This window comes from Nestor notabilis, unplaced genomic scaffold, assembly GCF_000696875.1.
Source record: "Nestor notabilis isolate BGI_N333 unplaced genomic scaffold, ASM69687v1 scaffold10273, whole genome shotgun sequence".
Taxonomy (NCBI): Eukaryota; Metazoa; Chordata; class Aves; order Psittaciformes; family Psittacidae; genus Nestor; species Nestor notabilis.
This window is the reverse complement of record NW_009923299.1, coordinates 13,209-136,297: the sequence shown is the minus strand read 5'-3', so window position 1 is coordinate 136,297 and position 123,089 is coordinate 13,209. Positions and strand designations below refer to the sequence as shown.

At 36.9% G+C, this 123,089-nt stretch overlaps 2 protein-coding genes across 2 annotated transcripts; one reads left to right on the top strand and one right to left on the bottom strand.

Moving 5' to 3' along the window:
- Positions 1 to 4: 4 nt before the first annotated feature.
- LOC104403817 (chromosome unknown open reading frame, human C11orf58) lies at positions 5 to 5,011 on the top strand (the record flags this gene model as incomplete). The annotated part of the gene is made up of 4 exons (XM_010012073.1): positions 5 to 61; positions 1,375 to 1,435; positions 3,227 to 3,336; positions 4,559 to 5,011. Coding segments are annotated over 4 exons (438 nt in total), but the record flags the coding sequence as incomplete, so codon positions are not given.
- Positions 5,012 to 26,924: 21,913 nt separating this feature from the next.
- Positions 26,925 to 122,351, bottom strand: PLEKHA7 (pleckstrin homology domain containing, family A member 7). Its single transcript, XM_010012071.1, has 21 exons — positions 122,281 to 122,351; positions 82,137 to 82,220; positions 73,933 to 74,044; positions 67,447 to 67,551; positions 65,621 to 65,693; positions 64,338 to 64,438; positions 56,984 to 57,165; positions 54,479 to 54,961; positions 48,268 to 48,790; positions 46,183 to 46,269; positions 43,392 to 43,445; positions 38,445 to 38,513; positions 38,203 to 38,283; positions 36,956 to 37,105; positions 35,060 to 35,161; positions 31,366 to 31,474; positions 29,695 to 29,933; positions 29,071 to 29,259; positions 28,663 to 28,780; positions 27,706 to 27,785; positions 26,925 to 27,336 (listed from the first exon to the last, which is right to left on the bottom strand). Exons 1-21 carry the CDS (start codon positions 122,349 to 122,351, stop codon positions 27,127 to 27,129), a joined length of 3,222 nt encoding a protein of 1,073 aa, XP_010010373.1. The 3' UTR covers positions 26,925 to 27,126.
- Positions 122,352 to 123,089: the final 738 nt, after the last annotated feature.

Genomic DNA, 123,089 nt, shown 5'->3' with positions numbered 1-123,089 from the left:
GGCGGACCTTGGCAACGAGGAGCGGAAGCAGAAGTTCCTGCGGCTCATGGGTGCTGGGAAGGTGAGGACGCGCCGCTGCCCCCCGCGAGCACACGGGGACCCGAGTGGGAGGAGGTTCCACCCACCCCAGCGGCTCCGTGGGGTTTTGTATTTGCGATGCAGCGAAACCTCCCTAGGAGGCTTGCTGCAGGCCGCAGGGCTCTCAGGAGAAAAAGAGAACACTCAAAAGCAATTCTGCTTTGGGACTCTCCTTTAAGGAGGATTTGGGTTTCACAGCCACAGCTGTCTTATGTCAGCAGTGGTGTAACGCAAAACATAGGTCTTAAATGGTCTACCACCTGCCCTGCAGCTTCCTCTCACCCCTTTATCCTTTCAGACCAGCTAATAAAATTATTTGTTAACACTTCCGAGAGAGTTGTTGTTGTAAATCAGCAAACCTGTACACTAGGTCTGTAAAATTCTCTTCTATTTGAGGGGAGAGAAAAAAAAAAAAAAAAGGTTGCTGACAGGCTAAACCGGTGAAATAGCAAACCTAATTAAATCACCCGGGAAATATTTTAAAGATAAAGTCCTCTAAAACTGTGTTTCTACTACACTTTTTGCAAAAAATGCTGCAAACTAGTAAAGTATGATTGTGCTTTTTCCATTTAAAAAATGTTGGTTTAGTATTGCAATTCTACATACCTACAAGAAATATAATTTCACTTGTACTAGCTCATTTTGTTTGAATAGAATATTTCTGTAAGCAAAAACGTTTTACTGTATTGAGGTGAAAGTTATACTTCCTTGTGGACAGGAATATAATGCCCTATTAAAGCGTCCAACTACCACTAATCTTAACAATGTCTGCTTGGATACTTAACACTGCTTGCTATGTAATGCCAGTTCTTGCCTATAGGGACACATTTGCTAATGAACAACTACTGAGCCAATTAATTAATGAGCACTGTGAAGATCTTACTTGATACTGTAACCAGTGTACAAGTGGGATCATTGTAAGCTGCACTGACTGAAGTATTGCATAGTGCCAGAGAAGGAGAGGTCAGAACCTATACTCACACATGTCCAGCATTGTGTAGTGTAGTTTTCATATCAGTGGCAAGAAACAGAATGAAATAGTTTTAGAAATGGAAAAGTACCAGCTTTGGGGTGTGGGAAGAGTAAGAAGTATTTAGTCATTGGGGTTTCTTTTTCAGTAAATTTGAAGGTGAAACAAGTTCATCAAGAGGCAGCAGTTGTTAGCTAGTGAAACTTACAGTTCTACAGTTGGTTGTCAAGGTTTGACAGCAAACCTTTTCCATTCAAGATTTCCAGAATGTTGGCAGAGCTGTCAGTGCACCCTGAAGTTCCAAAACAAACTGCCTTTTCTTTTAGAAAGAACATACTGGCCGCCTTGTTATCGGAGACCACAGATCAACCTCTCACTTCAGGACAGGTCAGTTTATCCAACAGCTGATACAAAGTTGGAAATCTAACCCTTATTTAGGAGCATCTCAGTACCTTGAGCTTCACAGATACTGCAGGGAGGGATTTCAGATTTTGTGGCTGAAGTTGAAGACAGTTCAGGCTATGGATTTATAGAAGTTCCTAATTTCTCTTGTTAGATTACTGACAAAGTTTCTCTGACTGTGCTTTCTTGTCTTCTGAAGTCCAAGTCTTCTGAAGTCCAAGTCAGCAAAGTATTGATGGTCAGTTAAACTTGTGTACAAGTGCCCTGGAAACCAGCCTATAGGTCCTCAGTCTTACTTTGCTGTCAAAATAAGAAAGTAAAATCTTATTGCTATTGATATCCTAGCAGTATTATACTTCTTCCTTGTTGTCAGGAATGGATATCGACACCTCTTACATTGTTGGGCATAGAAAAGAACAGGGTTGATTTCTGCCCCCCACCTGATTACCTATTGAATAGAAAGATCTCTGCCTTAAAGCAGTGAGGTAGAAGCTTGAAAGATCTGCAAGGTCATCTTGGCTGTCAGCAGTAATTTGATGTCATGTAATGTGTGACCATGATAACTTCTTATCATGCTTGTTTAGTATTAAGTCAGAATACATTGAAACCAGGCTGAGCTTGACTGCTGTGAGAGAAGCTTTGATAAAGCTGTGTAGAATAGCAACTGCGAGAGTTTAAGAAAGCTCCTTTCTCTGATACACTCCACTAGTAATTTTTCAGTTGATGAAAAATTATCCGTGGGCCAAAACACCAAAAGAAGCCTGGGGATTTGTTCCAGGTTCTGCTGTTTGCCTGCAGAATGACTGAGAATCACTTTCTTATACCTGAATTTCCGAGAAGGGAGATGTTTGCCCTAAGGAGCCGTAAGGAATCACTACTGCTTTGTCATTAGCAGAAAGTTAAGATGGTGCTTTTTCGCAAAAAATCAGAATAGCTATTTTCTTAACGCTTCCTTGTCCAACATACAGTTATTTTCCTTTTATAATAACACACAGCTCTAACTTCCAAATGAGGAAATACTAATTTGCAATAGAAGTTTTAATTTTTTTAATTTTACAGAGTTGAAAATTGAAAACTAGATTATTACAGGCCTGTTGAGGGAGAATTAGAGATTCCTACCTTTTAAAAGAAAAGCAGTTTTTTAACTATTTTAGACCATATTTTCCCCCAGTAAAAATGATTATTTACATACTAAAGTAAGTAAAAAGGGCATGTAGAACTAGCTCATAAGAACCAGTTTTTCTGCTAGTTTGTGAAGATACAAAAAATACAGAGATATAGTAACCGCTCCTGGTAATTCAGTCATAAAACAGTTTCAGATATGTCTCTATATACAAAAGTGGTGGTATTGTCCCAACTTCTGTTACTATATATTATTCATGGTTTAATCATAGAATCACATGAAGTGAAGGTCAGAAACTTTTTCCTTGCTGTGACATGTTGTAGCATTGTCAGGAAGTACAGAGAAGCCATATTGGTTGCATTTACCTGGTTTAGTGGAACATAAGGCAATGCATAGTACAACTGTCTGGATGCATCAGCTCTTAGAAACTTACAAACCCATCTTTGTATCAAAGCAGTTTTGCTTGCACACTGATGTGATTGCTTATAAATATGATGATTTGTACACAGTAATACTCAGTCCAGTAGTTTAAGATGGCTGAATTTAAACTTCTTTCACAAATATATTGATAAACTTTGAAAATGTGACTTCATGTAATTTGATATCTTTGTTAATTTGAATGAACCATAACCAAAGTACACTGGACAATGCAGGGGAAGAAGACAAGAAAATGAATGAAGAATTGGAGTCTCAGTACCAACAAAGCATGGACAGTACGATGTCTGGACGAAACCGCCGCCATTGTGGACTTGGTTTCAGTGAGGTAGTAAGTTGTTTATTTCCATAACAATTTGCCTTTCAGTCCACTAAGACAAGATGATACACGGTTTAAAAATCCATCACTACAACTGCTGGCAAACTGCTGCAGTTTGGGTTAAAAAAGAAACTTCCTGGAGGCACTTTACCCCTAATGGTGTATGTTGTGGTGGCCCAGAAATGATTGATGTTTCTTATTGTTCTGAAAAGTCATATGACATGTTTAATGCTCAGTAGTCAAGACTGATGAAGACAGAAGGTGACAAAGATATTAAATCAGGGTCTTGCCAGGTAATACGTAAGAAGACAGGATAACCATCTGCATTGTTGCTGAGAGCTAATTAATCATACCTTCTTCTTGTGGTGAGGCACATACCTCTTTGGTCCTGAAAAGGAGTTGGCTGTAGAGGTATCAGGCAAGGGGAATGTGCTGTACAGAGTCCTCCAGTGAGCTGACAGTGAACTGGTCTTGTACTTGCAAGGAATTCCATAGGAGTGAGCAGGAAGCATGACAAAACCCAAGAGAATCAGGTTATTTGGAACATGTCTTCATCTGCCAATTGAAAGATGCAATAATTATTTTTTTTTGCTACCTCTTAACACCTGTTACTGCATAAAAATTTAGCTGATTTTTCCAGAGTGAGCAAAACCACCTGTGCAGTGCTGGGAATTCTTAATATTACAGCTATAGAGGCTTTGCTCTTCAGGACCAGGAACAAAATGCCATTTTGGGGATTGTTCTTGATAGCAGTATCATTGGGTTACTTCAGCATTCCTCATGCTACAATGCGCAAAACTTAATTTCAGGGATCAGTCACAAACGTGAATTCTTGATGGTACGGCTGTTCATTTCATTATGTTTCACTCCATGACAAATGTTCAGGTGTTATCTACTGCATGTACCAAAGTAAGGATTTACTAAACTGATGCGACCTGAAACTTTTCAAACTCACTTAATGGTGCTTTTAGGATTTCTGCTGTAACTAAATAAGATTGTGTCTGGTGAAGCCGTGAGTGTCATGGTTGGTATGTGGTTAACCACTTTAGTGGAGCTGCTTTCTGTGTAATAATTGGTATGTTAAGGACTTGTGTTTAGCAATAGAGCCCGTTCTAGAACTAAAATGAAAGGAGCCATTAAGCAAAACGTTCTCACTGTGAAATCTTAAAAGCTGAAGTGGAGTTGCCAGGAAATAATGGTTTATCATCTGTCTCATAATCTGAACTTCTAGTTTCAGGAAAGTGAAGAACAAGAAGAAGCAGTTGGACATTCCTCTGAAGAGAGTTCAGAGGACTCTGAAAGTGGCTCTGAGTCAGAACAAGAGGAGTCTGCAGAGGAGCTACAAGCTGCTGAAAAGCATGATGAGGCTGAGGTTCCAGAAAGCAAAAAAGAAGCAAAAAGCAACTATAAAATGATGTTTGTTAAAGCCAGTGGTTCATAACTGCAGATGTAACAGCTTTGTATTCCAAGTACAGTAAGCCTTATTGTTACAGTGCAAAGTGGAGGACTGCTATCCAGCACAAACCTTTGTATTATGATTTTAAAAAGACCCCATTAGATGACAAAGTAGTATTTGCTTTCTGTTGCCATGGATAACATTTTTATGGGCACAGTGGTATTACTGGTTTTTGTAAAGCGTATAAAATACTGGATGGAGAAATAAACTCTTTTTGTTCCTGCCCAATCTCTACAATGTTATCTAAACTTTCCCTCCCTTTATTCCATACCAGATTAGGAAACTTCATGTTAGTGGTTTCTTTAGGTAGTACCCTAGTCTTGAATTTTTAACTGTTAAGATTACATGTGAATTACTGGCTGTTGCATTAGTTGTAAAATACTGGTATCAGCACCATTCTGTGATGTACTAAAGCTTTAAGCAATGATTTTATCTATAGATGCTAGTGGTGACAGGGTTAAGAGGAGAAATCGCTCACTTTTGTGACAGTGTTAATCACTGCATCCACCTGAGGTCTTAGAGCAGTTGCACAGGAGAAGATTTTTTAGAAATGCATAATACAACAGATGGTTCCAATTACTTCTTTGGCTTTATAAGGAGGAGGATAAGCTGTAGTTCTTTATACCTTTCAGTAGAAAAGAGTGATTTTTGAATTTACTGTCTCCTGGTTATAGCCCTGAGCTGTTACGAATAATAACTCGAAGAAACCAATTTACTTTGAAAGAGAAAATATACTTTGATAATGAAAAAGATATGCAAAAAATGTAGCTTTTTTAAAATAGAGAATACAGAGTTAAGTACGCAAGCCCTTCTTCCTTTTATTTCTTCGTCACTTGGAGGTCTGAGTCAGTTACTACAAAAAGGTTGTACCTATCAAGTAAAGTTGATAACAGAGTCAGAAGTTCCAGTAACTCCTTCCAGCAAGAATTAAGCACACCCATTCCCCTGCAAGTTTGTAGTTTACTGCATTCAAGTAATTAATAAAATACTGTAATTTTTTAGACTTAGTTTCCTCTTAGTACATCAGACACACCAACAAACTGCCTCTCTGTACTGGGAGAGCAGAACAGCTGATCTGTACCTCTGCCACAGCAGTGTTTCAAGAAACACTCTGGATGCTGGTGGAGAATCTTCCATGTCTGTATACAGTTTATGACGTGCAGACAACATGTGCAGGCCAGTTTGCTTATGTGAAAGCAGCAGCATGTACTATCAGTGTATAGGTTTATTGAATGTAAACACTGCAGCAGCATCAGTTACTGGGAGAGAACTTGGAATATGGAAAAAATAAAAGTAATATGATTGTAAATAAAAACTGAGTGTAGATTTTTATTAATCTGGTTTACTATGTTTGCACTTAATACAATTTTTTTCAAAGTCATTTTTTGAAGTAAAACTTTGAAAAGTAATTCAGTTTTAAGATCAATGTTACAGCAGTCACTAACAGTGATTTGTAGTTGATTTGTATGCGTTTCTTTTTGTTTTCCCAATACTGCCAGCTTCTAATACATAGAGAGAAACTGAAGTTCCTTGTACATTTTGAAGAAAAACCTCACCATGACTTAGGAAAGCTGCTCTTCCTAGGAAGAGAGGCACCATCCCCAAACGATGACATGATTAATTTTCCTAGTAGACTGATATAATTTTATTCCTATTTAGTTACTCAAACTACACTAAAACCAGCATTTCACTGTTAAGTTCTAAGTGCAGCTGCTGCCTTTTACTGCCTTAAGTGCCGTTACCAAATTAAGGCAAGAGCTGCAAAATGCCTATACACTGACACCTCTGCCTTGTCTGTCCCTGAGCTCTCACAACCTTTCCCTCTGCAGCTGCTCATCATCCGTGTGGATGTCTGCCTTTGCCAACCAGCATACATGCAGTGACTCATTCAGGAGGTCATAGAATCCATTGCTGGAGACCCTCCCTGCTGGGCTGAGAACCCTACTGCTTTCCCACTAGCCTGCAAGGGCACAGTAAAATGTCCCTTTAGGGCTTTTCTCCATGGTGGAACCAACCTGGAAAGAAAGACCCAGGAGAAGCAGACACAATTCTGTCCTTTTCTGTGTAATATTTGTAAGCATACTAATAACTTGCTGATTAATCTGTGAAGGAGCCTGGCTAAGAAGCTTCTCTGTATATGCTGAGAAAGGCTGATTAGTTCAGTACAGACAGTGCAGTAAATGTTTTCATTCATGGTCAGTTTTAGGAATGTTTGGTGTAGCAGTATTAGCAGCAGTGGCAGGGACAGTAGCAGAACGGTTTCAGCTCTTGTACTTACCAGAGACGGAGAACAGGAAAAAAAACAAGGTTAGTGTCTTTGGTTGATTCTAGTCAGTTCTTCACTTTTTCAGGCTGGTATGGAAAGAGCTCCCAGAGATGACAGCAGAACACATAAGCAGACATCAAATTCTGAAGAGGGCAACTGCATTTGTCTTTTCAAACAAGATTTGGCCACCGAAATTCCTCAACTCAAAGACCAGCTTATTTCCATCTCAATAGAAAGGCAGAAGTCTGCCTGTTCTCCTACATCATAGGAAACACCTGATGAAAGTTAGTGTCTGTAAACCATGCTGACAATTTACCTATACAAAGGCCAGTACAGACACATTATCAGTGCTTGTCTTTGGAAGACAGAAACCACTTGAACAGGTCAAAAGCCCCAGCATACCTGCTCCCCTTCCATTTGCCCTGGCCTAGGGAACCCCTCAAATCAAGCACCATCACAGCTCACTACCCACAGGGTCCTGCAGTCACAAAAGAGGATGCTTCTAAGCCAGGCAAAAAGGGATTCTCAACATCGTACAGGAATTCTTCAAGGCCAGGAAAACCAGATCTATAAGTTGCCCTGTAGTTTTATGCAACTGCTTTACAGTTTACTCTCCCTTTCTTCCTGAAGAGGAGGCTGACAACTTGATTCCTGAAAGCACAATTTATAGGCCAGCTTCAAAGCTATAGGTCCTTCTAAGGCTCTGGTTGGGGAATTCACATCAAAGGAGACGTGCACATGTTGTTCTGATGCCAGAGAGGGATGGTTGGTAGAAACCTCTGTGGATTTGCTACAGTCCCCAGTACAAGGATTAAATTATGCACTGAAGCTGCATCTGTAAACTGCAGGAGACAAAGAGAATAAGTGGCAGTGCAGTATCTCATAATCAAAGCCTGGCACAGTTATTTGCATCAGCCTCTTGGAAGCTGTCAGGGGATTGAGAGAAGGGACATGTGTCGAGGTACCCTCACTGAAGGGACAAAGCAGAAGTTGGGTTTGTCTGCTTTTAAGACTGCCACCTCAAGTGCACTTCTCGTGAGAAAAATATCTGAGTGGTACACAGGTGTACAGCATCCCAATGGGTAGAGAAAAGTTTTCTTAGTTTTTTCATAGTATGAAACAAACAAAATACTCAGTGACTTAATCTAATTTGCTTTGATTTTGATGTGCAGATGCAGAATTAGGTCACACTGAAAGTTTGTGCTATGACCTATCCAAATCCAGTACCATTTATGGTGTCCATAGCTCAGGAAGATCTAGTTGAGAAGAAAAAGAGAAGAATGAAAAGTAACATACATCAGAAGAGGCTTTTTGTGTCGTCAGTCCACCAATACAGGGGCTCGTATTTAAAAAAAAACAACCAAACAACAAAACCAACTTCCTTGCCTTGAACTTTTTCACAGCTGCCCACCTCGACCTGCAGGGAAATTCTCTCAAACCATTACCACAAGTAGTGTATAATAAGTAAGTTCTCATCGCAAGTATATCAAGCTGCATTAAAGGCTGCAGAAAGGTTTGATAAGCTGGTTCCTTTTCAGCCTTGTATTTATTGCTAAAGCTTTAAAGCAAATGCAGATGAAGCTTTTCATCCTCAGTTGGCTGGGGCCAAGCCTCCTTCTTCCCGTGACACCCATTAAAATCTAGTAATTGTCATGTGTTTGTAAGAATGCAGCAGCAGAACACCTCTTGCCAAAACTTTTTTTGGTCAGAAAGATTTCTTAACATAAGAAATTGATACTGGTCACACACACCACCCCACCCCCCAAAAAAAACCCCAGACCTAAAGATCAAATTTACTCAGTAGTCAACCAATGCAGCCACTACCCAGATATTGAATAAAATCTGCAGATAAAATCATTCACCAAGCAACTTCTAAACTGGGTTCAGTGAAGACAAGTGAAGCATCTCCAGGCACACACTGGGCCTTGAGAAATCCAGGGGACACGGCCATGCTCTCCAGATGTTGCTCTCTCTTCCCCCTGAGCCTCCCAGCCAGGTTAGGACTTCGGAAACAAGCAGAGCAGCCATTCTGATGCTCATTTCAGCTGTGGTCCCTCAGCTTTTGTGTGTTCTGTGCTTCGGCACCAAAGGAAAAGAGAATGGGCTCAATGTGTATGAGTATGCATTCACGCCCCCAACACATATACACAGACACCCTACAATTGTGCTGGACAGAAGACAAAATCCTATTCCATACTAGGAGAAGATGATGCTTAAAGGCATAATATGGAAGAAGCAGAGCAGAGACATAGAAGAACTGTTCAGTGTGAACTAAGTAGTCAGAAAAGCCAGCAATCCAGACAACAAGAAGAGACAAATAGAATTAGCAGGGACTTCTCTGATGTCAGTTTTTTCTCCTAGAGTGGTATAATTTACTGTAACTAAACGTCACCAGCTATTTCATTAGGGTTAAATCTTGCATAAGCAATCAGCCAGGGTTTCAAAAAACCTCCAAAAAATCTCCCCTGTCTAAAGAGATGAACCAGAAAACAATGCTAAGGCTTTTCTCAATTCTGGCTCTAAAGATAAAAATCAAACCTGCCCAACCCCCCCGACAATGTAACAGAACTGCGCCCAGAGGCTGCAGCAGGCCACACAACACTGTCTTGCACTAGCACATCACAGCCGCAGGAAGAGAAGCCCTCACTCTGGCCAGGCTCTGTGCCAGGAGAACTGACCTTCTTCACCCCCGGCACTGGGGCAAGGTGTTTCTATGGGGAAAAGAGACTTTCACGCATATTAGCCATTCTCAACTGCAATTTGGCTTACAAGAATAGAGCACAGCAGCTGGCAACAGAAAAGACAACTGTCCCATTACCAAAACACTACACTGAAGTCATCAGTGATTCCCTCCTTCACCCACTGCCACCATCAACACTTTACTCTCATTATTCCCATGATAAGGTACTTTTTGTACTAGGATACCAGACTTGTATTCACACTTGCCAGTTATTCCTTCTTCTTACCTCCTGCTCCACAATTTAGGCCAAGTCCCTTTGTTAAAACATTTTGTTTCTGCTCAAGTCCAAGTATTCCAGCTCCTTCAACCTTTTTACTGTCTCTAATTTCTAACCACTGGGCTGTTCTCCACTCTCACCCTCAGCCTTTTACTCAGCCTTGTTTGCAGATACATCTCTGCCATTATTTCCTACAAACTCACTACTCACCTTTGTTTTCTTAATCTCTTCTTTCCTTTTGTGCTTTCTTATGCCATAGCTCCTGGTAAAGGCTTCTTCTAGTGGGCAACAAGAAAGTATCATTGTCCTTCAAGGTTACATCTCATAGCAGTTATTTCACCAATAACTGCTCCAAAAATGCTGTTCAATTTCTTAGTGTTTTCTTTGGAGGCAACGTTTTATACTCCCTGAAAGGCAACTGGGAGCACTGACAGGTAAATAACGAGTAAACACTGCACAAATGTGCACATATGCAATACTTCCTGGTTTTATTCACTTTTGTAATTAGCACTTGAAGTTATTCTGCCATCTCTCAGTAATTTTGTGGCAGGCTTTATAATTTTACCTCCCTCTTAGCTTTACCTGTAGTTTAACATTCAAAGTATGGTTGTTGCACAGAATACCTCAACAGACTTGTATTAAAAATGCTCTTTAAAATTCCAAAGCTTTGAACTAAAGAAGTATCTCCAGAAGTTTTCATGGAAAGTTCATTTCAGTTGGTTCAATTCAGCTACAGTTAGATGCACCTTTTCAAATAATGGAAAAAAAATGTAAAGGGGTCAGACCCAATCAATACACTTGTTCAAACAGAATTTCAGGCACTGTGATGTGTGTATTTTTTGTGCTCTTTCTTTGTACTGCTCCGCTATGAAGAAAGGTTGCTTTTGCTAGTAGAGCAATAAAAGTCTTAGCCTTTTGAATACAGCCAAATAACCAATGGGAATGTTTACTAGGTGTAAAAAATATAGCATTTTTTCATGTTTTTCTTGTGCATGGCTTTAATTATTTTATAACTACGCAATACACAGACACACAGACATGCATGCAGCACAAGCAAAACCTTTAAAATACCCAAAGACAGCCAGAAATCAGAGGGGTAACATCAGACCATGCCTTCTGTATCTTCCAAGTTTTGACACTAAGTAAGTCTGGTCTTTCCTTCATATAACACCCAGGAGTTAACTGCTAAGACACTTGGGAAGTACGTGGTTTTACAAAGGGGAACAGACACCAACCTAAAACACATACACATACATTTGAAGATCTGGAGATCAGAGGAGTAGATGATGCAGGTGGGAAAATAAGGGTGTAAACAATACCAGACCACACTGGGAGGGCTCTGCTTTCTCAGACACCAGCCCCTCTCTCCAGAGACCAGGGGGTACCTGAGACCACCTCACTGGACCTTTAACAGTCTTTTTAAATAGCAGCACATAAGTTCAGTTGTATCTTTCAGTAGCTTTTAGTTCCACACATAAGCAATAGAATCTATTAATATAGTTGTTTCCTCAAAATCCTTTTTATCTAGTAGTTTGGGTTTTGGTTTGTGTTTTTTTTCCTAAACCAGTCTGGATGCCTCCAACTACTGCTACTTGTCCAGTGCTTCAAAATAAATAGCTTTCTATAGATGCAGATGAAGAGGATTGATATCGAACTGGCCTGAAAGGGTCAGTAAGATTGCATGAGCTGGCCTGAAAGGGTCAGTAAGATTGCAAGCAGGCACGTTCCTGAGAGGGAATGGCCTGGGAGCAATATGGTCTTTGTCTTTCCTCTTTAGCTTCTATAGAGAACAATAAATAGATTATATACAAAGAATGGCCTGTGCCTGTAACTGAACCTCCCTGAAGAGCGATAAAGATAAGAAAATAAGTAGCAAAGAAACAGAAACATAAAGTACATAGCAAACTGTTCCTAGAGATAGTCAAGCGAAACATAATCAATACATAGTTGAATCAATAAACAATGGAATAGCTAAAGTAAGCAAGAAACTGTATGATATAAAAGTAGAAGCTGCAGTAATAAGCTTTGCTACATGCCATGAGAGCAGTAGTCCGTCTGTTTCCTTTCAGGCGTCCTAGTGAGCCGGTCTCCGTCATGCACAAAGACAAGCACCAGTGCTAGACGCCACCAGTGTTTCCTAGCAGCCCAGCAAACCACATGAACTCTAAGTAACAGTACTGACAAACAGGGAGGGGGAAGTTTGGGTAATAGGCAAGTTCAAAAAGGTGAAAGCAGGGCTACTTACAAGTATCACGCTGTAGGTTTATAACTTGAGCTCAGCAATAAAATCATAGTAACTTTAGTTGAAGAAATTGAAAACAGATGTATACAGGAAGTCAGTCTGCATCACTCTTGCTCAGTGTAACATTACAAAACACCAGTTAGAAAACAGTGCCTTCAAAAGAAGAACTGATACTGCTTTCTAACGAGTTTCTGTTTCTTTAATTATAATTAGTCCCAAACACTTACACTGCTTAATAGGAGGAGGGAAAAAAAGAAAAGCCACTTTCTGGCCAAAGTGATATTGATCTGCAAGTAGACATAAATATTAGAGACTAGTGTTTAACACTTAAAAAAGAGCCTTTTGATCACAAGAAACACAACTGAAAAAGGAAACTGACCCAAACCAAAAGCTGTAAGTATAGGAAAATTAACCCTCATTATTTAAAACCTACACCCATCCCTGCAAAAAAGATGGTCACTGGAGAACAGCATTTCACACATTTAATAAAATGTTTTTGAAGAAAAATTATCTTCATAATTTTTTCCCAAATACGGGATTACCTATAGACACAGACCAAAAATCTTTGGACAGACTGGTTTTGTTAACAATGTTAATGGTGTAACTATATAGGGCAAAATCCTCCTCTTACATGCAAGCTGGTATGAGCAGATTTTGTATGTGTGATCAATGAAAATTAACATCTCCCACAACCTGCAGAGCAAAAGTGCCTGCAACCCTTTCCCGTCCTTCAGACTCAATGGTTGCTGCAGTCCAAGATCCCATGGGCTGAGCTCCTCACCCACAATTACGGACACACAGGCTGCCCTCCTGCCTAACAAAGCTGCTGTACAAAAAATGCAGTTTCACTGAGCCACAAAACATGTGGTCAAAGGCTCCTTTGTGTGCCTGAGAAACAGGACAAGCATGTCATAAGCAGCTCAGCTCTCAATTGCTGCTGCATGCATCTAAAGGTCAAGTACTCACAGTCTCAAATATTCACTCTCGAGGTCGGAGAGTCAACACTAAAGCCACAGAAATACTTCTAACTGCTTCTTTACATTTTGTTCTAGAGATTAAGTTTCAGAAGAATCAAACGTTTCCACTGGCCTCCATCAAATTGATGTCATTTGAGGGAACTGTTAGCAGGTAAATCCCTGCTGATCAGTACCCCATTCACATACATGCTACATGTGTGCACGTGATACTGTGTGATGCCTCCAGGTTTTTTGTTTGCTTTTAAATTGAAGTTACTTTTGATACTTTATTTCACCAGAAACTAAAGGGCTAAGAATGTATTAGACAAACATATGCATCTCTGAGACAGAAAGGACAGCATTTTATCATTATGTATAGGACATGACCCTGAAAAATCCTTCTATTCAAGAATAAAGACAGGTTCAATTAAATGCTAAGAAACATTTCTAAATAAAAAAAAAAGATTAAAGCTTTGGTGTAGGGGGAACCTGATTCAAATGCCAGTGAAGTAAGTGCAAAACTGGGGCACTTCAATAGGATTTGAACCAAAGAAGAGCAAAACTTAACAGCACAAATGACTCTGGATTTTCAACTATATGAACACTGCTAAGACAGCAGACAAGACAGAGGCAAGAGGAGGCAGTTATGTTAATATTTTAATCTGTACATATACCATTTTCCACACTGTTATATTTTATTTAAATTAATGTTTTCTTGCAAAATACTCATTTATGCTTTCAAAACTTTTTATAAAGGCAAAAATAAATCATTATTTTGGCAAAAGGTTTTGAAGTTGATACTGGCAGTATTGAGGTAAAGTAGATTGCATTAGCTAAATACATACTTTTAAGAATATTTCTGAATATAGTGTTAATATAATATGATTTGTCTTAAAGTCTGAAACTTAAAGGTCAATCATTTTCAAGGGGTTTGTAGCTATTACTTGGATACAACAAATAAACAAGTTAGTGGTTTCACAAAATACTGCAGAAGTATTTCTCAGTAATTTCTCATCCAGAGCTGAACTCAACTAATGATTCTTTAATATTGAGAAGTTTTTGCATGTTTTGCCTTCGATGCATACACAAGTTTCAAGTAACATAGCTGCAGCAATTCATTTAATCTTATTTTCTCCTTAGGTCACTACCTCACCCTTTGCCCTGTACGTAAGTAAAAGACTGAATTTCAAAGTTTGGCAAAGTTGAGCAACAGGTGACCATACACACGAAACTAGCAGGTGCCCCATTACATTAGTTTTGCTGTTTCCAGGATAAATACTAGTCAATACATCATACTGTAATGGTTATTGGGGGGAAAAAAAAAAATCAAAAGAAAAAGACATATTTACTAGTGAAATGACAAATGCTATTATTGTTTTTTCATTTCTTCACATATTTTAATTAGAAGTTTTCTTCTTTCACATCTTTCCAAAAAAAGTAAAATTTGCCAGCTGTTTGTTTCTGAGGGTTCCCAAGCACACTGTGTAGTGATACCACCAAGTTAAACATATGGGATCAAAAAAGGAAACGGGACTTAAAGCTGGCTTCAATTACAGCTTTTGTGGGAAACTTCAGCTATACAGTGGTTACCAATGTTTAGAAATTCAAGCTAAAAGTTCTTGCAATGTATTATTTAATGGGCAAAAGGGTGGGTGCTTAACTCTACAAAAATACTCAATCCAAAACACCCTTTTAGCAAATCTGTCCCTTGCATTAGCTCTACCCATAACCTATGAATGTGCTTCTAGGTTGTTCAAATTTTCTTTTTTTTTTTTCTTTTCCATGAAACTTTACATTGTGCATCTGAGCCTGAGGGGGAAGGAATAGCATCTTTGAACATCTATGCAAGTAGTTTCTCTTAAAATGAATTCAGCCCTTGATTTAAAAAAAAAAAAAAAAAAAAAATCTAAAATCCATTGTTCTAAAAATACATTGTCAATATTTTACAGTTTATTAAAAGTGCCATTTATTCATATAAAAAGTCTGAACTAAACAGAAGTAAAAATAAACCAATTTGCAAATCTCTTCATTTTCATAGAAAATCCCCCTCTTATTCTCTGAGTGTATTTCCAGAAGAACATGTCATCAACCGATGAGCATCTTCAAAGAAAGTTGGTAAAGAATCTCTTCTTCCTTCCACACGGTGTCACTAGGAGGGATTTGCTCTGAGTCTTACATCAAGTGTTCACTCACTGCTTTGGCTAGCATGAAGTAAAATAAAACATGGTTAAATATTCAAGTGAGCACACTAAGCCAAGCAGTAAGTAATTTCAAGACACGTTTCTTTATTAAAGCCTTCTGCATTCTGACAGAATGAACAAGTCCTATGGACGTGTGAACAATTATCTTATGATGCAACTGCTGCTCAAACTCCTGTGACCCCTGCATGTCGCTTGTTATTGCATTTATTTTCTTCATAATTTTCCTGAAGAAAATGTAGGTTTTCATATATATATGTAAATATGTAGCTGTACATACCCATGTATGTATATTTAAATAAACATGTGACACACATGTTTTAACGTCAGTTTGGAATCGCAGAATGATTGGGGTAGGAGGGAACCTCTGGAGGTCAACTGGTCCAAGCCCCTTCTCATGTCTAATACCCTGGGACCATATGGTTATTTTTCTGGGTTCTTGAGGCCACACGTGGGTACCCTATTCACAGGCAAAGATCTCATGTGATAGGGACAATCAACTAGCATATCCCTGGATATGAGCCAAGCGTTATTCAGACCCAACAAAACTGCCAGAATCTGGTTTTCTGAAAGATAAACTGAACCAGAAAAGCGAGTATCTATTTCCATCAAGCTCTGTAGAGGTTCCTAATGTCTATACACATCTCTTGATGTAAATTTGTCTTTTTTCACAGGCCCTGTAGAAGGCAGGTCACTGCCTGTTTGAGCCTTTCTTGTATGTGCTCAGTTTCACTTAGATTTTTGGGTTTTGCACAGATATTTGGCTCAGATCAGTGACAATGAAAACAAAGGCATCTAAAGGTTAACGTTATTTGAGTTATTCACTCAATCAACTCTCTCTTCTACTTCATTCACGTTTTATCTTTTTGTCCAACATCAGGCAATAAAATTAGGCCAAAGGAAATCAGAAAGGTGAGAATAATTTCAAAGGAAACTATGGAAGCATGGTGAGTGTCTTAACTAGGGGTACACTTCACAGTCAAGTATAATATTTACAGGTTTTCCTCGTACAAAGAGAAAAACCCTGAAAATACTAATGGGAAGACATTATATCCTTTTTTAATAAAGACAATTAAATTATCACAATTTTAATACTTGAAATGGCAAAATAACCTGAGACAAATATCAAGTTAAACAATTCAATGAAAACTGTATCAAAGGAAAAAGTCAAACACAATATTGTAGAATTAGTTATGAAGGGCCAAATTTTCAGCTCACCACAATTAAGACTCCGATGTTAGTTCATGTGTAAGATACCAGTTCACAACTGAACCCCCTGCTTGTACAAGTTTGCACTTTGGATTCATTTGAGCAGCAACTGTATATGCTGCACACAGGCAAAAACACCTACGCACCCCTACGTCAGCCACAGCAGTCACAAACACTGGCCACCGGAGTACAAACCGCTGCTGAAAATCTGGCCCCATGCTACCAAGAGTACAAATGTCTCCTTCCTTCACCACAGTAAGATTATGGAAGCATCTTATCCGTAGAGCAACAGCAGTTATTTGAAGACTGTATCAGCCCATATGTTAGCTCATTAGAAGCAATATTTACAAGAATAAAAGGTTTCTGAAAAATAGATGCATGCGTTTCATTTGGATCTAATTTAGGTTTAGTAAAAATATTAAACTTCAGCAAGCCACAGCAAAGGCACAATGGCAAATCAGACATGCCAAGAGCAGTTAGTTCTTACTTTTAAAGGTGTTTAAACAAATGTGTAGTGAAATCCATTGCTTAAGGGTGAGTGAGGTGGCTGTGGTACAGAAGGTGAGGGTGCTTTAGATGGATAGGTCAACTGCTGAGCTAGAAGGGATCACATACAGGAATTAGGCTGCACAATCAAACATTCATATTATAAATGGAGTGACCCAAATTTTCTACCACATGAACAGGAAACCTTGTAAGTAACGCAATGAAGTGTTATACTGTTACAGTTACATGGAGTGCAATTTAAACAACCTTTCTACCTACCTTTTTTTTCTATTACTTGCATAAGTTACACAAATAAACATTCCTGTCTGATGATAATATGGACAATCTATCTTAAGACAAAGTTTAACTGAATATTTTAAGGAGCACAACACTGATATACTCTAATCCGGCCCTGCTTTTAAAACTGCACTTCTGAAATAGCACCTATCTACCTATCTTTGCTAATTTGATTTCAAGATTTCACTTGAAGTTGTACAGGGTTTGAACATTTCCTTTGTTATATGCCAATGAGCAGAAATAAAAGGAATATATAGAAAAATCACAAAAAAATATTACATATCTTGCTTAGTACAGTGCCTGACATAGTAAATAATTTTTAGATCTCAGATGAAACTTCAGGATAAAGCATACATTGATTAAAACTATCCTTGTTTATAAAACTGAGTAATAGTATAGTATTCAAAGACAATAATCATGAAACTAAAGCGACTGAAACTCAGTCTTAAATTCTGCTTTCACAGTTTGGAGGGCCAAAGGTAGACCTAATTCCAAACCACACAATTTAGGAAATTAATTCTTGATACTCCTGGCATTTTATTTTGATTTTTCAGATTCTTGGCACAATTTCCGTTTAGAAGGTTGATTTCTTACTAGGAACAGAGGAACTCTAAAATGCTGCTTTACAAGGACTAGATAAATGTACAATTTAATTTAAAAGATTTATATTATCGTAGTATCTTAACATAACTACTTCCTCCTGAAAAATGGGAAAAGTTAAGCTTCACAGTCTTTCTTATAAGCAAATCTTTGTAAAAAATGTAGTAAATTAGTTTTGGGTTTTCAGATATGGTCTGCTTCGTCAACAAGGAGCAACTGACAACCCATACTTTAAAAATCAAACTGCAAAAATAAGAATGTGAAGGAATCTGTAAAATTCAAATATATGAGAATGTATAATGTAACGTGCAAAGCATCAGATGTTTTTCCTCTTAATCACGTTAGATCATCAGAAAGCAGGCTGTAACTAAAAAACCTGAACTCTTTTTATGGTTTGTATATTTTCTATCAAAACCAAACCACTGCGGAGTTTCTTTTTAGAATTCCTTGAAAAGTGTTTGCTTTCAAAGGGGTAAGTAGTACTCCTTTAAACTGTAAGTAATTGAAATCAAAATGACACATGCTACAAAAAGTGAGGACTTGAGACACAAGTGTGGCAATGAACATTGTGCATGCACATAAAGGTTTCAGCTTCCTTAAAGAATCAAACTGGCCACTATGTCAGGGTTGTTTAAGTGTCTGAAAGGGAGAACTAAAGAATTAAGAAGATTCCTGTAGTTATGGATACCCAAGAATACGTGGTGATCACACTTTTGAAATAATTACAATACAAAAATGAAAATACTAACAAAAAAACCCCACCCTGTAGTAAACATAGCTACTGCATTCACTGTACAACACAAAAAGATAAAGTCTACTTCAGTAGTGTGCAGTTACTGCAACTTCATGCACCTACCAGAAGTAAGTTAACTGGCCACATGAAGATTGTTTAGTTTGGCAGGCACTCTGCTCCTGTACTAACGCAAAGGAAGAATTTCAAGGATGGGCAGCATTCATCCCGGCTGATGTCGGCTTTGGTGTTACATTTTCCCAGAAGCTAGACCTCCTGTGGCAAAATGCCGCGCTGGGTCATACCTCATGGAACACAAAGTCCCCTCCATAACCGAAGAGTGCGAGTGTCTGTTACAAGGATCTGGCTTCCAGAACTGGGACCAGATTGCCTGCAGAGAAGGCTTTTGAAACAGATGCCTGAATGTCCGAAAGGTTATTCCTGAAATGCTCCCAAGATTCTACAATTCTGGTTTTGTTTGTTTGTTCTGGGTTTTTTGCAATGTCTGCCCTCCTCAGTGAATCATTTTATCCCTTTCAGTCAGTTAAATTACCCACAGAACTCTGAAGTCTCAAGATTTGTATCTTGAAATTATCCCCTCAAATCACATTCCCCTCAGGTTTAGCTGCCACTGCACCTGTGAGTATACAGCCACAATCAATCAACAGTCTGTTACTATAGATGCATGTTACGCATCTGTATATCGGAATAATCTGTCTTTAATGGGAAGGTCTTAGGGGCTTCTGTGGCAAATGCTGTGAGTTTAAACTGACAACTTCAGATGAGAAATGTGCATATTTTTTCTCCATCATAGTTGAAGTTTCCATTATTTCCATTCTCCACCGGAACAGTGAACTGTGCTAGTAATAAATGGCCAGTCAGATACTTGCTAGAATAGCTGCTGCATGTATTACTGTGTGATACAAATCTCTTGCTGTTTTTTACTTATTTCAACTGTAAAGCAATCAAGAGTGAAATTATCATTTTTAGTAACATACTGCAAAGGATCTATTAATTTCCAGGCATCAAGCAAAATTCATGCATGGCATCTTGCTCTGACCTCTAATCTTGGCCACCAGACAGAAACATGCCGGTACCTATTTTACAACGTCTTTTCTAGCCTCTTGTCTTACAGCTCAAGCTGCAAATGATTGTACTCTAATCTCCATCACCACACCAGGGAACCGTCCTGTTAAAAAAATTCAAAAATCCCTTTGTCTTGATTTTTTTTTAAGTGACAGTTCAATTTACTTTTTAAAAATTAATATAGAAATATCTTATTTATTAATTGAAATTAATATTTTTAAAATATTATTAGTAAGAGCAAGTTTCCAAGCTCTGAACTTACTACTGATCATACTGGCTTCTAGATATATAGATAGTATACATCTTCACCTTGTCTACTGGAGGTCAAATACTCAATGTAATTCTTTTGTTATCTATACACACATGTTGAATATGAATGACTAAAAGTCTCTTGCTAGGAGTTCAGCAACAACCCCGCACAACTTTAGAAGCTGGTAAGAAATAGCTGTTATTTTGTAAATAACTAAGTATTACCTGCTACCTCCTTGCTCCTCTGAGAGGCTTCAGAAGCCAAAGCGTATGATATGGTAATGATGCGCTCCTGCTCTTGCAGCTGTGAATCTAAATCAACCGAGTTGTGTTTGTCCTGGGCAACAGTGGGCTGTAGATTGTGCATACTAGTGGGAAAGTGCAAGACAACATTAACATTCACAAACATAAAGAAGAATCCACCATGCAGATGAGAACAAGCTTGAACTCATAAAGCAGTTTTCAGATCTCATCTATCAAGCTCTGTATTTTATTAACATTCTCTAAAGTACTGTTAGACATTGTATGTTAATGACTATAGGAGAGACAAATGGTGCAGCCATTGCACATTCAGTCAGAATTTCTGCATGGCCTTAATTACATCTGAAAGTCCTTTGTTGTAAGTACGCTGTTTACATGAAAGCACTACCAAAAATGCTATTTATTTGAAGCTGTTAATAAAAGTTCTTGTTAGTGCCTGGAGGAGAATGTATATAACCTGGCTGTCCTCAGGCACAGCCTCTTTAATTACCTTCCAAAGAGACAGCAGATACTTGAGGTAATCGAATTCTTGAAACTGAATGTTTTAGCTGATTCTACATTAGTTGTAAGTGGCCAAAAGTGTTCTTTCAGAACTCCAGCTCTCTGGAGACAACAGGAACTTGCTCTCATGCTGACTTTAATTCTGCTTTTGGCCAGATCTGGCCTTTTCTTCCTCCTCACCAGTTGTTTGGTAAGGACTCGCTACTATTTTAACATGCTCTGAACAAGAAAATGGACACTTAAAAAATTTGTTATGATCTCTGTTAGCCTGTTTTAAAAAGGAGCTTTAAGTATACTACATAAATCCTGTGTGCATTTTCTAAAAGCCGTGTTACACCTAGATAATTCAACAGGTATTAGACTGTTGCATGAAGTTAGTTCCCAATGTTTAACACGAGGCACTATATAATATTTGGAAAAAACACTACAACCTGACCTTGATTTAGTAAGAATATTCTTTATCTTTTCTGCTTTACGCTGCCTTGCTGCCAGTTCTTCTGTAGAAAGAGGCTCTTCCGGCTCCAGTTCAACGTAGCGTTCTGGAATTGCAACCTTCTCGGGTTTTGACAACTGTGGAAAGAAAAAAAAGTATTAACCTTTTAATAATAAAGATTTTTAAAAAAACTGAGATGAATTCTCCCCCATGGGAGAACACAGTGAAAAGAATAAAGAATGGGTTTTCACAGTCAGTACATGTACCTGATGCTAAACACCCCCTCTGATATGAGCTGATGCGCTTTTAACAGTGTCTTTTCCCTCTGTTCGTTTTACTTCAGAAAAACAAATATTAAAGGGATTACAAAAAAGATCAGAATCAACAAGGAACCCTTCTTCAGCTCAGGCATTGAGCCCAAAGTAGGACACTGCCTAAAGCTGTTACAGTAGAAAGAAGCAACCACTACAAGACTGACTGGACAACCTGAGATTTTAATGTCATGATACTTATGTCATGCCAGCAAGGACTTCCTACAACTGAACAGAAGTATCACTTCAAGTTTTAACCAAGGGTATCGTTCTTTTGAGACTGTATAATCTTCTTCTATGAGCAGCAAAGGAGGAAAAAGGAGGGGGAGGGGAAGACAAACAGCAATTTTTAATCATCTGAGGAAATACTTGGACTATAAAATCTGAAATCCTAGATGTTCAAAAGTTGCCTAAGGAACTGACTCAGAAATACACTAGCGTGCAATTTTACCAAACACATTTCATACACAGAATCCTGCAGACTGAAAATTTGATTATGATTACATTACAAAAGCTAGCAACGAGGTTTTGTTAGGATCAGTTTCATTGTGGCAAAGTTTTGTTATGTATAACAGAACTAAATCACCCAATGAAAAATCAGTTTACAAATGGACTTTGAAGACCAATGCTTATTACACAGAACATATTGCTTTTGAAAAGCACAAATAGAGTATGTGTGAATAAATAAAAATAAGCAAAGGAGAACTATCTTTTCCTGTCCTCTTTTGATATTTGTTAGAACACTCATGAGGTGGCAAGTTTTCAAAATTCAAAGTTTCAAATAAAAATAATTGTAAATTTTTCACTACTGATCCTAGTTCACACTAATTCAATGGCGTATGTAAAGTAGCCCCACCAAAACCTCCAGTGATTAGGCTTAGTAATTTGCAGGCAATCACAGGCCCAAAGCACACAACACAGTCATGAGCACTCAACCACATTAAAACCACAACCTCATATTTTATACTTCTTTTTCAGTAAACTCAAGGCCAAAGCTTCCTGAAAAATCCTGTATTTCTACTACACTTCCTTACTTTCAAATCCAATTCCTCTCTGGAGCTCTGTAGATATATATAATACATATATTTATTTAAAACATATTTATGTAACTATCTCCATACTATAAATAACCTAGATCAGCTCATCCTGCCACTTCCAGAATAATAAACTCAGTTATCATGTCAATAGCAGATTTATTGGCCTTAAAGACACAACTGTGAACATTTCCAGATGAGAGACAGAAGTACCTCAGGTATAGAAATGCCTGTAAGGTGAAGAGGATGGGTACATGAAATGGAAAAGGGGACAACCTGGGTAATCTGAGAAAAGTTTTACATTCAGAGCTTCGGACTTGCTTCAGTTTCTCTGAAGTAGCACAGAAATGCCTATAAGCAAAAATGTTTCCTATTCTAGGCTTAAAGCACTAATTCAGATGTATGATGTGGTTCACATAGCCCTGCACACCCTCTGGAAAAACAAATTTAACAGCAGAGTGCAGCAAGGGAAGGCAATACAATGAAAGCACATTTTCAGTTTCTGAAGTTTACAGGAGCACTGCATTTTCTCTAGAAAACGTAGAGATTAACTGAAAGATACATTCATTCATAGAGATCAACAGGTAATGGCTCACAGATTCAACCTCTTACAAATATCTCTTCATATAAAATGATAAATTGCCAACATCTTTCAGAAGAGTAGAAGGGCTCAGTAGTCTAATTATCACCAATTCACTGATTTTCAGTCTATCATGGCATTTTACACAATGCATAGTACCTACTGAAATCTTTCCACTTGCTATATTCTTTCTTTTCCACCAGATGGCTCAATCGCATTTCAAACAAATAATATACTCGGTTAGTAGAGCTGAAAAAGCTCTACCGGCCACACCACCAACCAAGCCGTTTGAAAAGCTGACAGAAAGGTGTTTTCTGTTCTGACCAGAATAAAGCAGTGCTCCCTCTTCTCTGCCATGTTTTACTATCAGCGTGAAGAGTAAGGTAGCTCTGGGGAACTAGCTTTTCCTTCATTGCTGTTTCTTATTTTCAAATACTCTGGATGTCTTTTTTCTTTTCTTTTTTTTTTTTTTTTTTTTTTAAATGGAATATTAATCACTTTTTCCTGAAATACATATTTCAATCAGTAGAGTCAAAGTTTCAACTTCTTCCCTCTGCTAAAAGACAACATAAACACGAACGTTACAGAGATTCTAAGTGCCAGGCTTTAGATTTTCAATGCCCAAAGACTCCTTTTAGTTCAAACTTCCAGCTAACTTTTGAAAGAAAAGAGAATTCACTGCCTAAAACTTTGAAAGGTTAATATTTTGGGGCACAGAATAGAGGACAAAAAATTGTGACCGTTACCTCTCTGCTAATATCTAAATCATAGTCTTGAGGCTCCAGGTCTGTCTCTGTCACTGCTACCGGCTGAAATTTTAACCATTCATTTTCATCCTTGTCTTCTCCACGAATTGCCCTCTCAAGTAACTGCAAATCAAATTCTTGCTCTCGTTTCCACTGGTAATAGATACAAAACAATTAACAGCATTCAACCATACTGCCAAATTTATCATTTAGCAATGTACATTACTACTGCTGCAATATATTGTTGAAAGAGTCCACAGAGCAAACCCCTTAACTGACAAGAAAAAGAAAATACAACTCTTTCTTGACATATACGGGTGGGAGATTTGATATTTTGCTGTGCTACACAGATTTTGGAGGGTTATTTAATTTTGCAGTTAATGTTCAGCAGTATTAAATTCTAACAAATATATTAATCACAAGTTCACATATGCTGATTAACATGGAACTAGCTACACAAACATTTTTGGAAGTCACATGTCAATACAAGTGAGTCTACAGACTGATAGACTGGTCCTAGGCATTCTAACCAGGCAGTGCAGTGTGAATTTGAATCACTACACCGAAAGGGTATTTATATTGCAGGTTGAGAATAGCAACTTGAAAAATTTTATGTACCTTTTTAGAATAATACCTAGTGTTTAAACTGATAATATTATACGTACTAGCATTAACTTGTCTTGAATTAAAAAATAAAATTTTAGTAACTTCTGAGCTCTTCTGACTTTATTGAAAGCAGTATCTAGCTACTTGCAAGGATAAAAATAATCTTTCACATAGTCTTCACATGGTAAATATGTAGCAATAATAAATTCAGGACATATTAAAATTAAGCAGCATAATTTAGTTCCCAAATCATTGCATAGTAGCTCCTTCACAACTACACACAATGCAGCTGCATATAAATTCACACTTAAGAACACTACCAACACTTTTTGTTCAAAAAATTAAGTTCAGTTGTAGCATCATTCCATCCAGCAGATCTCATCGGCTTTACCATACAGATTCGAAGCATGGTATTAAAAGCAATGGGAAAGAGAAGGGACAAAAGAACAACAACAAAAAAATTATCCACTCAAGCATTTGAGGGCATCGACAGGAGAATTATAGAAGAATTATGTTTCTTTAAAATATCTCCAAGATTTGTGTTACAAATCTTAGGCTTGTTTTGGTTGAAGTTTGAACTCCATGTGAAGTCCTTAGGCTTCATTATGTTACCTGCATTAATAAATCTAGTTGAAACCTATTCATGCACAAGCTCTCAATATTCACTCAGAAGATACATCTCTTCCATTTATATTTAAAAAGTTAAATAACTAAAAGGCAATTATATCTTAAAAATTAAGATTTTTTTTCTTTACAGAATTCAAAAGAGGAAAAAAATGTTTTCTCAGACAAGTACTCCAAACTCATTCTTCTACTCATATTCGAACCAGGCCTGATTGACATAGTATATTTTAAGTACACAGTCTTACTTTCCAGTTATTGTATATAGGTAAGAAAAACATCAAACCATTCTTATGAAGCAGAATTTTTATTGGCTTTGATGTTGCGACTTTTACATTAAAAAGGCATTGTATATAACAAATGAATTCATGTACTGTGATCAATACTTAAAATGCCATACTACACTTGAGAACTGACCTATTAAAAATTAGAGTTACACATACAATGTATGTTTAAAGCAAATGTTACGTACTGAGCAGCACTTCAATTATACATTTAATTGTTCGCCATTTTGGCTGCTAAATAATTGTAATGCTGTAAGTAACTGTGTTAGCAAACATGCTTTTTGCCTATTGAAGCCCCACAGGTACAAGAGATGAGCTCTACAAAACATTGCTAGGGCTCAAAGATTCTATTTTAATTTTTTACAGCAAGAAAAAGACCAAGATGGCACCCAAATTTATAGATAAGGTGTTTGCCACCAATGTTAATAAGGAGTGTTGCAAAAATGTTTAAATTCAACTTGTGTATGTTATGTAAGTCAGGAAACATAAGAAGCTCAGATTTACTTCTAGTTCAGATATGAAAATAAGAGTGATACTATAGTTCTAAAGGTTCTTGAACATTATGCACTATCTTTAATAAATTGTGATTGCAAAACAGAAGACAAAATAGATTAATGTCTCCAAGTAGTGCACTTGCATTTACTGGGAAAGTAAATACAAATAACTGGCTGTAAATTAGTGCTACTGAGCAGAGTTTTTAATGCTAGCAATTGACACACGTACTAAATGCAATTAAGCCTGGTAAAAATTGAGTAGTCCTGTTAGAAATTTTAAAATAACTACAAAATTCTGCAAATTAAAACCAAGCAAAAAAAAATAAATAATAAAAAAAAGAGGCATTAGGTATGATGAGTGACAAGTCTAAAAGCAAGAGATCTTGTGCAATGAATTAGGTAAAACAAGGTGATCATTCTAAAGCTCTGGTGGACCAAATAAAAAAATAAATTAAGAGACCACAGCATAAGTGCAATTACAGTACAATCTTGGTTTAGCACCAAGTGAGTGACTGGGTAACTTCACCAATTAGAATTGCTTTGGTTAGTATCCAAAATGTATCATTACAAACTTATCATCTGTACAGTATTTTATCTCAGAACGCAACAAAAATCCTTTTCTTCAGCAGTTTAAATTTGAGCCTTATTAGAATATTCTACATTTTGAGCTCAAAAGAAGAATTTGTATCAAACACATTAACTCTTACATAAATTTCCAATCAGCATGATTAGATTTTAAAGTTGATTATACTTTTATCAGCTTTTTTACAAAAACAAACACTACCTTGGTCTGATATTACCATGACTACCTTACAGTCTAATTTATGAATTAGAAAGAAAAATACCCATGGTGAAAAAGAACATTCTAAAAGGCCCATTCCATTATGAAGCAGTTTTAAAACTGTACAAGCTTCTTACACTTTCTAAATACAATTCCAATAAAACACAATCATGTCTCTGAAATCACTCCAATATACTCACATCTCCATTCAGCACACTAACCTCTGACCAACTCTGCTACATACACTGTAACTACTAGTAAGAAAAGATCATCTGTTATTCACTCTCTGAACTCATTTTATGCTGTGTAACACTAATTTAATTAGATTAGAAGCATCACACACACTCAAGTGAAAGTGCTCACTAGGAGAAAAAACATACAAAGATATTTTTAGTTTAGTCCTTTTAAGGCATATCTAACATACTGAGCCTATGTCTGCAGAAATGGGCCTGATGAAAGACCGAGATGAAACAGACTGCCTTTCTCCTTGGCTAAGAGTTCTCTTGCGTTCACGAACTAATGCCTTCTGATGTCGCTTCATTCTTTCTAGTTGTTCCTCTGCACTCATCTTGCCTCTTTGGTGGTCTCCAGAGTATAAGCGTTCCAAGGCACTCTTTGGTCTTTCCTGTAGAAGTCACAAGACACACAAAACACATGTTGTAATCAATACTTTATAAGAAGTATACAAAAATTTAACTCTTTATCCTACCTTATTACTAAATTAACCTGATTTCGTTCTTTTCAACTCTACATTTTCTGTAATAGTGCTGATTTTTGGTTCTAAACCTTGTTTTATAAATCTGTTTCAAGTGCATTAAGTTGTCTGTCTTCCTGATTCATTTAAGAAAGTAAAAATGGAGATTTTATTAGATCACAGGTGTTGGCCCTCTCCCATGCTACTACAGTCCCGCTTCCTGCTATGCAAAATATACTCTGGGCTTAAATATTTAGAATGGTTCAGAAATTTGCCTTCAGATGTTCATTTAAAACTTACCTTGGACCTATCCCTTCGAAGTGTTGCAAATGATGAAATGGTAGACGACTGGTGCAACCTGGAAGTTGATCTAGACAAACCTTTATAAGGAAAAAGAGAATGCTTTAAATCAAAATTACAGACATAACGAAGTGTCAGATGCTTTTCAAGTTATCATGCTTTTTCTGTGACATTCTGGTTGCTGTTTTAGCTCATGTTTCACATTTTGCAGTGCTGAAGATCACAAAAGGCATGAACTTCATTTCAGCCCAAAGTAATGTGTTTCAGGTCACTATTGATCAAAATTCAGAAAGATATACAGTAATTTAGAAGCTTATATTAAATGAGGTATGAGGTGAACTCAGCTGTTCAACAGTAGATAAGCCGTACAAATAATCACATTTATGAAGAAAATCAACCTTCAGCATTCACAGGTAAGAAATACGAAGAGAATGGCTAAGAAATTAATTACTTTTCTCCAAGTATTCCGTGTCCTCATTTGTGAAACATACAAGACTGTAGCGCAGAGGGGATGGAATGTCAAGTCCCATTTAGTGTCTGGGGGTATTGTATTCACATTCTTTATTGCTTTCATTTCAATGGCAATACAAGTGTTTTTGAAAAAATACTTGAATTTGTAAAAGATCACACAGAAATTGTGAGGAAAAATAAACTGGAATACAGGAGGCATTGTAATAGCAAATTTCATGTTTTACTATGCTCTTTTTTGTAAGCATTATATATTAAGTCGCTTTGCAGAAGTCTGGTTGTCTGTAACATTAAACCACTAAAATGCACAAAATCTCTAGACTTTCAAAGTCTATAGTATATCTATATATTTATCTGGATAGTATATCTGTATAGTTTATCTAAAAATAATGATCTGATGACAAAGACCGTCTCCCGAAACTCCTAGGAGAGAAAAGCTCCTACGCACACAATACTGTTAAAAATCAGCTACGTAAATTTGTGGCTTACCACGGGTAGGTAATGTCTGGTATCCACTGTCAGAGCTTATTAAAACACTGGAAGGTTGGCTGAGGTCACCACCTATTGTTGCTAGTTCTGGTTCACTCATGTATGAACGCAGTTCCACCTATATAGAAAAATACTCATCAGCTCAAATGAAATCACAAACATCAAGTCTTAATAATCTCAAAACAAATCCTAAAGCTTTTTTTCTGGATTACTAATTCTCTCTCTGCCATTATTATATGGTACAGATTCCTAACTGCTGTTACTCTCTGCCATTATATCTCTCTCCTTATTACAAGACCAAGAGGTCTTTGTATTTTACAGACAATAATATATTTTATTATAGGTTCATACCTGTAAATAGGTTCACACATCTTTAAAGTGCAGGCGTATAGATATATGAGTGCTCACCCTATAATCTCCATTTACATACTGCCCGAGTTCTCTGTCTCTTTTTCTTTCATCTGACTGACGCTTCAGGCCCCGCACTGATGTGTGTCTGATGACAGTGGCTTCTCTTGGGAGAGGTGGAACAGCTGGTGGCTGATCATCAGGACTGTACAACTGAGGGAGAGGAGGTCTGGGTGGTGCTTCATCTTCCTGGTAACAGGAAAACACAGGTTTTTGGCAAACAGTCTGAAAACAGCCTTGCATAAACCGACTGAAATTTTATTACATTCTATGAGTTACTTGTGACTATTTTAGCATGCTCTCCTCTAAATACACCAAGAGCTTGGGGCTTTAAAAAACAAACAAGACCCAAGAAAGTAAACAACTAATCAACCGCAAAGCATTACCAAGGAAGACTCTGCATAGTTATGTCCTAAACCAGCATATGGCTACTACATAAAGCCCTACATTAGGCACATATCTCTTCTGCAGCAAGTGCTATTGCTCAGTTTCAATATAAATACCTTAAGAGTCTCCCTGTTCTGCCTCCACACAGTGTGCACTTTGTAACAATGAAACCTTCCCTGTTTCTGCCAGAAGTAAATGGAAACCTTGGTGAAGGAATCTCACAAGAGCAGTACTTACAACCTTTGGCTTGAGCTTAATTGGTGACTGAAGAGGTGGCTCAATTTTTTTCAGCTGCTGTGCTTGGTGCTGCATTTTGGTCTGGAAATAAGGCTGTGGATACAGCCTTACCTCCAGAGAGGATTTAACCGGACTGGGTGGAGGGCTCTGTGGAACTGAAAGTTTGCTGTCCGCAGTTGCAAGGGAAGCTGGTAACGAAGGCACTGATGGCTGAGAAAATGAAGGCACTATTTTTCTCTCTAAAGGAAGAAATATGCAAACGTGTTAGGTGTTATTACTTATCAATAATTTTCATAAGAATAGCAATTAACATCCTTAGACATCATAAAACAGCCCTATTACTCTGAACATTGCTTTGATCACAAACGGGGCGGGGGGGAGGGCTAACCTAAAAACGTTTGATTTTTAGATTACAGCAAGGTTGGAAAACATCTTCTTGATGAGGATTCAAGCAACCCTTTCAGGCTAAATATAAAAACACACACTTTAATACTATCCAGTAAAATTCCTTGGAGATGGCAGTGGGAGGGAAGGAAGGAAAAGCCCAAGAGTCATACGACATCAGTTCATAGGCTGTATTTGGCCCCATGCCACAGATTCTGTATGATGCCTACAGATGTGGACAAGGCAAAACACTCATAGTCATACCTTAAATACAATCTCACCATCTCAGAACTATTTTATCTCTATATGTAAAAGGTGAGCCAAGATACTTTACATATAAAGTGAATTTACAGTAGGTATTAACTGTCTCGCTGTCCCCATGCTTAGGTCTTTTTTTTGAAACATAAGGCAATTGAAAGGCAGACCACACACACTTTGCCTTCCTCTTTTCCATAGCTGATGTTGTTGCTTTGCCCACCAAACACCTCTCTGAAAGGGGAGGGAGGGAGAAATCAACTGCAGCAAGGGCAGTTGGGCAGAACACAGAGGTTGGTTGGGGGGGAGGCAGGAATAAAAAAGTTTTAAAAAAGAAAAAAACCAAAATCAAAAAATAGAAAAACAGAGAACGTAGAAAGGAGCCCCGAAAGGGGAGGGAGGGAGAAATCAACTGCAGCAAGGGCAGTTGGGCAGAACACAGAGGTTGGTTGGGGGGAGGCAGGAATAAAAAAGTTTAAAAAACAAAAAAACAAAATCAAAAAATAGAAAAAGCAGAGAACGTAGAGAGGAGCCCCTGGCCAGAATGCAGAATAGGTACTACGCTCGTGTTAGCCTGGCATGTGACAGAGTTGGGCAGAACACAGAGGTTGGTTGGGGGGAGGCAGGAATAAAAAAGTTTAAAAAACAAAAAAACAAAATCAAAAAATAGAAAAAGCAGAGAACGTAGAGAGGAGCCCCTGGCCAGAATGCAGAATAGGTACTATGGTCGTGTTAGCCTGGCATGTGACAGAGCTCTTTCTGAAACTTGAAGAACTTAGTCCATTACCACTGTTCCCTTTTATGGCTTGCTGCATTCTAGTTCCATCAATATGTGAAAAAAAACCAACTAAAAACCTCTTTGCCACCTCAACAAAAAGCCACCAAGTGAACATGCTCAATCAACAGAGATTACTGACACTACCAATAGCAAAATTAACTGGGTTTTCTGCAGTAGAACAAACTTCTAGATGATTTGTGCAGACTCAAAGATTCAGCTGCATATTGTTTATGCTTTAATTATGTTCTCCTTACCTGGATTCTTGATAGAGTCTACTATGGTTTTGTAATTTGCTTTATTTGCACTCAAACCAGCTGTAACATCCTCAATTCTCCACAAGTCTTTTTGTATTTGTGTTTTCTCCTGATGGTTGTAATAAAAGAAAAAACAGAAAAGGCAATTATATTTCCATGTTATTTTAGCATGGGTTTATCCTTTTCATACCGAAAGCAAACTAAGGTTTCAGAACTGACATGAATACTTAGGAGTCTAGAAATCAGTTACATAATTATTTTAAAATTAAAAATCAAAAAGAAAATCCAAACAAGCAAAACAAAACAAAACCAAAAACCCAACAAAACAAAACCCAAACCCAAAATCAAAACCACCACACAAACCAAAATCAAAACCCACCAACACAGAACAATGTATCTTGCCCATAAAATATATTAGAGTTTTTTCTGAGTCTTGGAAGACTTCCTATGGAAGACTCAGGGAAAGAAACACATCTACATCTTTTTCTAAAATACTACGCAGGCTACAAAAACAGAGTTTAATGTTCTACATTCTACAGAACATTTTCATTTGAACTTTGTTCTTAAATCGTATACTAACACACTTAAGACTGCTAATGCAGTTATACAAAACTCATGTTAATATATATTTAGGGGAAATGCCCAACATTAAAAAGGCAGAAAATAAGTATGGTCACCCTAAATATTGCCATGAACTTCCTAATGGACGAAATACAAAACCAGAACTAACTCAGAAGGGCTGAAAAATTTAATTTTTGCTTGTATTTCAGTTGCTAGGTCTACTGGACATGATGCATTATAGGTTGAAACAATATATTGCTGCTATTCCAGGATTTGATCTCATCTTGCACCCTAATGCTTTACCAGGGATTTCCAGGAGGAAAGAAAGGGAAGCTCTGTTTACAGTCTGGACTCTGCCTTTGATTGCATCTTGCAGCCAGAGGCCTTGGCTAGTGAAGCCACCACTTCAATCAGATGTTTATTGCAAGCATCATAAATAGCTATTCTCAGCTACTTAATCAAAAGCCTAGTAATTTTGCCTTCAAAAATTTACGTTAAGAATAAAATTATGAAAATCAGTTCAAAAACAGTATTATTAAGGAAGCAGAAGGCAGTGAAACACTCCAGTTAAGAATTGCTTACAAACTGCTCAAGAACTCTAGAAATCCATCACTTGCCATGAGCTGCAAAATAACCACTAATTAATCCTATAAGCCTGAAAGAGAAAAACTTCAGTAAAAGCTCTTACACCTCATAGAGCTAAGGAAGGCATATAAATTGCTTTCCACTTTCTGTCTTTGATCAGAAAATATGTTCAGCCAGGTTACAGATCAGCAAACAGGGTGCCAAGAACACAAACATTTAAATGATGGAAAACGTTATTTGCCTGTAGTAAAACTCACTCGATAGATGAGAAATATCTTGAAAGATTGCCAGGGTACAAACTATAAATTTGCACATTTCATTTCATTTTTCTGAGATTAATCATACTGCAAGGAACCAAATGATGGATTTACAATAATCAAGCCTCAAGACTGGTAAAAACCAAACCAAAGCAAAGCAAAACAATCCACATGTACAAAAAAATCCTGCTTCTGAAACCACTCAGAAAATGTTCTATTAGTAATGTATGAAAGCCAGGATATCTTCTAATATTATTTCTTCCCATCAGTTAAATATTGATGTGAAGAGAATATTTCAGATCAAAAATGGACTAGATCTAAAAGATAAACAGATGAATTTGTTTTTAATTTACAAAAGCCAAGATTGTTCTTTACAAAAGGGTATAAATATACTTTATGGGCAACTATGAAAAGGTAACTCGGAGAAATAAATTGATTTCTCTAACTTCCTTCACATAGAAACATAATTTAGAATGATTTATAAAACCAGAGGAGAAAAAACAGCTAAAAAGTTATCACTGACAAAATACGTCTCAGTTGATTTCAACATGCTCAGATCCCCCCAACCCTTAAGCAAAAGACAATGAACTAGTAAACTTGTAAGCTAGATTTACCCTGACCAAGTTGCTTGAAACATTCAGTTTTTAACCTTTTAATTAATGCTATATAGAAACAACATTAGCTGTTTCCTACAGCAACTTGACCCTGCAAATTTACTGATTTTTTAATAATATTCCAGGAAGACCACATCTTTTTAAATACAGTGTGTATTAATCTAGTGCTTTTGGAAAATACTAGATAAATGACTCTGAGTCTACATACCCTTGGGCAGAGATTAAAAAACCTCTAATTATGAGTACTTCAAGAAAGATGTTTTTGAAGGAATATAGTTTTAAGAACATTCAGTACTTTCTGAAATAATCACCTCCTCTTAATATCTCAAAAAACGTATTCAGAAACATATTTTTACATCTTAGCCAAACATATCTATACATACATACATATATGTAAACATACACACACAAAACACACAATGTGCATATTCTGTGTGTGTGTGCATGTGAATTTTGTTAAAATTATGCATATATTTGATATGAGGTGTTAATAAAACTGAATTAAGTCTATTAATTCAGTGCATTGCTGCATCAGATACCACACATCCAGTATTTTAAGCATGCTCAATGCAGAATGGGAAACTGTTAAAGTACTTTAACAAAGTGTATTTTGTTTAAGCCTGTAATTTCCCTTTGTTAAGCAAAATAATCTTATACAGAGATGATTTTATTCTAAAATACCTCTGGGATTATTTGGAGGAATGGATTCTACAGCTGAGCTCAATTACACAATATTTTGGCTCTAGAAACTGAATCACTCCCCCACTGCCCATAATTAAATGAAAATGGACTTTAACGCATGATGCAATTAAAAATAGAAGTTTTACAGCTCTTGCTTTGACACAAAACATATTTCCATTAATAGTGAAAATAAACAGACTTCCATTTCTATCTGATATTTATTGCAAATAAATAAATTTTAACTAGTGAGCTTTTCTGGTCAGGGTATTTGGAACAGTAGGTTAAGATTTCAGCAAAATATATACATTAGCTTTGTTCCTTATATTTTGTCTTTTCAATAAAACTGTTCTGCTTAAGCACAGGAAAAATAATTTGGACTGTATTTCTTGCTTTAAGAATAAAATCACCAGTTGTAAGCAGGTATGTAAAAATAATCTGGTGTGCCACTTTCAGTTCAGCAAAAAGAATAACTTAGCTTCAAAGAAAGCTTCTTTGTAAGATTCAAAACTGAATAATTGATTTAAAACTGAGATGCCTTTCAATTACTGATGGCTGTTAAACACTTATTCTACTTCACAAAACAATCTGCAGAGATAAATCTTCCATAAATAGCAGAACATGACAAAGAACAAGTAATGACAATACCAAGCCAGTGACTGATGTTCTTAAAAATGGGTAAAGAAGCCAGCAATGTCAGATCAAATAAATGGAAGACTAAGAAGTCCTGCACAGTGCTATAAATTAAATACGTTATCAATGTCAAGATGTCAGCATGTAATAAAAACATAATAAAATAATGACAAATTTGCATAGAGAACTTATGAGAAACTATTACACATGCTGCAAGACAGCTAGTTACTGCACAGCTCTGCTGTGACAGTGCCTGAACTTGGCAAACTACACGACAGCTGAATACAGTGCAAAAATTGCAGAGAATTTCTCTTAGTTCAGACAAAATCATCTCATAAGAAAACCAGCATCTGGAAATGGACTCACCTGAGATACCAATGAACTATTCATCTGTTCCTGTAAGGCTTTTTTCAGCTGGCTCACATCTTTTTCTAATTTCAGATATTCATTCCAAGCATTTTCCATTTCCTATTAACAGAGGGAATACTCTAATACAAAAGTTGTAATAAATTTCACAATACCTGTATACATTCTCTAATTAAGCACCAAAGTGTTTTTAAGATAGTGGTGTTCTATTATAAAAAGAAGAGAGAAATCCATTTTGTTGTCTAGACTTCTGCTTAGGCTGGAGGATAAACTTCAAAACACCTTATATCGCTTGCAAGATCAAGTCAAGAATCCCTAGTTAAAAAACCTCTGGAGAGCTTCCTCACACAAAACTCTTTCTTAAGCATAAAACTGGCATGTAATAGAATCTGAACTATGACTAATATGCTATAGAGGAATCAAGTCGATTCCAGTTCCTTTTCCTTTACTCCTCTATTTAATTATAAACAAGTTTATAATTAAAATCCAGTCACCTGAACCAGAACTCACATTCTGAAACACAAAGCATGTTATCCTTTAAAAGTTCTAGAGACTGTGCTTTAATGTCATTGTAAGTGTCTGCACAAGCAGACACCTAGAAAGCAAGGCTATCCAATCACCCTTACTTATTATTTCCAGCATCCATGGTACCATAGTCTGCCTTCTGACCCAAAACTGAGAAAAATCAAGTGTCTAGAGCCTTTTTATGTAAGGAATGATGGAATTGGCTTTTTCTCTGAATTCTGGAAAAGAGATCGCTTGGGAGTTGAGGGACAAAAATAATGGAGGTTTATGATACTATGGGTGACATGGAGAGTGTAGAGAATGACTGACCGTTCCCCATCCTTTCTCATACAATAAGAAGGTTCTATCACATGAAACACGCAGAAGCCAGGCTCAGAAAAAAAAAATAAAAGAAAGCATCTGTCCGCTCAGTGGGGAAAAGACCTGTGCAATACCTTGCCAAATGTTTTTGGATGCAAAAGGTTTACAGAATTTAATATGGGACTGTACAGGTTCTTGGAAATGATCTACTGAGGATCACCAGACAAAATAATACCGGCCTCAAGAATTCTCTGAAAAGAAAATAGTTAGAAGCTGGATTGGTTGTGACAGGAAATAATACTCACTCCTCCTATCCTTACTCTTCCCTAAGCATCTGCTGATGCCCATTGCTGAAGCCAGAACCCTGGGCTAGAAGGAGCCTTGGACAGGAGCAGTAGAGCCATTCTTACAATTACTTGCTATTTATGCCCACAGTTAAATTTTAAATGCTGTCTGTGAAAGACAGGCACAAAAAACTGCATATATACATTTAAATAATACTGGAATTTTTATGGTCAAATCTTACTGTAGGAAAGGTGTTCATGAAATTCTAAAAACACACTTACGAAGAGCTAGTCTCATACTCATTAAGAGGTAGGAATAATATAGCGAGTACAAAACACCCTGGTTTAATATACTCTCTTTCATGGCCAATTCTTAGAAATATTTTTATTAATAAAAATTCAATATCAAATTACACTTGAATTTTATTAAGGCACAGTATCAACAGATTCAACAGACTTTCCCAATTCCTTTTCCCCAGAAAAATACACTGGAATCACATACATATTTTCAAAGGACCAGCGGAAGGATTTTCAATTTAAGTCCCATCCATAAATGTAAAAAAGGTAGAAAAAAGGTTTTTTAGCTTTTTTTAGGGGGATAGTAGAGGGATCATTGAAAAGGAAAGCTGGAGAGATTGCTTAAAATATTTTTGTTCTGGTTTAGTATCCTGTACCTTCACCAGATCAGTTCAGAAGAGGCCTTAACTGCCCTATCCAAAAAACAATACAGTTTTACTCTAACTGGTATTTTAATTATCATTTCCTTGAAACAATCAAAACCACACACCGTTGAAACTTTAGATATTTCAGCTCGGATATGTATGAGATCCTCTTGTAAAAGTCTCTGCTGGTAAGAAATCTTCTCCGCGTGTTGCGGTTGGTCTTTGTACTGCTCCATCTGCCTGTGCGAAACCTCCAAAACAGACTCCAGCTGATCCTAACAAAGAAGAAGGTGGCAGTAAGCTTATAGTAGTCACATGGAATTTTCTGGATGTACCTGTGGGAATGTAAAAGTTGTTTTCCATGCCCCCCGGTCTTCCCTATAAGCCACTAGAGTTTAGGACTGGCCTCCTGTTGCGGAGACTAAGATGTACATGATAAACTGCAGGAGTCTTAATTAAATCTTATAACTAAACGTATCTGATATTTCCTATTAAATCTTTCCATTAAGTAGCCAAAATTGTGAAAAACACAAAGCACTGAGAGGGGAATTTAATTTACAGTCTGTACAAAACTTTAATTTACAGTTTCAGAAAAATCCCCTTAAACAGTATAGAGCTGTGACAGCACAGCATTAGCTGCTTAAGGATGCACTGCTACAGTTGAATTAGCCATAAAAGCAAGGAAAGACAAGGAAAGGCAAACCATTTTGTTATTGTTTACTATTTGAACACTGACTTGAATAGGCACAAAGGAAAAGTGGTGGATTCCAACTACAAACTTGTCACAGAAGATATTCCAGCATTTTAGTCATAACCCTCAAAACTAAGTTCACAGCACTCTATTCAAACCAGCATAGGTTTCTGAAATTACTACAAACTTCAATCTCTCTCCCTTCTCTCACTCCCTTTTTCTTTCTTTTCTTTTTTTTTTCTTTTTCAAAAAAAACCAAAATACAAATCACAACACCAGTTACAGCAAGAGCTCAGTATGGTGGCACACTGCTATTTATGCAAACAATGTTTGTGCAGGTGGGAAGAACTGCAAAATGAAACATGACTCAGCCTCCCACCATATACATGTTAAGACTTAATGCAAAACGACACAGAAAAGTCTTTGTACGCCAATTTGTAATAATGGCCAGAAAATTAAATGTATACAATTTTAAAACGTTCATTTTCAAAATCATGTTTTCTAAAAGGGTGTACTCAATGCTGACACAGAAACTGATGTTTGCCTTATATAAGTTTATACACATGTCCACGGGAAACTACTACGAGCAGCATCTAGTAATTTGACTTTTTTGTTCGCAATTCCGTATTTTATTATTAGATACAAGTTGCTATTTTATAAACCCCTTTTTAATCTACTCACTTTGTTTTCCTTAAGAGCTCTTATTTTGTCCTCCAAATCCTGCAGAATTCTGTCCTGCTCACAGAAAACACTTAGCTTGACCTGAAAATGAAATTATACAAATACATGTTAGATATTAAAAAACAAGCAGAAAACTCTCCACTAGCAATATTGACCCCAAAGAACATAACGGGAACATGTTACAGTACAACATAAATAGCCAAAACAGTACAAGAGGTTCTGAAGTGGTATTTGATACTTACATCAATATCACTTTCTGCAATTTTGACAGGTTTGGTACTTCGTTCTTTTAATGTGTCACGCCCTGTCACCTAAGAGGAACAGGTTTTAAAGATGTGAGAAATTTGTTGCAAGCAAAACCTGATTATGCTTCATCAATGAAAAGTTTTGTTAAATATTCATGGTTATTAATAAAGATTAATAAATGTTGGACACAAGTCTTTTCAAATACGGTTTAGTTGAATTTTTAAAAATGGGATCAGAAAGGTTTACTAGTTATATTAGGCTATTTAATAACTCTTACAGTAGCTTAAAATTCTGTACAAAATAGCATAATGCCACCTGTCTATGGTTATGAAGGTTCTGTTCCTGCAAAACCTAATAGTTTTAACAGTTCAAATTTAATAGGTTTCCTGAAGCCAATGGACTTGAATAGTTCCTTTAAATGTGTGGTTGCATTAATTAATGACTAAAAATACAACTTTTTGGCAACTATTTCATTCTACAAAGTATAGCCTCTTCCATAGTACAGGGTAAATTTTATTGAAGACAGACTGTTATAAAAATGCTATAGTGGAATTAAATGTGATTAATCTATTTTGACATGTTTATAACATACCAAATCTCTCATTCCATAAATCACTGGTTTCCTATTTCATTTCTGGTGTGAAGATTATCCTCTCACATAACAGTTTCTAAATCAATACAGAAACTATACTATATCATACTTCCAACTTTCACAGCAGTCTTAAAACGAAGGCATGTCTATCTCTGTTTATAACATTTATTACTTCCACTGTCTATGTGGGACTCTTTTTGTGAATAAATGAAGTTAAGAAAATGGCAGTATAATACAGTCCATTAATCATACAGGGTTTTAAAGCCTTAAACTTTAATGACTTGATGTTGTTAGATTAGAATATTTTTAAGAATTCATTAAAGCAAATACTATCTTTCCAAAGAAACACCCAGTGTTTAGAAATATAGTAGTCATATATGGTATATTTCTAGTCATATACAGGTAAGAGTTTATGAAGTAAAATTCACTTAAATATTATCTTTAATAATATAAGATCAGAGGTTTTAATATAAGAACAGAAGTTGTTAGGTTTTTTTGGTGGGGTAGCAGGGGTAGTTTGCTTTTATAATGACTGACTGGCAATCTCCAGACTTGAAGCCACATGGTTTCCTTATTAACCTAAGAGGCACCTACAGGATCATGCTAGCTTTCTTAAAGTCATTAATTCTTGCTGTAAGTATAAATAAATCTTTGATACAACCTCGATTTCTCTCTAACATGTTTTACGAAGTTAGCCATCTACACACTGTATTTTCAAACTACGAAGTAGGCTTAAGACAGAAGAGTAGGCTCATCATTTATGGTTACTGTCTTCTCTCCTCCACTGGCAGACTCCATTCAAAGACTCATCATGAAGTTTCATGTGGTGAAATGTTACTTCCCCACCACCAAAACAGAAAGCGTTTACTGGCTCTCAAAACTTTGAATTTTCTGATGTTTCATTTTCAACAAAGATGTGTTTTATATAAGAAAAATCCTTTCTTTCAGAAGTATTAATGGAATTATTTAAATGCTAAATCCTATGTATCCTACGTATAATAGTAACAAGCAAATATAAGCATAAATAATAGCATGTCAAAGTAAAAATTTTGCATATTTAATTACCTGCAAGCTAAGAGAATGCAAAAGCCTTTTTCAAAGCAATAGACTTAACATAAAACCCAGCGCCTACAGATTTGGGAGATATTCTAAATTACATATTCAGAAATGTTAAGAATTTGTTAATTATCAAGCAGTGAACATGAGAACATAATGAAGATTTAGCATGCTTTCACATTTTCAAAATTACACGTAGGAGTCACTACTTGACACAGTAATTTTCAAAACATGATAAAACAAAACCAGACACTAAGGGCAGCCATAATTTCACATACAGACTCCAAAAGGGTGGAAAAAAAAGGGGGGAGGGGAAGGAAAGAAAAAATAAAATCTTACAGAAAGCATTACTGTTTACCATAAGATACCTGTAAAAGCCAGAATGTGTAAACATTGACTGCTATTTTAAAAAGCAATGGGATGAGCACATTTCAGATGCAAGCAGTCTTACATGTATACTGGATAGTAACCCTTGTGCTGAGTTCTTCAGCACTTTGTATATCATGTTGATCAGAGGTCCATTATTTTCTATCTGTTTCAAACAAAAGTTTAGTAATAGCTTGTTATAGATGTAAAAATGAAAACCCCCAAACCTTACAACTCATAACTCCATGAGCAACCATAATCACATGCTCTTATGTCACACCAGTCTTAAGGCTTATAGTGTATATAATAAAAGCTGCCATTATGGAAGCTACAACTAGGTATCTACCTATCTTGTTATATTGTGGGTAGATCGTTCATCCAACTATAGGTCGTCTTTACTTTTGCAAAACACACAAACAAACACACAGAACAAAATAGATTTGCTCAGGCATGCCCAACTGCAGTTTCAAGACTGTTGGGAATTACAGCAAGAAATTTTCTGTCATGTAATATTTAGCAATGCTTACACCAAGAGCTCATATTGGTAATTTCAGCAACCTAGTTAAAACCTCAGTAAAAAAAGTTATTTCAATAACACTAACCCTTCCTCCCATACCAAGAACCTGCCATGCACTATTTCCTTCATTTTATATGTGATACAAGCCTGCACTGGCAACCCCTTTCAACCAAACAGCTTCAGATATTACAGTATGACTGCAAAAGAATAAAGCAGGACTACTGCTGAAACACTGAGAAGGCCCACAGATTTGCTTCAACTGGTCGCACAATTTATACGTGGTGACACAAAGTTTCTTACATTCCTCTTTTTTTTGTTTGTAAATTATTCAGAAGAGAGGCTGCCCATCCATCCCTCCTGTAGCCTGCTTGAACTTGATTTCATAGTCACAAAAAGGGAAGCTTGCTTCAGCACTTGTGTTTCACCTTAGTTGCAAAGTCATCTCAGAAGTTTGTGTGGAAAATTGCGGTCTTATTTCTTTTGCTTTTCCTTTCTGCTTTTCTAATACAGGGTCTATCCACTTTAGAGATTAAAAAAACCCCCTAACTTTGGAAACAGCTGTGGAAATGTACTGCAGAAAAGGTTAAGCTTAGCTTACAGGTACACCATTTCTTTCATTCTCCACATACTCCTATTTCATTAGTGGAAAAAGATTACATAGTCATTGCAACACTATTTTGGGGGAGGCGGGGGTGGGGGAAGAAAGGTTCATGATCTAAGGGCAATATTGTTAAAGGAAACCTCCAGAATGCATGGTGTTCGGCAAGTTCATAAGTATCAATAATATTTCCTTATAGTGTGAGTAAACAGACTTCAGACTTCTTTTTATGCCAGAACTAGCTCACTTGCAAGAGAAAACTACTGAAATGGATTAGTACCTGTAGAGCATTTTTATTTCATTTATACTTAATTTATAATACACTGTAATGCTGTAATGTTGAACAAAATCATCTTGGTATTAGCACAGAAATTATTTCTTAGATAATATTTTTAAATGCTTAAATAATAAAAAATCAGCTCATATAGAAGGATAAGAGCAAGAGAGAGACAAAACAGGTGAGTAATTACAAGTTACTAAATGTTGTGTAACTGATTACTGTAGTCAGGTTTGGTACTATAGCATGCATTATGCAGTTAATCGCTATTCCAAATTGGAAAGTGGTATTTTGAAACCTCTACAGGGATCTTCAGAAATAATCCATTAGTGAAATGAAAAAGGTTTAACTCCAGTTCTAAAATCTTCAGTCCTATTTGAAATTGTCTAGTCTGAGTAGGTCTAACTCAAAGCCCAATGAAGTTAAGAGACACTTGAATTAATAGGCTTTCTGTCTAAGCCTTCAGTGTCTTAAATGAAAGGTACCATGTACATTAACTGTGAATTTGCCATATTCCATCATTACCAAATCAATATGTAATTTGCTTAGTTTCATACAGCATTCTATTCTTTTTTTCCTCATAGCACAAAACAAAGAGTCTCTACATTTAGTGGCAAAACACAAATGTAACCAATGCAAAGACACCTTCTCAAGTTTCACATGGCCTCTTTAATCTCTCAGCAACCTGATGTGAATTTTTACATTTCCAGACCAGTAGTGAAAGAAGGTTATTAAGAAATGCCCATCTTGAAAAATTACATCATTCTTATGGAAACACATTTGACATTTTGACTGTCAAGATTTCCAAAAGGGAACTCATGCTAAAATTAAGTTTCTTTTCACAGAAACATCAGGTGCACCCCCCCACCATTTCTCTTTTTGGCTGGTTTTGTCAGGTGCTATACATGCTATAAGAAGGCACAAAGGGAGCTCCTGGGAGACCAAATAGCTCTTCATGTCCAGGATTGCAACAAATCAATCTGGATGGAATCCACTAAATATTTTAAACCCCATCCTAATAATTCTGCTAAGCATGTAACATTTTCAAAGGCTTAAATTGTGGCCACTTTTAAATGTGAAAATTGTTGTGCTTTTTAATAGACAAAACACTATGTTTATTAATAAATTTCTCAAAGTGTGGGCCCCTTTAAGTTGGAATTTGTCATAAAATTCAGTTGATGGCTTGGGAAGCAGTTACATTTGGCAAAGCCACAAACATAAGAACAAGGCCTGAAGTGAAACATGTCTGACCAATTTTATCTGATTTCACTAAACCCACATAATGCCGTTCATCCAGAGTACTAGTTACACAAATTCTTCCTACAAACTGAAGCAATTACATTTTTTGGGTTTGCACTTTAATGGTATAGGCGCTACAATAAAGACACTCAATATTCTAAGTACAACAGTGATGGCAAAAGACACAGAGGTTCCATCTCAACAGACAGTGATTTGAAAACCTGCAGGTACAAAGATGATAAACAAAAGATCACTGGCTTAAAAAAAATGATGGAAGGAGACTCCCATAAAATCTTACCTTTAGATCCAAATATTCCAAATCCTTTTTCAACTGGATATAAGTGTCATCCGCCTTCAGGTAAGTACATAAGGAAAAAACAATGTCATGTATTTGAATGTTTGAAACAATTTCAGAATACTTGGATTAGTTATATATAAGAAAATGGATGAAAGAGGAAACAAAATAACAGAGTAGGAAGTACATAAAAAAGCACATTTGCTCCACCAGCATATTGCTATTGACAGCTGAAAAATGGGCAAAATGTTTCCCAAGAATATTACTACCTCATGCCCACTCTCCAAACATATAGATTGGACTTTTCCATCTCTCTTGCCACAGGTAACTACTTGAAACAGTATATTTTCAAAAGTTACTTTTTCAAGATCAATTTCCACTGACTATCCCTTCACTGAAAAAGTTGTGGTGTTGTCCTCCAGTACATTATGTCTCTTTAGAAGAAGAGAAGACTTGTACCTAACTGAATGTCAGCTGTAACTAGAAGCCATCATATAACAAATCATTAGAATACTTTCGATCACATTTCATACACATTTTAAGCTATTAATTCATTTATTCAGGGAAAAGTACAAAATGTGTTTGGTGAATAAAATACTGAAACAGATCTCAACTACATGAGTAGAAAATCTATTTTGCCTTTTCAGTAATAGCATTCAGCTTGATGCTTATTTTTCATTGGCTCACCTGTAATTGCTATCACCCTAATTTTATAGCTACATTTATTTAGCAGCATCTTCATTACAATTGCTTCAAGAAAAGCATGCGCAGAAGTCATAAAAAAGTTATTTCTGCTTTTTTCAAAAGTATTTTTTATTTGCAATACAGAACAAAATAAATTTTAACTGTTGCAAATATGTTTGTAGTCAGCCAAAATGCCCCAAAATTCCTAGAATTTTTACTGCTGTTTTGACAGGATTTTATATCCTGGGTACATTAAATTTCTGACTAAAAGAAAAACACAACTATACCTTTTCTCAAGTTTTGAGCCAGTAAGAACGTGTAGTTTGAAAAGGAAAGAAAAACATTTTATGCCATAAAATCAACAGATCACACTTGCATTTCTTTAGAGGTGTTCACTTAAAATTCTTGTCCATCCAGCTTCTAAGCCTGGCTGAGGGCTTGACTAGAAAGTCTGCCCTTTTTTTGAGAAATCCCTGTTACTGTCACCATCTTAGTGCAATTGTTCTGTGGGTGAGGTAAGTTGGGAAATGAAACATCTCCAAATTCCAAAAAAATTCCTTTAGTTTTGGACCAATATAAAGCCTCCAATTCCAAGTCAAGTCACCACATTTTATTCCCAGGTGGCTCCATTTTTGAGGCTCTAACATGAGCCAAAGAGCTCTAGAAGTACATTTCTGTTTGATCTCACATTTAAAAGTCTCATACATGAGTGCAATCAAGAGCACTGTTGATAATCCAAGATGCCCCATAGCTTTTATGAACCAACATTCACCGGCAGAACTGACACAGTTACAAGCTCATATGAATGTACAGACCGGCTGACGCATTTCCACTGGCAGGTGACACAGCATGTGGCACAGGGAGCCAATCTCATCATGAAAGCAGCACAAAGAAATGGTTTTGCTTTAGAATGAACTTATCTAGTATTTTAACCCACATTTCTGAATATGCAGCATTTTCAGAAATAATACGAAAAGAAAGAATACATAACACTGAAACATAAGCAGTGTGCCCTGTAACTTAAAATGCTCATCCTTTATAGCAAATACAGCAACAAAGAAAAAACACAAATAAACCTGGGAATTGTAGAATGCCAAAGAATGGGCAAGAAAGCACAGACTCGAGCATGCCACTAATAAAGCATCTGCAGAGTCACAAAATGTCATACAGCACAGATGAGCCACGCAGCAGCTGACCTGATAGGTGGAATTAGTTGGCAAATGCTGCAGTAACTGTGCGATTGTGTAATTTCGTATACTAGCCAACTTAGCCTGATGTCTCCTTAATCGAATGAGAAGCAATGTTAGCTCTTCAGGCTGCAGGTATTTAGACACATTGTAAAGAGGAAATTAGCAGTCTTCAGGGAGAGTAACTGTAATTACATTTTTCACCTCAGTGCCCAGAAAGCAGTTACTTGACATGATTAAGCAATTATTTAATTAACTCTGCATTTGGTCAAATAAACATAAAAATGTTGGGTACTGTAATAACAGACAGCTCACCCTTGTTCACACTGCAGATAACAGGAAAATTCCTACAGGCTTTACTGGGAGCTGGGTAAGATTAAGCTCTCATTCAAGTTATATGAAGACAGGCTGAGAAAGTTGGGGCTGTTCAGCCTGAAGAAGAGGAGGCTGCGTGGAGACCTCATAGCAGCCTTCCAGTATCTGAAGGGAGTCTACGAGGATGCTGGAGAGAGACTCTTCATCAGGGACTGTAGCAATAGGACAAGGGGTAATGGGTTCAAACTAAAATAGGGGAAGTTCAGGTTAGATATAAGGAAGAAGTTCTTTACTGTCAGGATGATGAGGCACTGAAACGGGTTGCCCAAAGAAACAGTAAATGCTCCATCCCTGGCGGTGTTCAAGGCCAGTCTGGACAGAGCCTTGGGCGAGATGGCCTAGTGTGTGGCACCCCTGCCCATGGCAGGGAGTTGGAACTAGATGATCTTAAAGCCCTTTCCAACCCGAACCATCCTTTGATTCTAAGCTAGTAATGTGTTATCTAATCAAAATACAACTACTATGGAATGAGCAGTATTTTAAAACCTCATTGCGGTACTATGATGACACAAAAGAAAAAGGGAAAAGTATCTGCTCTCTCAACTTACCGACTTGCCATGCAAACTGGGTGCACTCACAGTATGTGTCATGTAGCCCATGGCAGGCATAGAGCGCCGATCAATGTGAGTTGAGCTCTGTAAGAAGCCACAGCCAGAATTGTAAGGACTGTCTCAAGGGAGAGGTATGTTGTACTTGAGGGAAAATTCAGAAGATATGCACCCCTGCCATAAATTTTCTATCTGAATTCACGGCATGCTCGGATGAGGGTAACATTCATGGGCCAGCCAGATCCTTTGATGATTATGTAAAATTTACGAATGAACAAATGCAAATTTAGCACCTGTGATGCTGGGCAGATCAGTGGATTCTGGCAGCACAAGATGCTTCAGCAGAACATGCAAAGTGGCTTCCAGCAAATAAAGAAAATACTCATAAAGTCCCCCCCTCAACACCCCCCCCCCATAATGTCTCCCAGAGAAAGGCTGGTGCACTTTTGCAGGTTTGTACTCCATACAGCAACAACTGTGAATGATCTCTTTTAGCCAGGGAACACTAAGCTACTAACATGAGTGACACCTTGTGGCAATGGGTTCCATTAATACCAGGGGTTTTTTTAATAATCACATTTGATCTGCCCCTTTCTGCTATGTAAACCTACTGCACATCCGTTCTTTCACCCTTCTCTTAATGCCAAACTTTCATGGCTTTCTTCAAGGCAGACTAAATGTCTCATGATTTATTTTTATTCCTGAACCTGAATTTCACTGAATGCTGTTTTGTTCTGCCTAATGGTTTTAATTTTTTTTAAGTGTAACTGGATGGAATTTAATAAAGCATTCCAGGGAGGCGGGAGTATCACAAAATTCTGAAGACATGTACATTTAAATGTAAATGACACTCTGTGCTTACATACAAAAACATGAGCATTTTCTCCAGAAACTTTTACAGAAGTTTCACTGAAAAGTTTTACAGATGAGGAAAACTGTGTTTTCCTTCATTAGTAAAACCAGGATGACATAGAAGAGTTTTATGAGTAAAATATATGTAGCCACATTGCACAGGAAGGGAAAAGACTGCTACACATTCCTTTGAAAGGGATGCAATGCTTCAACTTACTCATGGAGAAACCAATATCAGGAGTTAAAAAAAAAATTCATTTCCAATGCTGCACATCACTAATTAATCCTCTGATGGTGTATTATACCTCTATAAATGCTGAAAGACATCTGACACCTACAGAACATATACACCAGGTAAAAAGCCTAAACCATGCATGAAGCTGGCATGCAGCCTAAAGTCATGGTCCTAAACGCATGCTGGGTATGTGAATTTACAAGTCTCTCTCGTTGCAAATACTCTCCCCATCAGAGCCCATGGTTGCTGTCAAAGAATACAGAGGCTTTCATTTTCATTTATTCCAGTGTAAGAACTACCAAGACAAGCCAATCCTACATTGATTGAATCCTGAATTTCTCCAATTTCCTTAGGCAAGGAGAGCTACATGGAGTACTGAACAGGGAAACCCCTGTCACCTCTGATTAAGAACTGCCTACAACACAGTGCTTACAAAAAACCCCACACTGAAATTCTGCATAAGGTTAAAGTTTCAGACTAACACTATTTGATTTTGGTTAGCCTACTGATAATGCTCTGCAAAAAGCTTAAATTACCAAATGCCTGAAAAACTATTATGTTTCTAGCCATAACTCAAATCTGAATCAGCTGTAAGACTAACTACAATAGCAAAACATACAGAGAAAGCAAACACGGCAAACACTCACGGCTACAAGCGTAAGTAAATAATCAATGAAGAATTCATCCTGCTGAGTTTGAAATTCTTGCCTACCTACTCTATATATTAAAATACTTCAATCTGTATATTTTATACATATAAACATATGCCTTCCAGTTTTTTAGTAAAATATTTCAAACCAATGTAATGTGCCATGAATTTTCCTTCCTTAACAAAAAAAAAAAATCTGAAAGAATCAGAAAGATAAAGAGCTTTAGGGGAAAATTATCCACTGTATTAACTTCTATAACTTGTGTGCAATGAAAAATCACTAAATTAAATTACCAGTGTATCACACCACATGTAGAATAGTTTGAAATCAGTTATACTGCATACAAACCTTTACAGCATGACTTCGTATCTTCCTGGGTGATCCAGCAAAAGGAACGTCTATAGTCTGTCTTTCATCAGATGGTTTAACTGTAAGCCTTTCTGCAGGAGTGTGTGGTCTCCTTGGGAGAAAGCTTTTTGGAGGTCCAGGCGGAGGAATATCAGACGGAGAGGGTGGAACAGATATTGATCGTGGCACATCTAATGAACTTTTTGACTTACCACGATCAATAAAGTCTGAAGAACCTACATAAAGTGGGGCAGTGGGGCTGCCATGTTTAAATTGCTGTCTCTGCTGCCATTCATACAGCTGCCACACAGTTCCATCCTTATTTGCTTTCCTTTCCTCCTGGGACATCTTCAAGTGGCTAACACGATCTTGTGCATATTTGTAGTCACTCGGCAAATTGCGGTTTGGTGGTGGTGGTGGTGAGCTCCCTGAAGGCTGCCTGGTATTCTTTGGCAAAGTGTGATAGTTTTCAGGAAAAGGTGGATTGGGACCCTGACGTGTAAGAGTCTGATCAGAAGCGAGGCTGTAAAGGAGTGGGGGGAAATAGGGTAAATTTTAGCACACACTTACGAACAGGAGGGAATGATAAAAAATACAAAAGCTCTAATGACATTAGCAGAGGAGCTACAAGACACAACATACAAGATTCATCTAAAAAAAATTAACAAAGTAATATTAATGAAATCTACCCTGCACAAAACCATTACACTGTATTCATGCAAAGATGCAAATAGTATAAATACAGGCTTTTAATTTGGTGTCTAATCTAGGATGACCTACTAGAAATAAACTTAAGGGACAGCAGTATTATGTACTTAGGTCACAAAGAATGTCGAGATCATGAAGAAAGGAATTATTGTTGCGTTTAAAGAGCAAATCTGTAAACAAAAATATTTCTTTCCACCGAAAGCCACTAGGTGGTGCAGTTTACGAACAACAAATACACGCTCGTTAGGAAAAAATACCTTGAAGGGCAAGAGGAGATCTCACAAGTTACAGAATGAGTCTCTCAGATAATTTTTCTTCATATAAATGAAGCAAAAAAAGAGTAAGAAACAGCTCAAAGTCCCCAGGTCTGTATGATTTACCTTCATCTGACCTAATGCTACCGGTTCTACTGTTTCAAGCAACAAGCCTTTTTGCAACAAAACTCACTAACAAACTAGAATATAAAGAGGCATTACGTCCTGGCTTTAGTACTGTATCCATCATATACTGAAACTGTAGAAATTACATCTTTTAGTAGGTAGTTAAGACAGCAAAGGCTTTGACAAACCATAGTTAGCTCCCTCTCCTACTTTGAAGTCAAAATCTTTCCACAGCCTCATGCACAAACTAATTTCTGATTCTCCAGTTAAACATCTGCAGGCTCTGCAGTTGCAGTCGTTCTCCCATTAATTCAGGATCTCCAGACAGAAAACTATTCTGCTACACTTGCCACAGAGCAATGATACAAAGAAAAAAAAAAAAACCAACCCAAAAAAAGCCCCCAAAACCAACAAACCAATAAAAAAACCCCACAAATGCAGAAACTCAGATCACGTTCACCACTCCTCTCAGTAGACTCCACTCTCTGCAGGAGGGGATACCTGATGCTTTGGGAACTGCAGGAATTCCACATAGAAGAAAGGGCAGGATGGAAAGCAACATCTTTGTTCAGCATCCAAGATTAACAGAAGCAGGGGGAATAGAATTGCTACCAGTAACTGCTGCCCAGTACCTGCCTCCATCTCCTTCTACTTGCAGGAACTGGCACTGTTGGGCTGTCTCGAAATATGGATGCTCTTGAAAGGATACATAATTCCTCATGCCAAAAAGCAGAATAACTGCCCTGTGCTGCATGGAGGATTATGAATGTGTTAAAGCTCTTCTCTCTCATACCACAGACCATCGATATTACCTCAAATTTCACGATGAATGCAGGCAGGTAGTACGAACAGAGCTACTCAAAGATCAGTGGTTAAGTAACCTCTTTTCTTTGCCTAGCTCATTATATCATAGGTACTCTGCATGTTCTGTACTGTACTGCCAATTCTTTCCACATGAAAAATCAGTGGTTGGTAGAAACGTGTTTTTTCTAGATAAGAATGAGAGCTGAGAAAGCTTGGAGCCGGTTATGCCTTGAAATGACATCCGAGACAGGCATGACAGATCCTTTTGGCGATTTCTCTGTGGAAAACCGGGGAGGAGAGTTTGACCATTCCTATACACCAAACTGGTGCAGCCTTTATGAAGGCATTGCCAAACTATTAAATCATAGAATGGTTTGGGTTGGAAAGGACCTTAAGATCATCACCGAGTTCCAAACCCCCTGTCATGGGCAAGGAAGATGTTGCAAACCATCTGTGTGTGGTTATTTTCTAATCAGACACAAAAGGGTAAAATACTGAAATTAGCCAGAATTAATGCAAGTCAATGAAGTCATCAGAGCTAGCAGCTTTAGGAGCCAAAACAGTCTAAAAAAAATCAAAGACCCCATGAGCGTTAGGAGTTTTGAGGGGGGATTTCTTGTTTGTTTGGTTGGTTTTTTGATTTTGTAGGTTTTTTGGTTTTGTTTCCTTGTTTGGTTTTGGTGGGGGTTTTTTGTTTGTTAGGAGGTTGTTGGGGGGGTTTTTTGTTTGGTTGGTTGGTTGGTTTTTTGATTTTACTTCCTTGCTTAGTCTTGGTGGGGGTTCTTTGGTTTTGGTTGGTTGGTTTTGGGTTTTTGTTTATTTTGTTGTTGGTTTTGAAGGGGTTTGGGTTAATTTTTGCAGGGGTGGTGGTGGAAATCATGCCTTTCTTTTAGAAAAGGAAGAATTTGTGCAAGAGGAACTAAAAACTCTTTGGATGGAAGCAGCACTCTGAGCAGCTGGGAAGTGCACATGCATTACATTGCAGAGGGAAAGTCATATCCAAAGCTGAGCTTTACAGGCAACTGCCTACATACAGGCAGGTTGCAATTCCTCAGTATATGAAGTAGGGAGAAGCCTCCAGCTAAGATGACAGGCTTCAAGCAGGTGGCATCTCTACCACACAAGCTTTCAGACTCTTAAAAATAATGTGCATTATATAAAAATAGGTACTTAGATGATATACAAATTCCTCATAATAGGAAAGGAACAATGTCCCAAATGACTCAAATGAGTCCACAGCTGACTGTGGACAATTATTTTCTCAGGGATCAAGAGTAAAATTGAGCAAAAGCAGCTCTTCTTGAGAATCTCCCTCACTTGAATGATGAGGTATAAAGAACATAAAAAAGAAAGCAGACACTGAAGAGTGAAAAATGGCTTCATGCCCTATTATATGATTATTGGCCATGAAAATCATTAAGGGTCTGCAATGGGAAGCAACCCACACAGTAGATACTGTAAAAAGAAGACAAATGTTCAAAAGAAAACAAATACAATTATTAGAAACACTATGCCCATTCATGAGAATGCACGGAAGCTAACAAAGACATGTTTCTTCTTTAAGCAAACCCAGAAGGAATGGAAAGTTCTGCATAACAAGAAACGTTTAACACTATTTTCAAGGAAGGAAATTCCTCAACATGACAGCATTTAGTTGGGAAATTTTAAGCTTGCATTTATCAGATCTATATATATATTTTTGAGTGCAAATGAACTGCTAGAAATAGCAGATTTTTTACGATTATCCATTCACTACGTCTATCCAGGCACAGGAATCAGATTAAAGACTAACAATTTCTGGACAGCTGCTGTTTAATGGTCCTGACCTTTAATTACTCAAAACAGAAATCTCCTAAAAGCCTCCTTTCAAACCTTCTTCCAATTCTCTACATCTCTCTCAAAGGCTAGTGTGAACCCCGCCAAAGCAGGTATTCTCCTTTCCTGAGAACGGAGTAGGGTTAGAGAACTACACTGGATCTGACTTTAGTGTCATTGCCCAAGAGAAGTGAATCTCCAAACTGACCATAGGCAAACAGTTCTGAGTGCTTTATAAAAAGGAGAAGTAAAATACCTATTTGAAAGATCTAAATATCTACATAAAAGGTGCAATCTCTGCAAACAATTACACAAACAACTGCTGTATTTGTGTGAAGACTCTAGCTCAAAGGGTTCTTTCCTCTCACAATCAACTTGCTGGCAAGCATTGCAACTTTATACACCTGACAGAAAACAAATAAAACTGTACTTATTCTGGGTTCAAAAATTATAAAGGCTTCTAACTCTTCAAAGGTTCTTCATTTGTAACATTTCAGGTGGAATAACAGTCAACGTGGAGCATTAAGAAATTAATGCACATACTTATTAAAATGAAAATGGACTGTCAATCAAATTATCATCTCTATCTTAAATTTCTATATCCTGTAATCAAGAAGACATTTGACAACTAACATGCAACTTCTATCCATCAGTTAAACGCACTGCAACAACCTCAGCAGCTTCAGAGAAGGTGTCATTTAAAGATCTATCCATTAATCTTCAGGAAGGTAATGTGCAATTTATTCTGAATATAGCAAATATAACAACATTTAGCAGTGAAAGACAAAGAAAAGAAGGTCAATTGAGCTAAAATAGAACATAAAGTAAGTTGTTAAGGTAAGAAGAAAATTTATCTCTCCATATTTATATATAGTTATATTTTGGTTACGTAACTGCAGCTAACTCCTGCAAAGTTTCACTGAATGCTTCGCAGGTCCAGCTGAGTGAGTAGCTGGTTTTAGCTAGAACAAAACCTGGCACCTACAACAGCACTATCTTAACACTATACCTGATACACACCTAAAGTTGATTTACTGGAAAGAGTAATTGGGAAGAAAACAGTATTTATTTAGCTATCAGTCAAGCCTCATTACTGCCTGTACTTTTAATGTGAAAAACATTGATGTAAGTTTTTTAAGCACTGGCTAATTAGTTCAGTATATTTCTGTATTATTTTAGACTAATACACCTGTGCATGTAAGAACTAACACACCAAGTACTTTCTGTCATTAGCCATACTCTTTTGGGAAGCCCTGACTGATATTCATGTAAAAAATGTTGCAAAAAGTGATGCAAGTGTTGTCCCTGCCCGTGGCAGGGGGTTGGAACTAAATGACTTTTAAGGTCCCTTCCAACTCAAAACGTTCTAAGATTCTCTGATTCTATTCTATAATTCTAAATTGACTCTAGCAATCCAGAAGAACGTTAAATAACATTACAAAGTATGAAAACTTCTTCAAGGATAATTCCGAAGATAAGAGAGTACAAGAATGGACTTCCAAACAGAATTATCAAGTCTTAAATTTCTTACTGGATCCAAAATGACAAACATTAGCTTCAATAAGCACTAAAAAAAAAAAGTCCCACATTTTTTCTCCCTCCTAAAAACCACATGCTAATGTCTCCTATTAGTCTATATTATTATTAGATTTTAGCAAATGTATTAAGTAGTAATTCAGTAGATCATCCACATTTGGAAACTCCTCACATGCATCACACACCTGAACCGTTTTTCCTGACACTTGACACAAGGTGACATTCTTCATTTTTTCAAAACAGACATGGCTTCATTTTTTCAACTGGTACCTAATCTGACTGCACACTTTAAAAGTAAAGCAATTTTAAGATTCTCAAATTACAAAAGCATTCCAGTGCGTATTCCACCTCTCGGGACAACGTATGTAATTTTCAGGGACTGAAAAGGGAAAAGAGAATCCTGGAGACCATGGCAACATCCTAGGACCTCTTCATTAACTAAATGAGTATGTGGAGACCTTTCAATATATGACGCACACACTGTGACTCTGAGTGCAGTGACAGAAGAGTGAATGGATGCTTGGAACAGGAAGAGAAGGCAGAAGAAAAAAAAAATCAGCATTCTTTAAGTGGAAAACAAACAATTATCTATAATTTGTATTGTGTAGTTGTTTATGAATAAGAAGTAACTTAGGGCTCCACTTCACTTTCTGGCTTTTCAACTGTAGCAATTTTTTTTAAGTTTTAAGCAACCATAGTGATTAAAAACAGTAAAAAAAATAAGCACTTTAATCTCACTTTTTCTAGTTGCAATACAGTAAGAACATTAAAGGGATTTGATTAGCCAATTCCATACTGAACCTTCTCATGAGATAAACATTTGAAAAATACCATTCTGCACTCGAGGAGTAAGTAAATTGTCTTATATATCATTCTGATTTGCACTAAACATATTACTAATACACACCGTCCTTGCATTTAAGAAAATGCCACTTGGTAGTCTATTTAAAGATGGGCTTATTACTAACCTTCTTGTATCTCCTTTTTGGACTTTTACCCAGTGCTCCACTTGAGCCATGTTACTTTTTCTTTGACTCTGTTTATCTGGATTTGTTCTGGGAACAAACCCTCTTTTATACGAGCTGGTACCATTCTGCTCCACTAGGCCAGCACTCACACTTAATGAACTAGGAAGCGTTCCATTCTTCTCAGCTGGCTGAGGGTGAGCTACGTGGGACCACGATGCATTAGTTAAGTCTGGAAATAATGAATCAGCTTCTCTTAATGCATGCTTAGCCTTTCCCTTAGTTTCTGGAGTTTCTTTTCTGTGGATATAATGCTCCTCCTCCTCTTTTTCTCTTCTTATCTCCTCACGCTTATCATATCCGACCATTTCAGCTGATTTTTGATAGCTTTCTTTTGTATCTGTAATCTCTGCCTTCACACATTCTTTACAGGCATCCACATGATTGACTTGGGGAACAGCTTGCTGATCCACTTTTTCAGTTTCTCTGAAAAGAAAATAATGAACACGGCTTAACTGTGAAAGGTTGATGTGTTCTTGTTACTATTTTAGAAAAGATACCCACAAAAGCACCTTCTCCAGGCCCTGCTTAATTTGACATATTAAGATAGATATGCTCAGCAAAACTCAGTTGTTATTCCAATTAGACAAAATTTACTTTTACATTGCTATCAAGGAAGCAGAAATCATTTATATGCACTTGTAAAAATGACCGAAAATACTAATAATGTATGAAAGAGGTGTTAAACTTGTGTAATATTGTGTACAAAAAAAATGAGAAAACGAAAGCCTTCCTATCTCAGGAAACACTAAAAGCCAAAAAACCAAAACCAAACTGCCAACTGCTCATTACAAAGTAAAAAAAATCTTTCATATCTTTGTAGATGACTAAGAGACTACTCATTTCTGGCCAAGAGAACAGGACAGTATCTGCATTTGAGGCAGTACTATCATTGTCCAGGGAATTTCTAACCTGGGAGCTATTCCTGCAAAAAATAAAATTAAAATTAATCTCCATCACTCCTAGTACGTGCTGCAATGCACGCCATTTTGCTTGTTTACCTTATTGCCTAAATATTTCCAAAAACCTGTACCAGAAACCTTGATATTAAACTTACAACCCACTATATAATGTCTAAGGATCTTAAAATATTTATGTTGGTTTTGACACATAACGTACTTAATTTGCAATTTTCTTTGTCTCCTCGTAGTGATAAGCTTCTCAACAAGAGTTTTTCTCTTACAATTCAATGGAGTATTATTGATCTCAGAGTAGCACCTCATCTTCTCTGAAACTAAGTCCAGCTTCTTTATAGCTTTATGGAAGGTGAATTCTGAGTAAGTGCCATGAAACAATTATTTTCACTTCAGTCTCAAAATGAAGAGTCAACTAGGGGGAGGGACACTGGATCAATACTTCCAAGCTGACAGACTTCCCCAGTTTTTCTTTCAATTATTCCTACACTTATAAAGAAGATAAAGAAAAACCAGGTAACAGGTTATGTGTTATTTGGAATTTAAATCCAGAAACACTTAACACGAAATCATACAGGTTGTAAAGCTGTGGGAGACATGTTGGTCCTTCGCTTATATTTTACTTGTAAAAAGCAAGCAGCAGTGCAAGATACTCTAAGAAATTGCACCCTGACATTTTAATCCTCACAGCTCCAGCAGTTAAAAGCAAGGTTGTCTGTCTTTACAGTACAGAGTGTTCCTTCACAAGGAGTTGTAAGGAAAGAATCACATTCCTAAGTCAAAACATCAAGAAGGCTACATCAATTTTAAGAAAAGAGAAAAACTGGAAGCTCAAGAAGGCACAGCTGAATTTGTTTGCCTCTAGCACTAATTAAGAACAACAGGACAAAGGACATCCTCCTTTCTTAACAGCGCTTTGTTTCTACACAGAGAAAAAGAAAAAACCTTTTACAAGTATTAAAGGTCACCAAAGAAAGTGGAAAAAAAAGCATTTAATGCCTTCAGAAATTACTTGATATCCATAATTATGCACTTACAGTTTACCCATTTTTAACATTCTTTCACTCTTAACAGCATTTTAATCCTAGTTCTAAAAGTCCTAAGTTCATTTGAAACAACTCATTATTCTTCCATCTCCCTTTTTACTTATCTCTCCTCAAGGCTACCAAATTGGCTGTTGAACATGTATTAATTTGCCCACAAGACCTCTAACTTTTTAACTGAAATTCCCTACAAAACTCTATACACCCAGAAATTAATCCATGTCAGTAAATGTGGGCACACAATTTGAGTGTACATACAAACACCGAATACCAGGTTTTCTTAATTAATGTTAGCTAACTGATTTGCAACAGAATTACAACAAAAATAATTATTTCCTTAAAATGGGAATGAGTTTCATGCATACATTTATAGATGTATGCATAAAGCTTTCCTGCATACACTTTCAGAAATCACCAATCTGATTTTTACATATACGTATAAAATAGATGAAAAAACTTTTACAAGCTAACAATTTCTGTAGTGAACTTGCCTCTTCAGTGAAGAAGAGCGTGTTTGCATAAGAGCAGCTTGATTCATAGCCCGGATCCAGCCATTCATATCCTCTTGGGTATCTGCACTGAAGTAGTATGTCCGCATCCCTGAATGCTCTGCCTGAGAGCCAATAACAGAATTCCTATTATAAATATATGCCCGCATACCTGTATGAACAGCCTGTAAAGGAAATTAGAAAAGAGTCAGAGAGTCCTTTCTTTCCCCCCCCCCCCCCCGAAAATTTACTGTATCTTTTCCTAATACCTTTAAAAAAACCTTTTCAGGTTCCCTGACTGTTTCTTGAATTTTGGGTAAAACTGTTAAACTTGCAGCCACAATGGGCTATAGTGCAGCAAACTGTGATTTTCACTGAAATTCCCATATCACTTTTTCACACTATTAAGGCTAAAAGTGCAGTGCTTCTGTTTTTCATAGTACGAAATTTCAGCTTTTCATTTTCACTTAACTGATACATTTCATTTACCATAAATACGATACAGAACAAATTAAAGAAATCCTCACTGAGACATGCATAAGCAAGCCAATTTTCCCAGCTCATTTAATAAAGCAATTTACTCAGACAAAACACAGACAGTATCTTACAATTCAAGTAATTAAATTGCTTATTTAAGAACCGATTATAATGCATGTTAGGAGCTTTTGGTTAAAGCGTGTACCTGAACCTCTATATTAGCTACAAAACCACAAGACTTACTGATATACTTAGTAACACTGATTGAATTATTACAGCACATAAAATATTGACAAGTATTTCTGCACACCAAAATAATTTATGAAATTCCACTGCAAACTAGAGGGATTTGGAAATTCCTCTATATTCAATATTCAAACATATTCAATGTGGAATGTCTTTGTAACTCTAGGCTAGTTGAATTTAATCAAATGTCATCCACATTTGTCTAAGCAATAATATAGATATTACTATGTCGTATCAATCATGAAACACTTTTTTATATTTCCTCCAAGGTACTGTACAGATGTACTTCAGCTTGGGAAAGATTCATCTCCTTACTTTCCAAAAAACTGAAGAGAATATAGTTGGCTTGAAAGCTTTTGTAATGAGACTAAAATAAAATTAGTAATTTAAACTGCTGTCTATAAAACTAATCCTGCTACCCTACACAAAAGCTAATGGCATGAAACACTGCTGAGACAGGGTTGGGTTGGTTTTTTTTAAAGGAAAACGATTATCTCGACTTTTTAATTTTGCTACATCTTCTGTCAAATGTTAAATATCTTTCACAAATGTTCCCTAAATCAATGGTCCTTTTATTTTGATCAAATCCACTCTCTCATTACTCCAAAGTAAAAAAACCCAGACAAACCAATCAAACTCACACACTCTACAATCACAGGTGGCTTCAGATACACAGCAATAGTTTTAAACAAACTCGGGCTATTTAATCCAGTGCAGCCCTCCCTAAATATTATAATTTCAGTTGTTTACCCTCAATTTTCCAAATTACCATAATCTTAGAGTCCCATATCAACAACTCCAAAGAGCAAAATATTCGCTTGCTATTACAGTGCTTTAAGTTCTGTGAATGTGTGAAACGTGGCCTTTCCCTTCTGCGCCTCAAACAAGGAAGCCCCAGTTTGTTTTGAAAACTTTGGTACTACAGTCTCCAAAGGAGTCAGTCCCTGGCCTGCCATCACCCCTGTAGTGGAAAGGCTGAGACTGCACCAAAACAGGCAGCTAGAAAAAAGAAGGTGAGGAGGAAGAGATTATATAGAGAAGTCCAAGACATTCCCCTGCTAGAGAATGTGTCTGCTTCCCCAAAGCATTGGCTGGTAAGGAATACAAGGTGATTTCTTCTCCCTTCCCACCATTAGATACCTACCTTAAACAGACGAAACCGAGCCAGGACTTATATATATAAAACAGTAGCTCTGATCAGTTGTGCATTTAGGAATTAAAGGATTTTTTTTCATGTTTGCCTGGTTGAGTTCTTTGTGTTTTCTTTGTTGCTATTGGGGTTTTCTCTTTTTTCCCCATTTTGAGACCATTACAAATGGTCAAACAAATCACAGCATCACAGAATAGTTAGAGTTGGAAAGGACCTTAAGATCATCTAGTTCCAACCCTCCTGCCATGGGCAGGGACACCTCACCCTAGACCATGTCGCCTAAGACTTTGTCCAACCTGGCCTTGAACACCTCCAGGGTTGGAGCATTCACCACTTCTTTGGGCAACCTGTTCCAGTGCTTCACCACCCCCACAGTAAAGAACTTCTTCCTTATATCTAACCTGAACTTCTCCTATTTAAGTTTAAACCCATTACCCCTTGTCCTACTGCTACAGTCCCTGATGAAGAGATATGATTTAGGAGTATTTAATTCATTGCCATTTATAGATATCATCTAGTGAAAGAAGATGCTAAAAATTAGCAGCTCCAGAGGTAAAGGAAAATAGTGATTTTAATGTTAGATCTTATGACTATGGGATTCCTTCACAGACCGTGTTGAGCCCATAGAAGTAGATGCTAGAATTTAGAAGTGAAGTGTCTCCTGCAGAAAGTGAGACTGCCCCACTGCAGATGACACAGTAGGACCCTACCATTCATTGATTATATACTTGATGTAAAAACCCAGAACCTTGGGCAACTAACTGTGGAGACTGTGCACCACATCAACAAATGGATTTAACAGCTGTCTGTTTTAATTGACCTCTATGTCCTGATCAAGGTAACTCATTCGCCTTTCAGGTTCTCTTTCAGTGGTGCATGATGAACACAGCTGAAAGCATTGCCTAAAAGGCTGTAGGTGAAAATGGTATAAAAATGCGATGTTGCACCATTCTCCCTTGAGAGACTGAAGCTGTCACAGCCAGAAACATTCTAGCTTCAGAAAGGGTAATGCAGATAATGTGCTGTCATCAGCAAACACAACATTGTTAAGTTCACAGTATATAAAACTGGTTAAAGGAAAGTTCAAATATATTTCAGTTAGTTACTAGTAGTGAGTTTTATATGCAAGAAAGCCACTTTGTGCCAATGTCCTGCAGCTGTCACTGCTTGCAGACACAGAAGCTAGCAGGGTTTGTTGTTGGTGATGTTTTTTTTTAAGCAGTAGCTATTAGGATAACTATAGCATACTAAAAAGCCTACAAACACAGCACATGTGCACGTGTACATCATACACACAACAGTGAAAAAATAATACTGGTACCTATTCATGCATTCAGATGCCTTAATGTGGATAGATTGAGAAGAAAAGCAGTCTCTCTCTCATAATGCACAGTAGGAGAAATGGACAGTAAACCCCAAGAGCATATCAATAGGACAAGACAAGGACAAAAAGTTAAACAAGTTAAAATCGTGAAAAGATTCATGTTTCCAGAGAAAATACTTAACAAATAACTGTACTAAAAGTAACTAATGCCTAGATCTGTTATGTTCACTTCTAGTTATTCAGAATTCTGAGGAGAAGCAGCCACAGCTCATAGGACAAAGAGATGGGGAGAGGAAGAGTTTTCTAATAACAGTAATCTTTCAAAGTTTGTCCTCTCATCACTGTAAACACAACAACAGCACACTATAATCTAAATCATCTTTCACTCTCAAATAATATTAAGCTTTTTCAGGACTTCTAGAAGCTTCTCTCTTCCAAATTCTAAAATAGCACCTCAAATTTATAGCCCTTGACATTTCTTCACCTGAATCCCCAGACCCAGAGAATTTTTATAAGCAATATGGAAGCCTAAGGAAGCAACAATGACCCAGAGAACATAAATGAACAAACTATGTCAACATTTTTTAGGAAAACCAGTGGGATCAAAGAAACAAATAAAAAAGTTTGCCCTGGTCCCAACAGGTCTAAGCAATGACTGGATACTGTCATTAGTTTACAGCACCAATAACGAAAAGATGTTTAAACACAAGCTGTAGTAGCATCTTCTGAAAGTAATGATCTGGCCTAATTTCCTAGGCTCTGAATGCCCTCACACTGGATGGGTATATCTCTGAAAAAAATTTAAAAGGTAGTATCCAAAATAATGAGTAATTTATATCTTCAATGCTACTTCCTACCTTCTACAGGAACATCAGAACATACCTAGATACAAACATATACTTGCATACATTGTCTCTGCATGAAGTTTTGTGTTTTCTTTACCTCAAACATTGGTAAGCCTCCCAAATTTCTCAATTTGTATTACTGTCAGATTCATACAGATGAGTTTACTTTCAGTATTCTCTTATATATTTTAACACACATAAGACCAATTAAAAACAGGTTTTATGACTGAGGACAATGGGCCTTCTAAAGAGACTGTGATGATATGAGCGTGAACTGATATAATTTATGTTAAAAATTACGGTATTACTAAAAAGTACAGTCAAGGGAGCATTTCCAGCTACATATTAATGTTGTGCAAACTTTTTCACATTAAAATCTAACTATCCATTGAATTTGTGCCCCCTTACATTCTTATCAGCAAAGAATTACTGTATTAAAAAATATAATAATTAAATATCTTCAAGATGTTAGCTACTGAACTAAATGCGCAGTAAGGATCCTGAGGTCTAAAAGGATGCCACACAGCTTAATGACAGTCGCTTACAGCTAGTCACAGCACTTTGCTTGTGAAAGCAAACAGTGTGAAAAAATTGTCGGGATAGATAATCAAAAGCAGGGTTTCTAAACATAACAATTTAACATACATACTGCTACACTTCAAAGTAAGTTTTTGGTTGCATTTGACCAGCCTGTGTGCAGTTCTGCAGGCCTGTAATTGTTAAACACCTGAAGAGACACAAAAGCTTAAAGCTGGGCCTCAGGATATGAAAGGAAAAGAACTTTGAGAACTCCTACGGTGTACATTTTAACTGTTAGTAGGATTTAACATACATCCTAGTGAGCATGTATTTTACAAAACTTGTTCTAACTGAATCAAATGCAAAAAGCATCCGCATCTTTGATAAGTAAATTTCCTTCCTTTAGTTTTACAAGCCAAAATACTGACATTTGTTACAATTTGACTGCTTTCCTAGCTTCAAAAACTCATTGCAACTTAAAACAGCTTCTTAAAATGGAAGCCAATACTTCTATTGTAACAGAGAATTTGCAACAATCTAAATAAATGGCAGGCCAGAAGTAAAAATTGACATGGCACATTCTTCCACTCATTCACGACTTGAATGCAAAAAAGTCTTATCTTTATTTTGGGCTTAATCTGCTTGTGTTTTCTATTTCTGGCTGCACTACGTCGTGAGACAGAATGTCCATTTAGGCTCTGGATATTGAAGTGTACTGAAGAGATTAGATAAAGGTAATGGCTGGTGAGTGACAGAATGCCAGTACTCCTGCTGTCGTGTGCCCAGAGCCAACTCCATGACCACTGAATGTCAGTGTTGGACGGGCCATGCAACAGGAAGGTAACAAAATCCTCCTGCTGCCCCAGGAGGTGATTCTAAATAAAATGAAACTGCAGCATCAAGCCTGTATTCAACCATCAAACACCTAAAGCAGAGTTACGATTCACCCAACAAATTAATACCTGAAATGTATGTTGGGCATTTTTTATATAGATTTCTAGCACAAAGTTTCTTTTGCAATCAATGCCCTATTTATGTATCACCTTTTTAGTAATGACCCAGTGTTTAAAGTCTCAAGTTACTGGCTCATGCTGATTTTCAGAAAAAGGCTCAGATTAAAGACTTGGTAGAGCTCACATAGGTGTGATCCCTAAAAGGATTAGGGGAAGTCTGCATTTGCTTCTGAAAAGGACTAATCATGATCACAGTGTAGATTCTACTCCACAGAAAAGGAGAGATATAACTTTGCAGTGGAGACTTCAGAGTTTGCCTACAGAACCTACTACTTGGAAATCACATGTGTGTATATATATACAGGGTTTTTTGCCTGTATATATACAGAGGTTTTTTGCCATTTTCACTGATAGCTTTAAAGTGATTAACCATCCTAATATACATTTGATTAACATTCACAAACACCATTTCAATAAAACAAAAATGCATTTATTTTAATTTTTTCTTTTTTTAACTCTAAAGCATCTAGATATTATCAGTACTTTATCTCCTTTCCTGTCTGCACTAATGGTTATTCAAGAGAAGTAGAAGCCTAGAAGTACACTGGGTCCTCCTCTTTTAGTATGTGCTTATTGCTAGGAAAAGGCTCTAGAAGATGAGGGCTTCATGGATTACACTCATTAAATATTGGGAGTGGAATGTTTTTCTTAAACAAAAGTTCCTTTATAGCTTGTCCTGACAGCTCATGCTCAATGCATTTGAAAAAGCACAATAAACAATTCCACAAAGCGCACTGGGTCATTTTTAAACACACTTCCCAAGTTAACATTTGTTTAATAAATTTAAAACCATTACCCACTTGAAGATAGAATCAAAATTAATAAAAGGCAGTCTACAATTTTAAAACACTCCAAAAATCAAAATGCAAGAGAAAGTCTAAACTGAGCAGATGAATTTCAGTTCAGAAAAGTTTTAAATGGAAAGTTTCCTTCTAGATCTCCTGAAGTGTACCAGATCAGAACCCGATTTCTAAATTATTTTTTTTTTAAAGTACATATCTCATTTGCTTGATACAAGAACAGGTTTTCTGCTCCAAGTATCAGTAGAATTTAAACACACAATGTACACTGAAGTTTCTAAACTTTGCCTTACTGCTGCAATTCAATCAACTGGAGTCAGTTTTTGCCACTTTCAAGAAGGGATGTATGTTTTATTTAATTTTACTATGTTTTTATAACATAGAACTGTAAATTAAACAATTAAACAAAACAAACCACAAAAGCAACCTCAAACTATATCAAAGAAGAGTATTTTTTTCTTGAAAAAGTCCATGTCCTTTAGGATGACTACAGCTCCTCCCCAAAAAAGGAGAAGAAAATTGTTTCCTCTTTTTCCCCTTGAAATGGGGAAATTAAACCTTAAAAGCTACAGTGTTGTAATTTTCTAACTCTAAGAACTGAGCTGATGAGTTTATTTTTTTTTAAAACACAATGAAACCAAACACAAATGACCATCAGTCCACTATGGGATCAAGTATTCTATAAAGAAAAAAAGACAACTTTCCTTTCTATTCATAAACAGTACTGAAACAACTTATCAATACTAATTTCTGGGTTAAGAAACAGGATCTTTACTCACAGACATGTTATTAAGCTCTGAAGACACTTACATAGTAACGGAAAACAAAAAAGTGCTGTCACATTTGAACAGGCAGTCAATAAACCTGTGTTCTTTAAAAAAGATAAATATGAAAGCAGATAATGTTTCTGTTTACAACAGTATTTTCTCTAATGCGAATATACACTGTAAAATATGATTAGCTAATAAGCTTTGTAACTGTACCTTGAAAGAAAATTTGCGATTTATGCGATCTTCAGGTCCAACTGGAGATATTACATAACTAGGCAATGGTATGCTACCCAGAACAGATTCTTCTCTGCTATCTGTTGAATAAAAAAAATAGAATCTAATTCACTGCACTTTTCAGTGGGGTAACAATACATTCTCCTTTATGGGCACACAGACAACAGGCATTAAGCAGAAAAAAGAGCAGGTTCAGACTGAACATAAAGGAAAGCATTCTCCCCATTAGGACAGGGCAGCAGCAGAACAGGCTGACCAGAGAGGTTGTGCCATCTCCATCCTTGGAGGTTTTCAATGCCTGACTAGATTAAACCCTGAGCAACCTGGGGTGACTTCTTTCCTGACCCTGCTTTCACCAGGCAGTTGGACTACATGCTTCCTGAAGTCCCTTCTGACCTGAATTTTATGATCAACACCAATAATACATGGAGAAAAATGTTTTAGTTTTAAAGAAACAAGATTGAATTTTAAAAAAAAAAGTTTGGGGGGTTTTGTTACGGGGTTTTTTTGGTCTGTCATTTTTTAAGTTCAGACAGAAGAATACACTTTGAAAAAAAAGCTTATTGTGACAAATGAACTCTGACAGGCTGAATAACATGATGGACCTTCCATTTAGCATTTTACATCTAGGCTAATTGCTATAATTAGGAAACCACTATTACAGCTAGCTCTAAATTGATCAGCAGGAGAAATATAGTGCCTAGAAAAATGAATTTGAGTTTCATATTCCATACTGCTTTCCAAAAATTGTAACACACTACACCATATTCAAAACTTTAATAATAACCTTATGTAAACTATTCTTCCTAGTTCAGCCTAAGATCACATCTAATCTTTTTTGGTAGAAATACTGGATTCAGAAGTTCTCACTCTTACATTGACCCCTGGATTAAAGCTGAACCAATGCCCTGATCTGGCCATAATGCATTCTCAAAAAAATCATCTGTCCAAGTGCAACCAAGTAGGCACCATAATGCAGGCCAGAGATAGGATAAATCTTAAACTGGAACTGCTGCCAAATGTTCTGCAATGTAAACCTTGGCATATATCAAAGATAATTTATGTGACTAGAGCTCATACAGCACCCCCTTGTTCACCAGCTCTGGCCTGAAATTTGCTCTGCATTAAAGACATATGGATAAGTAATTGTTTCACTATGCATCTTTTCAGAATACCTAACTGTATCTGAAGAGTTCAATTAGTTTATGCTTGCAATGTGATTTGAACAGATGAACTAACAAAAAAAGCTAGTATCTACTCACCTTTGTAGTAAAATAAACAATAATCTGCAAGTACAAACCATCTTCTTTTCCATAATCGCATTCCAGAGCTATCCTGAAATGCGAGAAATGTGATATACTTTTCATTTAAGGAAAGCTAACAGCTTATCAAATGATTCTGTACCAGTGGATAGTTTACCAAAAGTTTACCTAAATATGGTACTAATTGCAAAACCAAGTAGTTTTTATTAACAAAATATTATGTACTAAGAAAGTATATAAAATAATCAGGGTAGAATATTCAAACTGCTAATTTTCATTAAGTAATTAAATTTGTATCCCAAACAGCATTCAGATTAACCTTATACACAACAAACATATTTAATCTAGACAGTTTTATCTGCAATAAAGGAAAAAAGTCTGCATCTGGGTGGCACAAACTACAAGGACTGCCTGTAGACCAAGATGAAAATCACTACACAGCTGCGAAATATGACCTCACAATTCAATCATCCCCTATAATTCTACAGTCAATCTCCCATATGTAACCCATGCTTAAAACGTAATTTAATCAAATATTCCTTAGGAAATAAACCAGGTTGCATAATGTGTAAATTTTAATGAAATATAATATGATGTGCCTGTGGAGATCTGTCTCTCTCTCTCGATATAATATATATCACCTTGTCAAAATGAGTAATATTTACACTGAAATTAATGTTGGAAGCTTGCAAAATTGCCAGACTGTAACCTAAGCAAGTACAATTTATTCAGCTGAAGTAGGCCTTGATGAAACCAGTAGCACAGAAAGCATCTCCAGGCTCTAAGTGCTTACAAGTAGAGGTAAGAAGACAGAAGGAAATAGCTAGAGCAATGTTGTAGATACTATTTCCCTTCTTTCCGCAGTCATATTAAGTATGTAAGTACTTTCTTCCCTTTCCTTTTCCACGCTTCAATGCTGTCAACACATACTGTGACTCAGTTCTGATTCTGTCCTGAAAACTAATGGACTTGGTTAGTGGATGTCAAGAGAGTTGATAGCAGTTCTCCATGCAGGAGGAAGTGAATGGCTGTCAGCAATTTCACTTTCATGTTTATGTAGAATCACAATTCTAAGACTCAGTTTTTAGCCTTCACCTACTCATCCCTAAACCTAGCCCCTGAATCTCTGGTGATAATCTGTTGGCACTGACGGCCAAATCAGAAGCAGGGAAGTACTGTCATACAACAGTTTGCTTTACTTTTTGCATGCAAGGATGTGTTTCTGTCAGCTTAAGAGTTCAAGATGCAGCAGCTGCAAAATTCTGTCCGTTGGATAAAATCCTATAAGTCAGCCTTTGCTTGGATACTGGTCATGGTCACAGTAATGTGCCATGAATGGATCCCTGTCTCCCTTCATTTTGTCCCTCCATCTTCCAAAGAACAAAAGGCATATGGGTTAGAATTAAGCCTTTGATCAGGGCATAAGGGCATAAGCAAGCAGATGGAATAAGGCCTTTACAGCCAAACTCAGGTTTATAGTGCATTCTGAGGGAAACTAGGATCATCATGGCAGCAAGCTGTCAGGATAAAACAGGGAAAATAGCAATATTTAGACAACAAAATGTTGAGGTTAGCCTCAACATTTAACCATGACGGTCATGTCCATTTATCATTGTTTCCACTTCTGCATCAAATCTGTACATAGAACTTGGTTTTCAAACTTGCTGAGCACAAGCTCGTCACATGACGGGAGCTTGTGGGAACATCCAACGCTGCCTTGCATCACCAATGTTCATGCTTCTGTTTTTGCAGTTACATGGAAGGCACTTAGTTTTACTTGATGGTTGTAATGGTATATGAACAGAAACAGATGTTTACATGCGTACCTGCTTATGTAGCCAGCCTCTTACTATAACAGGAACATTGGGATTCCTCCTGATAGCTTGATCCCTCTTTCCAAAGCTATGAACTTTGTTTCCAGCCTTAACAACCTGTAAAAAAGTATAATATAGTGGAGGTTTTAAAACTGTACTGAGACTAATTTCATATTACAAATAGCCTCACTGCAATAATTCATACTTCGTTACACAGTAACAAAGTATTTATAGCATTTTCAAGAGCAAGTAAATAGACGACGATATTTATAACATAGCAAAGTCAATCTTCCACTTTCATTAACATATCAGTGCTAGGATGATCTGCCAACTCCCAGCTGAACAGCAGCAGCAGCACTGGGGAGTCAAGTCAGAAAGGCAGCACTACTGAAGTTTCAGTGTGCTTGTATTGACTGCACTACAAGGGCTGCATGCATGTCTCTGCAACATAATACAAGTCCCTTACAAACAGGACTTTATGCACATGAATCCTACACTTGCTCTTCATTGTTCGGGGCGGGGGGGTGGGTTGTTTTTTGTATTCCTTCCTGTTCAAATTCAAACAACATTTATAGCTTAATAAATGCTTGGACTTTGATCCTGCAAACAAAAGGAGAAGACAGAGTGACACTGTTAAGGAAGAAACCTAGATTGCAGCAAGTAGAAATCACAAACTAGGTAATGGTTTGTGTTTTACTGCAACATCAGTTTTGACACACATGAGCAAAACTATTTCAAAAACAAACCAGGAAAGTCTATCCATCTGTGAGAAAGACAGTGAGAATCTCTGGATGAATAATCTGCCTGTTCTTCTCTAAGCTTAGCACAGTTTGTTACTGCAGTTGCTTTAGGAACCTGAAGTGCACAAACCACCCTTACATGAGCTCCCACACCAAGGAAAGAACTGTCTATATTCACTGTCTCCTTCCTACAATATCTCTCCTTTGTTTGAATCTCTCCTCCCAGCTGGTCAGGGTACTGATGCTCTGTCAGCTGCAGGCAAACAGCAGCCCTGGAAACAAGCACTTTTATCATATGCAAGGGATGACATCATAAAATATTTCAGTGTACTGCCTTCTACCAGTCAAACAACATCTGGACTAGAAGACAGCATATGTAATAACATGCTAGCAATATATAATAATTTTAAATGGATTCTGATCATTTTGATGACAGACTTTACCAAGCTGCACTGCATTGCACACATTTCAGTAGACTTAAGCACACATCTTAATGCAGAATCCTGCATTAAGATAATGGCAACAATCAGTAAGAAATAAAATAATCCACTTTTTCTTTGGTGCTATAGCATATAAAACAGCAACATTAATTTAATACTTGTAAGGAGATATCAAAGGGCAGATTTTACTAGATAGTTTCCTGAGGTCTGTTTACCAGGAAATAGCAGGCTGCTTTCTGCTCTGCTGACAAGTCAGGTGAGCTGCATGTCATGGTCATTTCTGTGAAATGCTGAGACACCTTACCTGGTACCTCTGTGGAGTCTGCACAAGACTAAGCCGTGGCCACTGCCCCTGCCATCCAGCTGGCAAGAACCCGTTCACAGTAAAAACCAGCTGAGGATGGTATCACCAGGATCTCCCAGCCCATTTCTCTACCATACCTGTGCTAAGGCATCAGCTAACAGGCTGTAGAGCACTAGCTTTGTGAAAACACAGCATGTCAGTTCTGACCACGAAATCTCTCAGTACTACCTCACAGATCTACAAGCAGCAAGTCTGACACTAAAGGAAGAAAGAAAAAAGATTTTTGTCATTTTGTGTTTGCTATTGAAAATATTTCAAATGTGACCCTGTGTTCAAATATCACTTTAAATGACCACACAAAGATGTATCAGGAGGACAGTCAAGCTCTGGATTGTCAGGCTAAGCCATATATATTTTCTCTTGAGAAAAATGAGAATCAATTGAGTCAAGATTTAAAAAAAACCTGTTGCCAAATGTTAGATGTAACAGCTACATTACAAGGGTGATGAAAAATAATGAGGCGCAAACTATCTAAAGCTTTGAAAGTCAAAAATCTGTGCTTTGCACCTGAACAGAAATCAATTCACAAAAGGTACAGAATTTAGTTTCCTAAATTTTCTTTCTCACATTTACCCTATGAAGGATGAATGAACTGAGGAACCATTAAAGTATGGCTAACTTACACTTACAGCAGGGTTTAAATTTGATTTTTTTCATCAGATACCCTGTCAGTGATCAAGCACTTTAATTCTCTGACCTTATTTAATTAAAAAAAAAAAAAAAAGATGCAGACCACAAAGTAGAAAAGTCATCCTTGGATTTGGTCAAAAGACCAAACAATTTCTATTACACAGGAGAGGGAAAAGTTCTCCAAACAGTATGTATTCTACATCAGTATAATACCCATAATAGAAACAAAGAATAATTCTATAGTGCTTTATATAATTAATATTTTCCTATAATCTGCAGTATTAATCCTCTCATTCTGCTCTGGAATAAAACAGTGTAACAGATACTAAATGTTACACTTTGCTAGAATAATAAGATATTTTAAAAGAAAATGTATATTGTTTAACTATTCGTCTGTACTTCAGTAGCCTTTTCCTAATTTAAAATAGTCTGATATCATTGTCATTTGTTTTGAAAATGCAGGTCAGAGCAGCTGCCTGTGTCACTGAAGACAAAGAAGTTGCTTTTGACTTCAATACGTGTGTTACGTTGGCTTGTTGTGAATGACTCATAAGTTTTTGTAAAAAACCCAAAATGTCAAGAGCCAAAATTTCCAAATCCCTTTTCATCACTGCTTCATCTTCTTCCTTACAATAACCTCTAGCTGAAGAGGGAAGTTACTAACTTAATTATAAAATGGAATTTATTGTTTTTTTAAAGTTTTTTCTAAAGTAAAAAAAAAAAAACCAAAACAAAAAAACCCAAAAAACCCCAAATGTAGACAGCCTTCCCTTTGGAACAGATTTTCTAAGTAGCAAAAAGGAAGACTATATCTTGGTAAAAATATGCCAATATGTACAAATAAGAGAACACCTAACTTTCAGCCTACAAGGAATTAAAAAAAACACAACACCAAAAACCAGCCCACAAAACACCCACCTTTTTAAGTCATAAACTCTTTCATTCAAAATAACCTCAATGTTTCTCTAATGAAGGAATTCATGAATCCTTTTAGTATCTCTGAGAAAATTAGTAAAAAATCCTTAATTTTCACATAGTTAAAACTGCAACTCTCAGAAATTCCTGCTCTTGATAACTGAGCATTCATCTACAGTGGCCCTGAACTAAACTCTGTGTTCTACACTCCAGCTTCAGACAGTCCCACAGAGCTGGCACCATTGCCTGTTTCTCTCAACTGCTAAACCCATTCTTTTTTTTACTTGTAATCCTCACCAGCTCCTCTTCAAAAAACACTCACAATGATCAGCATCATCAATTCAACTGCTTCTCTTATACAGAATCCACCCAAACCACACTCTCTAAACCTGAGCAGTAATAAATACATTACACTTCTACCCTTTATGCTTCTGACTTGTACTGTGTAGCTCAGTAACATTTACAAGTTTCCATTCAGATCATCATATGCTTTAACAGACTAAATTCCAAACGTACCTTACTCTCAAACTGAAACAGATCTTTATTCCTACACATCCTTCATTTGTAATCAATATAAATGGCTTTTAACATGGTTAATAATGTAACTGAATTGGCAATGAACAAGCAGGTCTTTGGGACAGACGACAATTGTGGTTTGTCAGCCTGTCCTTTTACTTTTTATTCCCTCAACTCCATACCCCTCAAATTTCAAAAGGAAGGGTAGACTGCATTGGTATAAAGTCTTCAGACTACTTATTCAGACAGTACCAGCATCAAAATGGTGAGGCTTACCCCAAGAATCTATGTGCATTTCTGCAGAACAGCCCATTTCAGCTGTCTTATAGAATGAAGTCTTGTATATTTATATGCACATCAATAGAACATGACATTTTGGTAAGTATAACCCTCATTTTGGCATTTTTCTTTTTGTTCTTTCCAACATGCCCCTCTTCTTGTACACTGTGCAAGTGACACTGTTTGACAGAACACATTAATTTATCTTTCCACAAAATTACTTATTTCAGAAGTTTTGTTAAATCCAAATTCAGACTTTGAACACTGCAACAAGCAAGCCAGACATCTTCATCTCTTTCATCCTGAACTAAGAATGACAAGTTTGCTCTACGGTTGGCAGAGTACCTTCACCTTCCATCCCAAATGTAGTAATACTTAGCTGTCAACTTTCTGCAGAAAAATCAAGTGGAAAATCACATACCTGTTGCTGCATTTTCTGATTTGGTACTACTTCAGTGTGCACAGCTCTCTATAAAAATCAGTTTGAATTTGGCTGGGATTCCAACACTATACCTACATGGTTTTGTGAGGGCATTTGCAGGGCAAAATTCTGAAAGCACTTAATAAAAGATAGTAATAAGCTATAGGTAGCTAGAAATGTTTGGCATGACAAACAGAATGTGTCTCTGGCTTCGAGACTGTGTCTCAAGTGTGCATCTGGGAACTTCCTCTTTGAAAGAATGATTATAGAATTATGGAAGAAAATATTTAGAAATAGATGAAAGGATCTTAAAATCTACTCTCAATGTACCAAGAGTCAACCTCAAAATGGAGGACACTTTACAGCCTTGTTCTCATGCCCAGTTCACTTGAACTAATTTTGTGTTAGGAATTCAACAGATCTTCCAACTCTACAGAACAAGAGGAGTGATTTCAAGCCTGGAAATACATGCGATAATGAAACAAAGCATGTATAAGACAGACATGAGCTCTGAACCTTAATGAAAACTCAGTATTTATTGAGGACCTGCAGCAAGATGTATCTTATACAAACAAATGTGGAGGAGGAGAAGAGTACAGCCAAGCCCTCTTCTAGAGCTTTATTCAGTCTAATGCTGACAGGTATTCAGAAAATGCCACACCTGGGAGCCTGCCAGAAGCACGCACGGCCACACTTACACTGGACTGCAAACAAAACAGAAGCAGACACCAAAACCAGACCAACTGAAATTTTGGGAGGTGACTCTGGATATTGCCCAAGCTGTGACGGAAAGAGCATTACCCTCACCTTTAGCTGTGCAGTTCTCGTATCTCCAGTGAACTAGCCTTTAGCATGTGGGTGACTCTGTAAGTTTTGTCCAATCACCATTTCTGATCCCACTGTTTTGCAAAGCCTGATTAGATCAGTGCAAATAAGTTGACAAAGGGAAGCAGAGGGGCAGGTGACAGAGGATGCACACTTTTGGGCAGAAGTGTGACACTGGAGAAACCCCCAGCTCGAAGCAGAGTATCAGGTCCCCGTTAAGTTTGCCGGTTTTAAGAATGAAAACACAAGCCTTCTACCTCCAATGCTGAGTTGTTTGGTTTTGCTTTTTGTTTTGTTGGGGTTTTTTTAAATCAGAATAAGGAGGATAAATACAGCAAATACAAGTGCCCAAGTACTTTGGTAAGTTCAACTGTTAGAACATCAGAAAGAAATAGATCAAGTAATTCAGGTAACCTACTAAATTTACTATTTCAGTGATAAGTTCATCTAGCACATTGAAGATAAACATCTTCTTGAGATTTGACACATGACAATCTTTGTGTTGGTCCAATAACCTACATGCTTCAGATCTAAAAAAAAGAAATTTTTTTTTTTTTAGCTTTTCATAGAATTATTTTAATCTTCTCCAATATTCACCCAAGCATATCAAAACATTAGAAAAATATTTTAAGTGATCCCACTCAACTAGAATATCTTTGCAGCCAATTTGGCAAAGTCCTATTTTCAACTAAATTACTTAACAGCCTTTGCACTACTGCATTTAAAACAAAACTGAGAAGAAATCTATCTTACCTATGGTAATTCTTCCAGTATTGTTTTACTTTTTTATCCAGCCCTCTCCTATTCTTACTGTACTGTAATTTATTGCAAGGTCAAAGAAGCATTAAGATAGTTGCTGACACTTCAAGTACAGCGCTTTATTATAGTTTGTGCAATAATAAACACAGGCCCTTTGTAATGATAAATAATGGATTTTTCTATTATTAAACATTCTATGTGTGAAATTGGTGTCTGCACTGTTCATGCACTACAGTGATGGCAGAAAGGGATCCAAGTTGTTACTAAAAAGAGGAACAGCAATAAGGTTTCACTGAAAAATAATAACTGCAAATTATAATTCCTGTTATTCTGCAGCACTCTTTGCCATATACACTGGACTATCAAAAGACTTGCTGGAATATTAGTATTACATATACTTCTGTTTTTAGAAGCCTCACAATAATCATTATTTTGCAAATTATCATTCAATCCTATCATATGGATATACAGTGCTCCTATACCTCCTCTTTGAGGTAAGTTATTAGACTTCCAGGCTAACCCCATAGCCCTATTAAAATTAGGTTTAAAATATTACGGGATTTAAAGTGACTGAAACATAAAGCTGAAACAATAGCCTTTTTCCTTTACCTTAGAGCCAGGTTTTGTATCAACAGCAGATATAGTTACTGCAGTGGACGTTTCACTGACCATGCTTGAAGGTCTTTGGTTTATTTGTTGCTTGGACATAGGTGAATTCTGTCTGGAAAACAAACAAAACCAGATAATCAAAAGCACATTGTTTCAAACAGTCATCTTTGCCTTTTCATATTAAAGAATCACAGTGAGCAAATGAATGACAAGGCTAGTCAAACATTTCCCGTGCATCCACAACTTCCTTTGCATCACCACTATTATTTTGATTTCAGTATTTCTCAAGCAGATGCTGACAGTGACATTTGATGATTGGCACTTTTCTATGTATCAGGAGGAAGAAACCTGCCAAATCTAACAAAGAATCATGATACAGAAAAGACCACTCCGAGAAGATAAGGCTAATGCAGAGAAACTAAATTTTGCCAATTTCAGAGGTTTGGCTGCAAACATGTGAAAGAGCCACCAGTACTGGGGAGGGAAGGATAGGAGTCAGCACTTTGCAATAACAGACTTTTTAGTTAATATCAGACTAGCCCACTGTTAGATCTTTCACTAACTTTATGTTAGATCTTTAAATCTGCCCAACATATGATTAATACTGCATTATGAATTATTAAAACACATTCTAAGTGAAATGGTGCGATTAATAGCAGGTATGATCAGAAATACACAACTTCTGAGTCATACTAAGATTTAAGAAACTAGCTCAGATGCTGATACCCAATTAAAGCATACATGAGATTAATCCTACCATAAGTATCTGTTCGCTGTGTAAGAATTCAGAACAAATGCCCACATGAAGAAATGGAGATAAACAGAAGTGTAAAATCTTCACAACCCACACACAGGTTGTCACGAGAAGCCTCGGCAGCCAAGCTTGACACCAACTTGTCAATTAAACCCACAGGAAGTATTTTCAAAAATCAGTAACAACACAGTTTAGCAAATGATATGTAAGGAACACACAGCAATACAGCCACATCAGAAAACCAAAACAAACTATTAAACACCTGTGATTTTCCTTTTCCCATTTCACCAAGTGACCAAAGCCATTTAATAGAGTAATTCTGAGCAGTTACCACTCATAAGAACAGAGAAGAAGAGTTTGTGATTGTGGTAGCTCAACACAAGGTTTAGCTGAGGACAAAGTGTTTGCCATCATTGCTCTTCCTCAGTTACAACCTGAACAATTGTCTGTCCAAAAGCTATTACAGTTGATTTGGTGTCAGGGAAAGCGCATTTTTCCATTTGTGACCACAAAGTTTCAATTAAGCTTGCAAGGAAGTAACACAACTTTGAGCCCATTTCCTTTATGCCTCCCTTATCTGGCATGAATCCCTTCTTTCTAGCTTTTATATGTTAAGTCCAAGTCCAAAATACAAGAACAAGCTACAGCAAGTCCCTAAAATCCCTGACTAGCCTTCAGTGCACAAGAGCTTCATCACATCAGTTTGAGTCAATTTGCCTAACCTCCCATAAACCAAGTATCCTACTTCAGTGTTTAACCAGCTTTAGGAATATCCAGTTTCAGCAAATGTCAGATTAAGACACTTCCCATATCTAATGCTGCTTGACTAAGCTATTTCTGTTGATCAACCAGTTTTATCATCTGCTTTTGACTCTGTTTTTACTTGTTTCCTTTCCACTTCATAAACTTTCAAGACAGATAGAAAATGCAGACTTGCAACATGACTGTATTTTACTTGCTTTTTCTTAATATTTACTCATCAAAAAGGTTCCATTTCCCTGCTCAGGCAACTAAATTGAGAGTAGGTATTTCAATAAGGGAGGAACACTAACAGAGATGTGACAGAGACTTCTACACTGTTTCAAGATCAATCTAAAGCATTAGATTCAATATCATTAATAAGGCCACTAGAAATGAGTAGCAAACCTATGAAAACAAAACATAACCACGAAAAAGGTTTGGCCTTAGAAGACTCAAAATTTCTCTTCTTTCCTTGAGGTTTATATTCTTTACAATGTCCACACCACAAACTATTGAGTTTTATTCTGTAGGAGAGTCACATGATATTGTCCAGATACTCACTGTGGCAAGGAGGGAGGAAAGAAAGCAGTGGGGGGAAGAGGAGAGAGGACTTAACACACATGTCCAGAAAATCTGTAGGCTTTCCAGACAATAGATAGTCTGGTTAGATTATTTTTTCTTCATTTTACACAGCAGCTATTTCAGAGAGAGCCAATTTTCTCAGGAAAGACAAAAAAGACCAATAAAATTTAAGTTTCAACAACTTTGAATTAATTTTTTCCAATAAATTATTTATATGGGAATTAATATGGGAAGAAAAATAACCCCAGAGGAATGGTTTTAATCTACAAGTTCAACTCTGATTGAACAGATTTTCATTATTCCAAAAGATACTGTTTCACCATAGGTTAAAATACTGAAGCTAAAGAAAAATAGTAAAAAAATTAGAACTGGAGAGGAAGATAAGCTTTATATATTTTAACAAGACCATCACTATCAAAAAAAATCATAATGAAACACACAACAATAAACTTGTAATTTCCTAGCATTTATAATATTGCCATTTAAGCAATTTCTCTTCCAGTTGCTTCTGAAACTGATCACTGCTGATAAATCAAGCTGTCCTTTTCTAGTAGAATCAAGATTAATGACAAACTTCAAATTCACAAGGGAAAAATGCTTTTAAAAAATGTGAGGTTGTTGCCATGTTAAAGAACTCAAATAGCCAATAAAAGAGACAGCAAGTCCATTGGAGGAGAAAACACATTATTATTCTCCTAAACAACGTTTCTGGCAGCCAACACTTGTGATCCAAGCTTTCAGTACATGATATGTAACAGAAAACCCTAAACAATAATGAAAATTAATTTAATTATTTGTATATGCTATTTCAAGTATAAAATAGATTTGTTGCATGAAAGCAAAACATAACAAAACTCAAGAATTCAAGTCTCTTAATAGCTAATTAATATTCTCGGGCTGGTTTTGAAAGCAAATAAAAATATGCAGGATTACCTGAAATATCCCAGGATGTTAATGGAGTTAACACAGTTCTGATAGTATTTACAGATTCATCTTTAAACGTAAGTGACTATAGTATTATTTCTCTGCATTCAGAAACATTAGTTCAAATCACCATTACCAAAGATGTTTGATAATATCTGTTATCCAACAGCCCATTCTGTCTTCGTCATAGTGATGGGGTTTGTCTGTTTTCAGGATCGTCTGCTTACTGCTTCCTCAAGCGTGTGCACAAATGCAAATTGCAGTATGTACACTCAGAGCTCCAGTTCCTTGTAAATATTTTTTAAATTATTGAAAATAAAACTTTATGTTGTACCTCCTTTCAAGCAACATCCTTCTCTACTTAAACAGTGCTAGTAAGGCTACAGAAATCATTTACCAGCTAAAATAATTACATGGCCAGTATTTGGCTTATTAAAACAAGCAGTGACCAATGACAACAACAAAAAAATTAATACACCAGTATCCCATACTGAAAACACAGTACTTACAACAGAACACGCTCCTTTTCTCTAAAGGAGCATAAAGATTAGTCGACTTAAAAGATCCACATTCATACCAGCAACCTAAAAAGTTTCATTTGTTGGAACCACATGTGACTCAATAATATCATGTCAATCTAGTTTCAATACTAGTAAATCTCCTATTCAGCTAGATAAAAAAATATCTGTCCTAGTATTTCTATACATGTAAACATAGCAGATATTTTTTTGGGAGTTGTTTGGGTTTCCTCCTTTCTCTCCACCTGATATTTTTGCTGCTATAGTAACCAAATGCAGTAGACAAAGTAAGATGCCTCTCTCCCCAGAGGTGATGCACAGGCTTAAGCAGCTGCACGAAAAACAGGCAAAAAAGGGTAACTCTCACTGGATTGAGCACAGAATATTTTTTCCCCTATTTTTCTACATTTATCTTCAAATCTTACCTTTTTTAACTTTAAAGTGCTATCTTCTCATTTGCAAACATACTATTACAGATGCATAGTAAAGCTTCTAATACACAACTACTAGTATTTAGCAACGGGTACAATTAGATATATGGCTATAAGTGCCTGCTGCTTCTTTTTGGTATACAATTATTTAAAGAACTGTTACTTAAAGAAAGGTACGAGAGAAGAAATGTAAACATTACATTCATCTAACCCAAGCAATTGTATCATAGACTTTTCAAAGAAATGCACATAGAACAATGTGCTTAAAGTAAATCTAACACCTGCCCAGCAGCCTTATCATTAATAGCCGTTCTTCCATTGATCGTTTAGGAAAGGTCCTACTGTGGATTATGGGTTCATTGAAAACATGAAAGTAAAGCACAGAAATTAAGAGACAGTTGGGAACAGAGGAAGGCTACCAAAGGCACTTCCCATAAGCCAAGATACTCAAATTATTTAGAGGTGATCCTGAAAACTGTGAGGTGACCAAGTCAATACAGAACAAAAATGATTCAGGATAAAAACTGAAATGCTGAAAGGAACAAACAGAAAAATAATCTGCAGATACAAGTAACCATGCGATAAAATGCCAAACTGAACTCAGTGTCAACAACAGAAAACTAACTCAAAGGATGATTAAAAACATTTTTGCAGCTTCTATCGCTCAAAACAACATCGGCAATCTGAGGAAAGGATATTTTTAACTCTTAGTACAATGAGTAGCAGCAAAGTATGTGAAGAATTATTAAGAAAGGAATAGAGAAGAAAAAGTGCAATTGAATTATTATAAAAAACAATGAGCTCATACTGAGTACTGCATTCAACTACTATCAATCTCTCATCAGAAAAAAGACATATCTAAAAGCATCATACAGAAAAGCTAGTTCTCAAAAGGGCTAGTGAGAAGTATAGAACACATGTCCAAAAAACTGTGTCCAAAGCTGCTAAAGCTAGAAAAACAGAGTAAAGTGGGGATTTTACAGTGGTCTCAGATAAGAATGGGTTAGGAAATAAGGAATTATTAATCACTATTTCTAAAAAATAAAAAAACAAATCTAAATAAGAACACTTTTAGAAGAAGGAACGGCATAATGATCAAAAGAAAATGTACTAAAAAAGCTACAGATTCCAGGCAATATTCTTTGTAATAAAAAAGCTACAGATTCCAGGCAATATTCTTTGTTTTTATCCTCCAGTTACAATGGAGTTGAGGAAATCAGACTTTGGCTGAAAAAGCAGAATTGATGTGATATTATTTAAAAGGGGAAATGCCTTGGGAAAAAGACTTGTGAAATACAGTCTCAGCCTTCTACTGAAAGTACCCAGTTGTCATTTGATCAAGTGAGGCAAGGGCATCTGGTTCACAACTGACTCATAATCAAGCTAAAATTACATCATTTACTGATATAATTTTCCAAAACTTCTTTTCAAATCTTTTTTGCCAGAAGATTGCTTCCTGGATGAGAAATGGCCAGAGCAGTCCATACTTCCGTCATTTCTAGATTATTGTAAATTACTTTTCTGATGTTAAATGTGTCCTTTCAAAAGATAAATTTGTTGCAGCCTGAACAAGTTTATCCTTACTCCCCCCCCACTAGTTCCCAATCAATATCTGGTGACTATTCCTGGATTTGGCACTAACCTTAAATTAGAATCAACCTGTAAGTAATAAATCACATCACAACAGCACTGAAGAACAAATTGCCTTTTATGAAACCCTACTACTTCAGACAGGATTCTTCATCTGTAAGACAAAAGTACTCTTGGTCAAAAGGATCCCATGATGGAAAGTTTCCAGACAGTGTAAACCCAGAGACTATCCTTCCAACTGTGTTCTGCTTGTGAAAGTCATTTCCTCACAAGATACAATCTACAACACTGATTCCAAGCTAATACACAATCCATACAAACACACACCACCACCAATTCCATACAAATCCCTGACGCCTGAGGGAAAATAACTGAAAACATGGCATAGCCCCATTACAATTCCTGGGTCTAAAGACAGGGAGGTGCTAATAGCTCCTTTGATTTCAGCAGCAACATCCACATACATCCACAGCATCCTTTGACAGATAGGACTGTGATGAACAGCACTGTTGTAAAACCCACACTGTTGCATAGAAGCAGCACAAAACTTAGAAAACCAGAGCATCCCACACACTTGAAAATAACATCTTTAAAGCAATTTTAACTGATATATTAAATCCATCTAATTTTAAAAACACTCTGTATGGACTTCAGGCCAATAATAAAGCTTGGAAAAATGATTCTTTCAGACTGTCTCCTGAGTAGTCACTATACACATAGTCCTCTCTATATCCTTCCACCATTCCCACTTCTTTTAGGATAAACCCACCTGTTGCTATTAATTTTATTACATTGTAAGATTTCTCCTGCTTTTGATAGCACCTCAGTATGAGTAACTGAAGTCTAGAGATGACAAGTTATGCCCGTTCATCTGATTGCCCTCCAAATAAACACCTTCATTTCTCTTCCCAAAAAACTTCTAACATACACAAAAATTCACTAAAACCATGTTGTTACCAGCAAGTTATTCTTTCAATTCTGCTTGTAATATTTTATCTGCTAGTGTGATTACAAAAGCAGAAATGGCCTAGGGAAGTGTGACTAACCCAGGGAGGCACTCAAAGGAGTCCTAGCCAAACACCTGTTTTTCCTTACACATGTACAAATCTTCTCTGTATTAAATTTGATTGAACCTTTACAACAGATTAATTCAAAAACTCAATTCACAGGTGGAAGCTGCAACACAGATGCACAGTGGCTGTCATCCAGATGGTCTTTGAGATTTGCTCCATTGCAAGATACCTGTTCTCCTCACTAAATGACTTGGAGCAGCTCCCCTGGATACCTGTCATGAGCTAAACCCCTCCTTGAACAGCAAGCCACAGCAAGCTGGGTGACCTCCAGTTCAGTAGCTGTCCCGCAGTCTGTGCAAAGGCCTCTTCCATACACTGCAAAATACGTTCAACATCCTATATCGTGCTGGTTTGCAGCAGGTGCCTTAACATAGCACTGGCCCTTGGACTTGCTTTGGGCTTGGGGAAGAGCAGTTGTTCAGCTGGTTTTTTGTTGGGGTTTTGTTAATACTGCTTTTGGTTGGATGGTTTGTTTTTTAAGCCATTTGAGAAGCACTTCTCAATGCTGTTCCAGAACCTCTGAGCAGAGACCTATACAGTCATGCTCTGCTTCTTTCCTCTCCAAGTCCACAAGAGAAGACATTGCCAAAAAGCCTCAGTCTTCTGGAAGTTTTGCATGCCCCTTTTCTGGGCCTCCTTTACTTAATTTTACAGTGCTTTAAATTAAATGTAAAGCAAATTAGATGTCACATGATTTGAAACATAAAGCATTAAGAATTGTATGGTCAGCCATACAAACCACCAATCCAGGCCATTACAGCCTGATGCCAGCCTCTGCGATACATGAAGGGCTGGAGGCTGCTTCAACGGTGTTGGAAGATTAGGCTGAAAAAGGAAAAAGCTATCTGGTGTTGTCCCATTCCTCTTGCCCTTTGGAGTGGTTTTAGAAGTAATGTAGAACTTTCTCCTAGAGTCTGTCTAGGGAAGATATCCAGTCATCCCATTACAGATGGGATTACAGGAGCAATCTAGCATGCAGCAAGGATGACAGGAGTAGTCAGGGTGTGATCCAAACAAACACCAACAAAATGCCCAGATACACCACTTTGAACACATGCATTTCTTCCTTTTTTTTTTAATCAGACAATCAAGATATAATAAGCTGGAAACTAATACATGTTATTCTATTTCTCTAGAATAAATTGAGAAATGCCTAATCAATTTTATTTTTCTTTTTATAAATCCCAGAACAGGGAATGTAAAAAATCTAAAACATAAGAAAACCAAGGAAACTAGCAATATTTTGTGCATTTCAATTTCAGCACAAACCTACCAGTTTGCTCTAAAGACATTTTACATTTATGTTCTGTAAATCTAATATTTCTATAAAAGCTAAAGCAGCATTGTTTAAGGATCATATTTATATTGTCTTTTTTGCTTGTTTATTGGGGAGTAGGAGTTGTTCGGTTTCGGTTTTTTTAAAGATTTGGTAAATATTTTCTCTCAAGCCCTAACATGGAACAGTGCTAAAATCAAAAACATATTATCACAGTAAGAAGTAAATTGTTAAGTATAAACCATATCAATAACATTTTTTCTACAAAAGGAAGAACTGTCAAACTACTAAACTACTGCAGGTAAAACTACTTACTCTTCTCGCAAAATAAATTCAATATTTTCTGGAGAAACCTGTCCTGTCACAGGATGTCTAAATGACGTGGTCTGCTGATTATGGCTGAAATGAAAAAGAAAAAAAAAATGAAAAATGAAAAAGAAAAAAAAGAAAAAAGAAATTAATATTGCTAAATACAGTAAAATTTATCTATGATCTCTAAAAGGAAGAACTTTTTACATTGAAGCTTTGATGCTGCTACTCCAGAAATGAAACATATTTCTGAGGTACTTTTTAGAAATGTTTTCAGCTCCTTCCTGCATTCTTGTTGACTTTGCCAATGACACACTGTACCATTTAATTATTAAACGGGTTAATGTTTTAAAAGTAAACTATTTGCAATCCTTAGTTAGGGAGACACACTTGAATTTATGATTATCTACACCTGATGGTTACCAGATTATTTAAATATAACATAGAAATTACACAATATAAATTACTGATTTGTATTTCTGTAAATTTCACGGAACAGAACCAGTAAAATAATCTAAAATGTCACTTCAGAACATTTTACACAACTTATAATATTTAATAAGATCAGTGAGAGATTTTGTAGAAGCCATCTGCTGCATGTTTTGGGGTTTTTTTTCCTCTAGTATGGTATTTCTTCAATGTCATTTTCATTACACTTCAATACAGAGGTTCATACAACCTTACCTGCTCAGTTGCATGGCCAATATAAAGCAACATAATTTAGTATTTCATCTGAGTTGAATTACAGTCTGGATTTTCCATCAACTGTCTCTTTAGAGTACTATCTAGATGTTTTGCTATGCTCAGTGAAATATTGCTATCCATTGAAGACAAGGAGGTCCTGGGCTGCATCAAAAGAAGCATGAGCAGCAGGTCAAAGGAGGTGATCCTGCCCCTCTACTCTGCTCTCGTGAGACCCCACTTGGAGTATTGTGCACACTTCTGGTGTCCTCAACATAAAAAGGACATGGAGCTGTTGGAGCAAGTCCAGAGGAGGGCCATGAGGATGAAAAGAGGCTGGAGAACCTCCCATATGAAGACAGGCTGAGAAAGTTGGGGCTGTTCAGCCCGGAGAAGAGAAGGCTGCGTGGAGACCTCATAGCAGCCTTCCAGTATCTGAAGGGGGCCTATAAGGATGCTGGGGAGGGACTCTTCATTAGGGACTGTAGTGGTAGGACAAGGGGTAATGGCTTTAAACTTAAACAGGGGAAGTTTAGATTAGATACAAGGAAGAAGTTCTTTACAGTGAGGGTGGTGAGGCACTGGAATGGGTTGCCTCCCATTGTTGAGTTGGAATGGGTTGCCCTTGAACAGTGTTCAAGGCCAGTCTGGACAGAGCCTTGGGCGACATGGTTTAGTGCGATGTGTCCCTGCCCATGGCAGGGGGGTTGGAACTAGATGATCTTAAGGTCCTTCCCAACCCTAACTATTCTATGATTTTAAAGACAATTATTGTATCTGTGCAACTGTGTAATGCAAAAATAGAGAGTGAAGAAAGCTTATTTCAAGATAAACTGAGAGTCTTCCCTCCTCCCCAAAGTCAATCATTCCAATTAATTGTATAGAATACACAAGACAATTTCTAAAGAGTCCCATACCTCCCAAACTCTTTAATATGCAGGCCTGTTGAAAGAAGCATCTAGAAAAATCTATAAAAATCACAAATTTTAAAGAAATAGAAAATTTAAGTTCTTACTTCAGAATTAGAAAAGTTGTGGCTGACATGCAGTTAGGGAGCCTTAGAATTATATAGAGTAATGAACCAAGAGCTCACTTATTTAAGGTTCTGATTTTTTATGGGTTTAGTTCCCAATACTTAGGTAAACAACATTCAAAACTAGAATTCCCATCAAATGCAGAAAAAGAATATTGTGAGTATATTGAGAAAACAAAAATACTTAGACCCTCAAAGAGCCAAAAATGAACACTTAGTCTTTTTTTTTTTTTTTTTTTTTCTTCATTTTAAAGAAGATTTGGGGTTTCTTCTCCCATGATGCCCAGCAATTTCAGGTCTTACATTTGACCCAATTGCCTAGCACTGTAGGATTTCCCCCAGAAATAGCATAAGGCCTAATGCAGCCATAGCATTCGAATGTAAATAGCTCAGGACATGCATTGATTTAAAAAAACAAACACAACCTAGTAAAATACACCACCAAAAGCAACCAACTAATGAAATAAACACACACACCTCCAAAAACACCCTCCCTAAAACAAAACAATCAAACAAAAAACCCACTAGAAAATCAAACAAGCCACAACCAAACCCACAAATTGGTCACGCAAAGTCCCACTTGCATCATGAAGGGCAGAGGATGTTTTCTGTGTGATAAACTTTCCACCCTTTTTCCAATATGCCTTTCTACAGGAAGTCATATATAAAGGACCAATAAAACAACATTTTCAATAGTAAACTGAAAGCTGTGACAAGTTACATTACACCAGAAGGACTTTTTCCAGCTGTACCTATTGCAAAAATCCTAACCCTGCAGCCACTAAGAACTGTGAAGAAGATATTAGGCCATCAACTACCTCATGGCACCAGCAACAGCAATCACTCCCCTAGGCTGATGAGAACTGACCTCTGCTGCAGGGGTGGGTTAATGAAGTACCTTTGCCATTTCTAGCTCTTCAGTTTTCTCATGATATCAGAGATCAGGAGAAAGTATTTTCAGTAAGTCTGCAGTGCTAACACGTACAAGCAACCATCATCTTTTTCTCACAGAAGCACTGAGGCGTACTGTTTTCTAAACAAGCATTTTTATGCCAGTTCATATTCTAATTTTGGATATACATCCAAAGAAACAAATAGAAACTTGAAAATGTTTTCAAAGAAAATAATACATAAATATAACAATAACAATTAAACTCCACACTTAACACCCGTTTTAAGCTGAAAGTCTTTCAGATCAGGACTGAAGCAGTCTGTTTAATCTCTGATATTTAGGCTAGGAGTACTAACTAAATGCAAACACACTGTTAGCTTTAAAAGTGAAAATACCTTGTCAGCTTTATTCTCCAGAGGCAAACAAACTGTCAACAAGCTCTCATCTGAAGGCTTCTAGTCTTTAACAACTCAATCTTCAATTAAGACTAAGAAAAATTACTATAGTCCAGAAGTCACAGGTTATTTAGGAAATTAAGTTACCCATTATACCATACTAGCACTTTTACAAATGTTTTATTTCCCATGAAATAAATTCACCAAGCCTTTCAAAGATGAGTTAGTCCTCTTGCTGGAATCAAAGAGCAAGTCCATTACTAACAGACTAAATATTACTTGCCAATAGTAAAAGTTACAGCTTAAACAGAAACACTTCTTAAGTATGAACGATTGCATTTTGGGACAAGTTTTGCACTTTGCATAGTAAGAGCAGAGAAACAAGGATAATTTTGTTATTACATAAAACACACATGGTGATTCCCAGCCAAGGAGAAGGCATACAAACCCAAAACTTTCTGGAAATCTGCAGCTTCAATACTCAGGACTTGACTGGGAAAAGAGAAATTAAACCACTGCCACTAACAGCAGAGCATGGTTTATTTGAATTTGAAAAGTGAGAGTCTAAGTGTTTTGCCTCATAGGATTCATTAAGAATAAGCAATACTATTTATAACAACCTATACAACATATGGCTAATGCTCTGCAACAAGGAATTAGATAGCAAAGAGACTTTTGTCTACAATGAGAGCAAATACTGGAAGAGGTTGCCTAGCAAGACTGTAGAATCTCCATCTTTGGAAACATCTGAAACATGGCCACATAAGGCCCTGAGCAACTGAATTAAACTTGTAAGTTGCTTCCAACTTGAAGCCAGCCTAGCTCTGAACAGGAGTGGCTGGGTCAGATGGGGTCCAGAGGTTCTTTCCAACCTAAACTATTCTGTTCTGTCATTCTCTGCTGCTCCCTCCATCCTCCTCTGCAAATATAATTTAAATCTTAAACTCCTCTTGAAGCCTTCCCAGTATTTAAATAAATGCATTCTGAGAATATTAGTAGTACCTTGTTTTTATCATAACAAGAGAAATTGTAACATTAGACTTTTAGATTTAGATCATGGTTGGTTTTTGTTAGTTTCATGTCCTTTAAATATTTGCTTAACAGTAATACCTACTTACACAACAATAATAGTGTCTCCAGTGGTAGTGTTCTAGTAAACTAGTTGCAGTGAAAGTTCTCCTTCCCTTACAAGCACAAACAAAGAAAAGACCTAGCCCAGTTGTTCTCCAGACACATCAGCTAACCAAGCCTCACAGTAGTTCCTCCAAATAACAACTGCTGAATGTGTTTCTATTGTCCACAAATCTACCATGTACAACAGGCACAATAAACGAGCCTCAATAAAAGGACACAATGTGCTGCTTTACACTTCATGCCCCTTTTTCTTTTTCTCTTCCACTACAGAAAGACTTAATACATGCAGCAAAACTGGGAAAGACTTATGATGCTTCACCATATGAATTCTGACCACCGTGTAACTTGTACTGGTACACCACCATGCATGTGAAATGCCAAGCTAACTTTTCTAGTAACACAATGAATTTTCTGTGTGATAAATTATGCTATTTTTCCTAGTAAACATCTTTTAATAGTTTGGTATTATTCTGATTTTGTATAATTATTAATCAACTCAACCAACAGGCCAAAGCAAGTATGAAAACACCGAAAGTCCACACCAAAATTACATTAATTAGCATCTACCCCTACCACCATTAAGTTACACTATAGAGCGTTTAAAAGTAATTCTAATTCCAAAATTACAGAACACCATTTTCCAAGGCTTGCTCTGGGTTTGTAACAGTTAAGCCTCAGACTTTTCGTAACAGAATCACAGTTCAAACACCAGTTCTTTCCCACTAGACCTCACAACACAAATTCTACCGTTTCACAGCATGCGTACGCAATATTTACAAACATAAGAGTTGACAGTCACCCACTGCCTTAAGACCATTGTAGTACAGCAGTTTAGAAAGATTCAAGACCTTCAAGATGTTAACAGTGTTATCTGGCTAACATTAGCCACATGTGAAAGCATGCTGTTTGAGCACCTAATGTAATTTTTAAGTTGGTCCTGGGTTCACGGCGTGTAACCAGATAACCTTACAAAGTGGATGATCACTCCTGCTAGGTGGATGGGAGTGCACAGACACACACCTATTTCTTTTGAAAACACCTTTCTGCTCACCATCAGAATGCATCGTAAAACATTTCTCAGACATTGATTAAGCAAGTCTGCAAATTTTACATTGCCTATCCTTTGTTTGCACTAACCTAACCTACAGTATGATGAAATTTAAGTGTTTTAAACACAGGAAAACTACACAATTACAATCTAGTCTCCATTCTCATAGTGCAACTGACATAGGCAGGCACTTCCAACTGCATGGATCCTTCTGCAGAACTCCTAATTAACATGACTTTAACATAACTTCATCTATTCTTGATTTTTGTGTTTTGTTTTCTTTTCTTCCTTTCATTTCACTTTGTATTCAAGTCAAAGCCAAGTTTTAATATTAACTTTTGGACATGACTGATGCTGATGACCTTTCATTTAAAGTCAAGCAAGTTTATAGATTGCCTCTAGAGTAATTTACATGCCCAGGCAGATGAAGTTGAAATGTACAAATCAACTACTGATTGAATCTACATCACATTCACAACAAATATTTAGCTGCAAGAAAAATTCATGTTGTCATTGGACAGACTGTCCTATAAATTATTATAAGCCATTTCTAGAGTACTTATTTTTCATATAGGCTGGTGGTTTTGCACTTACCAGCAAGACCTGAAAAGCACGAACAACCTTTATGTTGAATTCCCCATTGATGATGTTGTTCAAGGCCAGGTTGGACAAAGCCTTGGGCAACATGTTTAGTGCGAGGAGTCCCTGCCCACGGCAGAGGGGTTGGAAATAGATGATCTTAAGGTCCTTTCCAACCCTAACTGTTCTATGATAGTTATGCATGAGAACCCACATGTCTATGGGGAGTTACTGGTGTAAAAGTAAAACTCGTACAGTCAAGAACTGCTGTTCGGCCAGTGAGTTGATAGTCCAAACAGGAGAAAGTGCTTGTATCCAGCCAGGCAAACAGCCAGGCATAATTTGCTTTATTTCACAACATATTTCTGAAATACATCAATAGCTTCAAAATAGTACCAGCATTGCCTTCAGAGTATTTTTTAGATACTTGCTTTTAGAATTGGCTAGAAAGAGTATCAATGAATAGTTCAAGAAAATCAGTGCCATCAAAGTTCTGCAAATAATATTATTAGAAGAAAAATGCAGTGTCATACAGATATAATTTAGAAGAATTGACAACAAAACCAACAAACTGTATTACACAAGCAATAGCATCACTACAAGCTGGAAGCACACAAAACCCCACCTTTTCAAGATACTAAACATTATCCCCATTTCAAAATAATAGTGTCTCCTCAGAATTTTGGTAAAATCCTTGCTGCACTGTAATCAGTGCCCGGATGACCTTCTTAAGGTCAAAATTTCACCCCCTTATACAGTGTCTTAACCTATAAACTACTGCACAACAATCACAAAGTAATTCCAATCTCACATCCTCCTTAGGGTATCACCCTGAGAATTCACAAGTGTTTAGTTATTCAGTTAGGATACAATTCTGTAACTATCTTGAGCAGCAGTCTGTGACTACAATCAGTCAACACAAGAGCCTGTGCTTATACAGACAGCTACAGGGACAGCTGCCATGACATCAGATTAGATCGTAAACCAGAGTCATGCTCTCACATAGCATCCTTCCTTCTACCTAGCTCACTAATGATGAGGTAAAAAATGAACTGCAAGTTTCTTTGGAACTAAGTCAATTTTTTTTTTCCTGTCTTAATGAACTACTGAAAATAATTTATACTCCCCAATAGTAATATTGGCAGGAAAGATTTTGTTATTAATGAACATCCTTGTTAGAACAGATCTAATAAATCAATGGTAAGCTAATATGAAAAATGCCACAGAATCACTACAGAGATGTTCCGTCATTAAAAGACTAGATAAAAAGATGAATATACTATCATCAAAGGATCATCACAGATTTCCATGAGTAATACAGGCTGAAGTCATCTGCTTATTCTCAATTTTCTTTGATGCATATCAGGAGGTATCATCAGGTTTTTATTAACTCACAAAAACCACATTCAAGTAACTTGAAATTAAGGAAGTGTGTTAAAGTTTTAAAGACAAGGAACTCCTTAGAAAAGAGGACATTCCTGAAAAGTGAAATCTGATTCCATTTCCTATTTTCCAGTTTTAGGAAAATTATGGTCTCTGCCTTCAAAACTGAAAATTACGTTTAAAAATTCTCTGATCACAGAAAAATAAAATTATAAAGGTAAATCCTCACATTATTATATCACACCATCTTAATTCAGGCTTGGGACTCACTTAAGACTGTTCCTTTCTTTCCCACTAAAGCATTTGAAGATTGTCAAGTGATTCTCCATCAAACTCCAAAAATAAAATCTAGTACCTTTAAAACTACCTATCTAAATTAATTTGGAACTATACTACCTAATAAAAGCAACCTTTTAGAGACAATGAAATGTCATTAATGTCACAACGTGAACAGCAGACTCCATCGATTGTACATTCCTTACAGGTAGCGTGTGAACATCTAAGCCAAAGCTTAAAGTTTGAAATGGAAACAGGAATAGATCCAATAGTTAAATGCATGCATTTGTGATACATATATTTGTATGCACTCATATATACATGTATACACACATATATGTATATATAGTGTGTATATATATATATATACACACAGACACACACACCCTCTCGTGTCCAATGCTGGCATAGATATTTCAGCAGTAACTATGACTTCTATAGAATTAAATGGTTGGGACAAACGATCCCAGTATTCCAATTTCATGCAGCAACTCCTAAGACAGATGCTGATGTATAAAGTAAGTTTGATTTTTTAATAAAACAATTTGGTAAGTATGGAGGTATTTGATTTTCCACTGGGGGTTATTGGTGTGACAGGAAAGAAGCAACTTAACTTTTTCACTACTCAGTTTTGTACTACACATAAAGCAGAATTTGCCCTAAAGCCATTCACACAGAAGAACTATGCAGACCTAATGTAACCACCTTACAGTAGCAGCGTTGCAGAATAGTTAGATATGAAATACTGCTATAAACCAACCCTGCCACAAGGCAACAACATGTAGAGAGTGACACATCACATTACTTATTTCTTCTGGATCTGATACACAAACTAAATTAATAGATTCATTAACAACAAAAAGTAGTGATTCCATCCCTGCCAGTGTTCAGGGCCAGGCTGGACAGAGCCTTGGGCAACATGGTCTAGGGTGAGGCAGGGGGGTTGGAACTAGATAATCTTAAACTCCTTTCCAACCCTAACTATTCTATGGTATCATGGTATCACTAAGTAATATGATTAAAACACCCTGGGTAAAAGCAGCATACCCTTAAATTTAAACGTCAACTGCAGTTTAAAGTTTGATGAGGAAGCCATACAACAAGGATTGCCATATACGCATAGTATTTTGGGAAAAGTACTTAAGGGAAGCTTTACACAAAAAAAGTATTTCTCTCAATTTTTAAGCCACAACAAAACTGTTTAAAATAAAACAGATATTCATATGCATAGCATCTAAAATTCCCAATGGATGCTGAAAACACCCAGCAGACCTATTTGAACACATTTCACTTTGCTGCAAAGACTTAGATAATAATAGACACTATGATCCACATTGTTCTAAATATGAAAACAAAGACAAGTTTTCCAGCATCCAGCTTTCATCTAAGTAACAAGCCATACAGCGAAGAAAGTCAAAACAATTTAATAGAACAGCTATGAAAACTGAATAAAACAGCTTTCAAAAAACTTTCTTCCTCTGCCATGGAAGACATATAACCTCAAAACATTTCCTCTTCATCAGTATTTTAATGATAAAGACAGATTTCAACTTCCTAAGACAAATGCATTTCTAATGTTTTATTTATTAAATTTAATGCATAGTAAGAAAAAGTGATCAGCAGAGGACAATACTGCAGACAGTATTTTAATGATAAAGACAGATTTCAACTTCCTAAGACAAATGCATTTCTAATGTTTTATTAAATTTAATGCATAGTAAGAAAAAGTGATTAGCAGAGGACAATACTGAAGATTGAACCTTGCCAGGCTGCTGTGTGGTGTGCCCTTGGACAATACGGAAACACATTACGCTTTTCCCCTTTCCCTAAAATGGAAATGTTTTATCTAAAACCTATACCATGGGAATGAAGTTTTAATTGAATACCATTTTCTTACAAAATCACGTGTCCAGAACAGAATTAAAGAATTATTGCTGGTATCCATCAAGTTCTCTCAGGGCTACAGTCTAGAATACTCTACCTAATTTCAAATCTCCTCATACTGGAAATGCATCATCAAACCAAAGCAAGTTCAACGTAGGGGCACCAAGATGGTCAGGAGTGCTGAGGAGAGGCTGAGGCAGCCAGCCTTGTTCAGCCTGGAGAAAGAACAGCTTCAGGGGGACCCACCAGCAGCCTCCTGCAAGGAGGTAATCAAGAAGGCTCTTTACAGTAGTGCATGATGGGAGTATAAGAGAGAGCAGGCACAAATTGGAACAGGAGAGCTTCAGACTGCATGTAGGAGAAGGTTTTTCACCATGAGGATATGAAGATGTATCATGAGATGGTAAAGCACTGGAACAGGTTGCTCAGTGAAGTTGTGTAGTCTCCACAAAGTTTTCAATGCCTGAGGGAGGAAGACTTGTGCAACCCAGCCTGACCTCACTACCGACCTTGCATTGAGCAGGAGGTTGCACTAGAGACCTCCTCAGGTCTCACCCAAACCAAACTGTCCTATTATCGTAAGATTGGGTATAGTTCCTGTTTCTACCACAAAGCCAAAAAAAAGAAGAAAAAAAAAATCCCTTAATCAAAACACACACACAAAAAAAGTTTCACAGAATAGAATAATGTAAAACTCCACATTGTGTAGGAAGAAAAACTCAAAATAGCATTACATTAAAACCTGGTTTCTTCCATCAACCTTTAATAACTCTGTGAATTAACTTTATCACCAAATAATGCAATCAAAAGTCCATTTACATTCTACCAATAAATATTCCATGAAAGAGAAGAATTTATGTAGCCTGAGTTCCTGTGGCTATGTGCTTTTTATCATATAGGACACATGTTCCAACCAAAGCCTTTCTTGTAGTAAAGGTCATTCAAAACGGGCATGGGTCTGTCTCAGTCCCTCTCTAACCCTACCCATATCCTCTACTGCTTCACAGTGCTGCTGAGGTACTGACTGTAATCCTTCAGACACCAGGATAAAGAATAAACAAGGACATTAGCATCATATTTGCTGAAATACAGTTTAATATGAAGAAACCACAGTTCCCACAGCGCACACCTATTCTTGTGGGTTGGCTGTTCATGTTTACTGGCACATATGCTAATAAAAGTTCCTTCCTTAGTAACTAACTGTTTCAGCCTATCTTGTGGTTGATTCTGAAACACTTCAAACTCTATTCATATTCATCTTAAGCCAGAAATAAAAAATTCTGGCCACAAAGTTATTTCATTCAGTTTGTGTGACTCCTGACAGTTTTAAAGGAGTTTATCCTTCCCCAATCTCATTCAATTCACTATGCTGGATAAAATACGATGCATCTCCTCTAAATTTAAACGCATTTGTAAATATTTTTTCCTATCAAATCTTAATATAAAATGGACTACAGTACTCCTGAAAGGCACATAACATCAAGCTTTTGCTTGAGAAGACTAGCAATACAAGATCATCTTGCCTAGAGCAACGAGTATAAATTAACAGACTCTTCAGAGCTTTGAATTACACACTTACTGGTTTCTTTCCTATCCAAAGAAGCCTGGCACATACAGCACTGGAATACTGACACATATGAAAGCCATGATGTTAGCATCAGTTCACAGAACACTACTGTAAGTCACATACAAATCTAGGCCAACACAGAGCCAAATCTAAGCAATTATTTGCACTGTCAAAGACTAGTACTTCTTAAAATAAAATTCAACAATCAGATTAATCCTACACTACTATCAATTACTGTGTATTAATCACACTCATACATCATACCATGTGAAACGGTTCTTAGGCCAAAGCTATAAAGTGGATAAAACCTTACTAAAATGGTATTTCCCCAAATCTTTCCATCATACAGGTTACCCATTGCGTACTGAGAAACCCACTACAATTCATAGCCTAAAACTAATTCCAGATTAATGTTTTTGAGATTAGAACTGTAAAACAGACACAGAAGATTCCCTTTTTAGATTACACAAAGAGTTTATAAATTATCCACAAATGTCTTTTAAATTCAACAACATCAACAAAAAAAGCTATCAGTTGATGACTTCAGTCAAACTTGCTCAGAGAAATAACTTAGAGCCAACTCATCCTTATGGAGATGTAGAAATACTCAGCGGCCCCAAGCCAGACAAGCAGAGAAACTCCTAAAACATTTCCAAACAACCACAGAAATTTTTCCATAAAGTATTCTCTTTGGCATGTATAAAATGGAAAATATGCTAAAATATACATAACACTACTACAACAAACTTTATGCAAAGCCAACCAAATAAAACCCATTAAGATATTAAGAATTTCAACATTGGATTAAACAATTCCAATCTCTCAAACTTTTCTGGTTTTAATACTCCTTATTTTACTCAATGTAGAAACCCAAGCAAACTGTTTTGAAAATGAACATTTTTAGTGTGTGTAATGCCAGAATTTTCTTTGCTAAACATAAAACAATGAATGAATTCTGCAGAACAAAAGCAATTACTTTCAGTCATGCAGCGTCTTCTCCCCAACCCCCAAATCCACCACTAAGTAATCAAAGCATGTTAAGTCACAACATAACCTGTAGCTATAGGTTAATAACAAATTACATTATTGGCAGAAGTGATGCTAAGTTTAGTGTGTTGAATACCTAAGTATGTGAACCAAACACAAACAAACTTTAAGAAAACTCTCATATAATCACATTCTCTGTTTAATTTCTTGAATCAACACATTGTACGACCAGAAGGTGAAAATTTGAGAATAAAATATTAAAATACAATCAGACAGCTGTGAGAAGAGTGGTACTGAAAACAACCTAGGCATGGAAGAAACATTTGCATTTTCTTAATGTCACTAAGTGCACACATTAACAGTGCCTAAACAGCCAGCTCAGAAAAAGCCCACAGTAGACACAACTGATGACAATATGAAGATCTAATGGCTGAAGAAAATAGCACAAGGAATGCATAAAGAAACAAATTTTCACTCTTTCTATCTCCAAAATAGCTCTTGCTAGCAAACACATTTTTAAAACTACTTTGTTGGGTTTCTATGAAGTAGTTTGGAGGTTTCATTTTTATCAGCAAACATCAACAGGCATCACTGGATAGCTAGCATGCATCTTCAAAATTAGGCCTGAATTAGACTCCATGTGAAACCACATTATCCCATCAGGAAAGATGAAAACTACTCCCTTAAACACATCAAGAGTGTTATTACTTTCTAAAGTAACTGAAAGGATGAAGTAACTACCACCTTTCAGAATAAGTCTGGAAGTCAACAGCCAAATATTACAGCCAAAACAGATGAAATCAGGCTCCTTAACTTTCGTTCAGGGCGCAAGGCTGCAGCAAAGTGCAGCCAAAAGGTAGTTCTTAATACCTTGGCTATATATAGTGGAGCTATCAGCGACATTCCTCCTGCACCACTTGAGCAGCATGTTACGGCTGCTTTGTCTGGTTCTCGTCCTGTAGCTCCACCATACTGAAGCCCTCACCAGAGCACTCCTTTCTCACCAAAGTGAAGCCTGTGCAGGTAACACCTTCAAGAGCACAACAGCACTGCTTCTGCTGCTGCTTTATCGCTGGGGTTTTCACAGCCTACACAAATCCACAACAGAGTTCACATAGCTGAATATCAGAGAAATATGCCCAGCCAGAGGATCTACAGTATTACCTACCTCTCACCTTTGTAATACAAGGACTAGTTCTCTGCCATCTCCCCAGACTGCCAGCAACCTGGGAGGACAGTTCTATGCTGGTTCATTTTCTAACTTCAAAGCACCTCCACTGTTTGCTGTTAAATAACATGGCCAGAGCACCACTCTGGAGTGCTCTGGTTCACATGCCTCACCGCCCAACTGGCTTTCCTCCGGTCAGCCAACACGCAGGCAAGGGCAACCCTGAAGCGAGAGAATCTGGAAGCAGGCAAGCTCTCACAATACTGATGAGGCCCTGGGTGAGGACAGGGAGCGTTGGCAGGATTAGAGACTGACAGAAATTCCAAAAACTTTTTCAGACCCTGCATTAAATCCTTTCAATGCCGAGCAAGTCTCTAACAAGCATGTGACTGAAACTTGGCAGCTATGAAGGTGAAGTAACTTCACACGAAATAGTATTTGTTCTTTAGGTAATTATTTAACAATACATACAATGACAGAATGCCTTTGAAACATGTGCATCTTCCACTTACAGAAAATTCTGTAATCTCCTGGCAATATAGGTATTAAACAGTTCTTCACTATTCAGGGAATTAAAAGGATTGTTCACCCTTCAGATGCAGCAAGATCAAAAATAAAGTGCTCCAAAGCACGTGAGTGAGCAGAGCCAGACTAAGAGCTAGACACTCCAGATAAGTTCAGACCAGCACTAGTAAAAATGGGTTTATTTAATGCTAACTTTTAAAATGAAAAAAAAAAAAAAAAACCAAAAAAACAAACAAACCCAAACTCAAGCACGACATGATGAGTATTATATGGATATGTATGATCAGGAGCACTACAAGCAGCATAGTACCTTTTCATGCTTTCAGTGCTTCAGTTGCATTTTAATTTACTAAGTGAAAATGCACAATGTTTTAAAAACCACTTAGATAAATGTATAAGCTAGTGACTTGCTTATTTGTAGAAGAAGATTTCAGTTTTGGGGTTCTCTGGTGTGTTTGTTTTGTTTTGCACACTGACTCCTCAGTACAATTAAACCACCACCACACATTAACATTGCAAGAATTTTCTCAAGAATTTGTGTGATCTTCTCATCTGCAAAACTACATTTGACATTACAGCAATTGAAACCAAAGCTAAGATTTATTTCTACCTTCTTGGACAGTGTGCCACATTAGATGAAGAATTTTTAGCTTTTACTTCATCAAATGTACTTATGTTTTTTTGCTTTTCACTTTGCATGACTGTAAAATATGCTAACTACTCTTTCGCAGGCATCCTATCTGCTTTCCTAAGTAGTTACAAAGAATAATTTGTCTGTACAGCCACTTACTTGGTCTCATTCTTACACGTGAATTTGGCGTGCTTATGAAAAAGCTGTAGCTTATAGCAATAACCTCCAACAAAAGGGAAAAGCTCCAGACCTGTTGTTTGGAAGCTGGTTAGCGGTGACTGCCACATTCACCTTCTCTGAGACTTTCTCTGATCAGAGAAAGTCAAAACTTCCAGATAGGGAACAGCTCCTCTTAGATACAAGTAAGTCACTGCGCAAACCCTGTATTATTTCTTTGTAAGGACTTCTTATGTTCTGCATACAGAAACTTAATTTCAGATTAATTTTTATTTTAATGTCTCCCAATCAGCTATTGAAACTAATCACGGTCATGAATCATTACTCTGAACATCTGCTGCCCATACTTACTTCATACTAGTAAAGTGACCAACAAATAATGCTTATTCCTAAAACATAACTTAATAGATACTGCAATTACATCACTTGAAAAAAAAAAAAAATCTGTAACTAGCACAGAAGATTAAGACTTCAGATTGACTGATTTCTGCTAAATAATACATTGCTGACTCAGAGTGACTCTATTTCAAGGTTATATTAATCAGTTTTGCATTATAAAATTGAAACCATTTGAATTCATTGAGTGATGACATTTCAGTTATTTTGGATATTGGATTAGGACTTGGAAATGCATCTTCACAGAGAAATGGGATTCTCCCTCAACAAAAGAGAAAGAAATGGCTAAATTCGCAAAAACTGTAGTAAGTTTTTCTGCATCATTAAAGGATAGAAGTTAATGATTTTAGCACTACTACGTTGGGATTTGGGAGATCAGTATTCAGGTGTTAGCTCTGAAGCAGATTTCTTGTCTAGTTATCCTATTCTTGTAAAATCACTCTTTTATCAACATTTAAGACTTTAAAGAAAGAAAAGATGCCTACCAATTCAGAGTTTTGACCTCACTTGCATCTTCTGGGGTGATACTGCAGAACATACTAGCAAAAGCTTCATTGTTTTTCAACAGAAGAAAAAACTAACTTGGCCTTCCTAAAGAATTCCACTAAACCTGGGAGGCAAGAAGAGGCTGGAATTTCTTAATCCAGCTCAACAAGACACGTTGCTGCTTTCCAAGTTTAATTGTTTACAGATTTACAGCAAATCTCTTCCAGTGCACAGAAGTTCGTCCTTTAAAATACTTTTATCAAACCTAAAATCATCTTTATTCTGAAGACAATATTTTGGCTATGTTAATTATTCTTTTTACTTTAAGTACTAAGCATACGGATGTGGGAAGAAGAAGGTTGCCTTTTATACTAGTATACTCTTCCACAGCTGTGAGTTAACACACTGTGAAAGACAATACAATTCTGTAGTACATCGGGGCAAACATACAATCATAGAATCAACTAGATTGGAAAAGACCTTTAAGATCAAATCCAGCCATTACCCCAGGACTGCCAAGACCACCACTAAACCATATGATACCCAGAAAGCAAGTTCAGCAAAATTATTTTGCAAGATTAAATTACCAGAGCAGTTCTTCAAAACTGAACCAATCAATGTAAGTCCCCAAAAATATATTCACTCTGAGATTAACTTTCCTTTAGTACTTAGTCAAAATCTTTCTGCTCAGTTACTTGCCACCTAGTTGCTATCAACTTAACTCACCCAGGTACAATTTATAACTGCACTGAAACATCAAGTTCAGGCTAACATGCCGCAGAATATGTCTGCTCTTGTGGTATCACATACTCTCATCTTAGTACTGTTCCTTGTAAACAATGTAAGAATCTAAATTAACAATGCTAATACAATAGATTAAATTCCAGAAGAGATGAGTGGCAATATTCATTCCTTTCAAAGTACAACACTGGAAAGTTGTAACTACATTGTAATGCAAATGCCTGCCAAATGAGAGTGAAGGGAGGGAAAGTGCCCTGTTTCTGAATAAGAAGATGCTCACTAGGAAAAATAAAATAAATTAATTATCTTGTATGACACAGACTTTGGTTTATATCCAGCATTTTGGGACCTTCATGTTACACCCTAGGACTTTAAGTTCTAATACCTCTGAATTTAACTCTTCTCAGACAGCTCACAAATTCTACAAATACCATGTGCATATTTTACATTCTTCTGACATGAACAGGTTGCAGAGTAAGACCTTGTATTCTTGATACATTAAGAAAAAGCAGCTCAAACTTTTTGGCACCTTGAAATGTCTGGTCCTACATTCCTTACATGCCTGCATACCTGTTTTCACTCTCAAATATTGCTATTGATATGAATGTAAACTTTGCATGAGAACTAGGCACAAAAGTTGTTTTGTTTATGCATTAGAAACATGACAATTGAGTTACTGTGGGAAGAAAAAACACACTAGAGTTCAACTTGGAAATAGTTTTATTTTTGTTTTAAATAACGTGACTTAAAGAAAATTAACAATGTCACTGACTGAAGTTCCAACACTAATGTTTCTGATTAGCCAGAATGCCTTACAGGGAAGATGACAAAAATGCGAAATCAGCCAGGTACTTTGCTGTGAATTGAGAGACCACCTGCCTGCCTCTTATCTTGAAGTGCTGTTGCAGGAAACTAACAAACAAACAAAAATATCCTTGACAGCAGGGCCAAGAATCATGTTATGTTTCTTAAGAGTCTTCCAAAGCAGTTTATCTGAAGGAAGAAAAAAAGACAGGTGTACCATTTTTATTAAGTGGTCTTACACTCCCCACAAAATCACAAGTATAATGACCATGGTCCAATTTTAAAAATATTTCCTGCTACAGTTAAAAGCAGATTCTTAAGAGAAAAAAAATAAAAATAACAAAAATCCATATACATGACATGTAACACCAACTATTTTTGGAAGCAAGGAAACTTCATCTAATGCCATGTGGCATGTATCAAAGACAGATGCAAGATGCCAGTTTTCTAACTGCTTCCCAACAAAAGAGGAGAAAACATTAAGGATTTATTTCATGAAATCATTAATAAGAATACTAACAAATAAATACAGCTTTTCCAAGGACTGTCCTTTAAGTGTATTAACAGTTTACACAACCTGACGTCATTACCTGCTTCTAGAATTGAATGTCCATGTATTTGGTCGAACAGATAAAGAGGCCACTTAAAATATCAAGTATATATTATATCAAGTATATATTATTTCCATTATTACCTTATGGAATTGTCAAGAAGGTACCGCAGACAACAAACTACCTCAATCCATAAGATAATTACAGCACTACATGGTTCCAGCACTAGTGCAGCTCCACAATCAGTGTATTCATAAGCTGGAGGCCACACATTTCACACTTTTTTATCTGGATTCTATTAAAATTGCATTGAGTCAATGTAATAGGATGCATATATAGGAAGTAATGTCACTCCCATGTAATTGTCACAGAATCATAGAACGGTTTGGGTTGGAAGAGACCCTAAAGATCATCTAGTTCCAACCCCCCTGCCATGGACAGAGTCACCTTCCACTAGACTAGGTTGCTCAAATCCCTGTCCAGCTTGGCCTTTAACACTTCCAGGGATGGACCAGCCACAATTTCTCTGGGCTACCTCTGCCACTGCCTCACCACCATCACAGTAAAGGACTTCTTCCTAATATCTAATGTAAATCAACCTTCTTTCTAGTTTAAAGCCATTCCCCTTGTCCTATCACAGCATGCTCTTATCCCTCTCCAGCTTTCTTGTAGGCCTCCTTTAAGTACTGGACGGCTGCCTTAAGGTCCCACTTAAGGCTGAACAAACCCAGCTTGTCAACACAGGAGAGGTGCTCCAGCCCCGTGAGTCATCTCCACGGCCCTCCTCCAGACTCACTCCAATAGGTCCACGTCTTTCTTATGTTGAGGGCCCCAGAGCTGGATGCAGTACTCCAGGTGGGGTCTTACCAGATCAGAGTAAAGGGCAGAATCACCTCCCTCAACCACAATTTGCCCACTGAAATTTCACAAAGTTATTTTAAAATGTATTTTGACACATGTTTACCTATGTTAAGAATATGTGCACTGAACATAGATTGTCTGCACATACTGTTATCAGTAACAACTGCACTGTAGATTGCTCAAGATTTCCTTTACTTGATAAAAGTATCCAAGCATCATGCATAGTTTACAAACTAGGTGTTCCACAAATTGTTCCCATAAGATCTTCAAGGCAGCCAGAGATTTTTAATTTTATTTGCTCTTTGTGTTATGCTATCTTGCAGTGCAAAGAGTTTAGTAAACAAGAGTGAGGATGCAGGAGCAATTAGGAACAGTACATGCAAGTGGAAGGATGTGCACAAGGTGACAAAATGAGCTACATGGAGCTGCCACTGAGGAATTTTTTTTAAAAAAAAAAGTTCGTAAGAGTTCTGGTTCTATTACAGGAAAAATTATCATTAAAGCTCAAAAACCAACTACTGCCTAAAATTGCCATACGAGGGACTGAACAAGCAACAAATTATATGTCCTTCAACAGACATGTGGCATTGCAAAACACACAGCCCAGGCGACCAGCTTTTCACAGGATTTTACCTCTGGCAAACCAAATTCCAGCAGCTGAAGTCATATAAGCACTACAGGGATTTTCCTTGCTTCCTAATCCTCTACTGAGGATTGTTCTCTTTTGTTCTTTGAGCTCCCAACTGTTTCCTGTGGTTGGAAATACAGATAATTCAAGCTCTCCAAAGAAATATCCTGCCCTCTTCAGCTCACAATAACTAATGTATAACTATATTATAATCATATTATAACCATGTTACAATATATTCATAGATAATCATACGACTTTTACAATCAAGATCACTATATATTCATAAATTCAAGAATCAAAACTGAAGTATTAATGGACATATGAGGTTCCAAATGGAGCAGACACTTTAAAATGAAAGATATTCTCAATGCGCAATGTGGGGCAACAGCAGCAGCAGTTCTTTCTACAAATCTCAATGGTATCAATTAGCAGATTTCTCAAGAAGTATTTAAAATGGAATTCTTAATTCAGTCTTCACAGCACCACTTCTACTGCAACATCCATTATACAATAAACCCTTAGAAAACTTTTCATCTTAAATTTTCTCAGGGCCTGTATTTACAGTATTATTTTGTAAATGAGAAGTTTCAGACACTCCTGACTCCAAATATTGTAACAATGCTGTGCGCATATCATTTGAGGCTTTCCCACCCCCAGACACTCTAAACTGTTCACCTCCGAGCAGGATTTTCAGTTTTAGTCCAACCAGCCTGTCTTATCCCTGTGGTCGCTATAGAAATCCTGAATAAGAAGCAGACAGACAGATTGAAGAGACGTATTTTAGCTCCCAAAAAAAACCAGCTGAAGTTCAAGACACATCCCTTTTGACCTTTCTGTTTTCTTCATCTCCATCAGAATACAATTTTATATATTGAGCTGTTTTTGTTCACAAACTTTTTCTTCTTACTGAAAAAACAGAATGACCTAAGAGGGAAAACTGTACTACAGCATCTCAGTATTTCCACTGTGGAGTTTCCAAGAACAAATTTTAACAGCTAATACTTCTAAAAACCACGAATAAAATCTATTACAACTAAACCCATTTAACTTAAGCATCCACAAGAATCTGAATTATAGTAACACTTCCTGATCACAAATCAAGAATTACTATAATGTAGATAGCAAAGTACAGATTATGGCAGAACTTGCAAGATGCCAGTTTTTCTTGCCTTGTGTAAGCTTTTGTCCATCTAATATATTGTAGCCAAATGTTTAATCACATTATTTAACTGGCAAGAAGCAGACTTCCTAAAGAGGACTACAGAAGAGGGAAGGGTTATAGGCCCTTATTAGCATATTCAAATTTGAAATATGGTCATTTTATGCAAAAGGCAAAGATCATACCATTTGCTGACCAGATCACAAACCTGGTTTGTTTCATAGTGCATATACTGACCATATTAAAAGAAACTTCGCTTTGACGTACTTCAATTTATGTTTCTTTAAATAACAAAATTCTGTGTGCATTCTCTTCTCTGTAGCCAAGACAAAACTAGAATCACCCACTGTATTTTCTGAACCAGTACTCTGCATGTTATTTGAATTAAAATGCCTACAAATGACTCATCACACTGAAAAGCCTCTTAACATAAACTAATTATAATGGACACTATGACTATAGTACCAGAAGCAATTTTGCTATTTAGAAAATAAAACATACATGTACAAAACATAGTTTAAACCAAACAAAATACCGTTTAAATGATTAACAAGAAAATCTGCTACCTTCATTAGGAAGAAAAGAATTATGCAGTCACAGATGCCACAAATTCCAAGGATTTTTACAGCAGTGCAATAACACCCTTTGCATAGCTCAGGCCTATAAATGGCATCACCTGAAAGTCTAACTAAAAACATCTAGATTACTTAATAGGCAAAGAGAAGCACAATGAAACCTAAAAAAAAAATATGAAGTGTCATTTACTTACTAGTATATAAAAACTGATTAAAGACATGCTTAATTTACAAACACTTCAGTGGGACAACTTGCATTTCTCAGTGTTTGCAGCATTAAGATTAATGGACACCAAGCAGTATGTCATGTATGTCATCTTTTGTCAGTCTGTAAAGGATTCTTGTGAACCCTTTTGTTAAAAGACATCTTAAGAACCATACTTAAGACCTTAAGATGAGTTAAAACAGAGAGAGGTAATCTTATAAAGCGTAAGTCTACTTACAAAACAGAAACTATGATATTTAAAACTTACAATGCATTAAAAAAAAATACCTCAGTGCTCATGATGTAATGCAACCGCATTTTTAAACAGTGCTTTTCATGTAAGAATATGTTCTAAACTACTGAGCTTAGAGTTATAGATTCCTAGAATCATTTAGCTTGGAAAGACCTTTAAGATCATCAAGTCCAACTGTTAACCTAGCACTGCCAAGTCCACCACTAAACCATGCCCTTAAGCACCACATCTACACAGCTTTTAAATTCCTCCAGGGATGGTGACTCAACCACTTCCCTGGACAGCCTGTTCCAGTGCTTGACAATTGACAAAACTGAGAATTTTTTCCTAATATCCAATCTAAAGCTCTCCTGGCACAGCTTGAGACCACCTCCTCTTGTCCTGTTACTTGGGTAAGAGTCCAAAACCCACCTCACTACAACCTCCTTTCAGGCAGTTGTAGAGAGCTATAAGGTCCCCCTTGAGCCTTCTCTTCTCCAGACAAAACAAACCCAGTTTCCTTGGCTGTTCCTCATAAGACTTATTCTCCAGACCCTTGACAAGCTTCACTGCCCTTCTCTGTACACTCTCCAGCACCTCCGCGTCTTCCTTGAATTGAGAAGCCCAAAACTGAACACCACTGCCGAGTGCAGGGGGATTATTACTTCCCTAATCCTGCTGGCCACATGATTTCTGACACAGTCAGGATGCTGTTGGCCTTCTTGGTCACCTGGGCACACTGCTGGCTCATACTCAGCTGGCTGTTGACCAACACCCCCAAGTCCTTTTCCACCAGGCAGTTTTCCAGCCAGTCTTCCCCAAGCCTGCAGTATTGCATGGGGTTGTTGTGACCCACGTGCAGGCCCCAGCACTGAGCCTTGTTGAACCTCATACAGTTGGCCTTGGCACATCAACCCAGCCTGTCCAGATCCCTCTGCAGAGCGTTCCCACCCTCAAACAGATCAATGCTCCCACCCCGCTTGATGCTGTCTGCAAGCTTACTGAAGGTACCCTCAATGCCCTTGTCCAGATCATTGATAAACAAATTAAACAGGACTGGCCCTAGTCCTGAGCCCTGGACGACACCCCTTGTGACCAACCACCAAGTGAACCAGAAGCAAACAGAAAAAATATTTTGAACAGCCACAGTTCACTTATTCCTTGGCAAATGAACCTGAAACCTGTCTGGTTGACCAGGCATAGAATGACACTTCAGGTCTAAGATACTTCATCACCTCTGAGAAAAATCTGAGAAATTTGGTCAAATTCACAGTTCTGGAAGAAAATTTCACTGCGTAGACTCAACAGAGTTTTCGTCGGCAAACAGAGTAGTCCTTCATTTCTCCAATTGTTCCAGTCACAATCTGCAGAAAGACTAACAAGATTTCCTGAACAACTATGTGGCCACAAACAAAAACTAAAATTATTTCCTTTTGCTGTGCTTTTTGCTGAGAAAACCAAAACAAAACACAAATACATTTACTGACACATTTACTTGTGCTTTTTTATAAAAATATATATATACACACACTGAGGTAAACTGTGTGCATGTGTGAGCACACACGCATACTTGAGGCTTTCGTGTTGAGGCTCTAGACGCATCAGAAGTTAGGCAGATTTCCTAAAGATTACAATAACTAAACTTCACTAAATTGATCTTTCGCATATTTAGGAACAGCATGTGGGTTTAGATTATAATGTGCTCCTGTAATTAATTACAATGCCTTTTAGAATTATAGAATGGTTTGGGTTGAAGGGACCTTAAAGATCATTTAGTTTCACGCCCCCGGTTGGTGTCATGGACACCTTCCACCTTTTAGAATAAAGGTATCTAAGCACACAAGTCTAAGAAGCACTATAAAGGACACAATGAAGCAGTTAAAATCCAAGAGAAACCTGCAATACAACTCATTATCAGAAAGCTGATACATCAGTAAACTACTGGAAACTAATTTGTGTTTACCAGCGTTAAGAAGAACACAAACTCAGACAGCCTAGTGAAAATACAGTAATGACCTTCAGGAATAGTTTTCCTAACAAAAATGTCAGAACTTAAGAAAGTATCTTAGATTTGAAGAAAAACACGTATGTGGCAACAAGGATGCATATAGCTGGATTATTGTTGCATGCGGTGCTTTAAGACAAAGCACACTTCAGTGCAGTACTATCTAATGCAAAGCTCAAGTTACAAATACCCTTCTTATGCCTTGTAAATCTCACTTGCCCCAGCATTCTTAAAATCATGGAATAGATAGGGGTAAAAGTACTGTGGAGACTGCAAAATCAAGAATACAGAACTCTCCCTGATGGGATTCACAGCAACTTTTTAGGCACTGAGAAGCAAGTATTACGATAAACTGACTTTTCCAATATAGTCTTCCAAAAATAAATTTACGTAACTTTTGTACATGTAAAAGAAATCTTTATAATTCAATGCTATTCTTTTCATGAATGAACCATTAAAACTTAGCACCCAAAACACATTACAAATCATCCAAAGGCAGTAAACACAACAGGATATATACAGACTGCACATGCATGCACGCCAACATGCATCTTCTAGGATGAAACGTGTACACACCCCTGCCATAAAAGGGTGTTCAAGAGCAGTTCAATACGGAGGACCTGCAGGGTACTGCAGATTCTAACCAGCTGTATCAGCTAACAGCTCCTGTGAATTTGGCCCTTCTCATCAGAGCAGGGCAAGAAAAAGCAATTAGCAGTGATTTCACATGGCTTTTAAAAAGAACCTTCTGAAACAGTCATCCAGACACTATTTCTTTATACAAAACCACCAGATTAAAAAAAGATGTTTTGAAAGCTCAGTAAAGAAATCCTTTTTCGTCCTTCTGAAATCCCTTCTGAAACATTCTGAGTGTTCATAATGAAGCTCTCAGTAGCAATTACTCACTTTGAAGTTGTCACTCAACTGTCACCATGACAACAACAAAAACCTTTTCACGCCTAGAGAAGACAATAGGAATTTTAATTACTGACATTCATTCTGCCGACAGTTTGAAGGAAACAAAATTCTACTCTAAAAAGAAGAAAAAAAAAAACCAACCAAAAAAACCACACTACAAATCACAATTTAAGATTTCAAGAATGATAGGATTTTTTCACCTCAAACATCCTGCTCTATATGTTTTTCCCCATGTTTAGATTTCACAGTTACTATTTACCAAATACTGTGGTGAATATGAATTTTAGGATGGCTGGCAGAACTCGTTTCATGTCAGTGCAAACTAAGTTTTGCAAGTCACATCACTAGGAAAGCTCAACTGTTTCTCAGGGACTGACCTGTCTAACTCAGGATCACCACATATGGGATAACTGCAAAAGACTGGAGATGCAGCAGCGGATGAGGCATCTCATGTCTTTTCCAATTGTCCCCAGCAGAATGTAACATTTTAGCTATGGGGAAAAATAAAGACAAATTTAAGTGCTGTTGTGGATTTTTAAAAAAGAATATTCTAAATACTATTTAAGAAATAAATGAAAGCCGTCACATTTTGGATCCTGCAGATTCTTTAACAGAAACCCCTCACTTGACAGGGCTATTCATTAGTCACAGTGTGCATAAACAATCCTGGAGATTAGAAAATGTTTTCATTTCCCTGCTAAAAATATACAAGCAGATAAAGACAGAAGCACTTGGTGGTAATTTTTCCCTATGCTACCACAAAACACAAACTACAGGAGTTATTTTGTACGACCTCATAGCAGTGTTTTTCTCTAAGAAGCTGGCAAATGGATACATCTTGATTATCTCATAATTTGCCAGTATTTGTAGCTGTTCAGATAGTACAGCCTGTCATCAGACAATCATATTCAAAGTACATTTGGAACATCAGGCTACATCATGGAACAAAGGGAAAAAATATACTTCTGGGCCTAAATCCACCATGAAACCTGACCAAAATCTGACCAGGAAACATAAAAAAACCCAAACTTACTCGTATGATGCAATATGTAAGTGAAGATAACAATGCAAAATGGCAGAAAATCTAGTATCAGGTTTCAGAGTAATCATGTTGCTTAGAAATGTTGTAAGATACAAATAAGGGATATGAATCAACTAGAAATAAAATAGTTAGATTGCCCAGGGGGGAAAAAAAATACTTTTTATTTTGATATTTGTCTACACCACAAGGGGATGAGGGACAAGGACACACATGACAAAAAACCCACCACACCACCCTGGACCACTAGGCATGTAATTTTAGATTATGCAAATAAATTCATACAGAATATATGCTATCCTAATCAGTAGAGTGGTAGGATTCTTCCTGCCATGTTGTTTTTAATCATGCATACATATCTGAAGTATAACAGTTGCATTCAGACAGATTCTTGAGTATTCATGGATGCCAAAAAGCCATTCTATTATACACTGATAAGTACATTTACAGAGACAGAAATGTGTGTAACAACCACAGAATATATGAATAGATGACTTTGCTTGAACAAGAAACAAGTTAACAACAACAGTTGTTTACCAAAAAAAACAAACAAAAAGACAAAAAGAAACTCAACAAAAAAAGATTAAGAGTAAGACACAACTAATGAGAATGAATCCAAATTCTCCAAGACATGAAATCTAGATGAACATTTTAAGTACAGACAACAGCAGCTTGATGAACTGCACTTCAAAGACCAAAAGAAAGCAACAGAAAAAAAACACAGAGGAACAAAGGTTACTTACTCTGATATTACAGGATGTCCTAATAGCAAATATGGATTCAATCTAGAAAAGCACTTCTGGTGAAAGATTTCTAAAACAAATATTCAAGGACAGTTGGAAAGTTTCGATTTCGGGGGAAGAACAAATACGTGTTCCATAAAGTGAGAAAGAGTAGGGTTTTGTTGATCAGTAAGATCTTCACATCAATAAGAAGGTAGTGTTACATGAGGAATCATGAATTAATTATTGATCTCTTGAATGTAACAGAGGTGACAGGAAACTAAAAATTTTGGGAGAAAGCATGAAATTGAACATTTGAGAACTAAAGTGTGAACCAAATAAACAGTTTCACTAAAATCACATATACTCGTTGAACCTGCTCAAAAGTGTCAAAAACAGCACTGAAGCAAAGTACTTCACAAGTACCGTCTAGCAATAACATCCCAAGAACTTTTGCACAGAAAGGTGCCTAAATCCCTAAGTCGTTAAAAAGCTACAGCTGGAAAAAGAAAGAACAGTACATGTTAAATAAGTCCACTGCTGTTAGATACAGTACGTAAAAAAATTTCTCATCTCAGTATTTAATTTCCTAGCAGCCGAATAGTTTGGTTTGTTATTTTTTCTAAATCAAGGGCATATTTCTATTGTCATCCAGAATTCACTAAGGCACTCAATCAAGTAGCAAAGGACAAAAATGCAGTTGGCTGTTCTCAGAAAATACACACCTATTTTTTCTACCAAAAAAAAAAAAAAGAAAAAAGCTGCTGTTCTACAAACAGTTAGTTTTGAATTACTTATTACTGCAAGGGCAAGAAGTGGTAGAGAGTCAAAGCCCTTTATTTCTGCATATTGTTCCAAATCATGACCAAGCAATGCTGAATGCTGATTTCATTTCTCAAATGCACCATTTAGTAAGGGCAGGCTTATTCACACAACAAGTTCTACAGGCAGATTGTTCTAAATCAGAAAAAATAAAAACTTCTCACATGCATACTGATTAATCAACTATATAAAAATCTATAGCATTGATAACCTGTATTTACTTTGTTTAAACCATCACACTATAATAGTTAATGATAAAAACCTGTAGAGGCTTTATTCCCAACACTGATTTAAATCAAATTTCGTACCCCTGTAGGAACCAAATTACTTTGGGGGACTAGTGGAATTATTTACATCGGTATCTTGAATCCAGAGTGGGTTAATAAAGACAGTAAATCACTAACATATAGTGCTTGAATAAAGGTTTTTATGAAATATTAATGTAATCAATCCTTATCACAAAAGCCTCAAGTGATATCAATTGCCAGTATCACTTGAAAAATCCAAGCCTTTTTAAGAAGTGTCAGAACCAGCTGTTTGTCTTAGAGCTGGTCACTCATAGCTGTGCTTATTAGGAAGAAATACAGAGATGTGCAAGTTATTCACGCTACAGAACATCTAATCCCTTAAGATGCAGTGGATTCCACGTCAACAATGGATAAGATTTCTAGCAAAATTAAAAAAAAAAAAAAAAAGATGAACAATCCATACTATGAAAGTGGGTTTAAAGATGTATCTTTAGACATAACTATTAAATTGTAATAAAAATAATAAGATTTATACACACACACATATCTCATAGCTGTATTTTCCTTTTGGTACTAAAATTTGTTTCTACGTTATTTAAATCTTAATCAGTATTACAAGTCAGGTGAGAAAGAAATAATCCCAGCTCCATGGAGATTTACTATACCTTTAATTAACTAAAAATGAAGCACGCCTGAAAGTCATATCTAAAATAAAGGAATAAACTTTCACCCTGCTGACTATGTAATTGTTAGCTTAAATCATTCTAAACAGTTTGCTCCCTATCTTTAGCACTTTGTCTTCAACCTTAATCACATACCATATACATAATACATACAAGGGATAAGAAGAAAGATTCCATTACTGGATCTTTGGTTTTCCTTTGTTCTGGGAAACTGACCTCATCTATTAGCAATATCTAATTACATTTGTGCTCTGCAACACTTTCATGTTGGATTCTTTATATTTTAAAGTTTATTGATAAAATTATGAAGTGATGGAAGCCAGTATCAACTATTAACATGAACTCATAATATTAAACTAAAAGTAAATTTAAATAAAAGCCAGTAATTCTAACTTATGCTACAACTTGTACTATACATAAAAGCATTTAATTTCTATTGGATCAGAAAGAAAAACACTAGTTTTACTTGCAGAAGGGAGAAGTGACTCAGAAACAATAGCTTCCAGATACCAGCAATATTAATCATATTAATCCAACTGTTTCTAGCCCAACAGCTACTGAAATTATTTCAATCATTAACTCATGTTCCTGAAAAATCATAAACACAAAGAACTTCCAAATTCCCAAACATGGGGATACATGTTGTACAAGACAAGGTAGCATATTAAGAGCAAAATACAAATATTAGAGATGAAAAATTTCAGCATGTGTTATAAGTTTAGGGAAAGCAAGTTTCAAGTTAAAATTCTAACCGCCTCTTTCCAAGTAGCAAATAGAAGAATGTCCATTTTGTGTTGTACTTAGTACTTCTAATATTTAGAGAAAAAGTTCTTCACTTGTTTACAACACAAAATTAGCATATTCAAACATGTTGTTTCTCATATGGAAGTCCTTTTGGCTGTACATTCACAGTAAATTACAGTTCAAAATCTGTTGCTCTTCACTAATCAAGCAACAAAAGAAATCCTCAAGGGATTAATCTGAAGATACTCTCAGTAAGAGAGTTCCTAGAGATAATTCAGTGACTCCATACATTTACTGTAAATTTAGATTCCCATGTAATTTCACATGCTAGCACCAAAACTCAGTGATGCAAACAGGCAGCAACAAAGTACACATACTCTGGAACATACCTGCACAGCATTGGTACTTCACAAAATAAATGTTACATGTAACAAAAATAAAACTAAATTATTACCATTTTCATTTAAACAAAAACCCAAGAAACCCAGATTACAGCTAAGAATAACAGCAGAAGAGCAAATTGGATGGGAAGCATGATGACAGAGAGATTCCGGATGCAGGGAAACAACCTTAATTTCTTCTTGAAATATCATTTGAGTTACTGCTTCTGCTCTCACTACTTTGTCAGCATTTTTCCAGAAGAGTGAAAGAGGATGCCTGTTCAGGCAAAAACCAAATCATCAATCACATCTGACTAAGGTAACAGAATTATGGTGGGATTTTTGTGAAAATATTCATTGAAGTCCATGCATTGTCTGATACAAAGATTGCAAAGTCACTTCTATCCTAGAGACATCTCCTGTTTCTGCTTTCTGCCCTTTATCACCAAAGAAAACTTCAAGAAAACTTGTTCAGCCTGGAGAGAGCTCAGGGGAGACCTTAGAGCAGCCTTCCAGTGCCTAAAGGGGATCTACGAGAAAGCTGGAGAGGGACTTTTTATGAGAGAGTACAATGATAGAACAAGGAGTAACAGTTTTAAACTGAAAGAGGGTAGATTTAGATTAGACATACTTGACTCTGAGTGTGGTTGCCCAGAGAAGCTGTGGCTGCCCCATGTCTGGCAGTGTTCAAGGCCAGACTGGATGGGGCTTTGAGCAACATGGTCTAGTGGAAGGTGTCCCTGCCCACAGCAGGGGGATTGGAACTAGATGACCTTAAGGTCACTTCCAACCCAAACTGTCCTATGATTCTGTATACATGAGAATTCTCCCTACAAGAACACAGCAATATGCACAAACAAGTGCATCATGACCTGAGCTCCATCATGACAACTTTGAATCCAGAATGTATCAACAGCTGAAAGGAAGCAACAGATGCCAACTGGAAATTAATGACAATGTTTTAAGCTCAAAAGGATATCCTTAGTACTGAGTACCCATCATTGTCTGCATAGCTCTGACTTCCAGGTTTTAAAGATGTCATGTATCAGAAGGCTGACAGAATGGCCCAGTAAAAGCAACCCTCACATTCAAACTACTTTCTGCACATTCATACAGGATGATTGATGCCATATGAGTTTGTGAATTTGCTCTAAAGCAGTTTTTCTTTGCACTGCCCAGAAAGGGAATCTTTCTTTGAAAAAAATAAATTCAATCATCTGAGTTATATTTCTAAATGAATGTGGTTCTACTTGAACCACAAAAGCTTGCACAATGCACAATGCCTCCAGCTGGGTTCCAATGAACGTTGCCAATAATTCAATCATCTGAGTTATATTTCTAAATGAATGTGGTTCTACTTGAACCACAAAAGCTTGCACAATGCCTCCAGCTGGGTTCCAATGAAGGTTGCCAATATTGCATCAGATTTCTATGAAGTATATAGACATTTACTGCTTGTATCTGAGTCACATGTCCTAACACTTGCAGATCTACATTTTCAAATCAGTGCACTTAACAATGATCATTCCACAAAAAAAAGTTCTGTCTGGTGTTCAGGCTGGGCTTAATATGCTTACTACATGCGATGCAATGGGAAGCTGAATAAACTGTCAAGAAAAACAAACAGCATGAGGATATTCATAACTGCAAAAACAATCAATGAAGAGGCAATAGTTTAAAAATAACAGATCAGGGAATTAATTCATGTGGACACAAGTGCTTAACAGAACTAATTAGGCAACAGCATTGCTTCAAAAAACCTAAGCCCAAACACTTACTGCAGTTCCCGACCCACCCAGTACCAGAGCAGGAAAGAATAAATTCTGCAACTTGCTATGAATCTGTAATGCTTCCAATTTCTAAAACCTCACAGTCATAACTAAAAAACACCACCCCCCAAAAGAAAAAAAAGGCAAAAAAACCCCCAAAACACAACAACATATAATACATGATGGGAGTATGCTTGTGACCTTCGGAAAACCATGTTCTATCCAAGTTTAAGCTGAATCCAGAAAGAGTAGAGAATATTTTAGAAGAGTATTTTAATATATGTTAATATTGGTAAACTACATAAGAAGTTTCTTTCAAATCACCGAAGTAGACTGTGAAAACTTACTAAGTGCAAATATTCAATGGCTTAGTTGTTAAGAAAATTTAGGTTTTTAAACATGCAGAATTATGACATTTAAGCAACTGAGGTTTTCAGAATAGCTTGTGTTCTGAAAGGGGGAGGGGGGTTATTTTCAGAAGCTTTTAGCATCTGAAATACAGCAAATCATGACCCAGCAGGGTGAGAGTGGGCAGAAAAGAATATAGAGAGAAAGCTCAATGGAGTGAAATCAAGGCCCATGGTGCATAGCAATAGAAAAGTCTACATTAGCAAATCCACTGTAGATTTGCCTAATGTTTTCAGCACATGGAAATAAGGCTAATCTGGCAGACAGCAGCAATAAATCCGTAACAGAAAAAACATTCTGCCAGTGAAGGAACATAAAAGACTTAGTAGGCATTAATAGATATGTGCTGCTTTTCCTCAATTGGAACAATTCTGAATTGTGAACTGAGATTTTAGTATTACCAGTTGACACAGGCCATGTACTAAATATTCTGCATTTTATTCATCTCTGGGAAGACAGCACAGGGAGAAAATAAACCTGCCTGTAAGGTTTCCACATGAACAGCCAGAATCCTAACAAAAAACTTGATCATATCTTTCCCCATCCAAAAGCTCTAGCAACACTTGATACCATTCTTCAGACATCACAGAACAGCTCAAGAAAACAGATATACCTAGTGGACACACCTGAAAATAATTCTAATGAAAATCCAGTTGACCAGCAAGACAATACATGTACATTTCTCGAATAGATATACACATAATGACTTTTCATTAGCGTGAACAATTACAACAGAGAAACTCTTGTGAACAACGTTTCTGGATCTCTGACATCACCTGGAACCCTCCTTCCCTTCCATCACACCAACACAAGACAAAGGCACATTTAAAAGACTCCACAATTATGGGTAATGCTCCAAGTTTGTCCTTTACTTCAGGCAACTTCTAGAGCAATGGAAAAGGCAGAATGGCTGTAGGAAAAAGAACGTAAATACTCTAGTTTTTACCTGAGACAGGAGGAGGGGAGAGAGATCAGTAAAGCCAAAACAGGCTGAGAAGGACAAAGACAGTCAGAACAGTGAGTAATTACTTTTACATGAGTTACAAATTCTGCAAACCAGGATATAATTTAAATCTGGAAATCTCACTTACTCAACAGCAGACAAGTGTAAAACAAGTAAGTTTTACTACAGGCACGTATGAGTAGACTTATACAGAGGGAGCAACCTAGTTCAAAACCAGAGTGGGGACAGAGCTAATGACATGTCTTAAAGCAAGAAAGACAAGCTTGAACTTGATGCAGTTTAACAGGAGAGCCAAGAAACGGATTGTTTAAATGGATGATGTAGTTAAAGAAGTGGGTAAAATGTGGATTACTTACATGGGAATAAGGAAGAGGAGGGAAAGTGCTACAGAGCTCTAAGAAGTTGCAATAACTCTGCAGATATACAAGTCCTCCAACAGGAGGCTCTGTAAATCCTAAGGCAAAAGGGACAGGTCTTTAATATTTTAGGGAAAGGAGCAGCAAAGTGAAGGCACAGTTGGAATTTGAACAGTAAACAAAACAGCAGAGACACTGTCCCACTTCAGGAGAAGGCAGAAACTCACAGGGAAAACTAATATCAGTAATATCACAGCAAGCAAAACATAACAACTCGACATCCAAGAGTTTCCAAGGAATGAGACTAGCTCACCACAATGTCTGAAAATGACTCAGGTCTTAACTTCAGAGAAAGTGCTCTATGCTATAAGATTTGTCACCTGGGGCAAGCTGTATCGAAGGCAGATGTGCTGGGGAAGCCGCGTGGCTATGCAGTGCCCTGACAGCCTCCCCACATCAGGTCATCATCTCAGCCATTACAATCTTCTCCACTGTAACTGTTTTGTCTTCAGAAAATGATTATTCCTCATCTAAAGTTATGAGTAAATGAAACTTCTTACAGGAGCTGAAAACCTGATGTAAATTTTGAAAAGGCTAGCACCATCAGCATTATCTGCATTGCAGTCATCTCAGCAGTGTACTGAGGCATTTATACGTCAACAGCACTGGCCGTCTGTTTCAAATAAGTGTCTCAAATTTAAGATGGGTCTCCCTCAGCATGGGAGAAAGAAGTAGTCTATTTTCTGCACAAAAAATCTAAAAATGGAATATATAAGTATCCATTTACTAAGTGCTCAAATTTATGTTCATTTTCTGTTGGAAGATGTCCTTCAAATGAATTGCAGGACTCATGAAACTGGATTAACAAAGTCATAAATCATACACCTGCCAAAGTAACAGCATAAAAAGTGAGACTAAATATAATCTACTTCTTATTTGCATAGATACTATCTGTATTTAACAATTTGTTACAATTCAAATATTAGCTGACACTTAGTCAAATTTTAACATAAATTACTGTATTGGTTATAATTTTCCTATAGCTAATTGTTCTCAAAATAACTTTTAAGCTTCTGCAATGCCCTCATTTCTGATTTAATAAGTTTTGAATTTGCATAAAGAAGAAACTTGCAAATTTATGTTTTTCAAGTTTCCTGCCAGCACTTCAACATTTTTCTCCAAACCAAATTGTAACAAATTCCCAGGTTACATTTTCATATTATCAACTAAATGCTGTGCAAACCAGGACCATTTCTAGGACCATTCTTTAAACTGCAGGATTTATCACAAGTCAATGTTTCCTTTACATATACTAGAAAGACCAGTATTTCTCTCTAGGGTCTTTTTCTAAGAGTTAGTTAGTTAAACAAAGTTAGTTTTCATATTTATTTTCAAACCCAACGTATCAAGAATCACAGAATCACAGAATGGTTTGGGTTGGAAAGGACCTTAAGATCATCTAGTTTCAACCCCCCTGCCACGGGCAGGGATGCCTCACAGTAAACCCATGTCTCCCAATGGTCTGTCCAACCTGGCCTTGAACACTGCCAGGAATGGAGCATTTACCACTTCTTTGGATTCAGCATTATAGGATGGTTCTTGGATGCACAATTTGCTGCATAACCTGGACCCCCAAACACACAGAGTAAATCTCAGAAAGCCTCCAGACATATCCCTGTAAGGATTTTAAAAGGATCCAAGAGGTATCCAGGCAGGTTCAACTCTAAGAGGAGCAATTACAGTGTAAATCTTGGGAAGCACACTACTGAACTAAGAATTCTTGTAATTCCATAAGTAGATTAGTCAAGTGCTGAGACAGAAATGGTAACAGAAAGAAGAACTGAACGAAATCTGAACAACCATCATCATTCAGGAAAACAAGTCAGTGTGTATTTATACGAACAGAACAATTTTGTTTCGTAACACACGCATGCACGAATTCCTCTAAAACAACAGAAATAATGCACAATGTTCTAAAAATAAACAAACTGCTCTTCCACTCTGAAATCCTCAAAATAATGAAAATGCAAAAGATTTTACATCTGCATCTCTAGTTACACTAGACGTTTTTCTTTTTTAATAATGAAGAGTATGGTAGAAAATAGCTGTTAAGCAAAAAGTAATGCAGAACTTGTTGTAACTGGTTCTGCTGGCCAAATATCAATGTCATCAGAAGAACTACAATCAAACTTCTGTGTGTAAGAGCCTGAAATACCAGATATCACAAAACAAACAAAAAAATATTCAAAGTTTCAGTCAGAATTCCTGAGAAAAGTAATCCACATCAGAGCTACTGCTTCGCACCATGTGCAGTTTATACTTTTGTCTCCTTTTAAGGACACTTAATAGATAACATTATCATAATGTTCACATTTTCCCTCAGAGTTTCCTCTTTTATGACAGAATGATTTATAATGAATTGTTGCAATCTGCCACACATTCATCTGATTACACCCTTACCAGCAAGCATAACCTGAGCGGCGCTGGTAATATGGAAACAGACTTCAGGAGCCAGAAGGTATCCTGCGTTAAGCAAGCCAGAAGTGACACATATGCCTAAAGAAAGGGAATACCCAACTTAACTCAGCACAGGTGAAAGGAGGAACATACCCCTGCCAACAGTTTCACGAGGGCTCAGTTTAACACTGGGACAGCATCAACAAACGTGCAATTTCACAGCTGGCCCTGCAGATCATAAGGGAGCCACGTGTGGGATTGTGTTGATCTACCGATCACTTGCGCAGCACTGAGGCTTTCCATTTCCAGTTCTGATATGACAAAACAAGGGAGATTAAAAAAAAAAGGGGGGGGGGAGGGAAAAGCAAACAGAATGAGGCAAAAAGGGGTACTGGGGGCAAGGTGAGAGGCAGGCAATAAGGAAGAGAGAAGAGACTTCCCATACCAGAGGCATGTTGAAGAAAAGCCTTCTTACCCAGCTCCACTCTTCCAAAGAAGCAACTAGGGAAAATTGGGAGGGAACTGCAAAACCAGCCCACACCTTAATCAACATTTCTCACTCACAGTTTTGTGCTTGTGTCTTCTGGATAAAATTTAGAGATGGTGATCTTGTGACCTGCCTCATCTTTAACAGTTTTTCTATCATTTTGTCTTCTCAGAGAGCAGCCTGTACTTAAGATTTATTCCCTGCAAGCAAAACTCTTTTTTCAAGTTCAATCTTGCTTAATGAGTTGCTTTTTATTATGGGAAGCTTTTTAATGTGTTGTTTGTTCTGTCAAGCCCAAATAACTGCTGACATTCTAATCATGAGGCCCCTTGGGGGGAAAAAAAAAAAAAAGAAAAAGAAAAAAGAAAAAAGAAAGAAAAAATGTTTTGTGCTTAAAAGCAAACTTTACATTTGCCTGTAAAGTAATTATATCATGTTTAAATCATTTTAATATAAAAATAGCCTGCCCACATTTTAAACATTGCAGAGGATAAAATCATTTCTTCTCTTACTTAAATCTGAATTTAATATATTCCTTTTTAGGCATAAAGGAGCTAGTGACAGCAGCTCCAGCTATCTTCACTAGTTCTTCCCAAGTCCTGAAACAGGAATTATCCATCTAAGAAGCAGCGACTGATCTCCCTTTCTCAATATGAAAGTTATATTTTATTGTCGGCATATATAAAAATCGAATTCTATGGGCCAGCTCGAATTTAGCACACCAAGTTCTTGCATATATTTTGCCAATTTTGTCAAAAACTCTGTCCTACTCTTTCTCCTCCCTAGGGGAGAAAAGGAACAGCTCTTAGCCAACAAAGAACAAAATATACAGGAAGTTCTGTTCAACTGATTTAGTTATTCCAAGAAAAATCCAACTCTAAGTTCCTGCCATACACATGCCTACTGCTGAGTACTCAGAACAGCAATACTATATAGTTACGCAGGACTTCGGTTAACACTACCAAACAAGCAAATATTTTAGTATGGGTTTTGTTATTCTTGATTGCTATTTGCCTGTTCTCATTATTTCTAGATTTTCATTTAACTGAACTTGTCAGATTATGCTACAAAGAAAAACTCAGTAATCGTTTCACTTCAAAAGACTTGCTCTCTCCAAACACAGGTTGTCGTTTAGTTTCAATTACAATAGCTTATTTATACTACTGCTGGGACTGGATGTGATATGCATTACTGCATTTGGAATCAACTGCACATATGCAACTGACTCATCTTGAATTCACAATATTACAAGTTTTTCACTCTCCGCCAGTGGACAGCTTTTTTTTTTACCCTTTTTTTTTTTAGCAGACAGAAAGTGTAATAGCATGCACGATGATTCCAAGGGAGTCTTGATCTCAACCGCAGCCTTTTGTTGTGAACATGGTTTCCATCAACACCCCTAGAAGATGAAATTCCAGTATTATATAGGGCTGTAGGAGGTTCTGGCACTGGTTAGGCCAAAGGGCTATGACAGCCCTGACAGACCCTAAACACTGTTTTTCTGCTTTGAATGTAACTACTGAAAATTATCAGATCTCTCAGCTATGCAGAATGCCCATGTCCGGGCTCCTATTCATCTGTGTCAGAAACAATATGATTCTTCCTAAAGAGGAATCAGCTTATGCAGAGTACTACAGCCCACCAGCAGAACTCCATCTACATTACAGAAACACCAGCAATTGCTCTGTAGCTGAGACAGGGTTGGGGTTTGCATTCTCTCATGTTTCCATGTGAGGAAAGAGGTGTAATTCCTCCCACTCAAAAAAAAGTCCTCCTACTTAAAAATGGGTTTGAATTGTGTTTTTGAGGCAAACAAAAGCAATAACCATTTGCTAAAATGGCTACAATCTGCTAATATCCCAGTGGAGCTGAAAGCTCTGGCTTCTCTTGTCAAACATGACTAGGACACTAGATCTCTTCATTTTCTCTTTGCCAAAGGAAAATTCATAAGGCTACCATCTCCCTCTAGCAAAATAAAGCAGTGAGAAATAGCAAACATTCTTAGAAAAAAAGTGGTTTGCCATACCAGGGTAACTGGGAAAAAGACATGAGCACCTTTGTTCTTAATCTCTACCGAGCTTATGAAAATCAAAGCATTATAAGCAATATTTTCAAAGACTTGTGAACAGACTTCCTTCTACACTACATGATATATGAAGGAAAAGTAACATTACAACATTAAGCAGGTGAAAAGATGCAAGCTACCTGGCTAATTCCATTCTAGCCTCTGTAAGATGGCACACAACAGGCTTACTTGCATGCTTTGTCTACCATTAAAGGTTTAACCGCTAACACTAACTTTACATTTGCTGCTACAGGAACCATAGATGGTAATATTTTCTTTCAACTTCTATGTCAAAAACCAAATCTGTAAAAATCAAAGATGATAAATTACTTAAGGAAGTGTTTTTCAATCACATGGAGTATTTTCTACAACCAATATCTAGATAAGATCTCCTATGTTGTGCCATGAAAGAAACAACAAAAAAGTTATCTATAGCAACATAAATTCTCTTGATTTGTAAATTTTGTCCAAATATGGAAAACCTCCCACGACACTCCGATTCTGCACCGCATGGACACCAAGAATGAGTTACAATATGGTTCACGGTCCCCAGACAAAACTCCTGATTTATGCAATTCCATAATTCACAGCCAGCCAAGTGACCATGCCACCTTGAGTGACCTAGTTTTGGAGACTGTCTCTTGGTCATCTCCAAGATAAAAGTATAAACAATGTCCCCAGCAATCTTTAGAAAGCCAGAAATGAACAAGACACTGCACACGCCTCCAGAACAGGCTATCATCAATACTTCCTACTACATTTCCATAAAAATATCATACCAAACCTCTCACTCCTTGTGCATACAAGAAAATACAATCCACTCCAAACACCACACAGTTTCAATGATAATTCTGATCTCTAGAAAATTCATCTTATCTACACAAAAGGCAAAGTTTCCTGAAGAAAGACCTTTTCCAGAACTCTGTTCAAGACCTTTATGCCATCCTAGTTACAAGCCACATTAATGTCTCTGCCAACATACAAACTTTGCTTTGCATTCCATAGAGATCATAAACCAATTATGATAAACAGTAGTCTCACTGCCTACTTATTTCACTCAAAAATAATCAATCACCAGAATATGACAAGTAGAGTGAAATAAAACTTCTAATTCAGTTCTGCCTCTGTAAACTATGTTACTACCCAGACAGAAACTGACATATGTTACAATTCTGAAAGAAAATTCTGCACTGAAGATGAGCTCTGAAATTTTTTTTTGCTAAATTTACACAGCTGGAGCTGTCAAGTTATCAATAGTTGTACACAAAGTAAAAAATTTCTCTTTAAAGGTACCAGAACGGGAACAAAGTTGCAAAGTCAGGATGACCTAGTGAAGAAAAGTCATCTACCAAATTCTACATACATAACACACAATTTAATACTCTCAGTTCTGTATCACAGAAACTCATTATCTTATCTGAAAATTATTAAACACAGGCTTCATTGAAATGCAGAATAACTACTTCAAAACATGTAACATATGGAAAGGAGAGGATTAAAACACAAAATGCAGTTTAACAACAAGGATCCAAGAGTTCAGAAACTTCAATCTATCTCTTTTCACAACAGAAATGTGAGGATTTGGCACTCACTCATGAGACCTTCCTTCTGTCCAGAAGGCCACTGCGCAAACCAGGGAGTTGGGTGGCAGGCTCTGGTCATTTTGGTCTTAAGGAATATGAGTGGAAAGGTGTGTGTTTGACTAAGCATCTAACATACTTTTGAAAAGGCTTTTACATCAGCTGCTTTTTACTGAATTTCTGCTGTCTTAAATTGCCAGCTTATTCATGCCGATTATCACCAAAAAAAAAAAGGACAGAAAAAAGAAAGGCTACTAGACGTCAGCATCCTCCAAAGTTAGGCCAAAGGACAACAACCATGAGCAATCACTGTGATTGACCTCTAAATGGTTAACTCTGGTTTCTATAACCCTATGGTACCTTTGACCAGATAGCCTGGTAGTGCTACAGATATACAAATATGCAAATAAGTGCAGGAATTTCTTTCAAGAAACACACAGAAAAGTGGTTAAAGGAACCCTGCAGAACCATTTGTGTTTCTATTCACAAATGACTATCGCTGCAGCCTTACAAAACTAACCCATACCACTGTGTGTGCTGGAGTTTACAAACATTATTTGTCAGATTTGTTCTCTGGATATGAAAGTGTTAATTAACAACTTACTCTGTTATCCTACCCATCAAACGTGTTACAGGAACATGAGTAATATCACAAAACTCCTGTTCCAACTCCAATGTTCCCCTCCCTCTGTTATTGTTGCAGCATGAGAGGCAGGGACTTCAGCTTTAGACACAATAAACAGAGATTACATTCCTTTATTAAGGTGTGCCAGAAACCTGAGATCTTTCAGCCAAAGAATTTTGTAATGCATTTCATCTAATTATTACGCAATATTACAGTCTTCCACAACAGGAACAGTAATTTCATGGTTAGAATCCAACCCATTCACTAGAAAACTGTTACACAGCACTCTCAGAAGGAAGGATTTTTAATAAAACTGGACTGTTGAGTCTAAAGGACAAAACAATGAGAAGCTTGTATGATTAAGCTTTATCACAATGCTAACATTTATCACCTTTCCACACATGCACATTTTTTACAAATTATCTTAAAAGCATGACAGTAAGTACTCTTGTTTATTTGCCTTATGCAATTCTGCATGAAAAGACATAAAACTTAGTCATGTTTCTAGAAACCTGTATAATTTCCACTTCCCAGCACTGTAGATACCTGGTTCCTAATAACTGAATATATCTGAATACATAACTCACTTTAAAAATCTCCAGGGTTACACTTTGATTTTTCCAGTTGGAAAAAATCTCAATATATTTAGTATATTTAGAAATAAAGATATTTGCTTTAAATAAATGCAAACCTAACTATAAAGTCAGGCACAAAGCATTCTAAAACTGTATTTATGTTTTTCAGCTTCTAAATTCGCTGATTTCATAATTTTTTTCAGAGAACAAGGAAATGGAAACAAAAAATCTGTTAACACAAGCATCATGCTGCAGCTCTGTATGCAAGTGCACTAAAAGATAAAACTTAAAACACCATATACCTGCATGACACCTGGTAGAATGGATATCCCGGTAGAGGAAGAGAGTTTGAAAATCCAGACTGACTTGACATTGCCTTCAGGTCATGTATCCACTTAAATCACTTCTGTATTCCATATGTTAATTCCTTACCAAAAAAATACGTGTGTTTGTATCCATCTGTACATCTGTTCAAAGCTAACTAAAAAGAAACCAAGTGATATTTGAAGGTCTTTAAGATTCTGCCTGCATTTCAAACTGCTTCCTCAGTAGTGAAATTCCTGAAAGCCAACACCCTCATGACATCACATACTACAAAATCATAAACACGCAATTGTTTCAGTAAAGCAAGGACAGCCTGCCGGTTTTGACTCGACACAAAATCCTGCACTGCATTCTTCTTGAAAGCCCTGTGCCTTTCAGGCTGGCGAAAGGCAGAGAGACCTGCTGCCTCAAACAGCAGCCCTGCTTTGGCAGGCAGCCAGAGGCAGCACAACTTGCTGCCAATGCCGCAAATCCCTCCTATCAGCTAATGAAGAGCCAGACTTGCAGGTGAAACATGATTTTAGCCCGTGACAACAATTTCCTTGAAAATACATGAGATCCATGACCTTGAGCTTAATGACAAATCTTTTAAATATTTCAGGTAAATATACACCGCATACGACTGTTTTATAAGCAACGTCAGATTGCACTGCACATCACAGTAGTGTGAAAAATCACATTGAGTTTTCCACTGCTAAAAACCCAAATCCTATCACGCTACGTGCTCAGCCATGGGAAAGCAGGAGGGAAGATTAGGAGGTAGGATCTTAAACCACATTATTTAAGC

Coding starts and splice junctions, on each gene's coding strand:
- PLEKHA7 (XM_010012071.1), bottom strand. CDS start 122,351: ATGTCAAGTCAGTCTGGATTTTCAAACTCTCTTCCTCTACCGGGATAT. Junction 37,106..38,202: donor GAGCTCTTAAGGAAAACAAA/GTGAGTAGATTA, acceptor CTTCTTTGTTAG/GATCAGCTGGAGTCTGTTTT. Junction 29,934..31,365: donor AGACTCTATCAAGAATCCAG/GTAAGGAGAACA, acceptor TTCTTCCTTTAG/AGAGAAAAATAGTGCCTTCA.